This window comes from Bombina bombina, chromosome 4, assembly GCF_027579735.1.
Source record: "Bombina bombina isolate aBomBom1 chromosome 4, aBomBom1.pri, whole genome shotgun sequence".
Classification (NCBI taxonomy): Eukaryota; Metazoa; Chordata; class Amphibia; order Anura; family Bombinatoridae; genus Bombina; species Bombina bombina.
The window spans coordinates 328,925,827-329,070,005 of NC_069502.1; positions in this window are offsets into that span (position 1 = coordinate 328,925,827).

The window sequence follows — 144,179 nt, forward strand, 5'->3', positions numbered from 1 at the left end:
CTAAATTACAAAAGTAATCAGCTCTTTTACCAGCCCTTAAAAGGGCTTTTTTGCGGGGCATTGCCCCAAAGTAATCAGCTCTTTTACCTGTAAAAGAAAATACAATACCCCCCCCAACATTACAACCCACCACCCACATACCCCTATTCTTAACCACCCAAACCCCCCTTAAAAAAAACTATCACTAACCCCCTGAAGATCTCCCTACCTTGAGTCGTCTTCACTCAGCCGAGCCGAAGTCTTCATCCAATCCGGCAGATGTGGTCCTCCATCTTGGCAAAGTCTTGATCCAAGCGGCAAAGAAGAGGTCCTCCATCCGGGTGAGTCTTGATCCAAGCGGTAAAGAAGAGGTCCTCCATTCGGGCAATGTCTTCTTCCAAGCGGCATCTTCTACCTTCTGTCTTCCGGATCCATCTTCATCCCGCCGATGCGGAACATCCTCCTTCCCCGACGGACTAACGACGAATGAAGGTTCCTTTAAGGGATGTCATCCAAGATGGCGTCCCTCGAATTCCGATTGGCTGATAGGATTCTATCAGCCAATCGGAATTAAGGTAGGAAAAATCTGATTGGCTGATTCAATCAGCCAATCAGATTGAAGTTCAATCCGATTGGCTGATCCAATCAGCCAATCAGATTGAGCTCGCATTCTATTGGCTGTTCCGATCAGCCAATAGAATGCAAGCTCAATCTGATTGGCTGATTGAATCAGCCAATCAGATTTTTCCTACCTTAATTCCGATTGGCTGATAGAATCCTATCAGCCAATCGGAATTCGAGGGACGCCATCTTGGATGACATCATTTAAAGGAACCTTCATTCGTCGTTAGTCCGTCGGGGAAGGAGGATGTTCCGCGTCGGCGGAATGAAGATGGATCCGGAAGACAGAAGATAGAAGATGCCGCTTGGAGGAAGACATCCCCCGGATGGAGGACCTCTTCTTTGCCGCTTGGATCAAGACTTCACCCGGATGGAGGACCACATCGCCCGGATTGGATGAAGACTTTGGCTTGGCTGAGTGAAGACGACTCAAGGTAGGGAGATCTTCAGGGGGTTAGTGATAGTTTTTTTTAAGGGGGGTTTGGGTAGGTTAGAATAGGGGTATGTGGGTGGTGGGTTGTAATGTTGGGGGGGTTATTGTATTTTCTTTTACAGGTAAAAGAGCTGATTACTTTGGAACAATGCCCCGCAAAAAGCCCTTTTAAGGGCTGGTAAAAGAGCTGGTTACTTGGTAATTTAGAATAGGGTAGGGAATTTTATTATTTTGGGGGGCTTTTTTATTTTATTAGGTGGCTTAGATTAGGTGTAATTAGATTAAAATTCTTGTATTTTTTTTTATTTTTTGTAATTTAGTGGGGTTTACAGGTAATTTTGTAATTATTTTAACTATAAGTTGCCTGTAAAATAAATATAAATCCTAAAATAGATACAATGTAATTATTATTTATATTGTAGCTATATTAGGGTTTATTTTCTAGGTAAGTATTTAGTTTTAAATAGGATTAATTTATTTAATTATAGGAATATTATTTTGTTTAATTTAAATTATATTTATGTTAGGGGCGTGTTAGGGTTAGGGTTAGACTTAGGTTTAGGGGTTAATACATTTATTATAGTAGCGGCGACGTTGCGGGCGGGAGATTAGGGGTTAATAATTGTAGGTAGGTGGCGGCAATGCTAGGGAGGGCAGATTAGGGGTTAATAAAATTTATTCTAGTGTTTGCAAGGCAGGAGTGCGGCGGTTTAGGGGTTAATACATTTATTATAGTGGCGGCGAGGTCCGGTCGGCAGATTAGGGGTTAATAAGTGTAGGTAGGTAGCGGCGACATTGGGGGGGCAGATTAAGGGGTAATAAATATAATATAGGTGTCAGCGATGTTAGGGGCAGCAGATTAGGGGTTCATAGGGATAATGTAGGTGGCGGTGGTGTCCGGTCGGCAGATTAGGGGTTAATACGTGTAGGTAATGTAGCAGCGACGTTGGGGGGGCAGATTAGGGGGTAATAAATATAATATAGGTGTTGGTGAAATTAGGGGCAGCAGATTAGGGGTTCATAGGGATAATGTAGGTGGCGGCGGTGTGCGGTTGGCAGATTAGGGGTTCATAGGTAGTTTATGGGTGTTAGTGTACTTTATAGCACAGTAGTTAGGAGCTTTATATTCCGGCGTTAGCCCATAAAGCTCTTAACTACTGACTTTTTTTTTTGCGGCTGAAGTCTTGTCGGTAGAGGGTCTACCGCTCACTTTTCCAAGACTCCAAATACCAGCGTTAGGCAAATCCCATAGAAAAGATAGGATACGCAATTGACGTAAGGGGATCTGCGGTAGCCTGGAGTTGCGGAAAGGAAGTGAGCGGTAGACCCTTTCCTGGCTGACTCTAAATACCAGCAGGCGGCCAAAAGCAGCGTTAGGACCCCTTAACGCTGCTTTTGACAGCTAACGCCAAACTCTAAATCTAGCCGTATATATCTATCTATCGATCTATATATCTATCTACAGTATCTATCTATCCTGTAGAATGCAAAAGAATGATTCCACCATCACTAGCTGGTTTTATTCAATCATTCATTAAAAGGTAGTAAAATATTGTAGTTAGTTTATATTTATTATTCAAGAATACATTGTTTTACCCTGAGACAAATTAATATTTTATCTTTTTGTTAAATCTTTATATGCCAGTTACATGCATTTCCTCTTCACACATCTCAAATCTGTGAGAACAATCACAATCTATTGGCTATCGTAAATGAATTTTTTGTATCGCCTGAGTTGGGAGCCACATTTCTTGAGTGATCACGTTTGTGGTTAAAACCTGCCGTAGTGTATACGTTTTCAACAGAAAAGCACCGAAAAAGGACTTTGAGTGTTAACGGCCTGTTTTTGAAACTGATACAATAGCCCTTTCAAACACTCTAAGGTTACAGCAAACGTAAGGTAAAAATATACCCTGTTGACTGTATACAGCCTTTCCATTATAGATGAACAAACCTCTAGGATTCCTCCAATGGCAATTTCTGTGTGTTTAACATAGTTTACTGTTTGAATACTCATGACAAAGTTTGACAAGTGGCCAAAACGCTTTTCCAAGGACTTGCAAGTGCTGTAAGGTTCCAAATTTGATAAGTCAAAAATGGTCTTGAAAAGTAGTTGTGATCACAGAGCAGTTTTTGGCTTCATAAATAGAGATTTTTCAAGTGGCTGAAAACCCATTTGCTAGTGTGAGAATCAGCTGAAATTGTGCTATTTTGTTTGTGCCGAATTGAAAACTAGTCTTTTTGGCCCTAAAAACAGCTGAAAATGTGGTTCTTGATAGATTGTGATTGAGGCCTATATATTTAATTGAAAAAGTGTATTGTATTTGTCTTTTAATGATTAACACCGGATATTTTTTCTGTTAGTATGGTCCTGCAAATATTTCTACTAATGCTTATGCAAGTGCTATTGTTTGGGCCTTTGAGGAAGGACATTAGTTGAAATTCCTTTTGTAATAACGTCAAAGATGCTTAGAAAGGCAATATAAAAATACATTGTTCTCCTGAGTGTGGAAAGACTTTCTCAGTTATAAACTGCAGTTAAATTGAATATTTTTAAGGGGGCAGAACTGAAATGACCACGCCATCAGAAGAGTTGACCAGTATGTCAAAGAAACATAGAATTTGACGGTAGATAAGAACCAAAAGGCCCATCAAGTCTACCCATATTGCATCTTACTGTTTTCTTAGGACAGCCTTATGCATGTCCCAAGCATTCTTTAATTCTTTTACAGTTTTTGTGTTTACCACCTCTTTTGGAAGTTTATTCCATGGAGCCGATTTATCAAGCCCTGTATGCTGCCTTATGCAGCTGTTTCCGCACGAGCCTCTGAGGTGGCGGAAAGCAATCAGCCCGATCGGATGCGATCTGATTGATTGACACCCCCTGCTAGCGGCCAATTGGCCGCGAATCTGCAGGGGGGCGGCATTGCACAAGCATTTCACAAGGAATTCTTGTGCAATGATAAATGCTGTCGACATTTATGGATGTGCGGCCGACATGATTCGCTACAGCGGATCATGTCCACTCCTCGCACTATAATAAATAGGCCCCCATGAATACACCATCCTTTCCTGAATTTGCTACCCTCTAACTTAAGATTGTGACCACTTGTTTTGTTTTTGTTTTATGGAAAAAGCTTTCAGCTTTCACTATATTAACTCCCTTCATATATTTGAAGGTTTCTATTATGTCACCTCTTTTCCTTCTCTCCTCTAAACTATACATATTTAGATCATTGAGTCCTTCTTTGTATGTTTTATATTTTAGACCATGTACAATTTTATTAGCCTTCCTTTAGACAGTTTATAGTTTATTTATATCCTTCTTAAGATGAGGCCTTACTAGTGATCTGTAAAGTGGCATAAGAACCCTGCTATTTTTGCTACTAATACATCTATCAATACAACCAAGTATTCCACTAGCCTTATTGACTGCACTGCTGCATTGTCTACCAAATTTTAAATAATCTGAAATAATAATTCCCAAGTCTCTTTATTTATAGTCAGTAATGTACCATTGAGACTATAATTGGCCTTTGAATTTTTGGATGCTATATGCATAATTTTGCTTCTGGTAATATTAAATGTTAAATCCCATTTATATGACTAGTCCTCCTCTTTTTTAATGTAACTGCTCATTTGATTCACTCCTCTTGGAACATCAACTCTTACAAATTTTTGTATCATCAGCAAACAAGCACACCTTCCCCTGGAGCCCATTCCCAATATCACTATGAACATGTTAAACAAAACAGGCCCCAAAACTGCCCTTTGGGGAACACCACTAGTAACTGACCCCTCGTTTGAATATACTCTGTTAATTGAAACCTCCTGCCTTCTATCCTTAAGCCAGCATTCTACCCACTTAACAATCTTAGCATCTACTCCAAGGCAATACATTTTGTGAATAAATTTGTTGTGTAGGACAATGTCAAATGTTTGCTAAAGTCTAGATACGCTACATCTATGCCTCCTCCCAGGTCTATTAATTTAGTTACATGGTCAAAGAAATAAATTAGAATAATCTGACATGATCGTCCAGCAGTGAAACCATGCTGTCCTTTGTCTTCTAAGTTGATTGCCTAAAGATAGGACACAAGTCTTTCCTTTAAAAGAGTTTCCATTAATTTCTCTGCAATTGAGATCAAATTGACTGGTCTATAGTTAGTAGAACTTTCCCTACTACCCTTTTTACTTTTTATGCAGAGGAACTACATTAGCAATTTTACAGTCTTTTGGAACAAATCCTGTTAACAGTGACTGATTAAATAAATCAGCTAATGGTGTAGCTATCACGGATCGAAGTCCTTTTAGAACCAATGGATGAATATTAGCTGGACCCAGATACTTATATACTTTTATTTTTGATAAAGCCCTTTAAACCTCCACCTCTGAAAAATGAGGAGCACTACCCACATTTTCATTTAAAGTAACATCCATTAATAGACTGTCACTATTTTTACAATCTGCTGTGAAGACTGAACAAAAGTAATCATTTAGACAGTGTGCTATTTGTTTAACTCATCCTCAATCTTTAGTCTTTCTATCTCTCCCTAGTTTTTTTCTTTTCACTGATATATCTAAAGAAGGTTTCACCAACATTGGTGTGTCCGGTCCACGGCGTCATCCTTACTTGTGGGAATATTCTCTTCCCCAACAGGAAATGGCAAAGAGTCCCAGCAAAGCTGGTCACATGATCCCTCCTAGGCTCCGCCCACCCCAGTCATTCTCTTTGCCGTTGCACAGGCAACATCTCCACGGAGATGGTTAAGAGTTTTTTGGTGTTTAAATGTAGTTTTATTCTTCTATCAAGTGTTTGTTATTTTAAAATAGTGCTGGTATGTACTATTTACTCTGAAACAGAAAAGGATGAAGATTTCTGTTTGTAAGAGGAAGATGATTTTAGCAGACAGTAACTAAAATCGATTGCTGTTTCCACACAGGACTGTTGAGATGAAGTAACTTCAGTTGGGGGAAACAGTTAGCAGACTTTTCTGCTTAAGGTATGACTAGCCATATTTCTAACAAGACCATGTAATGCTGGAAGGCTGTCATTTCCCCTCATGGGGACCGGTAAGCCATTTTCTTAGTTAAACATAAAAGAATAAAGGGCTTCAAAAAGGGCTTAAAAACTGGTAGACATTTTTCTGGGCTAAAACGATTGCTTTACTAGGCATATTATGCAGATTCTAACTAATAATTGGTATTATAATCTTGGGGAACGTTTAGAAAAACGGCAGGCACTGTGTTGGACGCCTTTTTCAGATGGGGACCTTTCTAGTTATAGACAGAGCCTCATTTTCGCGCCATTAATGCACAGTTGTTTTTGGAGATCAAGGCATGCAGATGCATGTGTCAGGAGCTAAGAATCACTGAAAAAGCTTATAGAAGGCGTCATTTGGTATCGTATTCCCCTCTGGGCTTGGTTGGGTCTCAGCAAAGCATATAGCTGGGACTGTATAGGGGTTAAATGTAAAAACGGCTCCGGTTCCGTTAATTTAAGGGTTAAAGCTCTGAAATTTGGTGTGCAATACTTTTAATGCTTTAAGACACTGTGGTGAAATTTTGGTGAATTTTGAACAATTCCTTCATACTTTTTCACATATTCAGTAATAAAGTGTTTTCAGTTTGAAATTTAAAGTGACAGTAACAGTTTTATTTTAAAAGTTTTTTGTGCTTTGTTGACAAGTTTAAGCCTGTTTAACATGTCTGTACCATCAGATAAGCTATGTTCTATATGTATGAAAGCCAATGTGTCTCCCCATTTAAATTTATGTGATAATTGTGCCATAGTGTCCAAACAAAGTAAGGACAGTAATGCCACAGATAATGATATTGCCCAAGATGATTCCTCAAATGAGGGGAGTAAACATGATACTACATCATCCCCTACTGTGTCTACACCAGTTATGCCCACACAGGAGGCCCCTAGTACATCTAGTGCGCCAATACTTATTACCATGCAACAATTAACGGCTGTAATGGATAACTCCATAGCAAATCTTTTATCCAAAATGCCTACTTATCAGAGAAAGCGCGATTGCTCTGTTTTAAACACTGAAGAGCAAGAGGACGCTGATGATAACTGTTCTGACATACCCTCACACCAATCTCAAGGGGCCATGAGGGAGGTTTTGTCTGATGGAGAAATCTCAGATTCAGGAAAGATTTCTCATCAAGCTGAACCTGATGTTGTGACATTTAAATTTAAATTAGAACATCTCCGCGCACTGCTTAAGGAGGTGTTATCTACTCTGGATGATTGTGACAATTTGGTCGTTCCAGAGAAATTATGTAAGATGGACAAGTTCCTAGAGGTTCCGGTGCCCCCCGACGCTTTTCCTATACCCAAGCGGGTGGCGGACATAGTAAATAAAGAGTGGGAAAGGCCCGGCATACCTTTTGTCCCCCCCCCCTATATTTAAGAAATTATTTCCTATAGTCGACCCCAGAAAGGACTTATGGCAGACAGTCCCCAAGGTCGAGGGGGCAGTTTCTACTCTAAACAAACGCACTACTATTCCTATCGAAGATAGTTGTGCTTTCAAAGATCCTATAGATAAGAAATTAGAGGGTTTGCTTAAAAAGATTTTTGTACAGCAAGGTTACCTTCTACAACCAATTTCATGCATTGTTCCTGTCACTACGGCAGCGTGTTTCTGGTTCGAGGAACTAGAAAAATCGCTCAGTAAAGAATCTTCGTATGAGGAGGTTATGGACAGAGTTCAAGCACTTAAATTGGCTAACTCTTTTGTTTTAGATGCCGCTTTGCAATTAGCTAGATTAGCGGCGAAAAATTCAGGGTTTGCTATCGTGGCGCGCAGAGCGCTTTGGCTAAAGTCTTGGTCAGCGGATGTGTCTTCCAAGACAAAATTGCTTAACATTCCTTTCAAAGGTAAAACATTATTTGGACCTGATTTGAAAGAGATTATTTCAGACATCACTGGGGGAAAGGGCCACGCCCTCCCACAGGATAGGTCTTTTAAGGCTAAAAATAAGCCTAATTTTCGTCCCTTTCGCAGAAACGGACCAGTCTCTAATTCTGTATCCTCTAAGCAAGAGGGTAATACTTCACAACCCAAACCAGCCTGGAAACCAATGCAAGGCTGAAACAAGGGTAAGCAGGCCAAGAAGCCTACCACTGCTACCAAAACAGCATGAAGGGATAGCCCCCGATCCGGGACCGGATCTAGTGGGGGGCAGACTTTCTCTCTTTGCTCAGGCTTGGGCAAGAGATGTTCAGGATCCTTGGGCGCTAGAAATAGTTTCTCAAGGTTATCTCCTGGAATTCAAGGAACTACCCCCAAGGGGAAGGTTCCACAGGTCTCGATTATCTTCAAACCAAATAAAGAGACAGGCATTCTTACATTGTGTAGAAGACCTGTTAAAGATGGGAGTGATACATCCAGTTCCAATAAGAGAACAAGGAATGGGATTTTATTCCAATCTGTTCATAGTTCCCAAAAAAGAGGGAACATTCAGACCAATTTTGGATCTAAAGACCCTAAACAAATTTCTCAGGGTACCATCGTTCAAAATGGAAACTATTCGAACGATCCTACCTACTATCCAGGAAAATCAATTTATGACTACCGTGGATTTAAAGGATGCGTACCTACATATTCCTATCCACAAAGAACATCATCAGTTCCTAAGGTTCGCTTTTCTGGACAAGCATTACCAGTTTGTGGCACTTCCATTCGGATTAGCCACTGCTCCAAGGATTTTCACAAAGGTACTAGGGTCCCTTCTAGCGGTTCTAAGACCAAGGGGCATTGCAGTAGTACCTTACTTGGATGACATCCTGATTCAAGCGTCGTCCATGTCAAAAGCAAAGGCTCATACGGACATCGTCCTAGCCTTTCTCAGATCTCACGGATGGAAGGTGAACAAAGAAAAAAGTTCTCTGTCCCCGTCAACAAGAGTTCCCTTCTTGGGAACAATAATAGATTCCTTAGAAATGAGGATTTTTCTGACAGAGGTCAGAAAATCAAAACTTCTAAGCTCTTGTCAAGTACTTCACTCTGTTCCTCGTCCTTCCATAGCGCAGTGCATGGAAGTAATAGGATTGATGGTTGCAACAATGGACATAGTTCCTTTTGCACGAATTCATCTAAGACCATTATAACTGTGCATGCTCAGACAGTGGAATGGGGATTATACAGACTTGTCTACGACGATTCAAGTAGATCAAAAGACCAGAGATTCACTCCGTTGGTGGCTGACCCTGGACAATCTGTCACAGGGAATGAGCTTCCGCAGACCAGAGTGGGTCATTGTCACGACCGACGCCAGCCTAGTGGGCTGGGGCACGGTCTGGGAATCCCTGAAAGCTCAGGGTCTATGGTCTCGGGAAGAGTCTCTTCTCCCGATAAACATTCTGGAACTGAGAGCGATATTCAATGCTCTCAGAGCTTGGCCTCAACTAGCAAAGGCCAAATTCATAAGGTTTCAGTCAGACAACATGACGACCGTTGCATATATAAATCATCAGGGGGGAACAAGGAGTTCCCTGGCGATGAAAGAAGTGACCAAGATAATTCAATGGGCGGAGGATCACTCCTGCCACTTGTCTGCGATCCACATCCCAGGAGTGGAAAATTGGGAAGCGGATCTGAGTCGTCAGACATTCCATCCGGGGGAGTAGGAACTCCATCTGGAAATCTTTGCCCAAATAATTCAATTATGGGGCATTCCAGACATGGATCTGATGGCGTCTCGTCAGAACTTCAAGGTTCCTTGCTACGGGTCCAGATCCAGGGATCCCAAGGCGACTCTAGTAGATGCACTAGTAGCACCTTGGACCTTCAACCTAGCTTATGTATTCCCACCGTTTCCTCTCATCCCCAGGCTGGTAGCCAGGATCAATCAGGAGAGGGCCTCGGTGATCTTGATAGCTCCTGCGTGGCCACGCAGGACTTGGTATGCAGACCTGGTGAATATGTCATCGGCTCCACCATGGAAGCTACCTTTGAGACAGGACCTTCTTGTTCAGGGTCCATTCGAACATCCGAATCTGGTTTCCCTCCAACTGACGGCTTGGAGATTGAACGCTTGATTTTATCAAAGCGTGGGTTTTCAGATTCTGTAATAGATACTCTGATTCAGGCTGGAAAGCCTGTAACTAGAAAAATTTACCATAAAATATGGAAAAAATATATCTGTTGGTGTGAATCTAAAGGATTCCCATGGAACAACACAAAAATTCCTAAGATTCTATCCTTTCTACAAGAAGGTTTGGAGAAAGGATTATCTGCAAGTTCTCTGAAGGGACAGATCTCTGCTTTATCTGTTTTACTTCACAAAAGACTGGCAGCTGTGCCAGATGTTCAAGCATTTGTTCAGGCTCTGGTTAGGATCAAGCCTGTTTACAGACCTTTGACTCCTCCCTGGAGTCTAAATCTAGTTCTTTCAGTTCTTCAAGGGGTTCCGTTTGAACCCTTACATTCCGTAGATATTAAGTTATTATCTTGGAAAGTTTTGTTTTTGGTTGCAATTTCTTCTGCAAGAAGAGTTTCTGTCAGCCGCTCTGGAATCAATCCGGGATGTAACCCAACTGCTAGCGTGAATTGAAAGCACACGCTAGCACACTGAGAAATATCCAGGACGTGACCCACTCAGGAAGCAGATTAGAAAAAATGAATATTGATCCAGAATGCAGGAAAGCCACAAAGGATAAAACGTCCCTTTAAGTAGTACAAAGAACAAAAAGGAAATGCTCTTACTTGAAGCTTCTGAAAAAGGTCCTCTTTAGCAGGTTTGTAAAACAAAGGAAAAGTTCTCTTTTGAAGCTTGTAAAAGTATAATGTCCCTTTAAGCAGGTTTATAACAAACAGAAAGGCAAAGTTCTCTTTTGCAGCTTGTAAAAGTAAATGTCCCTTTTAAGCAGGTGTATAACAAACAAAAAGGCAAAGTTCTCTTTTGCAGCTTGTAAAAGTAAATGTCCCTTTTAAGCAGGTGTATAACAAACAGAAAGGCAAAGTTCTCTTTTGCAGCTTGTAAAAGTAAATGTCCCTTTTAAGCAGGTGTATAACAAACAGAAAGGCAAAGTTCTCTTTTGCAGCTTGTAAAAGTAAAACGTCCCTTTAAGCAGGTCTTGTTTATCAAAGAATAGTTTTAAAGGTAAAGGCAAAAGCAAGGTCAGGCAGGCAGAAGTCGGCATCCAAATATCAGCAAAAGGTATAGGCAAAAGACAAGGTCAGGCAAGCAGAAGTCGGCATCCAAATATCAGCAAAAGGGAAAAAGCTACAGGCAAGGTCAGGCAGGCAGAAGTCAATGTCCAAATTTCAGCAAGTAGGGATTAGGCAAGAGGCTTGGTCAGGCAGGCAGAAGTCGGTACACAGAAGAACAAAACTGATATGGTACTCACAATCCAGGGAAACAAACAAACGGGCCCAGATTCAGATCTCCCGCCGAGATTTAAAGGGCAGGAGCGTAACCGTCATCAGAGGTGTGTGAGAGAAAGCGTCATGTTGCTAAGCAACATGACGTCAGAGACACAGAGAAGTTCCGGGAGCCGCGGCGACACGGCGATGAACGGAAGCGATCATGACAGCACCCCCTCCTCAAGGACCCCTCCGGGGGACAGGACCAGGTCTATCAGGATGAGTCTTGTGGAAGGTCTTGACCAATATAGGAGCATTTACTTGACGAGCAGGTTCCCAAGAACGTTCCGTGACTGGATAACCCTTCCAATGAATGAGATAATACAATTTCTTGCCCCGTAATTTGGAATCTAGAATATGGCTGATCTCAAACTCAGGATGTCCATGCACCAATAACGGTGGAGGTTTAGAAAAAGGCTTAGAATACCTGTTACTCATCACAGGTTTTAAAAGAGAAACATGGAATACCGGATGGACTTTGAGAGACTTGGGTAAAGCTACCCGATAAGCAGTGGAACATACCTGACCCAGTATTCGGAAAGGACCCACATATCGTGGTCCCAATTTGTTAGAAGGTTGTTTCAGGTGAAGAAATCGAGAGGAAATCCAAACTTTATCACCAGGGCGATATTTGGGAGCATTCTTCCGTCGAAGATCCGAAAAGAACTTGTAACGTCTAGAAGTGACAGAAAGAATACGATGTATCTTCTGCCAATGTCGAGTTAATCTTCGGGCTGTAAGATCAGAAGCAGGATTCACTGTGGAGGAAGTATGCAAAGGGAATGTCCTAGGCTGATATCCATAAGCTGCATGAAAAGGAGAAGTCTGAAGGGAGGAATTGTACCGGGCATTATGGGCCAATTCAGCCAAAGGAAGGTAAGAAGTCCAGTTAGAATGATAATGATCCACATAATGTCTAAGATATGTTTCAAGACACTGGTTTACTCTTTCAGTCTGACCATTCGATTGTGGGTGGTGAGAAGTAGAGAGAGATATAGTAGTACCAAAATGTTTACAAAGTGACCTCCAAAATCGAGAAACGAATTGTACCCCTCTATCTGAAACAATATCTAGAGGAAATCCATGGATTCTTACAATATGAAGAATAAAAAGTTCAGAGAGTCTTTTGGCAGATGGTAATCCTGGCAAGGGTACAAAATGAGCCGTCTTAGTGAACCTGTCGACCACCACCCAGATAGTATTGTTCCCAGTGGACAAAGGAAGATCGGTAATAAAGTCCATGGATACATGAGTCCAAGGCTGGTGAGGTATAGGCAATGGTTGGAGTAATCCTGAAGGAAGTTGGCGTGGAGTTTTGTTCATGGCACATTGTGTGCATACTGAGACGTAATCCTTCACATCTTGAGAGAGTGTAGGCCACCAGACATGTTGTTTGAGGTTTCGAGTGGTAATACTGATGCCAGGATGTCCAGAAAGGGGACTATCATGAGCCCAAAATAAAATCTTGGAACGAAGGCGTTCAGGAACAAAGAGTAAACCATCGGGAGGTTTACAGGACAAAGGAAGATGCTCTTGAGCGGACTGTAATTCTTGTAACCAAGAAGTTGTTAACTGGGCAATGACTTCATGAGGTTGGAGAATGGTACCAGACTCAGGAACTGGGGTATCTTGAAATTGTCTGGAAAGTGCGTCTGCTTTAATATTTTTTGAACCAGGTATGTAAGACAAATTATAGTGAAACCGAGAGAAGAATAATGACCAGCGTGCTTGCCTGGAATTTAGTCGTTTCGCTGTTTGGAGATACAGAAGGTTCTTATGATCTGTAAGTATAGTAAATGGCAAAGAAGTACCCTCCAGCCAATGTCTCCATTCATCCAATGCCATCTTGATGGCAAGCAACTCTTTATTCCCTACGTCATAGTTAAATTCGGAAGGAGTGAATTTTTTAGAGAAAAAAGCAACAGGATGAATCCTTCCAGTCTCTGGTATTCGTTGAGACAGAACAGCTCCAGCAGCAACAGAGGAAGCATCCACTTCCAGAATAAATTGAAACTCAGGATTTGGATGACGAAGGATAGGAGCTGAGGAAAAAGCTTCTTTGAGAGATTCAAAAGCTTCTATAGCCTCAGACGGCCATACTTTACAGTTTTGTCCTTTTCTTGTGAGAGAAGTAAGAGGAGAAGTAATAGTAGCAAAATTCTTGATGAACTTTCTGTAATAATTGGCGAAGCCTAGGAAACGTTGTAAAGCCTTCAAAGAATCAGGTCTAGGCCAATCCAAAATGGCAGAAAGTTTAGTAGGGTCCATTTCGAATCCAGCTGCCGATATTACATAACCCAGAAAGGGTATGGATTTTTGATGGAAAGAACATTTCTCCAGTTTAGCAAACAGATGGAATTCTCTTAGACGTTGAAGTACTTTCTTGACGTGGTGCACATGATCTTGGTGGTTCTGAGAAAAAATTAAGATGTCGTCCAGGTATATGATAACAAAAATATTCAAAAAATCACGAAAGATCTCATTTACAAAATGCTGGAAAACCGCCGGAGCATTGCATAGCCCAAAGGGCATGACCAAATATTCATAATGCCCAAATCGAGTGTTAAAGGCAGTCTTCCACTCATCTCCTTTGCGTATACGGATCAAGTTGTATGCACCACGTAGGTCGAGTTTGGTGAAAATGGTGGCTCCCTGAAGATAAGTAAAAAGTTCAGGAATAAGGGGCAGAGGATAACTGTTCTTGATGGTAATCTGATTCAATCCACGATAATCAATACAGGGTCTTAATCCGCCATCCTTTTTTCCCACAAAAAAGAAACCAGCCCCTACAGGGGAAGAGGAGGGTCGAATAAATCCTCTAGCCAGATTGTCTTTTATATATTCTTCCAGAGCCATGTTTTCTGGTTTAGAAAGTGGATATGTCTTGCCTCGAGGATAGGCAGCCCCAGGAAGGAGGTCAATGGGACAATCAAAAGGGCGATGAGGAGGAAGACGTTCAGCTTCTTTTTTGGAGAAGACATCCACAAAGTCATGGTAATGCATAGGTAAGGATTCTGGAGTTTCAACTGTGAGAGCAATAGTGAGTGGTAACTTAGTAATCTTTTGAAGACATTTAGTCTGGCATGTAGATCCCCAGGAAGTGAGTTCACCGAAAGTCCAAGAAAAAATGGGATTGTGAATCTGGAGCCAGGGTAATCCCAAGATAATGGGAAATTGAGGAGTGGGAATGACATCGAAACAAATATTCTCAGAATGAAGTATTCCTACGGTGAGGATTAAGGGTTGAGTAGAAAACTGAATGTATCCAGAACCCAAAGGATCTCCACTGACCGTAGAGACTGAAATGGAATACTCCTTCTTTAGTAAGGGTATAGAATGAGTAGAAACAAATGTAGAGTCAATGAACACACCTCCAGCACCAGAATCAATTAGAGCTTGGGTATAGATCTTCTTATGTCCAATTAGAAGAGTTACTGGAACAAAGAGTTTCTTGTATAGGGAATGACCACTATTTTGGCTTAACTCAGTTCCCTGGACTAGAGTTAAGCCCTGGCTTTTACTGGCCTAGTAGGACAATCCCTTAATAAATGTCCTTTAAGGCCACAGTACAGACATAAGCCAAGAGTCCGTCTTCTCAAGCGTTCAGTCTCAGTTAATTTTATACTTCCTACTTCCATGGGTTCAGCCTGATCAGTAGTAGGAGAGGCTGGAGTGACTGGATTAGAAAAACGAGGAGCTAAACGAAAAGGAGTTCGAGTGGAAGTCCTCTGTGTTCTATCCTTTTCTTGTTGGCGTTCACGAAACCTGGCGTCGAGACTGATACAGAGATTTATTAAGGCTTCTAAGGACTCTGGAAGTTCACGATACACCAATTCATCCTTGAGACGCTCAGAAAGTCCTTTACGGAAAGCGGCTCTGAGTGCTCCCTGATTCCAAGTGGTTTCAGAGGCAAGGGTGCGGAACTCAATTGCATATTGAGAGACTGGTTGATTTCCTTGACGTAAATCCAGGAGAGTAGCTTCAGCAGCGGATGACCTTCCAGGTTTATCGAATACGTTTGAGAATGTAGATAGAAATGTATCAACATCCAACAGTATAGGATCATTCTTTTCTAGCAAAGGTGACACCCAAGCCAAGGCTTTTCCTTTCATTAAGGAAATAAGAAACGTGATTCTAGAAGAGGCAGTAGCAAAGAGAGTAGGGCTATTTCGGAAATGAAGACGGCATTGATTCAAAAAGCCTCTACATTCTTCAGGATTCCCATCATATTTATCCGGAAGAGGAATCCTGGGACTTAGTTGTACCTGAGACTGATTGTTAGGAATCGGAGGAGGTAATGCCTCAATCGGATTTGGATTGGGAGGTGCGGTAGCAACCAAATTTTGTAATAGAGCAGTAATTTGATCAAGTTTAGTGTCCAGAGACTGCAAGTGAGTGGCATGAGAACCCAATAGCTGTCCCTGGTGAGCCACGGCCATAGATAATTCAGTGGGGTCCATTTTTATGGCCCGTTTGTAATGTCAGCCGCTCTGGAATCAATCCGGGATGTAACCCAACTGCTAGCGTGAATTGAAAGCACACGCTAGCACACTGAGAAATATCCAGGACGTGACCCACTCAGGAAGCAGATTAGAAAAAATGAATATTGATCCAGAATGCAGGAAAGCCACAAAGGATAAAACGTCCCTTTAAGTAGTACAAAGAACAAAAAGGAAATGCTCTTACTTGAAGCTTCTGAAAAAGGTCCTCTTTAGCAGGTTTGTAAAACAAAGGAAAAGTTCTCTTTTGAAGCTTGTAAAAGTATAATGTCCCTTTAAGCAGGTTTATAACAAACAGAAAGGCAAAGTTCTCTTTTGCAGCTTGTAAAAGTAAATGTCCCTTTTAAGCAGGTGTATAACAAACAAAAAGGCAAAGTTCTCTTTTGCAGCTTGTAAAAGTAAATGTCCCTTTTAAGCAGGTGTATAACAAACAGAAAGGCAAAGTTCTCTTTTGCAGCTTGTAAAAGTAAATGTCCCTTTTAAGCAGGTGTATAACAAACAGAAAGGCAAAGTTCTCTTTTGCAGCTTGTAAAAGTAAAATGTCCCTTTAAGCAGGTCTTGTTTATCAAAGAATAGTTTTAAAGGTAAAGGCAAAAGCAAGGTCAGGCAGGCAGAAGTCGGCATCCAAATATCAGCAAAAGGTATAGGCAAAAGACAAGGTCAGGCAAGCAGAAGTCGGCATCCAAATATCAGCAAAAGGGAAAAAGCTACAGGCAAGGTCAGGCAGGCAGAAGTCAATGTCCAAATTTCAGCAAGTAGGGATTAGGCAAGAGGCTTGGTCAGGCAGGCAGAAGTCGGTACACAGAAGAACAAAACTGATATGGTACTCACAATCCAGGGAAACAAACAAACGGGCCCAGATTCAGATCTCCCGCCGAGATTTAAAGGGCAGGAGCGTAGCCGTCATCAGAGGTGTGTGAGAGAAAGCGTCATGTTGCTAAGCAACATGACGTCAGAGACACAGAGAAGTTCCGGGAGCCGCGGCGACACGGCGATGAACGGAAGCGATCATGACAGTTTCAGAGTTATCTGCTCTGCAGTGTTCTCCGCCCTATCTGGTGTTCCATGCAGATAAGGTGGTTTTGCGTACTAAGCCTGGTTTTCTTCCAAAAGTTGTTTCCAACAAAAATATTAACCAGGAGATAGTTGTTCCTTCTTTGTGTCCGAATCCAGTTTCAAAGAAGGAACGTTTGTTACACAATTTGGACGTAGTCCGTGCTCTAAAATTCTATTTAGAGGCTACTAAAGATTTCAGACAAACATCTTCCTTGTTTGTTGTTTATTCTGGTAAAAGGAGAGGTCAAAAAGCGACTTCTACCTCTCTTTCCTTTTGGCTTAAAAGCATTATCCGATTGGCTTATGAGACTGCCGGACGGCAGCCTCCTGAAAGAATCACAGCTCACTCCACTAGGGCTGTGGCTTCCACATGGGCCTTCAAGAACGAGGCTTCTGTTGACCAGATATGTAAGGCAGTGACTTGGTCTTCACTGCACACTTTTGCCAAATTTTACAAATTTGATACTTTTGCTTCTTCGGAGGCTATTTTTGGGAGAAAGGTTTTGCAAGCCGTGGGGCCTTCCATTTAGGTGACCTGATTTGCTCCCTCCCTTCATCCGTGTCCTAAAGCTTTGGTATTGGTTCCCACAAGTAAGGATGACGCCGTGGACCGGACACACCAATGTTGGAGAAAACAGAATTTATGCTTACCTGATAAATTACTTTCTCCAACGGTGTGTCCGGTCCACGGCCCGCCCTGGTTTTTTAATCAGGTCTGATGAATTATTTTCTCTAACTACAGTCACCACGGTATCATATGGTTTCTCCTATATATATTTCCTCCTGTCCGTCAGTCGAATGACTGGGGTGGGCGGAGCCTAGGAGGGATCATGTGACCAGCTTTGCTGGGACTCTTTGCCATTTCCTGTTGGGGAAGAGAATATTCCCACAAGTAAGGATGACGCCGTGGACCGGACACACCGTTGGAGAAAGTAATTTATCAGGTAAGCATAAATTCTGTTTTTGTCACCATGTTTTACTGTTTGTGCTATTCTCTCTTCTGGATCAGATTTAGCCTTTCTAATTTACTACTTTGTAATTTTTTTTAGTCTTAACTGCATGTGCTAATTCTCTTGAAAACCATATTGGTTTTCTTTTACAAACAAGCTCTATACAGGGCTAGATTATGAATGGAGCACTAACGTCTGTGTGTGAGCGATACGGGTTTTATCGCAGGTTTATTACACGATTTACACTACAGTGATTACTGCATCCTCAGAGCTCTGGTTAACTGTTTTGCGAAACTAAAAAGTATCACAAAACACATCAAAAATACAATACAAAGTACACTTACGCTCATAATAACATCATCAAATAAAAAATTATTTAAATAAAATATTGCACAAAAAAGTTATAAAGGCTCAAAGATATCTCAGGTGTTAGAAAAAAAAAGGCAGACAAAGGGCTTTAACATTGAGATACATACATATACATGTCTACAAATGTACTGTATATGTATGTGTATATATATATATATAGTCTATATATGTGTACAGGAATTAGAGAAACAAAGCCAAAATTGGCCTTTAGAGAAACAATGTACAAGAGTACATTATTAGCTATGGTGAGAATGGATGAACTCCAAGAAAAACATAACCGAGAGAAAGAAACTCAAGAACATGGTCAGAGTCAACAGTACAAGGGTAGAGCCTGATAAACCTCAGAAATATGCCAGTCAAAAAGAGCAGATACCCAGTGTCCAGGTATGAATAAAACTAAGGCATTTAAGGAATCCATTTTTCATGATGAGAGCAGTCTGATTGAATAAATGTCTTTATCTGAAGCATAGTGAAATACAACTTTTAGGGGAATAACAGGTTTAGGGCACAAAATATTCCAGAAGCAATGATTTCTAAGGAGGATTACCATAGTTTCTACTGTTCTTGTGAAGTGATGAAAGAAAAAAAGAAGAAGGCGCCACAATAGTGCGATATTAATGGTATCAAGACTTCACGCACATAATATAGGGTACTTACTAGAAGTAAGGCACTTGAAAAATGCCACAAGAGCACTCTGGATAATTAATAGCTATCCAGATAGCTATCCTTTCGCTGCAAACTTATCCCAGTCGAAATCACAGAGAAGTAGCTCAGTGTGGTGTGGGGAGCCCAATGATCTGGTGATAGACACGCAAACCAACAGTGCGTTCCCAGCGATTGTAATGTGCTGCAACTCCACTCGGATAACATATAAGTCATGATAAAAGTTATAAAAATAACAGAATTTATTAAAAACAATGGCCTCTAGTTATAAACGTGTCTACTTACCTGCCTTCGCCGGCCCCAATACGCCCGCTTAAGCTCGCCTCACATCGCCGCCGTGGACCTGAATACGCTCGCCAAAGTTATCACTAAAGCTGTCAAAAAGCTGCGCACCAAGTACGGGGCGATGAGCAGCGGACTGTGATAGTTATCACTCATCCGATCTCGCTGCTCTTCAGATTTTTTACAGCTTAATTGACAAGCTGTCACTAAGCACCCAAACTAACTACACTGTTCTACCCCCTATACCGACACCCCCGGAGCCCTCCGCGACTAAATAAAATTATTAACCCCTAAACCGCCGCTCCTGGACACCGCTGCAACTATAATAAATGTATTAACCCCTAAACCGCCGCTCCCGGAGCCCACCGCCACCTACATAATACCTAGTAACCCCTATCCTGCCCCCCCTATACCGCCGCCACCTATAATAAATTTATTAACCCCTATCCTGCCAATCCCGGACCCGCCACAACTAAATAAATTGTTTAACCCCTAAACCGCCGCTCCCGGACCCCGCCGCCACCTATATTAAACTTATTAACCCCTATCCTGCCCCCCCTATACCGCTGCAACCTATAATACATTTATTAACCCCTATCCTGCCCCCCCCTACACCGCTGCCACTATAATAAAATTATTAACCCCTAAACCTAAGTCTAACCCTAACACCCCCCTAACTTAAATATTAATTAAATACATCTAAATAAATTTAACTCTTATTAAATTAATTATTCCTATTTAAAACTAAATACTTACCTTTAAAATAAACCCTAATATAGCTACAATATAAATAATAATTATATTGTAGCTATCTTAGGATTTATTTTTATTTTACAGGCAACTTTCAATTTATTTTAACTAGGTACAATAGCTATTAAATAGTTAATAACTATTTAATAGCTACCTAGTTAAAATAAAGAGAAATTTACCTGTAAAATAAAAACTAACCTAAGTTACAATTACACCTAACACTACACTATACTTAAATAAATTAATCCTATTTAAAACTAAATACTTACCTGTAAAATAAACCCTAAGATAGCTACAATGTAATTAATAATTACATTGTAGCTATTTTAGGATTTATATTTATTTTACAGGTAACTTTGTATTTATTTTAGCTAGTTAGAATAGTTATTAAATAGTTATTAACTATTTAATAACTACCTAGCTAAAATAAATACAAAATTACCTGTAAAATAAATCCTAACCTAAGTTACAATTAAACCTAACACTACACTATCATTAAATTAATTAAATAAATTACCTACAAATAACTACAATTAAATACAATTAAATAAACTAACTAAAGTACAAAAAATAAAAAAAGCTAAGTTACAAAAAATAAAAAAAAATAAGTTACAAACATTTCAAAAATATTACAACAATTTTAAGCTACTTACACCTAATCTAAGCCCCCTAATAAAATAACAAATCCCCCCAAAATAAAAAAAATCCCTACCCTATTCTACATTAAAAAGTTAACAGCTCAATTACCTTACCAGCCCTTAAAAGGGCCTTTTGCGGGGCATGCCCCAAAGAAAACAGCTCTTTTGCCTGTAAAATAAAAATACAACCCCCCCAACATTAAAACCCACCACCCACATACCCCTACTCTAACCCAAACCCTCTTAAATAACACTACCCCGGCGGATCGAAGCTTACGTCACAAAATTCTACTTTTGCCGGTGTAAAGGGCTTGATAACTTAGGCGAATCAGCCTCGCCACAAATACGCTGCAGAATTCCAGCGTATTTGAGGTTGACGGCTTGATAACTAGAGGCCAATGTGAGAAAGTACACACTTTCTCACATCATTGGGCTCCCCACACCACACTGGGCTACTTCTCTGTGATTTTTTTTTTTAAATAATTTTTTTCTTGAGGTTACATACAGTACACAGCGTCAAATTGAACATTATGAGACACAGAAAAGAAAAAGAAAATAATGCTTACAGTTAGTTGTTAATAAACACAAAGCATCTCAGATTATTATGAGTTAGCAATTTAAACCTCTATTTTATATTATATCCACAATTGATTCCTCTTTGACATTAGAGGTCACTTTTGGACCTGTGAAAACTGAATTAAACTATAATGAGGAAGTTGGCTTTTGGAATGGCCACTCTTGGACCTAGATATTTGAGTGTGTGTGTGGGGGGGGATCAGCAGGCAAGAGCTGCTCAGTAAGACAATAAGGAGGGAAACTGGGCCTTTATAAATTTATAATACAGTACTCAGCATTAAAGATAGGATGGAGGATTTTACAGTAGGGATCTATGACAGAGGACATATGTGCACTAATGACCGTGACTAATTAGGTTATCCAAGGGCGAGCTTAAAAGAGCTGGAAGAGGAAAGTAGATAAAGTAGATAGACTAGCGTATCTCTCAAAGAGATGGGATCTGTCTGTGAGGATTTGTATTATAGAGAGCAGGATTAAAACATAAGTAACAATTCTTATAACCCATAAAAATAACAATATTACAGCGAATTGCAATAAATAGGCATCTTGTACCTCTAGTTTGCCCAAATACTATTCACACTACGAAAGGATAATACAAAAGGCATGACAATTTTGGTAAGGAAAAAGATGCAATTAGAAAATAAAGTCTAGAGGTGTGTGTTGACTAGGTTGTCATGAATTGACCAGCAACGGGGGGGTCTTCTAGCTTAAGAGTTGTGAAAAGTGACATGTTGCAAAGACTACTGGTGGTTACTACTGGGAATTAAATCAGAATAGCTAGGTACCCACTCAGGGCAAATTAGATTAAATATTGAACTATGGTATTTCTCAATTAGGTGGAGGGGTCTGACGATTATGGGAGAGTATATGAGGCCAAACATAGTTCCAAGCAAGAGGGATTTTGTATTGGAGCATAAGTGTAGCAACACTTAGGGAGTAACATTGCCCAAACTATAATTCAAACTTACATATCTCTATATGGGTAACATATTGTACTTCCATACTATTCATAACTCAAGATCAAGTAGCTAATATTAGGTGTAAGGGGCATAAGAGATCTAAGGAGCATAGGGCATAAGATAAAGTATAGGGAACCGGTTTCTAGTAACTCTAATTTCTTAAAACTACTGTCTGAAATACCTTAACTTTTAGTGTAAACCATGTGACATCATACCATAGCATCTCCCGTAGAATTTAAGAAGCTAAAGGTAACTCCATATGTTATACCTGATGATGTGGCAAAAGAAAAAAAGAAATTAAAAAATGTTTTAAAAAAAATACAGTATAAGTGTGAAGGGATCTAGGCAAACTGTTTATGGGCTTAGTCAAATTATAAATATGCCAACAAACAGACAATTAACTCTGCACATAATCTGTGCTAAAGACTTTCCCACATAAAGGCCTCTAGTAACTAATTACATATCCATTTTAGAAAGCTAACTATTAGCCCACCACGCAACAGATATATGCCAGTTCTATAACCATTTAACAAATAACACATATTATATAAACAGATGTAGATATCAGTGTCCGGAGATTCAGACCTAGTCTTAAACAGTTTGTGCATTGTTAGAACTTCTGCGATTCTAACCTACGCCAGAACGAATCCGGATTGAGTCACTGTGATACAAGTCCCACTCTTTGCTAATAACAGTGGTAATATCTAATAAAGGTACCCGGGAGAACTCTGCCATACCCCGGGCCAGAGAGACAGCTGTTAAAGTTCCTTCCTTCTCGTTTGGAAACTCTGGGGCAATGTACATCTGCAACAGTTCCGTATGCCCCGCACGGAAGCCGGCCGCATCCTCCGACCAGGGCAACGGAGATGAGAGGAAGGTTGTTATTTTCTCGATTAGAGCTGGAGTGAAGAAGGGCAGTTGTGGGTAAACTGGTTGCACTATATCTGGGAGCAAAGTGACACTCGATCCTAAGTATTCCGTTGAGACTACAGAGGAGCGGTGTGGGTAAGCTGAGGAAGGTGTCTCTGAGCAGTGCACACTGATTACTGCCGTGATTTCATCCGGTGTCCATACATTTACTTTTGGTCAATCGGTTAAGGTCTGTTCTGCAAAGAGGTGGAGATCAGTTGGGTCAGTGCTATCAGATACCGCGCATGGGTGCCGGGCGCCATCTTTTATGCAGGCCTTTAGGATGCAGTCTCTAAGTTCGGCAAACTCTGTGTCTATCTGTCAACCCAAATCAAGGAGCAAAGCTGCTATAGCTAGTCGGGAATCCTCCATCCTGTGAGACAGTAGTTAGGTTAGCCCGTTATACCCGGAAGGCCGGGGGGGGGGGATTAGATAGAAAAATTGCAGGCCGCCTCCTCACTTAATTCGGTGCAGAGAATAAAAGTCCAAGTTGTGGAATCTGGTCGAGTATATTCCTCAGATAGAGGGCATTAGCCTTTTATATACTTGGATTTCAAATGGGAGATCTGCTAAGCTTGATTAATCTGACGGAGATCGTGCAGAATCAACTGCGGATGACGGCCAAAACTTATTGCTGGCTAGTTCAGGTCCTGGGTGTTATTTTAAGCCCATCTCGGCTCAGCTTGATATCACAAAATAAGTAGTAGTAGGTTGCTGTAGTTTACAGATGAGTTAAGAGCTATATATCTAGTAAAACTTGAAAATTATGTAAATAGACCCAGGAGCTTCATGAAAAGCGACCGATCATGGCCTCTTCTTAGCCACGCCCCCACTTCTCTGTGATTTTGACTGGGATAAGTTTGCAGCGAAAGGATAGCTATCTGTATAGCTATTAATTATCCAGAGTGCTCTTGTGGCACTTCTCAAGTAAGTACCCTATATTATGTGCGTGAAGTCTTGATACCATTGATATCGCACTATTGTGGTGCCTTCTTCTTTTTTTCTTTCATCACTTCACAGATTCCTGCTTTTGTGCCATATAGCTCTTGGAAGAAGTTTTGAAGCCACTCATCACCCTCATTTGGGACTCTCTCTTATTCTTGTTATCTTGTTATCACACAAGTTTATACTTTTCTTGGGACTGATTTAGGATCACGTTTGTTTTTTATATTTGCATTTTATTATTGTTCACATGTATACTTTATTTTGATATGCTATGTGTATATTTTATGTAATTTCATCATTTACACTGGATCTACAGTAATTAATAACCTCACTATTCCTACACTAGTTTTTTGTTTTGTCAGATCACACAGCAGAATTATTAGTATCACTGTTTTGTGATAATTGCAGTATAATATTGGTTAATTGTATCTGGTGGTGCCTCTAACATTATTAATATATATTTCTACTGTTCTTGTGTTTATAGGTTTATCAGAAATGCATCATGACAGAATAAATTAAATAATCAGACATGACAGAGTTGTTTTTAGGTAGTAGCTGTTTGTTGCACAAGATGGACCATCTGTGGTGATTGCTGAGACATTAGAAGCAGGGGTACAAAAAGTGGAGGCAGGAAGATATTAAAGTTTGTCCATACTATTACTGGAACCTACCCAATTCTATTGCATCAAACTCATGAATAGTGATGTCGCGAACCTAAAATTTTCGGTTCGCGAACCGCGGACTCGAACTTCCGGTATTGCGAACCGCCATTGAATTCAATAGGCAGGCGAACTTTAAAACCTACAAGGACTCTTTCTGGCCACAATAGTGATGGAAAAGTTGTTTCAAGGGTCCTAACACCTGGACTGTTGCATGCTGGAGGGGGATCCCTGGCAAAACTCCCATGGAAAATTACATAGTTGATGCAGAGTCTGCTTTTAAGCCATAATGGGTCTAAATCAACTAACATTCCCAAAGTGGCTGTCTCAAAACATCCCGAACAGAAGATAGATTGATAGTGATAGATAGGATAGATAGATATACATAGATTGATAGTTAGATAGAATCGATAGAAGAGAAATAGATATATTTGTTAGATATATAATTACCCTAATAAATTCTAATAATCAAACATGCGTTCTTGGACCCAACTAGCTTGTGTCAATTAGCACTTTAATCCCTGTTCCCCCCCCCCATCGTGGGAGTTCTATATGGCCTGCCAGATTACCCTGAAAAATTATAATAATAAGACATGTGGTCTGCTACCTATTTTAACAAGGTTGTGTTTTAAGTACTACCATTCTTAGCACTTTAATCTCTGTAACTCCCCCTATTTGGTGAGGTCTATACGGCCTGGATGATTACCCATACAAAATATAATAATAAGACATCTGCTCTTGGTCTGCGACCCATGGTAACTATGTTGTGTTAATTAGTAATGTCCTTCGCATTTTAATAGTTGTTACTCATACTCACCCTATCTGTGGAGGTCTATATGGCCTGCATGATTACCCTTACAAAATATAACAACCAAACATATGTTCTGGGACCCATGGTAAGTAGGTTGTGTTATGTAGTACTGTTCTTTGCATTTTCATACCTGTTACAACACCAAATGGTGGCAGGTCTATCTGTCCTTCATGATTAGCTGCACCCAAACCCCAAAAAAAGCCGGGTGGTCTTAGACTAACACCCATGGCTAACTCTGTTGTTTCAATTAGTACTATTCTTAGCACTTTCATCCCTGTTACGGGTGGTCTACATGGCCATCATGATTAGCCGAACAAAATACTACAATCCAACCTTTGCTCAGTCTTCATAGGCCCTTCATTGTCTGTATTTTGATAGTACAGTTCTTATTATTTTTATAGCTGATACAACACCGAATGTTGTCAGCTCTATATGGCCTGCATGATTAGCTGCACCCAATACAAAAATAAATCCAAGCGGTCTTGGATTAACACCCATGGCTAACTCTGTTGTTTCAAGTAGTACTATTCTTAGCACTTTCATCTCATCATCCCTGTTACTTCCAGGACTCTCGGTGGTGGTGGTCTACATGGCCATCATGATTAGCCTAACCAAATACTACAATCCAACCTTGGCTCAGTCTTCCTAAGGCCCTTCATTGGCTGTATTTTGCTAGTACTGTTCTTATTACTATGGTGGTCTACATGGCCATCATGATTAGCCTAACCAAATACTACAATCCAACCTTGGCTCAGTCTTCCTAAGGCCCTTCATTGGCTGTATTTTGGTAGTACTGTTCTTATTAGTTTAATAGCTGATACGACACCGAATGTTATCAGCTCTATATGGCCTGCATGAATAGCCGCACCCAAAGCCAAAAAAAAGCCAAGCGGTTTTACACTAACACCCATGACTAACTCTGTTGTTTCAAGTTCTACTATTCTTAGCTCTTTCATCTCATCATCCCTGTTACTTCCAGGACTCTCGGTGGTGGTGGTCTACATGGCCATCATGATTAGCCTAACCAAATACTACAATCCAACCTTGGCCCAGTCTTCCTAAGGCCCTTCATTGGCTGTATTTTGGTAGTACTGTTCTTATTAGTTTAATAGCTGATACGACACCGAATGTTGTCAGCTCTATATGGCCTGCATGAATAGCCGCACCCAAAGCCAAAAAAAAGCCAAGCGGTTTTGCACTAAAACCCATGGCTAACTCTGTTGTTTCAAGTTCTACTATTCTTAGCTCTTTCATCTCATCATCCCTGTTACTTCCAGGACTCTCGGTGGTGGTGGTCTACATGGCCATCATGATTAGCCTAACCAAATACTACAATCCAACCTTGGCCCAGTCTTCCTAAGGCCCTTCATTGGCTGTATTTTGGTAGTACTGTTCTTATTAGTTTAATAGCTGATACGACACCGAATGTTGTCAGCTCTATATGGCCTGCATGAATAGCCGCACCCAAAGCCAAAAAAAAGCCAAGCGGTTTTGCACTAAAACCCATGGCTAACTCTGTTGTTTCAAGTTCTACTATTCTTAGCTCTTTCATCTCATCATCCCTGTTACTTCCAGGACTCTCGGTGGTGGTGGTCTACATGGCCATCATGATTAGCCTAACCAAATACTACAATCCAACCTTGGCTCAGTCTTCCTAAGACCCTTCATTGGCTGTATTTTGCTAGTACTGTTCTTATTACTATGGTGGTCTACATGGCCATCATGATTAGCCTAACCTAATACTACAATCCAACCTTGGCTCAGTCTTCCTAAGGCCCTTCATTGGCTGTATTTTGGTAGTACTGTTCTTATTAGTTTAATAGCTGATACGACACCGAATGTTGTCAGCTCTATATGGCCTGCATGAATAGCCGCACCCAAAGCCAAAAAAAAGCCAAGCGGTTTTACACTAACACCCATGGCTAACTCTGTTGTTTCAAGTTCTACTATTCTTAGTACTTTCATCTCATCGTCCCTGTTACTTCCAGGACTCTCGGTGGTGGTGGTCTACATGGCCATCAGGATTAGCCTAACCAAATACTACAATCCAACCTTGGCTCAGTCTTCCTAAGGCCCTTCATTGGCTGTATTTTGCTAGTACTGTTCTTATTACTACATGGTGGTCTACATGGCCATCATGATTAGCCTAACCAAATACTACAATCCAACCTTGGCCCAGTCTTCCTAAGGCCCTTCATTGGCTGTATTTTGGTAGTACTGTTCTTATTAGTTTAATAGCTGATACGACACCGAATGTTTTCAGCTCTATATGGCCTGCATGAATAGCCGCACCCAAAGCCAAAAAAAAGCCAAGCGGTTTTGCACTAACACCCATGGTTAACTCTGTTGTTTCAAGTTCTACTATTCTTAGCTCTTTCATCTCATCATCCCTGTTACTTCCAGGACTCTTGGTGGTGGTCTACATGGCCATCATGATTAGCCTAACCAAATACTACAATCAAACCTTGGCTCAGTCTTCCTAAGGCCCTTCATTGGCTGTATTTTGCTAGTACTGTTCTTATTACTATGGTGGTCTACATGGCCATCATGATTAGCCTAACCAAATACTACAATCCAACCTTGGCTCAGTCTTCCTAAGGCCCTTCATTGGCTGTATTTTGGTAGTACTGTTCTTATTAGTTTAATAGCTGATACGACACCGAATGTTGTCAGCTCTATATGGCCTGCATGAATAGCCGCACCCAAAGCAAAAAAAAAACCAAGCGGTTTTGCACTAACACCCATGGCTAACTCTGTTGTTTCAAGTTCTACTATTCTTAGTACTTTCATCTCATCATCCCTGTTACTTCCAGGACTCTCGGTGGTGGTGGTCTACATGGCCATCAGGATTAGCCTAACCAAATACTACAATCCAACCTTGGCTCAGTCTTCCTAAGGCCCTTCATTGGCTGTATTTTGCTAGTACTGTTCTTATTACTACATGGTGGTCTACATGGCCATCATGATTAGCCTAACCAAATACTACAATCCAACCTTGGCCCAGTCTTCCTAAGGCCCTTCATTGGCTGTATTTTGGTAGTACTGTTCTTATTAGTTTAATAGCTGATACGACACCGAATGTTGTCAGCTCTATATGGCCTGCATGAATAGCCGCACCCAAAGCCAAAAAAAAAGCCAAGCGGTTTTGCACTAACACCCATGGCTAACTCTGTTGTTTCAAGTTCTACTATTCTTAGCTCTTTCATCTCATCATCCCTGTTACTTCCAGGACTCTCGGTGGTGGTGGTCTACATGGCCATCATGATTAGCCTAACCAAATACTACAATCCAACCTTGGCTCAGTCTTCCTAAGGCCCTTCATTGGCTGTATTTTGCTAGTACTGTTCTTATTACTATGGTGGTCTACATGGCCATCATGATTAGCCTAACCAAATACTACAATCCAACCTTGGCTCAGTCTTCCTAAGGCCCTTCATTGGCTGTATTTTGGTAGTACTGTTCTTATTAGTTTAATAGCTGATACGACACTAAATGTTGTCAGCTCTATATGGCCTGCATGAATAGACGCACCCAAAGCCAAAAAAAAGCCAAGCGGTTTTACACTAACACCCATGGCTAACTCTGTTGTTTCAAGTTCTACTATTCTTAGCTCTTTCATCTCATCATCCCTGTTACTTCCAGGACTCTCGGTGGTGGTGGTCTACATGGCCATCATGATTAGCCTAACCAAATACTACAATCCAACCTTGGCCCAGTCTTCCTAAGGCCCTTCATTGGCTGTATTTTGGTAGTACTGTTCTTATTAGTTTAATAGCTGATACGACACCAAATGTAGTCAGCTCTATATGGCCTGCATGAATAGCCGCGCCCAAAGCCAAAAAAAAGCCAAGCTTTTTGCACTAAAACCCATGGCTAACTCTGTTGTTTCAAGTTCTACTATTCTTAGCTCTTTCATCTCATCATCCCTGTTACTTCCAGGACTCTCGGTGGTGGTGGTCTACATGGCCATCATGATTAGCCTAACCAAATACTACAATCCAACCTTGGCCCAGTCTTCCTAAGGCCCTTCATTGGCTGTATTTTGGTAGTACTGTTCTTATTAGTTTAATAGCTGATACGACACCGAATGTTGTCAGCTCTATATGGCCTGCATGAATAGCCGCACCCAAAGCCAAAAAAAAGCCAAGCGGTTTTGCACTAACACCCATGGTTAACTCTGTTGTTTCAAGTTCTACTATTCTTAGCTCTTTCATCTCATCATCCCTGTTACTTCCAGGACTCTTGGTGGTGGTGGTCTACATGGCCATCATGATTAGCCTAACCAAATACTACAATCCAACCTTGGCTCAGTCTTCCTAAGGCCCTTCATTGGCTGTATTTTGCTAGTACTGTTCTTATTACTATGGTGGTCTACATGGCCATCATGATTAGCCTAACCAAATACTACAATCCAACCTTGGCTCAGTCTTCCTAAGGCCCTTCATTGGCTGTATTTTGGTAGTACTGTTCTTATTAGTTTAATAGCTGATACAACACCGAATGTTGTCAGCTCTATATGGCCTGCATGAATAGCCGCACCCAAAGCAAAAAAAAAAACCAAGTGGTTTTGCACTAACACCCATGGCTAACTCTGCTGTTTCAAGTTCTACTATTCTTAGTACTTTCATCTCATCATCCCTGTTACTTCCAGGACTCTCGGTGGTGGTGGTCTACATGGCCATCAGGATTAGCCTAACCAAATACTACAATCCAACCTTGGCTCAGTCTTCCTAAGGCCCTTCATTGGCTGTATTTTGCTAGTACTGTTCTTATTACTACATGGTGGTCTACATGGCCATCATGATTAGCCTAACCAAATACTACAATCCAACCTTGGCCCAGTCTTCCTAAGGCCCTTCATTGGCTGTATTTTGGTAGTACTGTTCTTATTAGTTTAATAGCTGATACGACACCGAATGTTGTCAGCTCTATATGGCCTGCATGAATAGCCGCACCCAAAGCCAAAAAAAAAAGCCAAGCGGTTTTGCACTAACACCCATGGCTAACTCTGTTGTTTCAAGTTCTACTATTCTTAGCTCTTTCATCTCATCATCCCTGTTACTTCCAGGACTCTCGGTGGTGGTGGTCTACATGGCCATCATGATTAGCCTAACCAAATACTACAATCCAACCTTGGCTCAGTCTTCCTAAGGCCCTTCATTGGCTGTATTTTGCTAGTACTGTTCTTATTACTATGGTGGTCTACATGGCCATCATGATTAGCCTAACCAAATACTACAATCCAACCTTGGATTAGTCTTCCTAAGGCCCTTCATTGGCTGTATTTTGGTAGTTCTGTTCTTATTAGTTTAATAGCTGATACGACACCGAATGTTGTCAGCTCTATATGGCCTGCATGAATAGCCGCACCCAAAGCCAAAAAAAAGCCAAGCGGTTTTGCACTAACACCCATGGCTAACTCTGTTGTTTCAAGTTCTACTATTCTTAGCACTTTCATCTCATCATCCCTGTTACTTCCAGGACTCTCGGTGGTGGTGGTCTACATGGCCATCAGGATTAGCCTAACCAAATACTACAATCCAACCTTGGCTCAGTCTTCCTAAGGCCCTTCATTGGCTGCATTTTGCTAGTACTGTTCTTATTACTACATGGTGGTCTACATGGCCATCATGATTAGCCTAACCAAATACTACAATCCAACCTTGGCCCAGTCTTCCTAAGGCCCTTCATTGGCTGTATTTTGGTAGTACTGTTCTTATTAGTTTAATAGCTGATACGACACCGAATGTTGTCAGCTCTATATGGCCTGCATGAATAGCCGCACCCAAAGCCAAAAATAAGCCAAGCGGTTTTGCACTAACACCCATGGCTAACTCTGTTGTTTCAAGTTCTACTATTCTTAGCTCTTTCATCTCATCATCCCTGTTACTTCCAGGACTCTCGGTGGTGGTGGTCTACATGGCCATCATGATTAGCCTAACCAAATACTACAATCCAACCTTGGCTCAGTCTTCCTAAGGCCCTTCATTGGCTGTATTTTGGTAGTACTGTCATCCTTTTGAATAAAAGATTACAGTAAAGGCATTGATTTTAGAAACCCACAGATCATTATTTGCAACCGTGAATTTAGAAAAAAAAATTGATTACACAGCCGTGACTCTTTTTTATGCTCAGGCCTTTTTAATACGAGGGTCCCGGAGCCTCAACCGAAACAACAGCATGAAAGAGGAGATATGTCATCCTTTTGAATAAAAGATTACAGGAAAGGCATTGATTTTAGAAACCCACAGATCATTATTTGCAACCGTGAATTTAGAAAAAAAAATTGATTACACACCCGTCACACTTATTTATGCTCAGGCCTTTTTAATACGAGGGTCCTGGAGCCTCAACCGAAACAACAGCATGAAAGAGGAGATATGTCATCCTTTTGAATAAAAGATTACAGGAAAGGCATTGATTTTAGAAACCCACAGATCATTATTTGCAACCGTGAATTTAGAAAAAAAAATTGATTACACAGCCGTGACACTTATTTATGCTCAGGCCTTTTTAATACGAGGGTCCCGGAGCCTCAACCGAAACAACAGCATGAAAGAGGAGATATGTCATCCTTTTGAATAAAAGATTACAGGAAAGGCATTGATTTTAGAAACCCACAGATCATTATTTGCAACCGTGAAATTAGAAAAAAAAATTGATTACACACCCGTCACACTTATTTATGCTCAGGCCTTTTTAATACGAGGGTCCCGGAGCCTCAACCGAAACAACAGCATGAAAGAGGAGATATGTCATCCTTTTGAATAAAAGATTACAGGAAAGGCATTGATTTTAGAAAGCCACAGATCATTATTTGCAACCGTGAAATTAGACAAAAACATTGATTAGACAGCCGTGACACTTATTTATGCTCAGGCCTTTTTAATACGAGGGTCCCGGAGCCTCAACCGAAACAACAGCATGAAAGAGGAGATATGTCATCCTTTTGAATAAAAGATTACAGGAAAGGCATTGATTTTAGAAACCCACAGATCATTATTTGCAACCGTGAATTTAGAAAAAAAAATTGATTACACACCCGTCACACTTATTTATGCTCAGGCCTTTTTGATACGATGGTCCCGGAGCCTCAATCGAAACAATAGCATGAAAGAGGAGATATGTCATACTTTTGAATAAAAGATTACAGGAAAGGCATTGATTTTAGAAACCCACAGATCATTTATATGACCCGTGTAATAAAAAAAAACATTCATTAGACACCGGTTACACTTATTTATCCTCAGGCCTTGTTAATACGAGGGTCCCGGAGCCTCAACCGAAACAATAGCATGAAAGAGGAGATATGTCATACTTTTGAATAAAAGATTACAGGAAAGGCATTGATTTTAGAAACCCACAGATCATTTATATGACCCGTGTAATAGAAAAAAACATTCATTAGACACCGGTTACACTTATTTATCCTCAGGCCTTGTTAATACGAGGGTCCCGGAGCCGCAACTGAAACAACAGCATGAAAGAGGACATATGTCAATCTTTTTGAATTATAGATTACAGGAAAGGCATTGATTTTAGAAACACTGAGATAATTACTTGCAACCGGAAAATCAAAAAAAAAATTGAACAGACACCCAGTACACTTTATTATCCATAGGCCTTTTCAGCAGAGGCTCCAGGACCCTCAACAAAAACAAGAGCAGGGAGCTGGGCATAGGAGTACAATGGAGTGTGACAATAATAATCTGAAGGTGAAGATTGCATAGTTGTGGCATTTTAATTTTGTTATTGTGGGAACTTAGTACTTGCAATGACCTTGCTCTGGTGAATCCATATCGCAAATGTGTTATTTAAGGCACTGCTTGTCTATTTTTTTGAATATCAGCATTTGTTAAATAAAGCTCAACTTAGGCTGGTGAGAAATGACCTTTCTTCTGGCTGTTTGCAAATGTTGTGGCTCTGGACAAACATGTGAATAAGGGGCCATCAGCCATATTCTGCACGCAACCCCTTTGATGATTGACGATAAACATGTGTCACCTGCAAGCAGAGCTCGTTACTTCTGTCTAAATCATCTTCCTGGTATGGACAGGCCACTGTTTCCCACAGCAAGTACGAATTTTGAAATACAAGATTGTCTTGAGTATGGTAGGAAACCAAAGTTTATTTAATTCAGTACTATCTATCACCACAAAAAATTAACTTCTTGAAGCAACAAAAATGCCAGCAATTTCATGTGCTTATGGATGACAAGGACGTCCTGTCCTGTGGTGCACAGAGATGGAGAGGATTTTTGCCCTCCCTGTACACTACCCAGATGTCTACAACATCACCAGAAACACAAGACAGCCACTTTTGTGAAGTTCCTGGAGTGTTCCGGTAGCCATCTCTTTGCGCCCCAAAAGGAATTCTTTATTGTTGTTTTTGTATACATCTGACAATAGATTCGGAGACTGTGGTGGCGCACATGTTAGTTACTGTTATTCCAGCTGTGGCAATATCAATTGGCATTAAAAAGGTAAGATTTTTTAATACGAGGGTCCCGGAGCCTCAACCGAAACAACAGCATGAAAGAGGAGATATGTCATCCTTTTGAATAAAAGATTACAGGAAAGGCATTGATTTTAGAAACCCACAGATCATTATTTGCAACCGTGAATTTAGAAAAAAAAATTGATTACACACCCGTCACACTTATTTATGCTCAGGCCTTTTTAATACGAGGGTCCTGGAGCCTCAACCGAAACAACAGCATGAAAGAGGAGATATGTCATCCTTTTGAATAAAAGATTACAGGAAAGGCATTGATTTTAGAAACCCACAGATCATTATTTGCAACCGTGAATTTAGAAAAAAAAATTGATTACACAGCCGTGACACTTATTTATGCTCAGGCCTTTTTAATACGAGGGTCCCGGAGCCTCAACCGAAACAACAGCATGAAAGAGGAGATATGTCATCCTTTTGAATAAAAGATTACAGGAAAGGCATTGATTTTAGAAACCCACAGATCATTATTTGCAACCGTGAAATTAGAAAAAAAAATTGATTACACACCCGTCACACTTATTTATGCTCAGGCCTTTTTAATACGAGGGTCCCGGAGCCTCAACCGAAACAACAGCATGAAAGAGGAGATATGTCATCCTTTTGAATAAAAGATTACAGGAAAGGCATTGATTTTAGAAAGCCACAGATCATTATTTGCAACCGTGAAATTAGACAAAAACATTGATTAGACAGCCGTGACACTTATTTATGCTCAGGCCTTTTTAATACGAGGGTCCCGGAGCCTCAACCGAAACAACAGCATGAAAGAGGAGATATGTCATCCTTTTGAATAAAAGATTACAGGAAAGGCATTGATTTTAGAAACCCACAGATCATTATTTGCAACCGTGAATTTAGAAAAAAAAATTGATTACACACCCGTCACACTTATTTATGCTCAGGCCTTTTTGATACGATGGTCCCGGAGCCTCAATCGAAACAATAGCATGAAAGAGGAGATATGTCATACTTTTGAATAAAAGATTACAGGAAAGGCATTGATTTTAGAAACCCACAGATCATTTATATGACCCGTGTAATAGAAAAAAACATTCATTAGACACCGGTTACACTTATTTATCCTCAGGCCTTGTTAATACGAGGGTCCCGGAGCCTCAACCGAAACAATAGCATGAAAGAGGAGATATGTCATACTTTTGAATAAAAGATTACAGGAAAGGCATTGATTTTAGAAACCCACAGATCATTTATATGACCCGTGTAATAGAAAAAAACATTCATTAGACACCGGTTACACTTATTTATCCTCAGGCCTTGTTAATACGAGGGTCCCGGAGCCGCAACTGAAACAACAGCATGAAAGAGGACATATGTCAATCTTTTTGAATTATAGATTACAGGAAAGGCATTGATTTTAGAAACACTGAGATAATTACTTGCAACCGGAAAATCAAAAAAAAAATTGAACAGACACCCAGTACACTTTATTATCCATAGGCCTTTTCAGCAGAGGCTCCAGGACCCTCAACAAAAACAAGAGCAGGGAGCTGGGCATAGGAGTACAATGGAGTGTGACAATAATAATCTGAAGGTGAAGATTGCATAGTTGTGGCATTTTAATTTTGTTATTGTGGGAACTTAGTACTTGCAATGACCTTGCTCTGGTGAATCCATATCGCAAATGTGTTATTTAAGGCACTGCTTGTCTATTTTTTTGAATATCAGCATTTGTTAAATAAAGCTCAACTTAGGCTGGTGAGAAATGACCTTTCTTCTGGCTGTTTGCAAATGTTGTGGCTCTGGACAAACATGTGAATAAGGGGCCATCAGCCATATTCTGCACGCAACCCCTTTGATGATTGACGATAAACATGTGTCACCTGCAAGCAGAGCTCGTTACTTCTGTCTAAATCATCTTCCTGGTATGGACAGGCCACTGTTTCCCACAGCAAGTACGAATTTTGAAATACAAGATTGTCTTGAGTATGGTAGGAAACCAAAGTTTATTTAATTCAGTACTATCTATCACCACAAAAAATTAACTTCTTGAAGCAACAAAAATGCCAGCAATTTCATGTGCTTATGGATGACAAGGACGTCCTGTCCTGTGGTGCACAGAGATGGAGAGGATTTTTGCCCTCCCTGTACACTACCCAGATGTCTACAACATCACCAGAAACACAAGACAGCCACTTTTGTGAAGTTCCTGGAGTGTTCCGGTAGCCATCTCTTTGCGCCCCAAAAGGAATTCTTTATTGTTGTTTTTGTATACATCTGACAATAGATTCGGAGACTGTGGTGGCGCACATGTTAGTTACTGTTATTCCAGCTGTGGCAATATCAATTGGCATTAAAAAGGTAAGATTTGGGTGTGCGGAGCCTATACCTGTTGCGGTAGGACGTGTGTTTGAGGAGCTCCGGGTCTTACAATTTACTTAGGAGTAATTTTTCAACCTTAATTTAATTTTCTTTTTGGGATTCATACTCACACTTTCTGGGGCTATCCAAGAGGAGCCTGGTTAAAGCACTAGTAGTCACCCCTTATATCAACGGGTACCGAGACCTGTTTTTTGCCTTTCCAATGTTGTGCCGTACCCCAAACTAATCATGAATGAAAAAAAAAAAATTAAAATTTGGACTAGTGATGCACATTTTATGCACACTGTGGCAATTGCAATTTGCAATAAAAATAATCTGCTAACAACAACCACTACCTACGACCACACCTGACTCCTGAAGTCATGCTTCAGTTATTAAGTCAAGTTAAATTAATTTTTTTTTCTTTATTATGCGCAGCAGAGGCTCCAGGACCCTCGACAAAACCAGCAGCAGGAAAGAGGACATATGGCATCCTTTGGAAAAAATGATTATAGGAAAGGCATTGATTTCAGAAACACAGAGATCATTAGTTGCAAATGGTAAATCGAAAAAAACATTGATTAGACACCCAGTACACTTATTTTTCATTAGGCCTTTTTAATAAGAGGCTCCCGGAGCCTCAACCGAAACAACAGCATCAAAAAGTACAGATGGCATCCTTGTGAATAATACATTACTGGAAAGGCATTGATTTTAGAAACCCGTGGATAATTTTTTGCAAACGTGGAATCTAAAAAAAAATAGATTATACACCCAGTACACTTCTTTATCCTTAGGCCTTTTTAGCAGAGGCTCAAGGACCCTCCACAAAACCAGCAGCTTGAAAGAGGACATATGGCATCCTTTAGAAAATTAGAGTACAGGAAAGGCATTGATTTTAGAAACACAGATATCATTAGTTGCAACCGTGAAATCACAAAAAACTTCGATTACACACCAAGTACACTTATTTATCCTTAGGCCTTTTTAGCAGAGGCTCCAGGACCCTCCACAAAACCAGCAGCATGAAAGAGGACATATGGCATACTTTAGAAAATTAGATTACAGGAAAGGCATTGATTTTAGAAACACAGAGATCATTAGTTGCAACCGTGAAATCTAAAAAACATAGATTATACACCCAGTACACTTATTTATCCTTAGACCTTTTTAGAAGAGTGTCCCGGAGCCTCAACAGAAAGAACAGCATGAAAGAGGACATATGGCATCCTTTTGAAAAATAGATTACAGGAAAGGCATTGATTTTAGAAAGACAGAAAAAAATTGTTACAAACGGGAAATCTAAAAAAACATTGAATAGACACCCAGTACACTTCTTTATCCTTCGGCCTTTTGAGCAGAGGCTCCAGGACACTCAACAAAACCAGCAGTAGGAAAGAGGACATATGGCATCCTTTGTGAAAAAAAGATTATAGGAAAGGCATTGATTTTAGAAACCCGGGGATAATTTGTTGCAACCGTGAATTTGAATTAAAAAAAAAGATTGGATGGACACCAGGTACAATTCTTTATCCATAATGCCTTTTTATAAGAGGGTCCAGGACCCTCAAACAAAAAACCAGCAGGAAAGAGGACATATGGCATACTTTTGAACAATACAGTAAGAGTACAGGAAAGGCATTGATTTTAGAAACCCATAGATAATTTTTTGCAAATGTAAATTTGAATCAAAAAAATGATTCAATGGACACCCAGTACACCACTTTCTCCTTAGGCCTTTTTATAAGAGGGTCCTGGACCCTCAAAAAAAACACCAGCAGGAAAGAGGACATATGGCATACTTTTGAAAATTAGATTACAGGAAAGGCATTGATGTTAGAAACACAGAGATCAGTTATATGACCCGGGAAATAGAAAAAAAACATTGATTGGACACCCAGTACACTTCTTTATCCTTAGGCCTTTTTAAAAGAGTGTCCCGGAGCCTCAACAGAAAGAACAGCATGAAAGAGGACATATGGCATCCTTTTGAAAAATAGATTACAGGAAAGGCATTGATTTTTGAAAGACAGAAAAAATAAGTTACAACTGTGAAATCTAAAAAAACATTGAATAGACACCCAGTACACTTCTTTATCCTTCGGCCTTTTTAGCAGAGGCTCCAGGACACTAAACAAAACCAGCAGTAGGAAAGAGGACATATGGCATCCTTTGTGAAAAAAAGATTATAGGAAAGGCATTGATTTTAGAAACCCGGGGATAATTTGTTGCAACCGTGAATTTGAATTAAAAAAAAAGATTGGATGGACACCAGGTACAATTCTTTATCCATAATGCCTTTTTATAAGAGGGTCCAGGACCCTCAAATAAAAAAACAGCAGGAAAGAGGACATATGGCATACTTTTGAACAATACAGTAAGAGTACAGGAAAGGCATTGATTTTAGAAACCCATAGATAATTTTTTGCAAATGTAAATTTGAATCAAAAAAATGATTCGATGGACACCCAGTACACCACTTTCTCCTTAGGCCTTTTTATAAGAGGGTCCTGGACCCTCAAAAAAAACACCAGCAGGAAAGAGGACATATGGCATACTTTTGAAAATTAGATTACAGGAAAGGCATTGATGTTAGAAACACAGAGATCAGTTATATGACCCGGGAAATAGAAAAAAAACATTGATTGGACACCCAGTACACTTCTTTATCCTTAGGCCTTTTTAAAAGAGTGTCCCGGAGCCTCAACAGAAAGAACAGCATGAAAGAGGACATATGGCATCCTTTTGAAAAATAGATTACAGGAAAGGCATTGATTTTTGAAAGACAGAAAAAATAAGTTACAACTGTGAAATCTAAAAAAACATTGAATAGACACCCAGTACACTTCTTTATCCTTCGGCCTTTTTAGCAGAGGCTCCAGGACACTAAACAAAACCAGCAGTAGGAAAGAGGACATATGGCATCCTTTGTGAAAAAAAGATTATAGGAAAGGCATTGATTTTAGAAACCCGGGGATAATTTGTTGCAACCGTGAATTTGAATTAAAAAAAAAGATTGGATGGACACCAGGTACAATTCTTTATCCATAATGCCTTTTTATAAGAGGGTCCAGGACCCTCAAATAAAAAAACAGCAGGAAAGAGGACATATGGCATACTTTTGAACAATACAGTAAGAGTACAGGAAAGGCATTGATTTTAGAAACCCATAGATAATTTTTTGCAAATGTAAATTTGAATAAAAAAAATGATTCGATGGACACCCAGTACACCACTTTCTCCTTAGGCCTTTTTATAAGAGGGTCCTGGACCCTCAAAAAAAACACCAGCAGGAAAGAGGACATATGGCATACTTTTGAAAATTAGATTACAGGAAAGGCATTGATGTTAGAAACACAGAGATCAGTTATATGACCCGGGAAATAGAAAAAAAACATTGATTGGACACCCAGTACACTTCTTTATCCTTAGGCCTTTTTAAAAGAGTGTCCCGGAGCCTCAACAGAAAGAACAGCATGAAAGAGGACATATGGCATCCTTTTGAAAAATAGATTACAGGAAAGGCATTGATTTTTGAAAGACAGAAAAAATAAGTTACAACTGTGAAATCTAAAAAAACATTGAATAGACACCCAGTACACTTCTTTATCCTTCGGCCTTTTTAGCAGAGGCTCCAGGACACTAAACAAAACCAGCAGTAGGAAAGAGGACATATGGCATCCTTTGTGAAAAAAAGATTATAGGAAAAGCATTGATTTTAGAAACCCAGGGATAATTTGTTGCAACCGTGAATTTGAATTAAAAAAAAAGATTGGATGGACACCAGGTACAATTCTTTATCCATAATGCCTTTTTATAAGAGGGTCCAGGACCCTCAAACAAAAAAACAGCAGGAAAGAGGACATATGGCATACTTTTGAACAATACAGTAAGAGTACAGGAAAGGCATTGATTTTAGAAACCCATAGATAATTTTTTGCAAATGTAAATTTGAATCAAAAAAATGATTCGATGGACACCCAGTACACCACTTTCTCCTTAGGCCTTTTTATAAGAGGGTCCTGGACCCTCAAAAAAAACACCAGCAGGAAAGAGGACATATGGCATACTTTTGAAAATTAGATTACAGGAAAGGCATTGATGTTAGAAACACAGAGATCAGTTATATGACCCGGGAAATAGAAAAAAAACATTGATTGGACACCCAGTACACTTCTTTATCCTTAGGCCTTTTTAAAAGAGTGTCCCGGAGTCTCAACAGAAAGAACAGCATGAAAGATGACATATGGCATCCTTTTGAAAAATAGATTACAGGAAAGGCATTGATTTTTGAAAGACAGAAAAAATAAGTTACAACTGTGAAATCTAAAAAAACATTGAATAGACACCTAGTACACTTCTTTATCCTTCGGCCTTTTTAGCAGAGGCTCCAGGACACTCAACAAAACCAGCAGTAGGAAAGAGGAAATATGGCATCCTTTGTGAAAAAAAGATTATAGGAAAGGCATTGATTTTAGAAACCCGGGGATAATTTGTTGCAACCGTGAATTTGAATTAAAAAAAAAGATTGGATGGACACCAGGTACAATTCTTTATCCATAATGCCTTTTTATAAGAGGTTCCAGGACCCTCAAACAAAAAACCAGCAGGAAAGAGGACATATGGCATACTTTTGAACAATAGAGTACAGGAAAGGCATAGATTTTAGAAACCCATAAAAAAAATTTAAAATGTAAATTTGAATAAAAAAAATGATTCGATGGGCAGCCAGTACACCTCTTTCTCCTTAGTCCTTTTTATAAGAGGGTCCTGGACCCTCAAAAAAAACCAGCAGGAAAGAGGACGTATGGCATCCTTTTGAACAATAGAGTACAGGTACAGCATTGATTTTACAAACCCAGAGATCATTTTGGTCAATTGTTAAATAGAAAAATAAAAATGAGTGGCCAACCAGTACACCTCTTTCTCCTTAGGCCTTTTTATAAGATGGTCCTGGACACTCCAAAAAAACACCAGCAGGAAAGAGGACGTATGGCATCCTTTTGAACAATAGAGTACAGGTACGGCATTGATTTTATAAAACCAGAGATAATTTAGGTCAAATGAGAAATAGAAAATAAAAATGAGTGGACACCCAGTACACCTCTTTCACCTTAGGCCTTTTTATAAGAGTGTCCAGGACCCTCAAACAAAATACCAGCAGGAAAGAGAACATATGGCATACTAGAGTACTGGTACGGCATTGATTTGTGAAACCCACAGATAATTGTTTGTAAAAGTGAAATAGCACCAAAAACCATGCTTGGACTCCCACTCCAGGTCGTTCACCTTCAGCTTTTTTATAAGAGGGTCCAGCATCCTCAACAGAAACAACTGCAGGAAACACCACCACATATGCCATCCTTTTGCACAAGCGAGTACAGGTATGGCATCCATTTTAGAAACCCAAAGATAATTGAGTTGAACCAGGAACATTTTTATAAAAACTGGATGGGGCAACCATTACTACAGGTCGTTCTCCTTCAGCCTTTTTGTATCATGGGCCACGACCCGCAACAGGCACAACAGCATGAAACAAAACATATGCCACCCTTTTGCACAATAGAGTACAGGTATGTCATAGATGGAACACGGAGATAATTTAGATCAACCAAGAGACGGATAAAGATGCTTGGTCGGTCCTACTCTTTCAAATTTGTTGCATTTTGCGTTCAATTGAATGATCCACTGGATATGAGTGGTGTATAAAGTTGTACAATTCGTAACAGTTTAATCACTAGTGTTATGTGCCTTATTTTTTTTATTTGAGTTTTGTACCCACAGAGATGCAGCAGAGGCCAGAAAAATTAGGAATGTACAAATGACTGAAACATTGGGGTATTGTTGGAGCAACTGCTGTAGCAGCGGCCAGAAAAATCGATGTTTGTAAAACATTTATAAAGTGCCCTAAAAGCTTGTGGCTTGAACACTAGTTGTTGGCGGATAAGTCAAGCAAGTCCTCCGTCTTTATAACCAAAAAAAAAAAGGCCAGCCTGTGTACCAGTTGTAGCCCAAGGCAGCTCATATCATCATCAGTAGTTTTTTATTCAAATGTATCACCCAATGTCAGTCCCTTCGGGATCCAGCCCTCATTCATTTTTATAAAAGTGAGATAGTCAAGGCTTTTTTGACCTAGGCGACTTCTCTTCTCAGTGACAAAACCTCCTACTGCACTAAAAGTCCTTTTGGACAGGACACTTGAAGCGGGGCAGGCCAGAAGTTCCATTGCAAATTGGGATAGCTCAGGCCACAAGTCCAGCCTGCACACCCAGTAGTCAAGGGGTCCATCGCTCCTGAGAGTGTCGAGATCCGCAGTTAAAGCTAGGTAGTCTGCTGCCTGTCGGTTGAGTCTTTCTCTAAGGCTGGATCCCGAAAGGCTCTGATGGTGCATGGGAGTTAAAAAGGTACGCATGTCCTCCATCAACAAGACGTCAGGAAAAGCGCCCGGTCCTTGCCGCCGTGGTCGTGGGAGGAGGAGGATTAATTTCATCACTTCCCCTGTTACATTCCCGTGGTGCTGTGACATCACCCTTATACGCTGTATAAAGCATAGTTTTTAATTTATTATGAAAATGCTCCATCCTTTCCGACTTGCGGGAATTTGGTAACATTTCAGGCACTTTATGCTTATACCGGGGGTCAAGGAGCGTGGACACCCAGTACAGGTCGTTCTCCTTCAGCTTTTTTATACAAGGGTCCCTCAACAGGCACGACCGCATGAAAGAACCCATTTGAACAAGGTTGGATGCTGAGCTAATCATGTCGCGTTCCTCCTCCTCACTGATCTCACTGATGGTATCTTCTTCCCCCCAGCCACGTACAACACCACGGGTACCAGAGAGGTGACAACAACTAGCACCCTGGGATGACTGTTGTGCTCGGTCTTCCTCCTCCTTATCCTCCCCAAAGCCACATTCCTCCTCTGACTCCTCTTCCTCACAATCCTCTTCCTGCGTTGCCGCAGGTCCACCAAGCAATGCTGATTCGGCTGTTTGTGGGGGTGATGGACACCACAACTCTTCCTCTTCACGCTCATCTACTGCCTGATCCAGCACTCTTCGCAGGGCACGCTCCAGGAAGAAAACAAATGGTATGATGTCGCTGATGGTGCCTTCGGTGCGACTGACAAGGTTTGTCACCTCCTCAAAAGGACGCATGAGCCTACAGGCATTGCGCATGAGCGTCCAGTAATTTGGCAAAAATATCCCCAGCTCCCCAGAAGCTGTCCTAGCACCCCGGTCATACAAATACTCATTAACAGCTTTTTCTTGTTGGAGCAGGCGGTCAAACATTAGGAGTGTTGAATTCCACCGTGTCGGGCTGTCGCAAATCAAGCGCCTCACTGGCAGGTTGTTTCGACGCTGGATATCAGACAAGTGCGCCATGGCCGTGTAGGAACGCCTGAAATGGCCACACACCTTCCTGGCCTGTAAGCCTGGGTACTTATGGACAAATCGTTGTACAATCAGATTACACACATGTGCCATGCACGGCACATGTGTCAACTTGCCCAATTTCAATGCCGCCACCAAATTACTTCCATTGTCAGAAACAACCTTGCCAATCTCCAGTTGGTGCGGAGTCAGCCACTGATCCACCTGTGCGTTCAGGGCGGTCAGGAGTGCTGGTGCGGTGTGACTCTCCGCTTTCAGGCAAGTCAACCCCAAGACGGCGTGACACTGCCGTACCCAGGATGTAGCATAGTACCTGGGGAGCTGGGGGGTATCATAGATGTGGAGCAAGACGCAGAAGTTGAAGAGGACTCAGCCGAGGAAGAGGTTATGGAAGAGGATAGAGTAGGAGGAGTAGAGGAGGTAGTCGTGGCGGTGTCACCAACTCTTCTGCAGAGCCACGCATTCCATGCTTGTCAGAAGTCAGCAGGTTTACCCAATGCGCAGTGTAGGTGATATACCTGCCCTGACCATGCTTTGCAGACCAGCTATCCGTGGTCATATGGACCCTTGCCCCAACGCTGTGTGCCAGACATGCCATAACTTCCTTTCTCACAACAGAGTACAGGTTTGGGATTGCCTTTTGTGAAAAGAAATTTCTGCCAGGTACCTTCCACTGCGGTGTCCCAATAGATACAAATTTTTTTAAAGCATCAGACTCAGCTGTCAGACGCCGGACAAGGGGGTGACTTTGAGAAATTGGCTTCTTACGCTCAAACATGTCCTTGACAGACACCTGACTGTGGGCAGATGACCAGGAACTGCTACGTAAGAGAGACTGAGTGGAGGATGGTTGAGAGGGGGCAAGGAGGACAGCACTGGTTGACGTGGCTGAAGATGCTGGAGCAGGAGGAGGAGGGCGGCTTTCACTTTATGTGCTGCTTCTACTCATGTGTTCTTCCCATCGGCCTTTGTGATGGGAGACCATGTGCCTTCGCAAAGCAGTTGTACCTAGGTGGCTGTTGGACTTCCCACGACTCAGTTTCTTTTGGCACAGGTTGCAAATGGCATCGCTGTTGTCAGAGGCAGACACACAAAAAAAATGCCACACTGCTGAGCTCTGCAATGACGGCATTCTGGTGGTGGCAACAGCATGCGTTGATGGGCATCGGCGGGCTGTCTGGCTGACCCCTGGTGACGATGCATGCTGTCTGACTGTGCCACTAGCTCCTTGAGACGACCTCCCCGTGCTTCCAAATCGTCTCCTCCTCCTCCTCTCTGTCTCCCCATCTGAACTTTCCCCCTCTTCTTCTTCTCTTCTAGCAGGCACCCACGTGACATCCACCGACACATCATCATCAACCGCTTCACTTGTATCTGAAACATCAAGAAAGGAAGCAGCAGCGGGTACAACATCACCATCATCATCACACCGTACCTCCATGTCGGTAATGCTGCCTGACTGAGACTGATCACTATTATCTACATCCTCTGTCAATGATGGTTGCGCATCACTCATTTCTTCAAAATGATGTGTCAATAACTCCTGTGACAGATCAAGTGAAGCGGCTGTGGTGCTAGTGTTGGTGGTGGCGACAGGCGGCGGAGTGTCACTGGTCACTTGAGACCTGCCCAAAGCACAGCTGGACTTAGATGGTGCGTCAAGGTTAGGAGGACTAGCAGCGGAAGCTGAAGAAGATTGGGTTTCCTGTGTTAGCCATTCAACTAGGTCCTCCTCAGAAGTTTTTGCATCCCCCCTGGCACCCGGTGTCTGAACAATGTGCATATTTGTAGGGTCTAAAGGAATCACAGCACCACGACCACGGAACCTGCGGGGTGGCCTGCCTCTGCCTGTCATTTTTTTTTAAATGGACACTAACAATACTATTACACCAATTGAGTGGTGGCACTGTGAAAGTGGGCACAGTATACGCTGTGAGACTGACAACAACAAAAAAGACAAATGTTTTAAAAATCACAAATTGTTAATTTTTTTAAATATTACTAGTACTGTGGCAACAAATATGATTGTTTGGCACTATTTGGCAAATGAGCCTGTCTGGCACACATGCTGGGAGAAAGGAAACTGCAATTCAATGGCACTAGGAGACTGAATAATCACAGTCAAAACAGTTATGACTAACAAAAATTCCAATCCTGTTACAATAAATATGAGTGGTGGCACTAATTGGCTAGTTGGGACTGGCACACAGACAGGCAGGCAGGAGGAAAATGCAATTCAAGGGCACTAGTAGATTGCAGATTGACAGTCAAAACAGTGTTAATTGACAAATTTTGCAATACTGTTAAAAGAAATATGATTGCTAGCACTAATTGGATAGTTGGGCCTGGCACACAGGCTGGCAGGCAGTAGAAAAGTGCAATTCAATGGCACAAGCAAAATGAGGATTAAGATCAACCATCAAGATTTTTTATATTTAAATTAGTAACTATACTGTGACAACAATTAGGATTGGTGTAAATAGTTGGCAAGACGGCCTGGCACAAAAGGATGGCAGGCAGGAGGGAGATGCAATTCAAGGACACTAGGAGACTGATTAATGACAGTCAAAACAGTGATGATTGACAATTTTTGCAATACTGTTAAAAGAAATATGATTGCTGACAACAATTGGCTAGGTGGGCCTGGCTCACAGCAGGCTGCAAGGCAGGAGGAAAGTGCTATTCAATGGCACCAGCAAACTGAGGTTTCAAATCACAGCAACTATTACCAAAATTTTTAATTTTTAATTATTAGAATACTGTCACAACAAATATGATTGGTGTAAATATTTAAGTAGGCCTGGCACACAGGCTTGGAAGGCTGTAGAAAAGTGCAATTCAAAGGCACGAGCAAACTGAGGGTTAAGATCATCAACAATAAAGATTTTTTTAATTTTAATTAGTAACTATACTGTGACAAAAAATTAGGATTGGTGTAAATAGTTGGCAAGACGGCCTGGCACAAAAGGATGGCAGGCAGGAGGGAGATGCAATTCAAGGACAGTAGGAGACTGATTACTGACAGTCTAAACAGTGATGATTGACAATTTTTGCAATACTGTTAACAGAAATATGATTGCTGGCAACAATTGGCTAGGTGGGGGCCTGGCTCACAGCAGGCTGCAAGGCAGGAGGAAAGTGCGTTTCAATGGCACCAGCAAACTGACGATTCAAATCACAGTAACTATTACCAAAAAATTTCATTTTTAATTATTAGAATACTGTCACAACAAATATGATTGGTGTAAATATTTTTTAAGTAGGCCTGGCACACAGGCTTGGAAGGCTGTAGAAAAGTGCAATTCAAAGGCACGAGCAAACTGAGGGTTAAGATCAACACTAAAAAAATGTTTTATTTAAATTAATTACTATACTGTCTGACTGTGACAACAATTATGATTGGTGTAAATAGTTGGCTAGACGGCCTGGCACAAAAGGCTGGCAGTGGCAGGCAGGAGGTAAATGAAATTCAATGGCCCTAGGAGACTGAATATTTGCAGTCCAAAAAATTATGTTTTTTTTTTTTTTTTATTACTGTTACAAGAATTGTGATTGGTGCCACTAATTGGCTACTTGGGCCTGGCAGACAGGCTGGCAGATATGAGTCATGGATGGTAGGTAGGGCAGTAATTTAACACAGTATGCTGTGTAAGTGACAAAAACACAGGACTGATAGAAAATTAAGTTACATTACACTAGCAAAATATTTTAAAATTTTAGATTTTAATATTAAAATTATGGTAAGAAGTGCATTGCACATATGACTCTATGAGTGGTCGCACTGGCTGGCTGCTATGTAGGGCAGCAATTATAACAACAGTATGCTGTGTAAGTCAGATAGACAGTTAGACACAGGCCTGATAGAAAATACAATTAGATTACACTAGCATAATGATTTAAAGACTTTTTTTTGGAAATTTTAAGAAAAACGTTAAGCACATACATATGAGTCGTGGCTGATAGCCTTGGAAGGGCAGCTATTAAAAACAGTAGGCTATGTATGTCGGATACACACACGCCTGATAGAAAATACTATTAGATTACACTAGAAAAATGATTGAAATTATTTTTTGGGGGGGAAATTAAAAAAAGGTTAAACACATATGAGTCGTGGCTCATAGACTAGGGAGGGCAGCAAGTAAACACAGTAGGCTCTCTATGTCAACAAAACACACAGGCCGGATAGAAAATTAGATTTGATTACACTAGCAAACAAATTTAAACTTTTTTTTTTTTATATTAAAATTAAGGTGAAAGAAAAATAGATATGAGTGCTGGGTGGCTGCCTGGCACAGACCAATTAACCAAAAGACTGAAAAAAAAAAAAGGTATATTAATGCTGAGTGAGCCTGACAGACACAGGCATGATAGTAAATGTAATTAGATTACACTAGAAAAATATTTTTTTGTGTTTTTTTTTTAAATTAAAAATAATGTTATAAACGGATATTAACACTGCTGGCTGCTGGCTGGCACAGAGCAATGAACCAGAGTATATGCTGTGTGACACTGGCCTGATAGAAAATGAAAAAAAATTACACTAGAAAAATAATTATATTTTTGGGTTAGTTAAATTTAAACTAATGTTGTTAGGGAGATATCAGTGGTGGCAGTAGTCACAGCATATGCTGTGAGCCTTAAACACACAGCTGAAAGCCAGGCAAATGCTAATAAAAACAAAACAAAACAAAAAAAAAACGGCACGAAATATAGCCCTAAAAAGGGCTTTTTGGGGTGCTGTGCTTGCAGCAGAGATGAGTGGAGTCCTTCTGGACTGTAAATACACTAGCCTAGCTATGTTTTTACTATTAATGTCAGGAGCAAAAACACAACACGTCCTCTCATTAAAAAAGCAAGGTCGTTATGAGTCTAAAATGGTGGATTCCGAGTAGCTGGGAGTGTCTGTGAGGGAGTGTCTGATGTTGATTGGCTCTACTGTGTCAGGCGGCTGTGACATAAAGGGTCAAAGTTTCCACAATGATGACACATAGGGGCGGATCAAACATCGCCATGTGTTCGCCCACAAATGCGAACGCAAACAACCTATGTTCGCTGTGAACCGTTCGCGGGCGAACAGTTCGGGACATCACTACTCATGAATAGGGGTAGGGCATTAATGACTGGAGGCCTTAAAATAATGGTGGTGGAGAAAGAGAAAGTTTAGTGATTCAGCTGAAGATAGCTTGTGATACTGCCTAAGGAAGGCTTCCTTTCAACCTATTAGTAGCTAGAAGTTGCTAAGCAGGCATAGCTACTGCAGAGATGCAGATATTGTTGACAATGGTATATTTCTAAGTGTTCGGCTGTTTGGAAAATCAACAAGCAGGAGATGTAATGCTCATTTGTGCCACTGCTTGCATTTCTAGTAACACTGGGTTGTATGGTTTGAAAGCTAGTTTAAACAAACCTATTTAAGAGGGTACATTTTGTGTGCTTCTGATGTTGACAATAATGTTTCTATTAAAAACCTATGGCCTTCTAATTGTTTTTCACATGTTCAGACCCATCTGATGATGTATGCAGCATTTTACTAAGAGCTACATATTCTTTTAATGTGTGATGTATTTTATACATTTATGGGATGTAGTATTTTCCTGTCTTGAGTAAAATCAGCATGAATATCATTTTTTGAGCTGGGTAAAAGAGAGTACTACTGTCTAAGTGAGAGTCCTACTGGTCACCTGTTTTGACTCAATACATTGTGTCTCAGTAGGTTTTGTCTCTGGATAACATTGAGGATCCTGATTGATCTGCATAATGAATTTAATTATGTGATTGGACCATCTTTGATGTACTTGGTCTGCATGAGCTATGCTGCTTCCTGCTCTCTTTCTAATTGTATTAAATATCTGCCATTCATAAAAACATAAAGTAAGTTTTATACAATGATTTGCTGTTTTGACCTTTCTTATATGTGTATTTACTGGCCTATTTAACAGTTTTTTTAGTTTACATGGCTTCCAGAACCAATTTTCCCCTTATCAGCAACTTAACAATAATAAAATCTGTCTAACACCCCAATGAACTTTTGTTTTTAGTTGACACCATCTATTGAAAATGATTATTCTTCTCAATCCTTTACATTCCTTGCACTTCTTTCTTATCTAATTCTCTCTTTAGATTCAATCCATTATCTCATCACCTCTCATTCCGCTGCTCTCCCTCTCTCCCAATCTCTTTCACACTCCCAGTCTCTTCCTATATTTATCGATCTATCACTGTTTGATGATGTAGGTATTCAATAGAAACATGTAGTTGCCATTTTGTCTTAAGAACACAAGAACATTAAAATGGTTCCTTAACAAACAGATACACATTGTAATACTTATGAATGTTTACAAGAGAAAATATAGTGATTAAAAAACCATGCCCAGTCTGCTCATCATCCCAACATAAAATTGGAATTCAAATGGTTTAGCAGTAGTGTGGAAGGAAACAAGTTGCAATAGCTTCCTATGGAAGTCACGTTTGCACTTACTTGTTTTGAAAACACAAGTACTGTAAGGGACATGCGCAGCAATTTATTATTTAAATCAAATAATAAAAAAAATAAAAACAAACCATTTGTAGATGTTGGGGTCCTGATCTGGCTTTTCCTGCAGATCCCCTTAGCTGTACAAGATATCATGTACTCAACACATATACATGTCTATATGAGCCTATACATCTGTAAATGTTTACCCTGTCCACTATATACAGCCTATACAATAGTGATGCATTGATACATGTTTAATAATATATCATGTCTCCTGTGGTCATGTTAGAGTGTTTCCAAATAGCTTTTAAATAGTCGTAAAGATGTTGAAATTGCCATTTTGAGGCATTTTCAAGGGCCTTGATGCGTCAAATTTTAAAAAGGTGTTAAAAATATATGTATTTTCACAGTAAAACAGTACCCTTGTTAGGTTGCTTTCTATAGGCTCGCTTCCATTGAGCCATAAAAAATGGAGTTGAAAGCTACTGAAGTTGCCAACAGTTAAAAGTAGTTTACGGCTCCATTTTAGATTCCATTTGAGTTTTTATTGAAATATTTTGCGCATTGCGTGCAGTCGCTCTTTTTGTGTAGGTGTAAGTTAACATTGTGTTAATGCTTCCATCCCAAATCTGATTTCTCGAATATCAATTAGTTGCTATGGTAACCCAACTTTACACTATAAAATTTACATTTAACGTCTGCGCTCCTTACCTGTGATCAGCTCTAAACAGAAGCAGAAACAAAGATATATATTTTTTAATACATATTTTTTAACTGTAAGTAAATACTATTTCTTACGATAATTATATTTCCCAATTAATATTAATATAAGTAATATGTATTGCTTCCCTAATCATAGGTCTAGTTTTAATTGTTTAGATATGTGCTTGCATACATTTTTATATGTAAATAAATATTGATATTACCATAAGAACATAAGTGCAACTATTCTATAAAAGAGACAATGGATATCTGTACTTGTGAAATGGATTTTACCACAGTCATGTCATTAAGTGGAATAAGTTTGTGATTTTTGCCATGTATGTATTGGATTCTAACCACAAATAAAGTTATTAAAAAAAAAAGAAAAAAGAAACAAGTTTTAAAATTTCAATGATAAACAGGTCTTAAAAAGCTATTGTTTTGTCTTTTACACCTAGTTGAGTTGGGTCTAAATTTTTAATGTATCAACAGCCTCCGACACTGTATTAACGGTTTGCGCTTAACGGCTTCTAATACTCTCTATGGGACGCAAAAATATTTTGGACAACCGGACTCTGGCTGCCGATATTATGGTATAACGTGCCATCGGAAGTAGTTGATAGACTAAATTGCTTCCAACATCATATTTAATGGTTTGTGACCTTGTGCAAACCTTATTACAGCTCAGTGGAAATGAACTCTATAGTTGGAAAAACAAAAAAAAAATATTTAAAATTGACAGCCCCAAAACAGGGTATTTATATAAAATATATAAATATCTTTTGACATAAAAATGTCAAAAACAATGTGTACAAAAGTGGAATAAGTGCAATGAGTCAAAATCACTCGACTTTACATTACATTACATAAAAATTAAAATAAAACACATACACCTAGATTACGAGTTTTGCGTTAGTGTTTTAATGAAAAATTGGTCATTTCAGTGTTAAAACAGCAATGCAGCCATTATGAGTCTTGTCGGTATAGCTGTACCGCAAGCCTTTTAGCCTGTAACGCAACATCAGTCTCGCACTCAAAAAAAATTATGTTTTTTCATGGGATTTCCATAGCGCTGCCATTACGAGATTTGCGGTGAGGCTAAAAAATTAGCGTTACACCCTATACCGACACGATTGGTAGCACCATGTTAGACCAGTAGTTATGATTTTTGCGCAACAAAACTGTAACATAAAACTCATAACTAAACTGTTACAAAGTATACTAACAACCATAAATACCTATTGACCTCTAAAGTGCCGCCCTCCGGCTTCGCAAGCACTATATTAAACGTATTCACCCCTAATATGCCGCTCCCAACATTGCCACCACTAATAAAATGTATTAACCCCTATTCCACCGCTCCCCAACATCGTCGCCTCTATACTAAAGTTATTAACCCCTATTCCCCCACACCCCAACATTGCACATACTATAATAAATATATTAACCCCTATTCTGCTGCTCCCCGACATCGCTGCAACTAAATAAAGTTATTAACCCCTAAAACCTCTAGCCTCCCACATCACTACCACTAAATAAACCTATTAACCCCTAAACCGCCAGCCCCCCACATCGCCAAAAACTAAGTTAAACTATTAACCCTAAAAATAACAACCCCCTAACTTTAAATTAAAATTACAAGATCCCTATCTTAAAATAAATAAAAACTTACCTGTGAAATTATAAAAAACTAAGTTTAAACTATAAATTAAACTAACATTACTATTAGACTAAAATTAAAATAACTATCAATTAAATAAATTAAATTACTCATTAAATAAAACCTAACACTACTAAAAAAATTAAATCAACAGTTACAAAAAATTAAAAATACTAAATTACAAAAAATAAAAAAATACTAAATTACAAAAAAATAACAAATGAAATGATCCAAAATAAAAACAATCACACCTAATCTAATAGCCCTACCAAAATAAAAAAGCCCCCCCCCAAATAAAAAGAGGGGTTAGTGTTAGATTTTTTTATGTTTTTTTGGGTGGGTTTTTTTTTAGATTAGGGTTTGGACTTTTCTTAAAAGAGCTGAATGCCCTTTTCAGGGCAAGAAAAATAAATGAATGCCATTTTAATGGCAATGCCCAAACAAATGCCCTTTTCAGGGCAATGGATAGATTATCTTTTATTAGTTAGGTTTTTTTATTTTGTGGGTTTGGGGGGGTGGGGGTTTGTGATGTTAGGGGGTGTTTGCTTTTATTTTTTAGAAAAAGAGCTGATTTCTTTAGGGCAATGCCCTACAAAAGGCCCTTTTAAGGGGTATTGGTAGTTTATTATAGATTAGGGTTTTTTTTTTTTTTTTTTTTTTTTTTTTAAATGGGGTATTAGAATAGGAATCATTTTTATTATTTTGAATAATTTGTTTGCAATGGGTAGATTAAATTTAACTTTTTTGTGGGTTTGGGGGGTGGGGGTTTGTATACTGTTAGGGGGTGTTTTTTTTTTTTCTTTTTTAGAAAAAGAGCTGATTTCTTTAGGGCAATTCCCTACAAAAGGCCCTTTTAAGGGCTTACAAAAGGCACTTTTAAGGACCTTAGATAGTTTATTATAGATTAGGGTTTTTTTAATTTGTGGTGTTTTTTTTTTTTTTGTTAAACAAGGTATTAGAATAGGAGTAATTTTTATTGTTTTGAATAATTTTGTTTGCAATTTTTTGTAATGGTAGTTTTTTATTTTTGTAATTTTAGTGTTTTTTTAATTTTTGTAATGTTAGTTGTTTTTTCTGTAATGTTAAGTTTTAGTGTAAGGCAGCTTAGGGTTTTCTTTTATTTCACAGGTAAGTTTGTATTTATTTTAACTAGGTAGTTAGTAAATAGTTAATAACTATTTACTAACTAGTCTACCTAGTTAAAATAAACACAAACTTACCTGTGAAATAAAAATAAAACCTAAGCTAGCTACAATATAACTATAAGCTATATTGTAGCTAGCTTGCGGCTAGATTTGGAGTTTGGCGTTAACCGTGAAAACCAGCGTTAGAGGCTCCTAACGCTGGTTTTAGGCTAACTCCGGTATTTGGAGTCACTCAAAAAAGGGTCTAACGCTCACTTTTCAGCCGCGACTTTTCCATACCGCAGATCCCCTTACGTCAATTGCGTATCCTATCTTTTCAATGGGATCTTTCTAACTCCGGTATTTAGAGTCGTGTCTGAAGTGAGCGTTAGAAATCTAACGACAAAACTCCAGCCGCAGAAAAAAGTCAGTAGTTAAGAGCTTTTTGGGCTAACGCCGGTTCATAAAGCTCTTAACTACTGTACTCTAAAGTACACTAACACCCATAAACTACCTATGTACCCCTAAAACGAGGCCCCCCCACATCGCCGCCACTCGATTACATTTTTTTAACCCCTAATCTGCCGACCGCCACCTACGTTATACTTATGTACCCCTAATCTGCTGCCCCTAACACCGCCGGCCCCTGTATTATATTTATTAACCCCTAATCTGCCCCCCACAATGTCGCCGCCAGCTACCTACAATAATTAACCCCTAATCTGCCGACCGCAAAGCGCCGCCACCTACATTATAGCTATGTACCCTTAATCTGCTGCCCCTAACACCGCCGACCCCTATATTATATTTATTAACCCCTAATCTGCCCCCCTCAACGTTGCCTCCACCTGCCTACACTTATTAACCCCTAATCTGCCGAGCGGACCGCACCGCTACTATAATAAAGTTATTAACCCCTAATCCGCCTCACTAACCCTATAATAAATAGTATTAACCCCTAATCTGCCCTCCCTAACATCGCCGACACCTAATTTCAATTATTAACCCCTAATCTGCTGACCGGAGCTCACCGCTATTCTAATAAATGTATTAACCCCTAAAGCTAAGTCTAACCCTAACACTAACACCCCCCTAAGTTAAATATAATTTTAATCTAACTAAATAAATTAACTCTTATTAAATAAATTATTCCTATTTAAAGCTAAATACTTACCTGTAAAATAAATCCTAATATAGCTACAATATAAATTATAATTACATTGTAGCTATTTTAGGATTAATATTTATTTTACAGGCAACTTTGTAATTATTTTAACCAGGTACAATAGCTATTAAATAGTTAAGAACTATTTAATAGCTACCTAGTTAAAATAATTACAAAATTACCTGTAAAATAAATCCTAACCTAAGTTACAATTAAACCTAACACTATACTATCATTAAATTAATTAAATAAAATACCTATAATTACCTACAATTAAACCTAACACTACACTATCAATACATTAATTAAATACAATATCTACAAATAACTACAATGAAATAAACTAACTTAAGTACAAAAAATAAAAAAGAACTAAGTTACAAAAAATAAAAAAATATTTACAAACATAAGAAAAATATTACAACAATTTTAAACTAATTACACCTACTCTAAGCCCCCTAATAAAATAACAAAGACCCCCAAAATAAAAAATGCCCTACCCTATTCTAAATTACTAAAGTTCAAAGCTCTTTTACCTTACCAGCCCTGAACAAGGCCCTTTGCGGGGCATGCCCCAAGAAGTTCAGCTCTTTTGCCTGTAAAAAAAACATACAATACCCCCCCCAACATTACAACCCACCACCCACATACCCCTAATCTAACCCAAACCCCCCTTAAATAAACCTAACACTAAGCCCCTGAAGAGGCTCCAAAGTCTTCATCCTATCCGGGAAGAAGAGGCGATCCGGACCGGCTCCATCCTGAAGACCTCCACTGCGGACCCATCTTCTTCCGGCGACGTCCAACTGAAGAATGACGGTTCCTTTAAGGGACGTCATCCAAGATGGCGTCCCTCGAATTCCGATTGGCTGATAGGATTCTATCAGCCAATCGGAATTAAGGTAGGAATATTCTGATTGGCTGATGGAATCAGCCAATCAGAATCAAGTTCAATCCGATTGGCTGATCCAATCAGCCAATCAGATTGAGCTCGCATTCTATTGGCTGATTGGAACAGCCAATAGAATGCGAGCTCAATCTGATTGGCTGATTGGATCAGCCAATCGGATTGAACTTGATTCTGATTGGCTGATTCCATCAGCCAATCAGAATATTCCTACCTTAATTCCGATTGGCTGATAGAATCCTATCAGCCAATCGGAATTCGAGGGACGCCATCTTGGATGACGTCCCTTAAAGGAACCGTCATTCTTCAGTTGGACGTCGCCGGAAGAAGATGGGTCCGCGGTGGAGGTCTTCAGGATGGAGCCGGTCGTCATCGGATGAAGATAGAAGATGCCGCTTGGATCAAGATGGTTGCCGGTCCGGATCGCCTCTTCTTCCCAGATAGGAGGAAGACTTTGGAGCCTCTTCTGGACCTCTTCAGCCACCGGATGATGGATCGCCAGCCCCCGCTTGGGTTGGATGAAGATTTTGGAGCCAGGACGGATCGGTGATACCTGGTGAGGTGAAGACAAGGTAGGATGATCGTCAGGGGCTTAGTGTTAGGTTTATTTAAGGGGGGTTTGGGTTAGATTAGGGGTATGTGGGTGGTGGGTTGTAATGTTGGGGGGGGTATTGTATGTTTTTTTTTACAGGCAAAAGAGCTGAACTTCTTGGGGCATGCCCCGCAAAGGGCCCTGTTCAGGGCTGGTAAGGTAAAAGAGCTTTGAACTTTTTTAATTTAGAATAGGGTAGGGCATTTTTTTATTTTGGGGGTCTTTGTTATTTTATTAGGGGGCTTAGAGTAGGTGTAATTAGTTTAAAATTGTTGTAATATTTTTCTTATGTTTATAAATATTTTTTTATTTTTTGTAACTTAGTTCTTTTTTATTTTTTGTACTTTAGTTAGTTTATTTCATTGTAGTTATTTGTAGGAATTGTATTTAATTTATTTATTGATAGTGTAGTGTTAGGTTTAATTGTAGGTAATTGTAGGTATTTTATTTAATTAATTTAATGATAGTATAGTGTTAGGTTTAATTCTAACTTAGGTTAGGATTTATTTTACAGGCAATTTTGTAATTATTTTAACTAGTTAACTATTAAATAGTTCTTAACTGTTTAATAGCTATTGTACATGGTTAAAATAATTACAAAGTTGCCTGTAAAATAAATATTAATCCTAAAATAGCTACAATGTAATTATAATTTATATTGTAGCTATATTAGGATTTATTTTACAGGTAAGTATTTAGCTTTAAATAGGAATAATTTATTTAATAAGAGATAATTAATTTCGTTAGATGTAAATTATATTTAACTTAGGGGGGTGTTAGTGTTAGGGTTAGACTTAGCTTTAGGGGTTAATACATTTATTAGAATAGTGGTGAGCTCCAGTCGGCAGATTAGGGGTTAATAATTGAAGTTAGGTGTCGGCGATGTTAGGGAGGGCAGATTAGGGGTTAATACTATTTATTATAGGGTTAGTGAGGCGGATTAGGGGTTAATAACTTTATTATAGTAGTGCTCAGGTCCGCTCGGCAGATTAGGGGTTAATAAGTGTAGGCAGGTGGAGGCGACGTCGTGGGGGGCAGATTAGGGGTTAATAAATATAATATAGGGGTCGGCGATGTTAGGGCAGCAGATTAGGGGTACATAGGGATAATGTAAGTAGCGGCGGTTTACGGAGCGGCAGATTAGGGGTTAATAATAATATGCAGGGGTCAGCGATAGCGGGGGCAGCAGATTAGGGGTTAAAAAGTGTAAGGTTAGGGGTGTTTAGACTCGGGGTACATGTTAGAGTGTTAGGTGCAGACGTAGGAAGTGTTTCCGCATAGCAAACAATGGGGCTGCGTTAGGAGCTGAACGCGGCTTTTTTGCAGGTGTTAGGTTTTTTTTCAGCTCAAACAGCCCCATTGTTTCCTATGGGGGAATCGTGCACGAGCACGTTTTTGAGGCTGGCCGCTTGCGTAAGCAACTCTCGTATCGAGAGTTGAAGCTGCGTTAAATATGCTCTACGCTCCTTTTTGGAGCCTAACGCAGCCTTTATGTGGACTCTCAATACCAGAGTTATTTTTATGGTGCGGCCAGAAAAAAGCCGGCGTTAGCTTTTTGGGTCGTTACCGACAAAACTCCAAATCTAGCCGTTGGGTTTAATTTTTATTTCACAGGTAAGTTTGTTTTTAGTTTTAAATAGGTATTATTTAGTTAAAGGGACAGTCTAGTATAAATTAAAATTTTATTATTCAGATAGGACTTTTAATTTTAATCAACTTTCCAATTTACTTTTATCATCAAATTAGCTTTTTTTTCTTGGTATTCTTAGTTTAAACTAAACATAGGTAGGCTCATATGCTAATTTCTAAGCCTTTGAGGGCTGCCTCTTATCACAGGCTTTTTAAATCTCTTTTCAACACAAAGAGACAGAAAGTACACGTGGGCCATATAGATAACACTGTGTTCAGGCACAGGGGGTTATTTAAGATTTAGCACAAAACAATGCTAACTTTAAGACAATAAATAATTATCAGTCACAGTCATGTGATCAGGGGGCTGGAAGAAGGTTCCTAGAAACAAGGTAATCACAAAGGTAAAAAGTATATTAATATAACTGTGTTGGTTATGCAAAACTGGGGAATGGGTAATAAAGGGATTATCTATCTTTTAAAACAATAACAATTCTATGGTAGACTGTCCCTTTAATTATTCTAACTTTAATTTAGGTCTATTTTAATTATGTTAAAGTTAGGGGGTGTTAGGTTTAGGGTTAGGGTTAAGGTTAGGTTTAGGGTTACGGTTAGGGTTTAATATAGTTTAATTTAGGTTTTCTTTCATGTAATTAGCAAGAGTCCATGAGCTAGTGACGTATGGGATATACATTCCTACCAGGAGGGGCAAAGTTTCCCAAACCTCAAAATGCCTATAAATACACCCCTCACCACACCCACAAATCAGTTTTTACAAACTTTGCCTCCTATGGAGGTGGTGAAGTAAGTTTGTGCTAGATTCTACGTTGATATGCGCTCCGCAGCAGGTTGGAGCCCGGTTTTCCTCTCAGCGTGCAGTGAATGTCAGAGGGATGTGAGGAGAGTATTGCCTATTTGAATTCAATGATCTCCTTCTACGGGGTCTATTTCATAGGTTCTCTGTTATCGGTCGTAGAGATTCATCTCTTACCTCCCTTTTCAGATCGACGATATACTCTTATATATACCATTACCTCTACTGATTCTCGTTTCAGTACTGGTTTGGCTTTCTACTACTTGTAGATGAGTGTCCTGGGGTAAGTAAGTCTTATTTTCTGTGACACTCTAAGCTATGGTTGGGCACTTTTATATAAAGTTCTAAATATATGTGTTCAAACATTTATTTGCCTTGACTCAGGATGTTCAACATTCCTTATTTCAGACAGTCAGTTTCATATTTGAGATAATGCATATGAATTAATCAATTTTTTTCTTAAAATTTGACTTTTTCCCTGTGGGCTATTAGGCTCGCAGGGGCTGAAAATGCTTCATTTTATTGCGTCATTCTTGGCACTGACTTTTTTGGCGCAAAATTTTTTTTCTGTTTCCGGCGTCATACATATCGCCGGAAGTTGCGTCATTTTTTTGACGTTTTTTGGCGCCAAAGGTGTCGGCGTTCCGGATATGGGCGTCACTATTGTCTCCACATTATTTAAGTCTCATTATTTATTGCTTCTGGTTGCTAGAAGCTTGTTCACTGGCATTTTTTCCCATTCCTGAAACTGTCATTTAAGGAATTTGATCAATTTTGTTTTATATGTTGTTTTTTCTATTACATATTGCAAGATGTCTCCGTTTGTCCCTGAGTCAGAAGCCACTTCTGGAAAAATGCGTAACTGAGTTTCAGTTCTACCAAAGCTAAGTTCATTTATTTTAAATGTTATAAATGTTTATCTTTAGCTATGGTTTGTAATAAGTTATTATGATATACTTTTACATGCAGATTCCATTAGTATTTATGCTTTATACATTTCCATTCTTAAGTGCAAGAAATGTTTAGAAGATTTATAAGAAATATTTTTTCTGATTAAGGCTATGTCTGACTTCGTGCCTTCTAATACGATTTTTAGGTCTTTTTCACTTCTTTTTTAATTATTGAAGTTTCAAATGACCAACAACATACTGATTTATCCTTCTCTGATGATGTTTTTTTCTCTTTCAGAAATTCTCTTCATCAGATATTGACACTAACAAATCTACTTTTTTATATAATTTTTTTATTATTAAAGTACATTTGTTCTTTGTTGAAGAGGTGTTGATTATTTTGGATATTAAGGTAACTAGTTCTTTAAGACTAGCTGACACTATTTCTGCCTTTTTATTTCTTCTGTGATTTCAGAGGTTTTCTTTCCCATTCCCCATACTAGGGAATGGAATAGGCTGAGAATTTTCTTTTATTTTTAAACTATATTCTTTGTCAGCAGTTAAATTCAATTTGGAGGGTTCTCCAATTTATTGGAGCTATCTCTACTCCTACTAATTATGCTATTGTTTTTATAGCAAAATAGTATTTATTTTCCTTTATATAGTTGTATCTTATTTTTGGAAAATTATTTAGTTTCAGGTACTTTTCTTGGTCCTGTGATATTGCAATTGCTTCATTTTTTCTGTTTACTTTAAGATCAAGTATCAGATCATGATTTATTTTAGCATTGTTAAGGGACAACATTTACTAGACTAGGTGCCGTTGCATTTGTCTTGTTGTTTTGCATTTTGCAAGTCCTCTGTTTTGACTGATCCTTTAAACTGGACTATCATGCTAATGATTTCATTTGTGTCTTCATTTTATTGAATATATTCGCAAATGAGGGTTAATCTATGTCTTTAGCTATTTTAGCTAGAAGAATTCTGTGATTTAAAAAAAAAAAAAAAAAAAAAAGAAAATCCATATTTCTTTTGTTCTAAGATAATCAATTATAATTGGATTCAATTCTTAACTGTTACTATGGGCTTCAAGATTGAGTTCTAAGACTAAAACTTTAAGCTTATACTAGTTTGGTTGTTCTTATTAAGGAACGAATCCTGAGTTCTTTCCCAAGTAACATGTTTTTAATTGGGGTTCGAAATTAGCTCCCCAATGTTGCGATGCACGTGCCGTATTCCAGCTTGGCTGGTAAGGGGCAGGTTAAGAGGGACTCACAGTCCTCTGGCTATGAAAGAAGTATCTCGTATACTGGTATGGGCGGAATCCAGCTCCTGTCTAATCTCTGCGGTTCATATCCCAGGTATTGACAATTGGAAAGCGGATTATCTCAGTCGCCAAACGTTACATCCGGGCGAGTGGTCTCTTCACCCAGAGGTGTTTCTTCAGATTGTTCAAATGTGGGGACTTCCAGAAATAGATCTGATGGCTTCTCATCTAAACAAGTAACTTCCCAGGTATCTGTCCAGATCCAGGGATCCTCAGGCGGAAGCAGTGGATGCATTGTCACTTCCTTGGAAGTATCATCCTGCCTATATCTTTCCGCCTCTAGTTCTTCTTCCAAGAGTAATCTCCAAGATTCTGAAGGAATGCTCGTTTTTTCTGCTGGTGGCTCCAGCATGGTCTCACAGGTTTTGGTATACGGATCTTGTCCGCATGGCTTCTTGCCAACTGTGGACTCTTCCATTAAGACCAGACCTTCTGTCACAAGGTCCTTTTTTACCATCAGGATCTCAAATCCTTAAATTTAAAGGTATGGAGATTGAACGCTTGATTCTTAGTCAAAGAGGTTTCTCTGACTCTGTGATTAATACTATGTTACAGGCTCGTAGATCTGTATCTAGGAAGATATATTATCGAGTCTGGAAGACTTACATTCTTGGTGTCTTTCTCATCATTTTTCCTGGCATTCTTTTAGAATTCCGAGAATTTTTTCAGTTTCTTCAGGATGGTTTGGATAAAGGTTTGTCTGCAAGTTCCTTGAAAGGACAAATCTCTGCTCTTTCTGTTCTTTTTCACAGAAGGATTGCTATTCTTCCTGATATTCATTGTTTTGTACAAGCTTTGGTTCATATACAACCTGTTATTAAGTCAATTTCTCCTCCTTGGAGTTTGAATTTGGTTCTGGGGGCTCTTCAAGCTCTTCCGTTTGAACCTATGCATTCACTGGACATTAAATTACTTTCTTGGAAAGTTTTGTTTTCTTTTGGCCATCTCTTCTGCTAGAAGAGTTTCTGAATTATCTGCTCTTTCTTGTGAATCTCCTTTTCTGATTTTCCATCAGGATAAGGCGGTGTTGCGAACTTCTTTTAAATTTTTACCTAAGGTTGTGAATTCTAACAACATTAGTAGAGAAATTGTGGTTCCTTCATTATGTCCTAATCCTAAGAATTCTAAGGAGAGATCATTGCATTCTTTGGATGTAGTTAGAGCTTTGAAATATTATGTTGAAGCTACTAAGAATTTCCAAAAGACTTCTAGTCTATTTGTTATCTTTTCCGGTTCTAGGAAAGGTCAGAAGGCCTCTGCCATTTCTTTGGCATCTTGGTTGAAATCTTTAATTCATCATACTTATGTTGAGTCGGGTAAATCTCCGCCTCAAAGGATTACAGCTCATTCTACTAGGTCAGTTTCTACTTCCTGGGCGTTTAGGAAGGAAGCTTCGATTGATCAGATTTGCAAAGCAGCAACTTGGTCTTCTTTGCATACTTTTACTAAATTCTACCATTTTGATGTGTATTCTTCTTCTGAAGCAGTTTTTGCTAGAAAAATACTTCAGGCAGATGTTTCAGTTTGATTCTTCTGCTTATAATTTCAGTTTTCTTCATTATAAGATTAAAACTTTATTTTGGGTGTGGATTATTTTTCAGCGGAATTGGCTGTCTTTATTTTATCCCTCCCTCTCTAGTGACTCTTGCGTGGAAGATCCACATCTTGGGTAGTCATTATCCCATACGTCACTAGCTCATGGACTCTTGCTAATTACATGAAAGAAAACATAATTTATGTAAGAACTTACCTGATAAATTCATTTCTTTCATATTAGCAAGAGTCCATGAGGCCCACCCTTTTTTGTGGTGGTTATGATTTATTTGTATAAAGCACAATTATTCCAATTCCTTGTTTTTTATGCTTTCGCACTTTTTTCTTATCACCCCATTTCTTGGCTATTCGTTAAACTGATTTGTGGGTGTGGTGAGGGGTGTATTTATAGGCATTTTGAGGTTTGGGAAACTTTGCCCCTCCTGGTAGGAATGTATATCCCATACGTCACTAGCTCATGGACTCTTGCTAATATGAAAGAAATGAATTTATCAGGTAAGTTCTTACATAAATTATGTTTTTGCTATGTGGGGGGCTGGTGGTTTAGGGGTTAATAGGTTTATTTAGTGGTAGTGATGTGGGAGGCCAGAGGTTTAGGGGTTAATAACTTTATTTAGTGGCAGCGACGTCGGGAAGTGGCGGAATAGGGGTTAATATATTTATTATAGTGTGGGTGATGTTGGGGTGCGGGGGAATAGGGGGATGATAACTTTATTATAGTGGCGGCAATATCGGGAGCAACAGATTAGGGGTTAACAGATTTATTTGGGTTGCAACGCTATCGGAAGTGGTAGATTAGGGGTTAATAACATTGTGTAGGTGTCGGGGATGTTAGGGGCAGCGGATTAAGGGTGTTTAGACATGGAGTTTACGTTAGGGTGTTAGGGTTTAAACGTAACTTTTTTTCCCCATAGACATCAATGGGGCTGCGTTACGGAGCTTTTCCTTACGCAATCGCAGGTGTTAGGTTTTTTTCTAACACTCTCTCCCCATTGATGTCTATGGGGAAAGCATGCATGAGCACGTCAAAGCAGTGCTTGTATTTTGTGCGGTATGGATCTCAACGTAACCATATCGTACTCACAAGCCAGCAGCGATATGGAGATTGAAATAATGCAACTTTTGTTGCATTCGTTTCGCACCCTCTATAGCGCAAAACTTGTAATCTAGGTGTATGATAGGTTAAAAGAGGATTGGCCCAGCCTGTTTAGCATTTATTGCCTGACTTGCTAGCTTTCACATCAGTCATTTAGTACTGCTCTGTCCGGATTGGACAGGAGACATTGTACACATGACTGGCCAGACCCCCTGTACAGCACTGCAAAGGAATGATCGGATTTGTCAAATGATCTCAACTCCTTCCCCACTTTCCTGTGTTTTCTGCCCCTTTTCTTTAGCAGTGAAAGTGCCAAAATAAAAATGAACGAATGAGACTAATAAACCCATTTCAGTGAAATTTTCATTTGTCTACTTATTATGCGGATGACTGGAGGAATGTGCCAAAAATCAGACAAATACGTATTTGTCCGAAGATGAATGCACATGCCGATTATGATCTAATAACAATTTTACTTATAGCATTTTATTTTTACACTGAAATATCCATTTAAACTTAAATATGTTATATCAAACATGCAAAAGAACAGCAAATAGATTTTTGGAAAATGTTTTCTTGCATTAAAAATGTTGTTAACATTATTCAAATTGAAATGGAAATGACTAGGAAATGTGTGTGCAGAGCTAACTGCCTTTTAATGTTAATTTCAAAAGCTTTAACAGATAGGGGCATATTTATCAAGCTACGTATGGAGCTTGATGCCTCTCTAAAGACCGCTGCTCCAAAACTTGTCCGCCTGCTCTGAGACCGCGGACAGAAATCAACCAGATTGAATACGATCGGGTTGATTGACACCCCCTGCTAGCGGCCGATTGGCTGCGAATCTGCAGGGGGAGGCATTGCACCAGCAGTTCACAAGATAAATAAATGCGTATGCTGTCGGCATTTATCGATGTGTAGCGGACATGATACTACTTCATATCATGTCCGCTCGCACATTGATAAATATGCCCCTTAGTAGATAGGGGCAAGAAAACAAAAAAATAGTTAAAAAAACAAACAAAAAAACTTTAATACATTTTGCAATACGCTTATTTTGGAGCAAGAAAGAACAAAAAAAGAAACTGAAAAAAACCCTTAATCTTCCTTTGATTAAACATCCATGTAATGAAATAAACAGTGATATTTATGAACTGTAAAAATGTATGCCAATGATTTTGGGAAAAAATATTCTTTTTGAACTTTATAACCATTAATTTAGAAAGCATTTCTTTAATTCATGTATGAATACATTTGTTATTTAATTAGGGATGCAATCTTAAAATTATTCAGCAAGATCAAAAAATGTCTAAAATATATATACAGTAGATCAAACGTCAGTGATAATTTGATCTCTAGTATTGGCGTCACAAACTGAATTTCTTTGCAAATTTCTTCTGTCCTTTACATTGATCTGATGAAAAAAAAAAAAGTAAGATCAGAGCAATTACCATTAAAATACTGCATTTGTGTATTATAAAAATATTTTGTAATAATTCTGGAAAATATCAAATATTTTAAAATGGCTATAGTGTGTTTGCATGTTTTTATTCATTAAAAGGTTTTGCACATGCTCAGTTGACATGTTAAAGGGATATGAAACCTAAAATTTTTCTTTCATGATTTAGATATCTGATAGAGCATGCAATTTTAAACAACTTTCTAATGTTCTTCTATTATCAATTTTTTCATTCTCTTGCTATCTTTTGTGGAAAGGCGGGGACGTATGCTTAGGAGCCGGCCCATTTCTAGAGCACTATATGGCAGCAGTTTTGCAAGAATATTATCCATTTGCAAGAGCACTAGATGGCAGCACTATTTTCTGCCATGTAATTCTCCAGATGCCTACCTAGGTATCTCTTCAACACAGAATATATCAAAGGAACACAATAACTTCCTGCTTTGATGAAAAGTTAAAAATATAACATATCACATTTTAATCAATGCGATTAGAACATACGATCATTAATAAGTTTACTGATAATTCTAAATGTCTATTAAAATGTTACTTATAAAATTACACTATTTCATATGAAATTGTTAATTGCACATCAGAAAAGAATAATTCCTCACTATGGGCTAGATTGCAAGTGGAGCACTATTTAGTGCTCCCACTTGCTCATTATCTTTGCTAGAAGGAGGCTTTTTTGTCCGCGTCTGGTTGCATTCATATTGAGTTGAAAGTAAGAAGTTTGTGATTTAGATTTTAACTAAAAATTTTGTAATCTTAAAAAGAAGGTAAACTTTGGTGAATAATAGCCCGTTTTTAAAAAATATTATTAAAAACATGGGCACTTTCGGAGGCAGAGCTTGCAACCATTCTGAGCGGTCGCACAAAGCAGGAGCTCTTTCTATCAAAATTTCCAAAAATCATTATTATACCCTATACCCCGAAGTCAGCTACCCCTAATAGTATTCCCTACACCCCTTACGTTCCACACCGGATAATTTTAGCCATCAGAGTCTTGTGTGATCTCTCTGTATGCTTGGAGTATCGGCTCTGCCGCCGGGTCTAGTTGACTGGCAGTAGACTGACTGAGCGACTGGAACCCTGAACACTAAAAAGCCGAGAGCCATCACCATTAGTTCTCTCACGCAGGAGACTACTTACCACTACTCGAGGATTACCTGGCAGGATCTTAAGATCGAGGAGTTCGATACACAGCACTTTCCGACTGCCCTGATCTCTGCGCGCGGGGAGTCCTTCTACAGCCTCGTCTGACATCCATACACACACGCACCGGAGGAACATCCTCCCCAGCTTCCCTACTCCAGACCGGGTAATTGGATGTTGGACGGTCAGAGTGTGATCCATCACCCAGTGAGCCTACAGCGTTCACTGAGGGTTCCCTGTCCCTCAGAGGGAGCAGTCCACTTTTGGCATGAACGGACGCCATTTCTCTGAATCCAGCGCATTCTGAGGCCGCAACGATCCTTCTCATTGAGGAGACTTGGGCTACCTACGACAGCATAAAGGTAAGAGCCACTGGTCCAAAATACAGTTTTACAGCTTAATGGGCTTTAACTCAGTGGCGGTACACCTCACAACACTCTCTAGGAGCATGAAGGGGAAACACCTGTGAGATAGTGGCACTTATACAAATATACATAACGCAGTTAAAATTTAAAGTGCCCTGCATAATCTTTTATCGCTCACACCTCTCCTTCATACCCCCCTTCATCCCATTCATCCCTACCAGAGCTTATAGTATACTCAGTATAACTCATCCTAAAGAAAAGTAAATAAAAAGGAAGGAATAAACTGGGAGCAAAATATATTACATTAACAAAAGGATATTAAAGAAAACTCAAGAACTTTTCCTCATTTAGGCTCACCCTGGGCTTTAATATACACCCAGATCTCAATATTTTCACCTATTCAGATAGGAGCAAGCCTTTTTCATGCTCACCCTCCTAGACCTAGGGTATCAGTTTTAGGAACTTTTCTGACACTCACTGTACAAAGATTTCTCTCCTCCCTTCCCCACAGCCTTTGAGGGTTGCGGGTCATATCCACTTTCCTTCCACCGAGCTCGCCCAGAGGTGGCATATTCCCTGGAGAGGGATCATTTTCAAGAAACTAGTCTCTTAGGGAGACCATATTCATCCTTGTGGAACACCATAGCGCGCCTCAAGAGCAGAGGCCTTCATCCTGGAGGCATAATTGATTTAAAGCCCTATTCAACTCGCCTATTTTCATCCTAATACTGCACTATATAATGAAGGGCTAAACACCTAACAAGAGAGGTGCCGGCCTGAACCCCCCCCCAGATTTCCATATCACATAGAGCATTATGCCCACGCAACTCACCCTCTGACGCTCCAAGGGACGTCATTCTACAACTTCATTACTATACAACGAAAGAGAGGATCCTCAAAGCATCCTTTGGCAACAAATCTCTCAAGGAACCTTACCACAATTTGCAAATCTTCCCAGATCTGTCTCCACACACCCTAGCCAAAAGAAGATCTTTCCAGCAGGTCACGCAAACCCTAAGGCACTATAATATAAAATACAGACTGGGGTTCCCGGTGAAGATTTTTCTTCAACATGAGGACCAATCATATATCATCTCATCTGTGGAACAAGGTCTGAAGTTACTACATAAACTGGGTCTCATGATCCCCGCAGATCCTAACATCAGGCGTAAGAACAACCCCAAGGGACTTAACACCGCAGTGCCATAGTGGCGTCCACCAACTGTGGAAACTTCTCACCAAGAAGAAGTTTGAATTTGCTCATAACCTCATTGCTTAAAGACATCATCCACACCTGGGCCTACTACTCCACATCCCAAACCTCCCAAGGTCAAGTACCAGCAGAGCTCACATACGGGTACATATCTTACCCTCAATCTTCTCTGCAGCTGCTGATTTATGGGATTGTGCCTTTTCTGCCAGAAGGCCTTCCATCAGGTTGACATAGAGCTTACATACGGGTACATACCTTACCCTACTTTGGCTCTCAGCTTTTTCTCCCATCTGATTTATGATGTTATATTTCTTTGTGCTTTGTTTTTATCAATGTTTACTAGGTTTGTTTATTGAGAGTTACACCTTTCTCCTTCCGCCCTTTTTGGGCGGCAAGGAGAGGATTAAGCTTCTCACAGGAGTTGTTTATACCCCATTGAGATGTTATTTCCCAAAGATATGGAAAACTTTTGTCCACATAAATATATCCTTAAAATGTTATGTTATACTAGGAGTTGTTTATTTCTTTTATTTCATTACTGAACTTAGTTCAAACACCGTACTTATTATTTCATAATTATCCATTGCATAGCTCTGTATGATATATTATTCAACTGTTTGACTGAACAACTGATGTGACGAGCCAATCCCTAACACACACCATAAACAACACAAAATCCATTTTCTCAGAACCATACCTTCCACTAGGCATACTCTCCCTCTCTCTCTCCCTCTACATCCCTTCCCTCTGATATATACAACCTAGATCTTCTTAACACCTTTAGAAACATGATGTTCTTCCCATACTTATCCCAATGACTATAAACTGGGGAGCACCTTCATCCTCTGCACCTCTTCCTCTCCTTAGACATTCTACTCTCAAAATCTAGAGCACTTTGCTCTATATAAGTCTAAACTCAAAACACACCCTCATAACCCTCTCTCCTGCTAGACCGCTCAGATATTTACAAATATTCTTCATGCAGTGAAGACTTAACACTTATTTCTCAGCTCTCCCCCTCTATTCCTTTTTCCTTCCCCATACCTCACATTACAGTTTTGGGGACTCACTCCCCTCACTTTCACTTTACAATTATTATATTTGTCCTACTCTCTAATCAAAGCGGCTCTGGACCACTGAATACCCGAATCCCCCTTAAATTGTTTACAGTTTAGTTATAAACATATACTGTCATAATTGTTATCCCAAATATTTCTCCATGTTTATTCACAAATTATGTGGCTCTACCACTTATGTCTAAATACTCTCATTTGTTTCACTGATATAACTACCCATCACGACTTTATAATATATGATCGCCCTTTATGAAAAGAAAATGAGACTATTTTGACTTATCATATAGACCATTGTCTTTAGTCCAGGATGAAAGATACACACAGATTTTGGATTTTGAACTGACCTGATTGTATCCTGTCTTTATTTCATATACTGTCTAAATATGCATTGTTCATATATACCACATATGTTCAGTGGTCTTTTTACTGTAATGTTTTTGCCTTCATAAGTCTCAATAAAAAACTTTATTAAAAAAAAAACACAAAAAAAATGGGATCTTTCATTCATCAAAGTTTACAAAGCAGCCGTTTTGATTAAAAACGTATCTTTTTTTTCTTTTCACAGCCAGAGCAGCTTCCCCCTCCTGGAAATCCTCTCTTCACACGTCAGCAATGACTAATCCGGCTTCCTCCAATCACGGCTTTCCCCCCAGGGTAGTCATTGCCTTAGGCCATGCTGTGATTAGAGGAAGCAGGATTAGTCATTGCTGACATGTGAAGAGAGGATTTCCAGGAGGGGGAAGCTGCTCTGGCTGTGAAAAGAAAAAAAGGTAAGTTTTTAATCAAAACGGCTGCTTTGTAAACTTTGATGAATGAAAGTGTCCCTGTTTTTAATAGTATTTTTAAAAATACTATTAAAAATAAGACTAAAATAAAAAAGGCATTATTAAATTAGTTCCACCAAGAACATTACCATTTATAAGGGATTGTCATAACCAACCTTTGTCTTGCTAGAATAGACAGACATCTTATTAAAAGGACCTCAGACATGTAAGATCATTAGAAAAATGCAAGAGTTTCAAACTTCAGGGGGCATATTTATCAAGCTCCGTATATGATTGGGTTGATTGACACTCCCTGCTAGCGGCCGATTGGCCACAAATCTGCAGGGGGCGGTATTGCACCAGCAGTTCACAAGAACTGCTGGTGCAATGATAAATACCGAGAGTGTATGCTGTCGGCATTTATCGATGTGCAGCGGACATGATCCGCTATATCAGATCAAGTCCGCTCGCCCCATCATAAATAGGCCTCCAAGACTTTTTTATATTTTGCTTGTTTATAGGCTTGTGAAAACCCATAATTGTCTGGCAGATGTATAGTGTAAAGCTTCTTTTTTAATGCATCTCCAAACTATGTGCAGAGACCAATGATAAGGCAGAACATTACCTGCCTCTTGTCCAGGAAATGGCACCCTACCGCTTAATCATAAATGTGTTCCTCATGAAAGTGCCACTATGTGTAACTACTGACCAGCTGGTTCCAGATGGGGCACAGTGAATTCAGTGACTAGGGACAAGAAAAGGATCATGTGAGGGAGAGCATATTCCATTAGGCAAGTGAGTGGGTCTGTCCAGCATTGTTTTGATGTTACAACTACAAATGACGAAGATGGAAGCAGAAGCACAGGGCATTTCTTTACTTTGGCTGTGAGTTGGCAGATCCAGAGTGTGTTTCAAGTTAAGAATTTTTTTTTTTACAGAAAGAGATCATTTGGACACTCTTGCATCCCTCCCAATCTTGTTGTTCCCCTAGAAAAGCTAGAACATCCGGTTTTATATATTAAACCCCACCATATTTTCATTTTCCTATTGATAATTTAGGCATCCTAACTAATTCAAATCGCAGCACTGCTCAATGTGTGACAAGATTGATCTTTAATGAATGTGACATTTTCACAAGGCAAACAGTCATGCATTGCAATGGGACCACTGTTTGTTTAATCCGTTGGAATATACATTTTGTCTCCATACAATGCCATGAGAAGTTTGAACTTTGCATGACTTTGCATGTGGTTTTATAATTCAAACAATCCAGTTAACAGTTCTACAGCAAAAGAAGAGGGGCATAAAAGTCTGGGCCCAAGGCAATGTTGGTTGTAGGAGATTATTTTATAAGGAAGGTTGATAAGGTAAATTGTCATCCAGATCCCTTAAATAGAACAGTTTGTTGCATATTGTGGAGTGCATTGATAAATTGTTAGATGCATCTGGGCCTGATCCAGCAGTCATGGTGTATATTGGTCTTAATGACAGAGTTAAAAAAAAAAAAGATAGTGTCCTAAAAAATGACTTCAGGGAGATAGGTAGCAAGCTTAAAGCAATGACCTCCAAGGTAGTGGGAGAGGTGACATCTTCACTAGGTCTGAATACCAGAACCTATGAGGCCACGCAGGGGCTATTAGAATTATCAATGCCCTCTTCTGTTTGATACGAGCAAAGACTCGTGGAAGGAGAGCCAATGGATGAAACAGATATGCCAGCCTGAAAAATCAAAGAACCGCCAGAGCATCTATCTGGGCGGCCTGTGGATCTCTTGACCTTAAACCGTACCCTGTAAATTTGGCGTTCTGCCGAGATGCCATCAGATCCAACTCCGGTATCCCCCAATTTAGGTTTAACCTGGAAAACACCTCCGGATGGAGAGCCCACTCCCCAGAATGAAATGTCTGTCTGCTCAAGAAGTCCGCTTCCCAGTCCAGAAGAAACCGCAGTAGCAGGCGAGATCGAACTCTCAAACTCTTGCTTGCAAGCACATAAAGCTACCCACTAGACCACAGAGGTACTCTGGATGGTAGATAGACAGCAATTGTGAGCTTCCAAGGAAAAAATCCAGCACTCGGGGGACACCAACTTGAAATTAATAGGCAAAACTTTATTCCATAAGTTTAAAAATACAGGTAGGATCAGGGAATTAACCCCTTACGCGTTTCATGCTCCGCCTGAGCACTTAGTCATAGGGATATTTGCTTAAACCGGACAATTGTTAGCTTCCACCCACTGAACAATCCAAGCCACCTCCTTCATGGCTAAGGAATTACGAGTTCCTCCCTGGTGGTAGATGTAAGCCACTGAGGAGATAATGTCCGCTTGACCTGAGAAACTGAACTAAAGACAACTGAGGCCAAACTATCAGAGCATTATAAATTGCTCTCAACTCCAAGATGATAATGGGGAGAGCAGACTCCTCTCAATTCCATAGTCCTTGCGTCTAGAACGAGTCCCAAACTGATCCCCAGCCCAGCAGACTGGCGTCCCTGGTCACAATCACCCTGAAAGGTCTCCGTAAGCACGTGCCCTAAGACAGATGCTCCTGAGAACACCACCAGTCTCTTGTTGACTGATCCAGATCTATCCTCTGAGACACACCCGATTGGTCCCCTTTCCCTTGTCTGAGCATGCAAAACTGCAGCGCTCTCAAATGGAACCGAGCAATGGAATATGTCCATGGAGACAACCATAAGACCAATTACCTTCATCTGTTGAGTCACTAAGGGCCGAAACTTAAACTCAATGAAAGTCAAGAGGAGAAGAAAAAATATTATAGATAGGGAAATATTATGGTTCCTAAGAACACTACCCCTGTAGTTGGAACAAGAGAACTAATTTCCAGATTCCCTTTCCATCCGAGGAAACATGGGAAAAACAGCAAGATCTCCAAATGAGCGAATGTCTGTAATTACATGGCGCCTGAACCAACATGTCGTCCAGTAAGGGCGACACTGTAATTCCCCAAAACTTGATCACTGACTAGAGTGAGACAAAATTAGAGAGCCACGGCAAGGCCAAAGGAAAAATCACAAACTGAAAAGCTCTTTCAGAAAAATAAATCTCAAGACCTTGAAGATACGCGTCCTTAAAGTCTATGGTCATTAAGAACTGACCCTCCTGGACCAAAGGAAAAAATAAACTAATGGTTTCCATGTCAAAGAACGGTACCATGAGAAAACTTGTAGAGATGCTTTAAGTCTAGAAGATCAAAATTGCCACAGCGTAATTGGGACATCTTGTATCCATGCTTAAGAAAGCAGAGAATTCAGCCCCCCCTCCTTATCCATTCCCTGGATCTGGGGCAAGCCCTTCATACTGATTTAAACTCAGCAGCTCACAGAGACAGGCTGAGCTAACACACTGCTCCATCTCTCAGCCGGAGAAATGAAAGATGCGGAATCACATGACCGGACCCGGCGATCAACAAAAAATGGCGCCGCTCCCCTTCTCTAGTGAAGAAGGAGGCGGGAATACAGTAGTAACATGAAGAGCGAAAATGTTCTTTCACATCGTGCTTCATTCTAAGTACCAGCAAGGCCTCTAACTAACATGATGCTCCGTTCTCAACAGCAGCAGCATGAAGCGAACAAGCGAGGCGTAAAACATAGCTACATAACTCTTAGATAAAAAAGATATAGAAATGGCGCCCTCCACTAGAGGATCTTATAAATGGAGGAAACGACACAAGTACAGCCCCATAGAATTGCGCAGCTAAAAGAAAGAGCGCACACACAAATGACTGATTCTTAATAATGCCTAATCCGAGGTATCATTAACCCCTTAGGTGCCTCTAAAAGATAACACATGATCTTCCCCTGTGTCACTCAGTAAAGGTACACCTCAGATTACGTCACACTACCATACACTTCCAGTCAGGGATATAAAGAAAATAAAAACCTCTCATGGAAATAAAAGAGCCCCAAAAATAAAGCATTAAAACTTTCATAACATAAATGAGTTAAGCCAGTCTCACACATGCTATAACAGTGCCTGCATTATGCCAAATGTAATCCTGACCCAAGGATTATCTATGTCCCCAAATAATGAGCAGGATCTTTTCATTTCTAAGTGCATAATCTCCCCACCTGGAAAAAAAAGCACTTATCTGCAAATCCGCTTTCCGGCATGTAGACAGTCACAAGGTATGAGAGGACACAGTTCCTTACAGAGACCTCTAGAAAAGAAGGAACAGAGTAAACCTACTCTGGCTTTCTATACCATGGGCAGCAAATATGTTAGGAAAACACAGCAGGGCCCACCTTATAAGTTCCTAACTGCTTTAAAGCCACCACTACCCTTACTGAAGAGATTAAAGTGACGAACTGCTAGACCCAACAATCTTGCTTGAAGCTAAAGAAATTAATTTTCATCAGACACCAAAACTTCACCACCTCCATGCACCAAGGCAAATAGAATGACTGGGGTTTGTGGGAAGGGGAGTGGTGCTCTTTGCCTCCTCCTGCTGGCCAGGAGTGATGTTCCCAACAGTAAGTGATGACGTTGTGGACTCACCATATCGTAGGAAAGAAATATAGATAAAGGTGAATCAGTTGATATGGTTTACTTGCAAACTTTTCCAAAGGCGTTTTTTGCCACATGAGGAATTATTATACAAAATTAGGGAAAAGCTGAAATGTTAGCTCATGGATAAATAACTGGTTAAAAGACAGGGAGTAACAAGCTGTAGTTGTAAAAGGCATTGGTATCTAAGTCTAATAAGATATTAGCATGTATTAAAAGAGGTATAGATTCAAGGGAAAATTCAAGGGAAGAAAGCATAATTCTACTGCTGTATAAATTTATGGTTAATGCAGTTCTTGGTACCAATTTGAAAAAGGGACATTGCAGATTTAGAAAAAGTTCAGAGAAGGGCCACACAACTAAATGAGGGGAATGGAGGATTTAAACTATGCAGAGAGAGATTAGCCAAATTGGGTCTGTTTACTGTAGTAAAAAAGGGGTTTGAGAGGTGATACAATAACTTAATATAAATATATTCAAGGAGCATATACAGAGGTGGTGGAAGTACTATTTATTCCAAGGCAGTTGTTTGTGGTAAAAGGTCACAATTGAAGGCTAGGGGAAATTAGATTGAATCCCCTTCAACATAAACATTTTTTTCACAGTAAGATAAATAAAATTGTGGTGTATCTTGCCTACTGAGGTAGTGAGTGCCGATAACTTAAGATAAATGTAAAAATGGTTTAGACATATTTCTGGCTAAAAACATAATTCAGCGATATGAGTGATTGTGTTAAATGGGTCAGCTTTCTAATTGTTTAACCCAAGTTCAACTGTCAGCTTCTTTAGTGTAAATCAGGTAGTCTCTGTATAGGTTAAACTTTGTATTATTTCAACCTCATCTGGTTGAAGCTATTTTAATCCATTGAAAAACAATTAAAAATACAAGTAGTGTGTGGTTTACCAGTGCATCTACAACAATAAATAATACTTTAAACAATACTTTGTCATTGAGAGGATTTAACAGCACTATTCAAGGCCACCAGGGAACAGTTTATAAGCAGCTTTTTGCTTTATGTTCTTATCATTAGTCATGTTGATGTTTTTTTTAGCCTTTTTGGGGGCTTTTTTTTATAATGTTTAGGTTTTTGTGCTTGCTTAGTTTACATGTTGAAAAATAAGACTATTTAATGTTTTAATAAAAAATAAACTATAGCTCAAAGCACACATTGAAACTATAAAAGGGTTTAAATATGGACATAATATTCATCTATGAATGCAACAAGTTAGAATTGATTATTTAAAGGGACAATAAAGTCAGTTTTAAACTTTTAGGATTTAGAAAAAACAAGCAGTTCAAAGAAAATTTTCAATGTACTTCCATTATCAAATTTTGCACAGTTGTTTTTATATATACATAGTCAGTAGATGGCTGATGACTGTCACATGACACAGGGCCAGCCAATAGAGAAAAAATGTCAGAAAAAATCTACTTCTCATTTGAAATTGTCTTTTTTTACGCACTTATTAATTATGCAATTCTACTGTATTTGATGGTCCTTTAATACATGTTATTCTTATTTGTATTCTTATTTTTAAAGCAAATATGTATTTATATAAACTTTCTAGTTGATGGTGATTTTTCTGGTCTATTTGTGGAATGTAGGCCACTGAACATATGTTTAGTACAAGTTTGAGGTGATCTGGAATAGCCATGTTAGCACCTGTAGAAGTGAGCCTTGTTATCTTTTTTTTAGACATGTGCAGAGCGAAAAAATTAATTTCACTTTGTTTCGTTTTCATTAGTTAAATATATTCATGAAAGTAATGTTAAGTTAAATAGATTTTTAGATCCATTTGTTATTTTGGATCCATTCATTATTTTGGATCCATTCTTTATTCATATTTAGTATTCTATTCTAAACTTTAGAATAGAATAAAGAATATATCCAAAATAATTAATGAATCCGATAAAACGATTAAACTTAATATAAGGAATATGCCGAAATGAAATTATTTAAACCGCCGTCCCCCCACATCACCAACACTAAATAAAAACCTATTAACCTCTAAAACACCATCCCCCTACATCGCTAACACTAACTAAACCTATTAACCTCTGAACCGCCGTCCCCCCACATTGCCAATACTAGCTAAACCTATTGACCTCTAAACCGCCGTCCCCCCACATTGCCAACACTGGCTAAACCTATTAACCTCTGAACTGCTGTCCCCCCACATTGCCAACACTTACTAAACCTATTAACCTCTAAACCGCCGTCCCCCCACATCGCCAACACTAACTAAACCTATTAACCTCTAAACCGCTGCCATGGTGGAGCAGTCGGTGGAATGCGTGGAGGTCCATCGGTCCAACATGGAGGTCCTCTTCATGCGATCGTCCACCGCACACTGAAGATTGAATGCAAGGTACCCCTTTTATATTTATACACTAGGAATGTTTTCACTAGCGACAAATTGAGATTTACTCGCACTTGTAATCTAGCCCATTAGGTTTCATAATTAGAACAACGTTGATATTTTATGTTGAAATGTTAATTTAATCAGATAAAAATTTGTTTTACGTTAATGAATGATTTACCATAAAGTCATGCACATCTTTATCTTTATCAGGTTGAGGCATAGGAACCATTCCAATCCAGATGCTATACTGTGCAAAGCGTGTTACATAGGTTTCGCTGTGGTTTTTACATTTTAATTCATTCCAAATCTTTCAAAAACCATAAAATTAGGTTAAAAGAGAGTAATAATAGTTGGGAGCATCTAATTTAAAGGTACAGTATACACCAATTTTCATATATCTGCATGTGATAGACACTTCTATAAAGAATAATATGCACAGATACTGAACAAAAGTCCAGTGTAAAACCTTTTAAAAACTTACTTAGCATCTCCCAGTTTAGCACTGTTGAAAAGGTTAGGCTTGGACACCCACTGAAATGGGCTGGAAAGAAAAAAGAGCAGACACTCCCCCCTTACCCTTTAATCAAGCTGGAGTAGGTAGACAACAGTATACTTATACAACTTTGTGGCATGTTTAGGAGTCTGAAAATCAGAAGTTTTTTTTTAAAAAATAAGCAAAACTATGCATTTAAAAAAAAAAAACCTTAATGTGCTATTTAAATGGATCATCTACAAAACATTTATGCTAAGAAAAATCTAGTGTACAATGTCCCTAACATTAGCCAATTAAAGTGAGAGTGAGTGAGGAACAGCCCAAAGAAGTGGCTGCAGTGGGCGTTGGAGAGAGAGAGGTCAATGGACAATACATCCTAAAGTAGACCCTAAGCAAGTTAATGATAAGCTGAAATCTTTGATGCAGTGTGCAACATGTAGATTGACCAATCTAAGTATCCTGTTCTGTTTGTTTTGAGGGTGAATTGAAACAACTATCTTATAACTGTACCTTGGTTGGCAAGGACATTTTCTGTCCAAAAGCAGCTTTAAAGGGACATACTACTCTTATGCTAATTCACTTGAAACTGATGCAGAATAACTGTAAAAAACTGACAGGAAAATATCACCTGAGCATCTCTATGTAAAAAAAAGAAGATATTTTACCTCACAACTTCCTCAGCTCACCAGAGTAAGTTCTGTGCAAAAAGTTAGAGGTCATGAACTCTTTTACTGTGATCTCATGAGATTTCACTTAACTCTCATGAGATTTCATAGTAATCTTCCTTAAACTGAATAGGGAAATAAGATGAGTGTGCACAAAGCTTACTCCCTTTGCTGTCCCGGGACAGACATACTGATTTGCTGCTTAAAGTCCTTTGCAATGGGGTTTGAATACTGAGGACATTTTGAGGTAAAATATCTTTCTTTTTTACATAGAGATGTTAAGGTGATATTTTCTATTCAGCTTTTTACAGCTATGCTGTATCACTTTCAAGTGTTTTAACATTTGGGTATCATGGCCCTTTAAGCTGGATTTTCCCTAACCATAATAATGCCTATATGCTTAAATAAGTATTGCATATCATTTCATACATTGGGCCAGATTATGAGTGGCGAGTTAACAGTTACATGCAAAGGGGTTTATTGCGGGTGTTTGCGTACGTCTGGTTTATCGCTCATTTTACAAGTTAAAAGTAATCACAATTGTGCTCAAGCTAGAATGATTACCACATCCTCAGAGATCTGGTTAACTGTTTCCTAAAAAAAAGTTGCACAAAACACATGTAAAATACATTATAAAGTACAGTTACACTTATTGCATAAAAAATGTATATATTGTACAAAAATATCATTAGATATATGCAGAAATATGTATTTATGAATAAATAGAATATATTCTGCTATGTGAAGAACATTGGAATGTGAAATATTAATATTTTCATGTCAGGTTCGCGTATGCAATATTCTAAGTTCAGCTTTTTACGCGCATTTGGTTAGGGCGCAAGTGAAAACAGTTTACTTTTAACTTGTAATACAGATGGGCCAGAATACAAGTGGTGGCTATTGGATTTGTTATCAATACAGATACAGTTAATTATATCTGTATAGATATTGAGTCCCTAATTAGTTTTTTAACATCAAAATACTTCATTTAATGTGTGAGCCGAGCATTCAGAATAATATATATATATATCTTATATATAAATCTTTAAATAAATGAAATAATAAATTAAAATAATGTTTTAATTTGGTAAACCAAGTTTTGTTGCATCTGGAAAGGGGTATTCTAAAATTATACTTTAAATAATAATAAAAATAGTAATAATAATAATAACAGTAATAATAAATGGACTGAAGAAAACAAAATTACATTTTGAGGTGTAATACTGTCCATCCTTATAGCTTTTGGATTTGTCCTTAGCAGTCAGGAAACCTATGTATGTGTTGCGAAAAACAAACTTTCTGTTGTTATCAAACTAGCTTTAAGTCTTACTCTTTTGTTCACGCAATAATATATATTTTTGTCATGTTTAGGATGTGCTTGTGAATATTATGCATGGTATATTTTGCTGAGTTTAATGTTCCTTTAAATGAGATTGAGACTCTGTAGGCAGACAAAATAATTGCATTTTTGGAAATCAACTGGGCTGTCTATAGAGTAGTTAACAATTATGTTCTCATTAGAAATTAGATGGGTTTTTTGCTCATCTACTAGTTAAGACATGTATATTGATTGTTTAGGAAAGTTTTAATTTGGCTATTGATTATATGTCTTTGAATCGTATTAGTTGATAGAGATAGGCTATGAGGGCTAGTATTGAAATTTGGAAATGTATTGGAAAATAACTATCAGGATTTATGCACAGTAATAAATATAATTCAAGTCCTAATTTATCTTACTTTTGAACTGAATATACATTTAGCAAACAAGATGGCTTGTCTAATCACATTTAGATAGGATACATTTTTTGGTCAAACCATATCCTAGTTATCAGCTAGGAAAGAGGAGAAATGAAGCAGACACATTTGGAGACTACATTAAAAGCTGGTAAAAGAACACAAATGTTTAAATATTGTAGGCAATAAAAAACAGTGAATGCATACAAGATTTACAATATTAAGGATATTACCGATTTATGATGTACATGTAAAACTGAAAAAATATGGATAGAAATTTGGGCTAGATTACAAGTGGGACGCTAAATACCGCTTGTGCGAAAGTAATATTAGCACTCCACTTTGTCTTCCCAGTGCACACTAATGAGTGCTGGTTTTACAAGTTAAGTGCAATGTGAACTGGACCTCGCATTCACATTGCTAGGAAGCTTAGCGCTCATGAGAGCGCTCTTCCATAGGCTCCAATGGGTGCCTCGTTCTGATGATAAACACAGCAAAGGGGGTAAGTCGCACAGCGATTGCAGCATTTTTAAATATACAGTATATGTATATGCTTATATACATACAGTATATATTTACAGGTATATGTTAATATTTGTATATGCACATATTAAAATATAAATATATACTGTATGTATATAATCATATACATAGATATTTACATTGTGGTCTATGGGAAAACACAGTTCCCATAGACCAAAATGTAAAGGACAATTTTTTTTCTAACATCCTACACCCGTCAACTTTAAAGCCCCAAAACTGCCTAGTGCAGTTTTTTTATTAAAAAACATACTACTTTTTTTTTAATAAAAAAGTATAATGGCTTCTATTTTGAGGGCATCTGGGGAACTTTTAGAAAATTAACCATTGATCTTATCTCTGGTTAATTTTCTGAGTGCTAATTGCTACTGTAAGCTCGTGGTGGTAATAACCAGCAACTTGTAATAATTTAGAGTCTTTTAAGCATCAGATTGAGTCTATTTATTTAGAAATAGCTTAATCAAAGGCAAGAGGATAGGGATTCAAATTCATGAGACAAAAAGATGAAAACCAGTGATCTTTGATAGCTAACTCTGATGCTGTGGAGGCAGAGAGGATGATTTCATTGACAACTCAAGGCCTCTCTAGTGGCTGTCAAAGACTGGTTGATAAAGTAATGACTTGGTATGAAATGGCTCCTTAGCTGGGATTTTGCAAATGATTGCTAGAGACGAACAATTTCCAATAGTAGAGTTTGAATGATGTTTGCAACGTTTGCTGAGTTATTTGAATTGTTCCAAAATCACTAAATGCAGCTAAATGATGTCACCAAGGGATAGATAAGCTCAATCCAAAGCATTTTTCCGAGGCCTTTCTTAAAAAAACTTAATTTGTAAAAGAGTTGGTAAAAAAAATGTATTATGCTGGCTCTTTCTTTTGCTGCTCAAATATAATCATTTTACAGTTAATTGTAGATTTTAAAGTTATTGGGACAAATTTATGAAATGTCAATGTCCCTCATGTGAACCTGCAACTACAATTTAAGAAGCAGCTGTCTGATGACCGCTTCTTCTTAAGTATTGGCTGCACCAAAGGCACTCCAAAGCTGCATCCTCAGCTTCATCAATGGAGGCCAGTAAGTAGGGTTGCCACCTCAGTCATGTTTTCCTGGACACTTATGAGTTACACATGCTGCAGGGTGTGCAGGGAGGAACATGTATTGTGTTTCTGTACAGCACTACTAATATTCCTCCCTGCACACCCTGCAGCATGTGTAACTTATAAGTGTTCTGTATTTTAAGGGATGGGTGGCAACCCTACCAGTAAGTGTTTTAATTATTTTACACCACACTGAGGAGGTGTCTTTACCAATCTAAATTCATTATTTTGTTTATTATGTATTTTATTCTGAGAAACTATTTTGCATTTTATTCTGAGATACTACACCATAACATATTCAAGTTTAATATTTGTTGTGGGTACTACTATATATTGAACAATTCAAATCTAGTTTTCTTTAGTCTTTGGTTAATGCTGAAGATATTACTTTTGGAATGAATACATTTAAATAACTATTTTCAAATACTTTATTCCATCAAATATAAATGAAGAATGTATTTATTATTTGATAAGCTACGAACAGTGGGGTAGATTCTAATTTTGCTCTTTTCTGAAAAGCTAATTTCCTATTTGACAAAATATGTCCAATACTTAAAACAGTTCATACAGACATGCATTTGATATATCCCTAGGATATGTTTTGGAACAGCTGGAGTTTCTACATTTAATAGAGTTGTATTATAGTACTAAAAAGCTAAAGTATGTTTCAAGCAATAGCTCATGGTAGATTAAACCCCCAATGAAAATATTTAGGATATAAAATAATGCAATAATAAAATGTCCTAATGCTAGTCAAACTAAAGCAAAGAAAAAGCAGAACAACACAGCCAGGGTAAAACTACTTATTTAAATATCAGAATGCATAAACAGACAGTCAAGCAAATCATCATGTACAGTGGTAGTAATAGGTTACAGTCCAGTTTACTACAACTCTCTACAATTACTGTGACCTAGAAACTGTCACTGCTGCTCTGCAAGGATAGAGCCATCAAAACCATCCAAAAGAGTACAGTGGCCTCTTCTGTGATTCAATTATTTTGTTTTACCCTTTAGTAGTGGTTGCGCTATTCTGTCTTTGCATTAACTGATCTCATTTGCTGTCTTCAGATGCCCGCGGAATTCAGCAGCACCCACTCAGGACAGTTAAAGAGGTTTGAATTTGATTGTTTACAGAACAGTAGAACCCACCATCTGAACATATGGGTCTAAAGTTATAGATCACCACTTTGTTCTCTAGTTTTTCATGTGCTTATTGTGTATTGTATTGTAACAACAATGTCAGCAGGGAGAACGGCACCATTGTCAGTGCTTGGTATAAGGGGATGTACTGCAATACCCCAAAAATATGCATATATACGAAGAGTACCAGCACAGTAGGTAAAAAACTTTTTCTTTATTGAAGACCTTTGTAAAATAAGCAATGTTTCGGGGTTAACCCCTTAATCATGCTATCAGATACATACAATGTTTAGTGTCTTTTTAAACACTCTCGTATTCGCGCCCAAACTTTCATACATTGTACGCTTGGCGCCACCTAGTGGCGTTCTCTTTACATTACACTTAACTATCTTTATTTCCAAAAAGCATGTATCAATTTAAAAACAAACTGTCACCTTTACCAGCACTGCAACAATACAATTACATGTCTTTTCATCATAGTGTTAGCATTCATATACTTAATTATAGAATTTATACTATTTAACATTAGTGTTCATGTGCTTACTATGTATCAATGATAATATTTTGATTGAAGATATTTCTATAGAAGACATATCCCTCATTGGGGTAATGTATCCTATCTTGTAACCTTGTATTCAAAAACACTAATTTATAAAAAATTATTCTATAAAAAGCAAGAAAGATCGAAATCACGGTTTAACCCTTTAGGTGTCATGGTTTCCATTTTGAAAATCCACCACATCTCTCTCTGTTTGAGGAGTAACTCTCTATCAGCACCATTTCTGGGGATTTGACTCTGCTCAATTACTTGCCAGCGAAGCTGGCTGATATTATGGCCCTTCTCAATGAAATGCTTAGACAATGGGGCCTCAACATTTTTCCTTCAAATGTTGCTCCTGTGCTGACTAATACGATCTCTGATTTTTTTGTGTAGTCTCCCCTAAGTAAATTAGGGAGCACGGGCATTTAATTTGGTATATTACATACATGCTTTCGCAGGTGTAGAAACCCTCAATGTTGAACCTTCTTCCATTGTGTGGGTAAAAAAAGTGTGGCCCTTTTATAATAGAGCTACAACTCATGCACCCTAAGCACGGGTAGCATCCTTTCCTTTTACTCCCTATATGTGTTTGTTTAAGACCTCTATTAGGTCCTACATCGGTTCTGACTAAGTGGTCTCTTATGTTTTTAACACGCCTGTAGGCCATTAAAGGAGGGTCCTGGAGTTGTTTAACATTGGGGTTACAATTTTTTAGAATATGCCAATTCTTTCTGAGGATTTTGCTGATTCTGTCACTATAGGGACTGTATTGGGACACAAATACAATCCTCTCACCCCTGCTTTTATTATCATGGCTTCTCTGCTCAGGGTTTTGTATTTCCTTCAACTTTCTATCAATGAGATCTGCAGGGTAACCCCTTTCTAGAAATTTTTATTTTATTTGTTTTAATCTTAATTTTTTATCTTCTTCTTCACTGACTATCCTCTGTACCCTGAGGAGTTGACTCTTTGGTAGTGACTCTATTAATCTCCTAGGATGGAAACTATCAAATTTTAATAGTCTATTCTTGTCAGTATCCTTGATAAAAAGATCAAATTTTAAACCATTTGTGCCTTTGGTGATTCTAGTATCAAGGAAGGTGACAGATTCTTCACTATAAGTCATTGTGAAATAAAGGTCTCTTACCTCTGAATTAAGTTCTTCAACAAATTTGGTGAGGGTTCCAACGTCGCCCCACCACACGCCAAACACGTCGTCTATGTAACGTTGCCAAACAGCCCGTTCTCTTTAAATAGCTGATTTTCATAGACCCTTCTTTCCTCAAACTCATTCATATAGAGGTTGGCGTATGATGGGGCGATGTTGGAGCCCATTGCGGTTCCCTTGACCTGGACGAACCAGTCTTCCTGAAAAAGGAAATGATTCCAATATAAAACCAAACAAAGCAATCTCTCCACGAAACAACATTGTACTGCCGTGTATCTACCACTTACCATGAGTGTCTTTCTAATGATGGCTACTCCAGTATTGTGTTTGATGGAGGTGTATAGACTACTCACATATATGGTAAACAGTAGATACCGGCTAGTAGTTAGATCTAACATTTTGGCTCTTTCTAAAAAATGCCCTGTGTCTTTAACGAAGCTAGCCATTTTTACAACTTCTGGTTGTAACAATCTATCTATAAATTTAGAGATGTTTGTGAACACTGCTTCTATGCAGGAGACTATGGGCCTCCCCGGGGGTCTGTGTAGGTTCTTATGAATTTTAGGGACCATATAAAAAATGGGGGTCCTTGGTTTCTCAGCATATAGATATTCTGCCAATTTTTGATCTATAATCTCCATTTTAATGGATTGATCTAGGATATATTTTATCTCCTTCTGTATTTTATAGACTCGGTTGGCTGAAATCTTTCTATACGTAATAGGGTCTTCTAATTGAGTTCTAATTTCTTCTATGTAGTATTCCCTATCCATGATGACAGTGGCCACTCCCTTATCTGCCCCCTTTAAGATTATTTTGTTGTTAGTTTTCAATGATTTTAGTGCCAGGTTGTCATTTTTAGAAAAGTTAACCCTTCCTGTGTGTTGTTTGTGTATAGCTTCTTTTTTTCTTTCCACTGTTTGTAACTGCTTAATCTCATTCTCAACTATACTCATAAGGGTATTTACACTGTGGTTAAAGATGTTAGGACAGAAAGAACTTTTTTTCTTCAGGTCTAAATTTTGTGCAGTTAAAGTGGTTTTATTCTCATCATGCTTACTCTTAATGCTTGAATGATTCGTGGGCTCACCAAAAAATAATTTCAATTTAATATTCCAAAACAGTCTATGTAGATCCTTGGTTAACTCGAAAAAGTCAATCTCCTTGCGTGAACAGTAAGACAATCCCTTATTTAACATAGACAGTTCTTGTTTAGATAAATCGTGTTTAGAAATATTTAAAACGGTAGCCTGTGTGCCATTCACTTCTTTGTCACTGCTCTCCTTTGTGACTTCCTTGCTTGTTCCGTTGTTCGCTGGGACTGCCTCATGACTTTCTTCCAGTACTTTCGACCCCCCCCCCCCCGGCAGTATCGCTTTTGCCGCCACTCAGCTCTAAAGGGGATAAGTCAGCTCCTCTTGATGATGTATTGGAGTGTTCCGTGTCGCTGCCATTACGTGCTTGTTGCCGCCTCTTCTGATTGGCTCTCCTGCGACCTCCCATTCCTTCTCACTTACTGTAAAGAAGGAATATGAAGCGCTTAAAGTAAAATTGATGAAGTGGGACCTTCATGCTACTACCCTATCGGAGTACTACAGGGTAAGAAGGATTCCCAGGTGCCTCAGAATGAGCACTTGCCCGACGTTGCTCAAAGAAAATCAAGCCTATTGTGACAAGTTCGAGGCTATCCTGAACAAATGTTCACTTGACCTAATGGTCTGCACGGTAGAAGCCCTGCTCCAGGAAATTGACATTCAAGCTGATACCACAAAGAAGCAAAGAGCCGACTTAACTGCTATGCTTACCTCGGAGGAGATGGAGAGCCTCGATAAAAGGATTGAGGAGAAAGTAGCAGTAGAGCAAAAGGCGATTAAAGAGATAAAGAGAATGAAATTTCAGCACGATGAAGACGACTACAAATTGGGTAAAGGCGTGGAGGTTTCCAAGGCAACCAGAATGCTAGTAGAATGGGAGGTCGCAGGAGAGCCAATCAGAAGAGGCGGCAACAAGCACTTAATGGCAGCGACACGGAACATGTCTGGAGGGTTGTTAGTGCCCACCCTGTGAACCCTTTCCACATCAATTGGAAGTAGATCAGAGTCTATGCCTAGCAGTTTAGGAAAGGTAGAGATAACAAAATCCATCAGGGCTTTACCCTTTATTGTCTCAGGCACTCCCACAACACCCAAATTATTGTGGCGGCTCCTGTTCTCCAGGTCTTCAACAATATCCAGGAGATATTGATTCTGCTTTAACAATTTTTTGAGTGTAATGTCCATACTGGCTTGCCTGTCTTCTGCCTCCAAGATGCGAGAGTCCACAGCATTTAAGCGAGTGGAAAATTGTCGCACCTCACTATTTAGGTTGTCCACTCCCGCCTGAAGCAAGTAAATTTTTGGTAAAAAGAAGGTCCTGCATAAGGGCAGAGTGGTCTCCTGAATGTATCAAAGATTGGTCAGGCTGTGGAGGATTGTCAGCATGCACCGCCACTGTGTGACGGAGTTTTTTGTCTGACATTTTAGATTTATTACTCATTTTGTCAGGGTGGCTATGCGAGAGCTTAGAGAAATATTTATCGACTTTCATGAGAAAGATGTAAAAAAGGGATTGAATACTGTAGAGTTATTGGATAGTCCAGAATTAGTTATCATAAGCTAACCTCTGCTCTTGGTATGTGTATTCAAGAATGTAACCTCAGCAGTAAGTATCCTAGAAATTGTGCGTCACAATATGGGAGCACAGTGACCTTCTGTATATTTCTAAGAAATCAAGAAAATTGTAGATATTGCAGGGTCAGCTTACAATGCGACAGTGGACTCTGAGCATTGAAGTCCAAGAGTAGCATATGCGGTGACTTTATTTATAGGTACTGTCCCTTAATAACACTGTGGGGTTGAGTCAGATGAAACAAAGGCAAAAGGGTGCTTACCACTACTCCTCCTTGCTGGATTGAGTCCCCTCCATGTTTAAAAGCAGTAGGGTCCTTAAATAACAATGCCTGATTGGCAAAGTCTGCACTCCAGTAATGTGTTCTAAGGGGTCACTGCTGAGGCCTCTGTAGAATCCGACCGCCGCCTAAGATGCAGGGCCACTTGTGATATGGGAGTGGATGGCTAAGTGCTCCTGCACTGCTCCCTGAGTATTAATATATCTCACAAATGTCTGCGCTGGTCTCCTAGGGCAGGTTTAGTGCAGCCGTTGTGCTGCAGTAGGATAAGGCCACCCACATGGCCACCGTCGTTCTAGCACTACCGGGGGTTAGAGCTGATAGTGAGCCCTTCACAAACAGTGAGATCGGCTGGCGATAGCCCCAACAGGGTCATCCAGCAAGATGTAGCTGTGGGGAGAGCAGGATGGCAGCGGAGCAGTGGTGAAATAGGGCTTTTATTTGCAGTTGATGTCGGAGCTCCTGCTTCTTGCTGCCGTCCGCTAGTCCCTCCCACCGGAAGTCAAGGGTTTCATTCTACATCTGCACCTGTATTAAATATATATCATGAAAATATGATATGAAATTGGTGGAGGAGTGGTTCAAGAGTGGAGTCAGGCATCAGATTTTTTATATCTCCTTTGGAAATATAAAAGAATTATATGATAGAGTGCATATTTTACTGAAGAACTCACCTGAAGAACACAAACCATTCAGTGGTTAATTTTCAAGGTCTTAATATTTGACTCATTTTCTCTGCAGTCTGTTTTCAGGTTTGTGTTTGGATGAAACTGAGATACTGAAGGTATAAAAAAAATCATCTTCTAAGGATTAGCTATTTGGACTGAAAAGAAAATGAATTGTGTCTTGGACAATATTCTTGAAATACAAAAAAGCAGTCAGGCATGAAAGCAAGATATGTATGTATTAAGGATAAGACAGGGTAATATTAATAGGTATTTCTGAAGATGTGAAATATTACGTTTTGTAATGGAAATGACCTAATGGGCTGTCAAAAGAAACACATATAATATGCACTAATGAGTTCTAATGGTAATGGAACAGAGAATGTTAAAGTGACATTTATTCTTAGCTTTAGCTGTATATCTTGCATAATGAGTCTCCAATCAGTATATACAGCGCACGTCTTCTCATTTGTAAATGTTATAATTTGTAGAATAACATTGTCTGACGCCTCTTTGACATCCTGAACTACAGTAAATCTAACAGTCATGGTTCAGAGATGTTAATGTTTAACTACAATTAATGGATCAGGAGAAACTACTGGAGCATAAAATATAATTTACTGTATACGTCTGAAATGTAGATGAAAAATACAGATTTATTTGGAGAAAAGCATATTGTTTGTAGTATGTAATTTTATTTAGTAAATTAACATTGTCTTCCATTATGACTATGAATGGTCAACATTTAACCATCCTAAGTCTGTTCATACCCCCCCATTTATTGCTCTTGTTGTTTGTATTTTTTTGTTTTAAATTGTTTTAATATATTTTTCTCTATATATTGAAGATTCAGGGGTAGATTTATCATAGTGCGTGCGGACATGATACGATGTAGCGTATCATGTCCGCTGCACATCGCTAAATGCAGACAGCATACACTGTCAGCATTTATCATTGCACCAGCAGTTCTTGTGAACTGCTGGTGCAATGCCGCCCCCTGCAGATTCACGACCTATTGGCCGCTAGCAGGGAGTGTCAATAAACCCAATCAGATTCAATCTGGTTGATTTCTGTCCGCGGCCTCAGAGCAAGTGGACAAGTTATGAAGCAGCGGTCTTTAGACCGCTGCTTCATAACTTCTGTTCCGGCGAGCCTGAAGGCTCACGCAGAAACAGGGGCATCAAGCTACATACGGAGCTTGATAAATCGGCCCCTCAGTCTTAACTATGGAAAACTTAGGCCTAACAGGATAATCCATATCTGAGATATTGAGGTGAGTCTATGCTCAGAAGGTTGTGAGTAATCAACTGGCATGTTAGGTATAAATGATCTTTCACATTTAAACAAATTGTTCAAATTAAAGGAGGTAAAATAAACAACATTCAAGAACCTTTTTACTGTGTGTTGGGGTATTTTTTAATTAAATTAGGGGCATATTACAAGTGCCGCGCTATTTAGCACTTTCACACACGATAAAAGACTGCCAGAAGTGAACTTTTAATGCTCGGGTTAGTGCACTTGTTTAAATTAAACTGTTTAAATTAAACTGTTTGTGTAAGAGTTAAAGCCGACATGCACTAACTTCAGGACTTCAGGTATCGCAACTGTTCTACACCTTGAGGCATATTTATCAAGCTCCGAATGGAGCTTGACGCCCCGTGTTTCTGGTGAGCCTGCAGTCTCGCCAGAAACAGCATTTATGAAGCAGCGGTCACAAAGACCGCTGCTCCATAACCTGTTCGCCTGCTCTGAGCAGGCGGACAGGCATCACCAGAAATCAACCTGATCGAGTACGGCTGGCAGCCACGAGTCTGCAGGGGGCGGCGTTGCACCAGCAGCTCTTGTGAGCTGCTGGTGCAATGCTGAATACGGCGAGCGTATTGGTCGCTGTATTCATCGAGGTCTGTCGGACCTGATCCACACTGTCAGATCAGGTCTGACAGACCTTGATAAATAGAGGCCATAGACTTTAATGGAGATTGCAAACTGGAAAAAGTTAAAGTTAAACAGCGCTAACCCAAAGGTAGTTAGGAATATTTTACATTTCAATGTTCTTTACGTAGCAGAAACATTTCTGTCTATATTTAAATATATATTTCTATACACATCTAATGTATTTTTTTGTAAAATATATATCTATACCTATATATATATATATATATATATATAGCCTCACCTGTCATAAAAAGAAAATAGAAAATAATGGGAAAGTAAAATGAAGATAAAAAAAACTCACACAATTTTCTGAACTTTGCCACAGGGAGAGAGGCAGCAAAAAGTTCAGCCTCCCTTGATTGCACAACTGACAGGTCAGGTGTCATATGACATAAATAGGCTAATCATGAAAAAGCCCCCAGGTGCAGAAGCTATCATATCTGCCTCATGGTAAGTATGTCTTAATCCAGTGTTATTGTAAGAGAAGCACTCTCTCTGACAATCTGTAGGTGGGAAATACTTAAAAAAGTGAACTCTGGGTGGCAGACTTGCAAGGGAGCATTGCCGGAGCTATAGCTGATCGAGCCTGCCACTCCCAGTCCCTGCCTACTTCTGGTTTCTCAGGCCTTAGGACAAGCTTCAACCTTCACCCAGTCTACTCTGCACTGCAGGTAAGGGGCTCTGGCTCTTGGGCACTTGTCCCTTTCTGCCCTACTATGTAGACCATCTACCCATCCTTCACTCCCTCTCTCTCCCTCAGGATTAGGAAGGTAAGCAGTACCGCATATTTACCCCTGGCCTGTATTCCGGTCCAGGTCCGGCAGTGACAATGAGTGACATGCCTCTTTATTCTGTGGATTTCTCTGTGGAGATCTCTCTTATCATTGTATTTGCAGCTAGTAGCTTTGAAGAAACTAATCTAAGGCATAGTCTGGTGGTTGATATATATTAGCAACTTCTGTGAAGATTTTTCCAGAGCACTTTATTTCATAAAAGCAGCATTAAAATAATTTAACCAGAGTGTGAGCTTGCTGGACAACTCCTAAATGCCCAGACTGCTGGATTTGCACTTTTTAGTGCAATATTTATTGTGAGTATTCTTCACCTAGGGCAGAAATATGCATGAAAAAGAAGAAGGGTAGAAATTAGGCAAGAGCTCCTATTTTTGTATTTTTTAACAAATTGTTTTAATATTGGGATTTTTTGCTGAGGTTATCTTTCAAGTGTCACATAATTTGCAAAACCTCTGCTTGCCACTGGCTACCTGGCATTATGTGCTGCTGCTGTCAGCAAATAGGCAGGCAGCACAGTTAGACCAATCAGGGAAGAGGGAATGCAGTTGTAGCTTGCATGAGGAAGAGCTTTTTAACATTTAGCACTGAGACTATATGATGTACTGAGGAGTGTAAATTTAAGCTACCTCTACCTGTCATCATTTAAAGTGCCTCTGATTAACCCCAAATAAAGTTCAGCTGTTCTAGTAGGTCTTTCCTGACATTTTGTTAGTCGCATCCTACAGCAAAAGCCATGGTCCGCAGAGAGCTTCTAAAGCATCAGAGGGATCTCATTGTTAAAAGGTATCAGTCGGGGGGGGGGGGGGGGGGGGCGTGGCTAACCGGCGGCCATGATAAGACGCACATTTTAACAGCTCTGGAACCACTATAAGAATTTTCTTCAATATCTCTCGAATTTTAATGTTCACACTACTATTGAATGATATATGGACTCTTAAAATCCTAGCTGTTAGGAAGCATACAAGTCTCAAAAAAAAAAATTTCAACGCTTTTTATGGTGCTAACTCAGTTATCAGGAGAGTCGCCAACCTTCTATTTATAACTATACTAACCTCCCCCAGGCAACTGGGTTAAGCAAAATTACTCTTTTACCACCTCAAGATGGAGGCATCTTACTCAGACATCCTTACCTTGCTGGAGGAGATTGATAGTAAATTGGACAGCAGTTTCAGCGATCTCATGGCTACGCTAAGAGGTAAGCCCAATCAAGATGGCGTCCGACGCCGGACCAATAATGTATTGGAGGACCTGGTGTACCCATAGGAAACATTCACTGCTAATGTGCTCTCAATATTCCGAGAAAGGGATCCTAATAAGGACCTAGGCTATGTTTCAGGAGGTAGAAATGCAGCAGAAATTGCGATGTGCCTAGCTGATATCACACCCTCCCACATCAAGGTCCCACGGAATATTACACAGTTGAATAGTGCCTTGATGGGTTGTAAGAAGTTACTCCGGATATTATGCAGGCAGCGTACCCAGCTCTTCATTTCTCCTCCTTATGGTACTGATGAAGAACCGACGCTTGATCACTTACCTCTAGCTTCAGATCGGGCCGATACGATTAGCCCCCTGGGACTAGATGTACAGTGTGGTGATAAATCTCCATTTTACTTTTTGAACAGCATATATGTTACATTAGTCCGAGTTATGGTATTTCAGCTTATTCAGCAATGGTTGGTATATTCATAATACTATGAGCAGGATGGGCTGTTACAGGACGTGTTATATTGTTATCGTTATTAAAGTTAGTGTACCCAGACCCCTAGTTATAATATATTTATATTTAACCTCTTTAATCATTTGTTGAGTCACAGAATGTATATTATATGAAAAACAGCAGTACCCATATCTAATTATGTGTATAACTTTCACAGGGGAGTGCTTAGATTTCTTTTAGCAGTTCTTGGAGTTTTAGATAGAGAGATACTTCATTTTGAGCAAATAAATAGCTACACATAAATGAATTCTCGTCCCACCGATGGTATATTAGCCTTTAAGCCCCTTTTAGACTCGCACTTGAGTTACTTCTATTAAAATACTCATCTCCTGAGTTATATGGACTAGCGGCTTATGTTTGTTAGCAATCATATAGTTGGGCCTAGCCGACTAGTTTCTAATATAATACTGCCCATACGTGCCCAGTTACTCATATAGACAAGCATATAAGTGCTCTACTCAATCTTATTTGGTATTTGAATAGCTTAAATTTTTTATTTTTTTTCAACAAAATATTATTGAAATATATTTCAAAGAGGAGCTTAAATTTTAATACAACATGACATCAACCATATTTAGGAGAGTTCCTCCTCCCTAAGTTGTAGTTTCACACCCCCGCACTAGCTCCTTGTAAATTTCATATGCGCTCCTCTATTAAGAATAGCTTCTTATTTTTTTAAATTATACGGAGCGTTTGATCATTTAACTAGTTTCAGAGAGTTTTGTCTCTAAGTCCTGTCACCTTAAAATACTAATACACCAGAAACGGTATTTCCCCCTATGCCCTCTTTGCATTTGATCTCATTGGCCTCAATTTATACCCCTGGGTGTAGCAATCAGTTTGTTCACATCTACTTATTTTTCTTAGGCATATTGACTGTTTTCTACCTCATTAATTGCCCTCAACTTTTGTACTGCTCTTTTATTTAGCAATGTCTGCTTTTTATGTAAACTTTTCCCGTAGTTCTATTGCCCTTAACCTGGTTTATGTGGAAATGTAATATATATATATATATATATATATATATATATATATATATATATGTGTGTGTGTGTGTGTGTTTTTTACATGATCTGCATATAGAATTGTCTTTTGTATTTAAGTACAAGTAGAAATTTGTGTTGAGGTTAGTGTAAGCTGACTTATGGTATGTATTCAGTGCAAAAATATTAACGTACTGTCTCCATTAGCCAAAAACATATAGGCATATCCTGGTACCTCATGTAGATCTTAATTATACCTCTTGGAAGTCCAATTATGTAACCTGGTATCATTTTATATAGCATTTAGCTCTAGTAGCAAACTCCTCACCCTCTTTTATTAGATACATATACTCCATATATATATATATATACACTCCATATATATCATATTAAAACATGCATATTGACAGCTACTACCCTTTCCAAGCCATAGTTTGCTTACCTTTCCATGCTTTATATCTCCTCCTGGAAGGTTATCGCACTTATTTAGCTCCTACTAAAACTCCTCCATCAACAAATAGCAATTATAATACCTTTACTTTTAGATATTAAACTATACATTATGGTCTAATAACTCTTATTTTAAGCGGTGCTCATCCGCTGTTTGTTATTGACTATTCTACTATCCCCCCCCTTACAATATATTCATTATTACTTTTTTGAAGCTCATAGAGAGCTACCCATCTGACTATCAGCTATATTTTACATCCCTAGCCTATTTGGCCTAAAGGTTGGCCCCTAACTAGTCAGTCCCTTATGCTATTTCCTTGCAAAATCGAGGTTCCATCAACCTACATATTGTTTAGTATATATTTGTATATATTTGTTGAAGTATTTTGCTTAAAGCTATTTGTATTTGTTTTTCTTCTTTTTTTTGTTGTCAAAAGGCGATCAATGGTTTATGTTTGTTGTGCAGAACCTCAATAAAAATTATATAACAAAAAAAAAAAAAAATTGATGAAAAGACGAGAAGAAAACTGGTCTGATGAAACCAAGGTTTAACTTTTTGGTCATAATTCCAAAAGATATGTTTGGCGCAAAAACAACACTGCATCATACTTTGGGGCTGTTTCTCTTCAGCTGGAACTGGGGCCTTAGTAAAGGTAGAGGGAACAACGACCCAAAGCATACATCCAAATCAACAAAGGAATGGCTTCCCCAGAAGAAGATTATAGTTTTGGGATGGCCCAGCCAGAGCACAGACTTGAATCCAATTCAAAATCTGTGGGGTGATCTGAAGAGGGCTGTGCCCAGGAGATGCCCTCACATTCTGACAGATTTAGAGTGTTTTTGCAAAGAAGAGTGGGCAAATCTTGAAAAACTCATACCCAAAAGACTGACACCGAGATTACGAGTTTTGCAGTAAAAGGGGTGCGTTGCTAACGAGCCTTTTTTTTTTTCAACACTCCCTTAAGACAACGCTGGTATTACGTTTTTTTTTTAAACCCGGCGTTAACCGCAAAAAGGTGAGCGTAGAGCAAAATTTAGCTCCACATCTCACCTCAATACCAGTGCTGCTTACGGTAGTGGTGAGCTGGCAAAACGTGCTCGTGCACGATTTTCCCATAGGAAACAATGGGGCAGATCCAGATGAAAAAAACCTAACACCTGCAAAAACGCAGCCCCATTAATTCCTATGGGCAAATAAAATTTATGTCTACACCTAACACCCTAACATGAACCCCGAGTCTAAACACCCCTAATCTTACACTTATTAACCCCTAATTCGCCGTCCCGGACATCACTGACACCTGCATTATATTATTAACCCCTAATCTGCCGCTCCAGACACCGCCGCCACCTACATTATCCCTATGAACCCCTAATCTGCTGCCCCCAACATTGCTGACACCTATATTTTATTTATTAACCCCTAATCTGCCCCCCCCATGTCGCCGCAACCTACCTACATTTATTAACCCCTAATCTGCCGCCCCCATTGTCGCCGCTACTATATTAAATTTATTAACCCCTAAACCTAAGTCTAAACCTAAGTCTAACACCCCCCTAACTTAAATATAATTTAAATAAAACAACATAAAATTACTACAATTAAATAAATGAATCCTATTTAAAACTAAATACTTACCTATAAAATAAACCCTAAGATAGCTACAATATAACTAATAGTTACATTTGTATCTATCTTAGGGTTTATTTTTAATTTACAGGCAACTTTGTATTTACTTTAACTAGGTACAATAGTTATTAAATAGTTATTAACTATTTAATAACTACCTAGTTAAAATAAGTACAAATTTACCTGTAAAATAAATCATAACCTAAGTTACAATTACACCTCACACTACACTATCATTAAATAAATTAACTAAACTAACTACAATTAAATACAATTAAATTAAATGAAATAAACTAAAGTACAGAAAAAACAAACACTAAATTACAGAAAATAAAAAATAATTATAATTTATTTAAACTAATTACACCTACTCTAATCCCCCTAACAAAATAAAAAAGCCCCCCAAAATAATAAAATTCCCTACCCTATACTAAATTACAAATAGTCCTTAAAAGGGTTTTTTGCGGAGCATTGCCCCAAAGTAATAAGCTCTTTTACCTGAAAAAAAAATACAATACCCCCCCACATTAAAGCCCACCACCCACACACCCAACCCTACTCTAATACCCACCCAATCCCCCTTTAATAAAACCTAACACTATCCCCTTGAAGATCACCCTACCTTGAGCCGTCTTCACCCAGCCGGGCAGAAGAGGACCTCCAGACGGGCAGAAGGCTTCATCCAGGTGGCATCTTCTATCTTCATCCATCTGGAGCGGAGCGGGTCCATCTTGAAGCCAGCCGACGCGGAGCATCCTATTCTTCCGACGACTCCCGACGAATGAAGGTTCCTTTAAATTATGTCATCCAAGATGGTGTCCCTTGAATTCCAATTGGCTGATAGGATTCTATCAGCCAATCGGAATTAAGGTCGGAAAAATCCTATTGGCTGATGCAATCAGCCAACAGAATTGAGCTTGCATTCTATTGGCTGGTTGGAACAGCCAATAGAATACGAGCTCAATCGTACTGGCTGATTGGATCAGCCAATAGGATTGAATTTCAGTCCAATTGGGTGATCCAATCAGCCAATAGGATTTTTCCTACCTTAATTCCAATGATATGGCTGATAGATGGACCCACTCCGAATGGATGAAGATAGAAGATGCCGTCTGGATGAAGCCTTCTGCCCGTCTGTAGGTCCTCTTCTGCCCGGATCGGATGAAGACTTCTGCCCCTCTGGAGGACCACTTGTGCCCGGCTGGCTGAAGATGGCTCAAGGTAGGGTGATCTTCAAGGGGGTAGTGTTAGGTTTTATTAAGGGGGCATTGGGTGGGTTTTAGAGTAGAGTTGGGTGTGTGGGTGGTGGGTTTTAATGTTGGGGGGTATTAAGGGCTATTTGTAATTTAGTATAGGGTAGGGAATTTTATTATTTTGGGGGGCTTTTTTATTTTATTAGGGGGATTAGATTAGGTGTAATTAGTTTAAAATTCTTGTAATTATTTTATTATTTTCAATAATTTAGTTTTGTACTTTAGTTTATTTAATTTAATTGTAGTTAATTGTAGTTAGTTTATGTAATTAATTTAATGATAGTCTAGTGTTAGGTGTAATTGTAATTTAGGTTAGGATTTATTTTACAGGTACATTTGTATTTATTTTAACTAGATAGTTATTATATAGTTAATAACTATTTAATAACTATTGTACCGTTGAGAGAGAACTCACAGATTTGAATAAAGAAGTTATATCTCAAAAATCAACTAAAAATAAACGTATGAAGAATGTGAATAATATCACTATAGCCCTCAAAGATAGAACCAATTTGGTATATAGGTATACCCCACTTTACAGCGCTTCACTTTACAGCAGAACAAGCAAGTTATTACAGACAAATGTAGATTAGACATATGTAAATGAAAATACATTAGTCAAAACAGTATCACCTATACTAGTAAATAAGATAAAGTCTACGAAGTGCATGTACAATTATAAAATCCACCTCAGTATTACTTTTATATACATTCCCCAAAAGGATAAGAGGCCCCTCAAGGACCTTTATAAACTCTGTTAACTTATTAGGGGGAAGCTGATGAAACATGAAACGGCCGCTCTTATGTCATGGTTATAGGGGGATGGGTAAAATTTAAGATTGCACTAGAAAGATGCATACAATAATTCCCACTGACAGGTATCATGTGCTATAAGAATGTCTGGTAAACTAGATTGAGCTAATGAGTGTCATATAATTCACAGAATATATTCAATAGAGGGAAAAGGCTATGACATTTTAGTAAACTAAGAACAAAAAGAAAAAAAATACCAGCATTATCACTCTGGTTTATGTATTGTCAGCTTTAAATCATCTCTCTATGCACTTTCCCAAAGTCGTGCACCAGTTAAATTATTATATGAATACACTTCCTAATTGGAATCACATAGTTAGAATTTAGGGAAAGGTTTCTTAGAATCTATCGGCTAGATTACTAGTCTTGCGTTAGCCTTAAAAAGCAGCGTTGAGAGGTCCCAAGCTGCTTTTTAACGCCCGCTGGTATTACGAGTCTGGCAGGTACAGGTGTACCGCTCACTTTTTTCCCGCGACTCGAGCATACCGCAAATCCACTTACGTAAATTGCATATCCTATCTTTTCAATGGGACTTGCATAATGCCGGTATTACGAGTCTTGGAAAAAGTGAGCGGTAGACCCTCTCCTGTCAAGACTCCTAAAGCATTTAAAAGTCAGTAGTTAAGAGTTTTATGGGCTAACGCCTTAACATAAAACTCTTAACTAAAGTGCTAAAAAGTACACTAACACCCATAAACTACCTATTAACCCCTAAACCGAGCCCCCCCCCCCCCACATTGCAAACACTTAAATACATTTTTTAATTCCTAATCTGCCGACCGGACATCGCGGCCAATGTAATAAATATATTAACCCCTAAACTGCCGCACTCCCACCTCGCAAACACTAGTTAAATTTTATTAACCCCTAATCTGCTGTCCTTAACATCACTGACATCTACCTACATTTATTAACCCCTAATCTGCCGCTACTATATTAAATGTATTAACCCCTAAACCTAAGTCTAACCCTAACACCCCCCTAACTTAAATATAATTTAAAATAATCTAATAAAATAATAAAATAATTAAATTTTTTTAAAACTAATTACATCTAATCTAATCCAACCTAATAAAATAACCCCCCCAAAAAAATAATAATAAAGAGCCCTACCCTATACTAAATTACAAATAGCTCTTAAAAGGGCCTTTTGCGGGGCATTGCCCCAAAGTAATCAGCTCTATTACCTGTAAAAAAAAGTACAATACCCCCCCAACATTAAAACCCACCACCCACACACCCAACCCTACTCTAAAACCCACCCAATCCCCACTTAATAAAACCTAACACTAACCCCTTGAAGATCACCCTACCTTGAGACATCTTCACCCAACCGGGCAGAAGTGGTCCTCCAGACGGGCAGAAGTCTTCATCCTATCCGGGCAGAAGAGGACCTCCAGACGGGCAGAAGTCTTCATCCAGATGACATCTTCTATCTTCATCCATCCGGAGCGGGTCCATCTTCAAGACAACCAATGCAGAGCATCCTCTTCATCCGACAGCCGACGACTAAATGACGGTACCTTTAAGTGACGTCATCCAAGATGGCGTCCCTTCAATTCCGATTGGCTGATAGAATTCTATTAGCCAATCAGAATTAAGGTAGAAAAAATCCTATTGGCTGATCCAATCAGCCAATAGGATTGAGATTGCATTCTATTGGCTGTTCCAATCAGCCAATTGGAGGTTGTAGGTTGCATCGTTAGTTAGGTTTTATCTTGTCAGATAAACAAAAATCACCCAGACCGGCTCCAATGTGAGTGTGTAAAAGGGTAATCTTTATTTCCAAAAATTTAAAACAACAAAAAGACCACTAGCAAGTGAACCTGCCATACTAAAAACAAAGGCTACGACCTCGGCCCTAATGACATCACTGACGTGTTTCAGGTAAACCCCGTAATCATAGTTAACATCACTGGGCCAATAGGATACTTTTAAAGAAACAAATACAGGTGCTTGCCTAATTATTGTATACTTGTATACAGCCTGGACTTAGTTATATTACAAAAATTGAACATAGAAACAGCGTATATTTATCATCAAACATAAAGCTATACAACAGAACCAGTTTATATGTTTAAACAAAACGGAAAATGTGCATATATGTATAGCTAACAGGCTCTCTCACCGGGTAATGATTAACAACACATAAGTATATTCGGGACTTACATAGGCTAAAAAATATAGGATAAATATAACGCTTCCAGACTTCTTTACTAAACAGCGCTATTATTTATAAATGAATATAATACTCTAGCTGAATATATAAATAGTACATTTGTTGAAATTCCCTAGCTCTCTTAGCCTCCTATATATTAGTTATATTTTGCTGCTAATATGTTTGATAAACAAGAAATCCAACAGGACTGATGAAAGGATTTGGAAAATATTAATGAGTCAACATTCTCTAACCTATGATGATAAGTTATGTAAATTTAATCAAGACATGGTATAACCATTAGGTATATAGCTTTAAATTGAGTTTGCCATAAAAAACAAACTCCTGTATAGTATTACATCCATATGCCAATATACCTCAATACCTTTATGTCAATCCAGCCTCCAGTTACCAAAACATAAAACCAGATTCTGGCAACCTCACTGGGCTAAATTAAATAAAAGATAATAGATAACAACACATTTTATTGACAAATACCATCTGTTAATTGATATATTGATACAAACGGTACAAATTGTAAGAACCGAAAGTATAAAGCTATTCCCAATGGTTTATTAAATCAAACATGAAATTAAATCCTTTAGGGATTCTGGTTTGCAACGTAAAGATCCAGAATGCCTCTCTATGGTATAATAGTTTTGTCCTATCTCCTCCCCTCTTTGGGGTTAGTACTCTCTCAATGGTCTTCCATCTAAAGGAATCTACATTTCCATTATGATCCTTTATGAAATGGAGAGCTAATGCTGAACTCTCTTTCTCATTCTCTATATTATTGAGGTGCTCTCTAATCCTCGACCTCACGTCCCTTGTTGTGAGGCCTACATACTGTTTTTTACAGCAATTACATTCAGCAAGATAAACCACAAAATTCATGAAACAGTTAATGCATTGTGATGTACTGTACTCTTTGTTGGGGGCATAGGAAATTAATTTATCTGTCACTTCTATAAAGTCACATGCTTTGCATCAACTTTTACCACATTTATAAGTTCCCTTGTGTCTCCTTCCTGGGCCTGTATTAACTTGTGGTAATTGAGTGGGCGAAAGGATATTACCTATGGATTTTGCTCGTCTATATGAAAATCTACATCCTTCATTAATAAACGTTTTTAATTTATTATCTACTAGAAGAATAGGTAGATGTTTTCTTATTATCCTGCAGACTGTCGAATATTGGTTACTGTAGTTCGTTACAAAGGTTGTCTTGTTATCCTCTAAGCCTACTTGTTTCAATTTATCCCTCAACAGCTCTTTACAGTCACAATGGTCAGCTTGTGACCTTGCCCTTTTTATAACTCTATTTGAGTATCCTCTTTCTTTTAGTTTATGTGTCAGTAGTTCACATTCACTTTTATAATTCTCATAGTTAGTACAGTTGCGTTTTATCCTTACAAATTGTCCCTTCGCTATTGCAAAGGAAACATGGACAGGATGATTACTTTTAGCATGTAATAACGTGTTTTTTGAAATGGGTTTCCTATATAATTCACTTTCAACAACCTTATTGCTAGTCCCTATTAGGGTCACATTCAAATAGTTTATCCTTTCTTTGTGAAATTCCATTGTAAATTTCAAATTTACTTGATTGTGGTTGAGATAATCAACAAACTGTATGACTTCCTCCTGACTGTCAGTCCAGACAAACAACAGGTCATCTATAAATCTTTCGTAGATCTTAATAGATGACCTGAAAGGATTTCTACCTACAAAGATGTGGCCGGCTTCCCACTAACCTAAGAATAAGTTGGCGTACCATGGGGTGAACTTCGCTCCCATCGCCATCCCACATCTTTGGAGGCCTTAATGGCAAGATCATGTGGTATGGTCGAGTACAGTGACACCACATCCACTGTGAGCCAACTATAATGTGGTTTCCACTCAAAACCATCCAATACATTAAGCAGATGTTTTGTATCTCGCAAATAACTCACCAGTTGGCCCACAAGTGGCTGTATCACTGAATCAACCCATTCAGACAAGGGTTCCAACAGGGAACCAATCCATGATACTATGGGCCTGCCTTTAATGTTGTCGAGAGACTTGTGAATTTTAGGTAAGTGGTGGAAGAGGGGAGTTTTAGGAAATTTGACTGTAACAAAGTCTGCTGTTTTTAGATCCAGTTAACCTTTTTCAATCCCCTCATCCACCACTGACCCAATTTGTTGTTGATAGATCTTAGTAGGATCTCTCGGAAGTATAGAATAGGTCTTTCCATCTTCCAATTGATTGAGAGCTTCCTTAACATACTTACTCCTGTTTAAAATTACTGTGCTGCCCCCCTTGTCTGACTTCTTATACAGGTATTCCCCGCTCATACAGCGGGTTAGGGACCGGAGCCCTGCTGTAAAGTGAAAACCGCCTTAAAGTGAAACAAGGCAGTTTTAGCCTTCTTTTCACTTGCCAGTGTGTTTAAAAACTTGAAAACATGTTTGACCTAACATATATAAGGGTACAATAATATGTTTAGTTTAACACCTAGCACAGCACAGTATTCAATTAGTATTCAATAAATACTGTACCTGTAAAATAGTGACAATTACTGTAGTAAAATTTGCCAGACTATAGCACTGAGACACAGATTGCACTGTAATGCTGTAAACAGTGTGAACTGCACATAACAAAATTTTACCAGTCACTTTTCTTGCAATCTCACGAGGATTACAGCACTGTTTCAAAATCCTTGGAGGTTGAACTTCCAGTAGGAAGTAGCCAGGATCGGCATTACAGCTGCTGGACACATCTGTGAAGCTTTATTTGGAGGAGAGGTGGTCTGAAAGTTTCTAACTACGGATACTTCAGGAGTTATTGGAGACTTGCATCTGGAAGCAGTGGCTTGCTGAAATCAGGGGGATTGGATGGTGATTACGTCTTTACTTACCTCATATGGATTCAGGGTTCTTCAAGTAAGTTTACATCCTTGGGGGAAATGTATTTGTAGATTTCCTGGGATCATTTGGAATATTCACTACTTTGCTCCTAGTTTATCACTTTACCTATGTGTTTATGGACTTTATTTATTTTGTTTTATGGTATAATTTTTACTATTTTCACAATTTGCACCTAATATATTTATTCTACATTAGGTTTTTTATATCTTATGCTTTGCAGCGCTAACCTTTTATTCTTTTTTTGATTTTTAATTTTAGAAGGGGGAATATAGAGAGTCCCTCTTTGCTTTAGGTGCAGCAGCAGCTATCCACATTTATAGAAGTAATATTCTATTACTTATACATTTATTAGGGATTACATTTTATTGTCCCTATCTAGAGTGCTTATAGACCCTTAGCTTCCTGGGACCTAGTCACTTGTTTGACATATATATATATATATATATATATATATATATATATTATTTTAATTTTTTTATTTTTAACCAACTGCAAGTAAAACGTGTTCAGCGTTTCTTTTTTCCGGACCATATTTGTAATCCATTAAGGCAAAAAAAGCCATTACAATTTAGTTACTACTAAAGGGACTTTAAAAAATGTTTTGGATACTTAAGTGTAGAGTATCTTTGTATACATTTTACTGGACAGCTTGCTGAAATGCCGGACTATCTGGTTAATTACCTGGTATGTATTTGATGAACAGGGCCAGATTTATAGACCAAAATCTGAAGTGCCCCCCCCCCCCCCCCCATGGTCAGTGTTCACCGCTGTACCGGCGATCTAAAAGGGACACTGAACCCAAATTTTTTCTTTCGGGATTCAGATGAATTTTACTCCTATTATCACATTTTCTTCATTCTCTTGGTATCTTTATTTATAATGCAAGAATGTAAGTTTAGATGCCAGACCATTTTTAGTAAACAACCTGGGTTGTTCTTGCTGATTGGTGGATAAATTCATCCACCAATAAAAAAGCGCTGTTCAAAAAAAAAAAAGCTTAGATGCCTTCTTTTTCAAATAAAGATAGCAAGAGAACAAAGTATAATTGATAATAGGAGTAAATTAGAAAGTTGCTTAAAATTGCATGCTCTATCGAAATCCTGAAAGAAATAATTTGGTTCAGTGTTCCTTTAACTAAGATGGCCAATAGCAGCGAAATAACAGCACCTCCCTGGGCCCTATACTTAAATCATGGGTAAGTATATCAGAAGGTGCATTTTTAATCCTGTATTTAGTTTATGAGATATATTAAATTACAGACACATTAACAACTAGAAACACAGCTGTGCTTATAGGTACAGTCTTCCATTTGTGGGGGCAACAAAAAAATCATGTCATATTCTTTAACATATAATAGCATCAATAATATGGTGCAGACCCTATTACAACATAAATTATTTTTATGTTACATTATTTATTATAAATAATAATGTGCTTATAGTTACCTAGATGAAGCCACCATAATGTGGGCAGCTGCTATTTCCCATTCACATAAGTCACCTGCGATGTCAGAGTAGGCACTTGACTGCTGCTAAAAAATGATAGAAAGTGCTGGAAGCAGCTAGCTCTGACATCGGACTTCCTTTAGCTGAATTGGAACTAGCTGTATCCATTTGTTCCAGCTCTTACTACAGTGTTTTCAGGAAGGCAATTTTAAGCTGACTGTTTTTTATTTATAATAGGCAGAGACAGGTGCCCCCTATGTGGAGGGCTTCTGTAGGCACATGCCTACTCGGCCTAATTATAAATCTAGCCTTGTTAATGAACTGCAAAGAGATATGGAGATGCCCCCTTCAGAAGCTTTCATGCTTCTACACTGTGAACCTTTTGCGTTTTACCTATTGAAACATTGGTGTGGTCCTGGCAGGTGTAAAAAATTGTCATTTTTATACAAATTATATGAATTTATATTTTTAATTATTAATAATGGATTTATTCATCTTAAAGCCTGAAGGTCAGGCTGCAATTTGATCTTTTATAGAAAAAGGAAAAACATAAAAATATTAAGAGGCTCCATATACTTTTATTTATTTGACCATTACAATCTTGATCAAAGATAAAAACTGAGTACTACATGTGTGTAGCAAATAAAAGACCAACAAAACAATAAACTGATGTTTCCAATCTCCTGTTTCTTTTCTGTTTGAGTAAAATAAAAAGGTGATAAGTGGTCTGACTTGAACTGAGAAACACTTCATTCTTGCAGAGGATGAAGTGTTTTTTTACGAAAATTGTTTCCTGAATCTATAAAGAGTTGTTTTTCACCTGAACCCCCAGTATGTTTTGAAATCTCCCATTAAAATGGTTTCTTAAATTCTTGCAGTGGTTGAGATCTATATAATTTCACATAAAGCACTGAAATAAACTTTGAAGACGTTTATGATTGTTGTACTTTATATACCACTGAGATACCTGGTGTGATATGGTCTTATATGTGAGACTATGTTTGTGCATGTGTATATTAAAGGGACATAAAAGTCAAAATGAAAGGGCCAGTCTAGTCAAAATGAAACATTCATGATTCAGATAGGGCATGCAATTTTAAGCAACTTTCCAATTTACCTTTATCATCAAATTTGCTGCGCGGATCATGTAGGACAGACAGATAATAAATTGTTCCCTATGTCTCAATTAACATTTATTGACCAACATAGTGATCTATACTATTGAAAACCATCCATCGACCATATATATACATTGAGAGGTCCCTATTGGATCAATGTCCATGGTCATTAATTCTGGGAGCTCCCGTATTGTAATCCAGTTGGAAAGTACATCTGATCTTTGCATGTCAGCAATAACAAATGTGTTAATCCAATTATATAAATTCCCTATTACTGTACCAAAACACCTCTCTCAAGGTTAAAGGGAGAAAAAGTTCCTTGCAGGGATATGATACTTTAATCCAGGAACACATGCAGTATTATACAAAACACTACCTTATCAGTAGCTCACAATCCACGTTAAAGGGACATGAAACCCACATTTTTTTCTTTCATGGTTTAAAATGAACATGCAATTTTAAAAAACTTTTTAATTTACTTCTATTATGTAATGTGCTTTATTCTCTTGATATCCTTTGCTGAAAAACATATATAAATAGGCTCATTAGCTGCTGATTGGTGTCTGCACATTATTGTCTCGTGTGATTGGCTCACCCATGTGCAGTGCTATTTCTTCAACAAACGATATATGAAGAATGAAACAAATTAAATAATAGAAGTAAATTAGAATGTTGTTTAAAATTGTATTCTCAATCTGAATCATGAAAGAAAAATTTGGGGTTTCATGCCCCTTTAAAGCTTAATCGAGACTTGAAATCATTAGGTGATTAAGTACATATGAAGTTGATGCTTCTCTCAAGCAAACTAAGCAGGAAGAAGCCACATGCTGTGAGGAGTGAAATGCGCATTATTGGTTTAGCAGGCAGCTACTATATCATTCTAAGTGCACATTAGAACGATTATAAGGATTGTCCCTGTTCTTTCATGTACCATGTCTGGAAAAATTGGATTCGGAAGACATGAGTGCAGCATACAAGGTAACGGTCATGGGACCAGAATGATTTAAGCAAACAAGCAGGTGGCCGAACGAAGAGGGATGTATAAGATGCGGGCAGCGTTAAGGTACAAAATTGGGACCCGTGGCCAAACGGCGGTATATATCAGCCTGAGAGAAGCATCAACTACATGTTATTGATGACACACAAAGGATTAAATACACTTTCCAACTGGATTACAATAAGGGAGCTCCCAGTATTAATTTATAAGAACTTTTCAATCTATATATAGTTGATGGCTGATATTTAATAGTATTGATCACTATGTTGGTCAATAAATGCTGAGACATAATCTTATAACCCTGTGTGTGTGTGTGTGTTTCTCACTAGACTGATTTATTTAATAGTGTGTATATAATGGTTTGTGACAGTAAGCAGTAAGCAGGGTTTTTACCTCGTTCTTTGGGATGATCTAGTTTAATTTTTGATTATTACTTTTTCACACTCCTGAGCAACATTTTCTTGTTAGGAACTATATAGAAACAAGTAAATGTAAACCTAGTTTTAGATACTTTCTAGTATCAGTTATTGTTTAACATATATATATATATATATATATCAATGAAAAGGGAAATACACAGAGCATCTCAATTTATTGAATTTAGTGACAGTGTTAAAAGCAAAAAAAGGCATATAAAAATCAGTAAGGCATCTGTCTTACGCGTTTTAGCTCTTATTCAGCCTTATTCATAGACAATATTAACCCATAGTGCTAATACACAACCATTGATTTTCATTGATTACTGCAGTCCTAATGCTAGCCAATAATAAAGGAACTCAGTGCAGACACCCCCCTATACCATACTTTCAGTAATATACTCTTAAGTATTTACACATGTTACATTGTGAAATTTTCACGGGAATATATACAGAATCCTATACAGATGCATTGTATTATTAATTACACTTGATACAGTAATGGATCCTTACTAGTATTTAACATATGGTAACACCAATAGTTAATCAGCAGAATTGCTGAATTGTTTGCCGTATTGGTTATTAAGGGGTTAGCAGGAAAAAACGAAAATTAAACAATAAAAGTATGTAAAGAGTGGAAAAGGTAAATGTAAATTAATCACTAAAGGAGGAATAAATAAATAACTAAACAAATATAGCGATATATATATATATATATATATATATATATATATATATATATATATATATATATATATAAAATCAAACCACAAATTATAAAAAATCAACATAAACAGATATTCATTCTGCAAAACCATCATAGTGTTTACAAGCTGTATTAAATACTCATAGCTGGATAATTAATCTTTGTGATAATAGTTATGTTTAACCCTATGGTAGTATTTGTCAGACAGCTTAACAGAATTGTCCAAGTGGGACAGAATTGCTGTAATATGTACTTAATGGCTTTGTACTATTCACCAAAAGTTTATTAAATCTGTTTCTATGTTTATGCCTAGTTAGGGTGACCATATTGCCGCTTTAAAAAGGGACACATATGAAACATACATATGTCAGGGTTCTTTTACAAAACATTTCTTTAAACAGTCATGAAAATGTCCCTTTTTTTTTGTTGTGTAAATTTTTTATTGTGATAATAGAATGACAACAAAGGAACTTATTCCAACATACAGTAAACATATGGTACAGCTTTTCATATAAGGTTGAGCATGTTAAAGGCGCAGATCGGCCTAAGTTATACAAGAGTGTCCAGGGTTGTCTATTCTAACATAAATCAAATGAACAGGAAGAATTATATACCTTGTATACATAATAACAATTACCACTTAAGTTCCTCAAGGAATCAAACAATTTTAAAATTTTTCATGAGCATAAAGATTTATTTTGTTTAGAAGAAAGGAAAAGAGAAGTGAAAGTAAAGAAGAGAAAGAAAGAAGAGGGGGAAAAAAAAGGGCCGGGGGTGAGGGTTGCCAGGGTTGGTATCTCTCATATTCGGGATGCACCATCATAGATTATATCTTTTTGTGCCATATTGCTAACATCATCTCGTGAATTTCCAATCTATGTGTTTTTAGGTAGTGGTATCTTTCAAGGGCTAGGAGATCGGAGACCATAGATCTCCACTCATTTTTAGAGGGGATTGTTTGGGTCTTCCAGTACTTTGGGATGAGTTTTTTTCAGCCGTGAGCATGATTAGGAGCAGAGGCTGTTTGCCTAGACCGGGCATCTTAGGGAGAGAGAGAAATAAGATAGTGCTAGAGCTATGTTGTATCTGAGACTCAAGTGTTTCCCAGATGTCCAACAAAATGCTAGACCAAAACTCTCTCAATCTGGGGCACGACCACCAAACGTGGAGGAGAGTACCCTCCTCACCGCATCCTCTCCTACATGTGTTATTAAGTGAGGGATAGATCTTATGTAGTCATGAAGGGGTTAAATACCACCTACACAAGAGTTTTAAATGGATTTCTTGAATTAGTGCAGAAACAGAAGATTTTTTAGTTAGTCTAAAGGCTTCAAGCCATGTGTCATCATCAACCTCGTAATCAAGTTCCCGCCTCCAGGATTGTGTGTATGCTGGGAGATTTGTCGAGGCAGGGAAGAGTAATATTTTATAAAGCTTAGAGATGAGGTGAGGTGAGATATTTGGTAAAGTACATAGTCTTCAAAGGGAGTGTTCCTCCTACCAAGATCCTCTTTGTTCTTATGATGAGAAACAAAGTGGATTAACTGGTGATAGTGAAGCCAGGAGGAGAAAATCTCCCCATGTACTTCCTCTAGTTCAGCCTGTGTTTTAAACTTATCGTCTTTCACTACAAAGCAAATGGAACCTGTGTTAAGGCCGTATGGCTGCATTCTTGAGAAACCTATGTGATAATAAGGTAGGTCTACTTGTTCTAAAATCGGAGTGAGTGGTGCGTTTTTAGATGATATATGCATGCTAGTAGATATAATTTTGTCCCATTCTGTTAATATGCCGGCAGTTATATGGTAGTTATGGATTAGTTTGGGTCTTTTTTGGACAGCTGTCCAGGCCAGTTTTGCAACATTATTTAGTCTGAAGATTTGCCTATCTATTTAGATCCAAGATTTATTATTAGAGTTATGTGCCCACTCAACTATGTGTTGTAGTGTTATTGCATGCTTGTAGGATTGTAAACAAGGGACACTCAGTCCTCCACAGTCCCTAGCCACGTACATGTTTTTTTGGGGGGATTCTGGGTCTGGATCCAGCCCAAATGTATTGTTGATAAGCTTTTTGCAGTTGGGTGACATAACTGTCCGGAAGTAGGATGGGAAGGGTTTGAAACAAGTATAGTATGCAGGGGAGGACATTCATTTTCAGAACGCCAATTCTACCTAGCCAAGATAGTTTTTTTATTTTTCCATATTGATAGGTCCCGAATTATCTAGTTTTTCAGGGTGTTATAATTGAATTTATATAAATCTTGTGGGGAGGGGGGTCAAATAGATTCCGAGGTATTTAAATTTATGTTGAGCAATGGGGATATTATATGTATTGCTGAGGTATTGTATAATTTTTGGGTTGGTGTTAATATTTAGTATCTCAGATTTAGATATGTTTAGTTGGAAGTTAGAGATCTTATTATACCTGTGTAGCTCATTAAGAAGTTCTGGAACAGATGTTTCAGCTTCTGAGAGTGTGAATAGAGAATCATCAGCATAAAGGGCTTGTTTGTATTCTGTATCTCCTATTACTAAACCTTTGATGCCTTTATTGTTCCTAACTTTCTGGGCTAATACCTCCATAGACATGGCAAAAAGTAGTGGAGACAAGGGACAACCTTGTCTGGTGCCGTTGTTAATATTAAAGGAATCAGAGAGAGTTCCATTAATCCTAATTTTAGCGTTTGGGGAGGAGTAAAGGGCCAACGACATATTCAAAAAAGGTTTCGGAATACCCATTTCTGACATTGTTCTGCTTAGAAAAGACCATCGAACTCTGTCGAAGGCCTTCTCTGCATCAGTCGCTAATAGTGTCAGGGGGATGTTTGAAACTTTAGCATAGTTTATCAGTTGTAGGATTTTCATAGTGTTATCTCGGGCCTCTCGTCCGGGGATAAAGCCCACCTGGTCTTTAGAGATCAGCTTGGGAAGAAATGTATTTAACCTATTAGCTAGTATTTTGGCAAGTAGTTTCATATCTGTGTTTATAAGTGATATGGGTCTAAAATTTTCAGGGCGTGAAGCGGGTTTCCCTGGCTTAGGAATGACGGTGATGTGAGCCTCTAGTAGAGGGGCAGACAGAGTGAGGTTATCTCTCAGGCTGTTAAAGAGTTTAAGCAAATGGGGGACAATAAGCCACTAAATGTTTTATAATATCTTGGGGTAAAACCATCCGTCCCCGGACTCTTACCAGAAGGTGTGTCTTTGATGGCTTGCTGTAATTCTTCTAGAGTAATTATTGAAGCTAGATCAGTTTTCTCTTCATCGTTCAAAGAGGGAAGTTTAATGTTACGAAAAAAAGAATCTGTTTTCCCTAAGAGCTTCCGTATCAATTGAAGGGTGGGAAGTTGGTGTAGGGGTGTCAATGTTGTAAATAGACCTATAATAATCTCTAAAAGTGGAGGCTATAATCTTACTGCTATGAATGGACTGTCCGTCATTTGTTTTTATGGAATGAATATATGTAGATAACTCTTTCCTCCGAAGGGCTCTCGCTAGAAGTTTCCCGGGTCTATTGCCCCCTTCAAAATAGTATTGTTTAAGAAACAACGCATTTCTTTGGTGTGTTTTTATTAGGAGTTGTTTCAAATCTTTCCTAACAGATATTAGATTATGATGGAGGGCCTCATTAGCTGGGTCACTTTTATGTGATTTTTCAAGAGAGCTAACTTTGTCTAGGAGGGTAGTGTGTAATCTAGATTGTTTAGCTAATCTCATGCTATGTTTAAGAATAATATGCAAGTACTGATTTGTGCACCTCCCACTCCACAGTATGAGATGATGTCATGTTCGTATTAATTGCAAAGTACTCAGCCAATTCCCTCTCAATTTCCTTATGAATAATCGGATCGTCCATAAGGGTATCATCCAATCTCCAGGTCCTAGTTGTAATTGGTAAGTCTGGCCAAAGGATAGAGCAGGTGATTACCTATTTTACATAGATCTATCAGGGAAAGGCCATGGGAGTATGTTAAAACATGGTCAATCTGAGTGTAACAATTGTGAGGTGCAGATTAAAAAGTGTAATCCCTACCACTCGGATGCAAAACTCTCCAGGAGTCATGGAGAGCGAGATTAGTTAGGGAGTTTTTTACTGCTCTAAGAACAGAGTTCGGCACATTAGCGATACCTCTAGAAGTGTCCACCACTGGGTCAAGGGAAAGATTGAAATCTCCGGCCAATATTACTACTCCTTAATCATGGTCTAAGAGCAGGTTCAAAATATTTTTGAAGAATTTCTGCTGCATCTGGTTAGGGGCATACACATTCGCAATTGTGAGTGGTTGCCCGTACAGTGTCCCCACCAAGATAATGTATCTTCCTTTTGGGTCTTTGATGGTTTGTGTGACTGTGAAAGGTAGTGATTTGTGAAGAAGGACCCCCACCCCTCCCTTATTATCTGGGCCTGACGCAAAGATGGACGTGGGGAAATGTTTGGGAGTCCAGCGTGGTTCCTTACCTTTCTGAAAGTGTGTCTCTTGTAGTAAAATAATTTGGCTTTTTAGTTTGTTCAGCTCTCTGAGAGCTATGGACCTTTTGCCTGGGTTGTTAAGACCTTTTGCATTTATAGAGGTTAAGATGAGAGCGTGGTCCCGAAATTTGCTGTGTCTGGGAGGCATGCTGGAAAAAAAAAAAGGGATAGGAAGTAGCAGGAAGGAGGAGAGAGATTAGAGAAGAAAAGGCTTTAGGTAAAGTTAAGAGACAGTGCCTGGAAAGCAGGCGAGTTAGAAGTTGTAAGATCACTAAGAGGTAGATAACAAATTAGACCAGGATAGAAAAGTACTACAGAGCTCTTCTGGAAGGAGAATACCTGGGGAAGTATCTCCACAACCGACACCAAAAGGTATATATTAGTAAAACTTTATTATGGAGGACATGTATTGGGAAAAGGGAAGGGTTAGTGGGGAGGGGAGAAGAAGTGAGGTAAAGGGGAACACTTACAGGGTCAAGAACTAGTACCTTTCCTCAACCTTAAAATTAACACTGAGATGTAAAATCCATAGCAGCTGCAAAGAAAAAGGGAAACCAACAGTTGCTAAATGAGATTTCATTTCTTGATGGGAACCACAATCCATGGTGAACCAAGATCATAGTAAACCTTTACAAACCCCATCAATTGAATATTATAAAGAGGGACATTGTAAAACGGATTGAAATGATATTTTAGGCCTTAGGTATATAGGTTAATATGGGGGCTCTCCGTTCTAAATAAGAAGAATTATTGATGCAGGAATAGTTGAGAACTATTGAAACATATGGAAGTCTAGGCCTGATTGGTCAAAAAACAGAGTGTGAAGGGTCTAAAAAGATTTCTTCACTTAAGGGGTCTTTGTAGCCCTTATAGTCTGGATAGTGTTATAATCCAGTCCTGGGCCTCATTAGAATATATTAGTGTGATGGTGTTAGGGAAATTAAAATCTCTTCCGCCCTGAGTAGTATAGAGATAATTGGGGATATACTTTAACTATTGAGAGAGCCTTGTTCTCTCCTCTTTTCCCATTTACAGCATGGGAGAACATTCCATGCCGGCACTGGGTGGAAGGGACGGGCTATAATGAGGCAACATCTCCATCCCAATCAAAGTGAGAAAGTAAGAACCTGTGCAAAAGGAAAGGGGTTTAGCAGAGTACTTGGTAACATAACAAAACTGCCTATAAATTCAACAACATTTTAAATTGACACTAAAATTAACTTAACCATTCATTGAAAAACAAACAGGTTGAACAAATAAAATTTCATATTATTAAAAGGATATGTCGATGAGAGGCAGAGCTCCAGTGTCAGTGTGGCAGAAACCTTGTCCAAGTCACCAGTTCCACTGATTCTAAGGGAAGTTCTGTTAGCTCAGCCAACCTTGTTGTAGTCCCCCGTGTTCATCCTTCTTCTGCATTGGTGAGTTGAGGTATTCACAAGAGAAGGGCCTCAGGTTTCTTATAGCAGAAGGGAAGGGCTAAGCAACAGCGAAATCATGATGTTATGTTTTGTCCTACGATTTCCCTGAAGTCTAAATCACTTCGGAGGTATGTGAGGGTTCCTCATCATCAGCCTCAACTGGCAGATCGAGTGCTTTGTAGAAGAGATTGAGGTTCGAGCCTGGTCTGAAGACAACTGTTTTATTATTAGCAGAGGCAATTAGTGAGACTGGGAAGCCCCACCTATATTGTACATTGTTCTTTTTCAGAGAAGAGGTGATATGAGACAACTCCCTTCTCTTCTGAAGGGTGGTGGGAGATAAGTCTGTGAATAGCTGAATTTCTTCCCCCGCATGAGAGATTGGATGTTTCTCTCTAGCACAGCGTAGCAGGTCTTCTTTATCTTTATATTTGAGAAACTTAACTATAATGTCCCACGGGGCGGCTTTGGGCAGAGGTTTAGGCCTTAAGGCTCTGTGAGCTCTTTCAATCTGGATGTCTTCTGCTGAAGGAGAATCTCTGATTACTCTAAAAAGAGCTTGAAGGTAGCCTTCTATTGCTGGGGGGAATACAGTTTCATAGACTCCTCTAATTCTGAGGTTATTTCGGCGTGTCCGATTTTCCAAATCCTCCAGTTTTTCAGAAAGAATTTGTATCTTAGATTCTTGTTCTTGTATAGAGGAGGAATTTGAGTGTACTTCAGCTTCAAGGTCGCCCTGATTAGTTTCCAGGATTACTACTCTTTTTTCCATGGCTCCTAAATCTTTCCGAAGATCACCATAAAGTGTCCTCATCTTGTGAAGAACCACTTTTATATCGTCTTTCGACGACAAATGTGTAATATCCTTTTTGGTAACAAAAGATCCCAAGTCAGGTTCTCCTGGGAGTGCCATTGCTGCTGCAGGCGCTGGACCCTCCAGGGTCGTTTCAGAGTCCGAAGGAGTCTGTGGGTCTTTGGGTATTAGATATTGGCTTAGGGTTTTAGAAGCCTTTAGTTTGTGTTTGAGTGGATAGAGTGAATAGCTGCGTTGAAAAAAGAAAAAAAAGTTCAAGGAATTTTTTGTGAGATTCCAAGTTTTCTTGGGAGGCAGAAGAAAGGAGGCTTAGGACTCTCAACTTGCTTACTGGGCCCCAGAGGCAGGCCTGGGTATTTACTAATAGGATCTAAGAGACACTGTTTGAATTTAGAAATTAGGAAAAGGGTCTGCCAGATGTACAGCCAGTTTAACAACCTTTTAGCCAAAGTGACCTGCTTGTAAATAGGATATTGAGCTGAGTGATAGCTGTAGTTATTATTTATATAGTTGTATTGCTAGAAAAGAGGTCTGTACATATAAGTGCTCTCTATAAAGGATGTAGATGCTACCTTTTAATATTTATAGGCCTTTTGGACTATGTGGCATCTAATACAGGTGTTTTTATGAAAAAGCCTCTCTGAATCTGATCGCTATTGTCAATGATATTTTCAGTAAAGAAGTCCTGTGAAGAAGATGTGACGCAGTTATAGTATGCCAAAGACTGCAGAGTTTATCCCATAACAACTGGGTGGCGTAATCCCAGCCCGGTCAGAGGCCTCCCCAGGAGCGGGCTGAATATGCACTGTGTGTAGTAAATTTGGTTATTCAATGTTAGGCATTCACAGGGCCCCAGGGACTACCTTACCGATGTGGTAGCAGATGCCTGATGGAATTTCTTTTCCAGCGATTGAACGCTTGCAGTGCTCACCACAATCTGAGCTTCCGATCTCCTCAATAAGGCTGTAAGTTTAATTTTCTTTCTACCGCCGCAGCCTCCGCACTGTTTGTGAGCACAGTTCAGGATTAGGGCTTTAGCGGTCTTTCCGGCGGCACAGAGTAAAGCCTCAGGTAGCGTTCTGGTGATCGGTGAATCAGCTGATCTTTGAAGCCTCTAGCTATTGTAGGCAGATGTATATTTTAAGCGGGGACTTTAGGGATGGGAATGAGAGGTTACATGTCCTCTAAAATAGCTTGCTGTCGGTGTGCGAGATGGGAGCCCTGATAACAAACAGCCATCTTCTATTGTGGCTAGACTCCGCCCCCCCCATATATGTCCCTTTTTAAAGTGGCAATATGGTCACCCTATGCCTAATGGTTGTCTAGTGCCCAAAGTATATATCCAGTAAGCCTCCTTTTTATGAAGGTACCTGAGTCTATCTATAACCATCCAAGTGAACGTATTCACATTTTTTTATGTACAGCAATGAAATGCATGGATGCACCAATGGCATTTATGTGCGCACGTATTCGCTCCCTCACCTCCCGTGAGGTACATCCAACCTACTGTTTTAAACATTCTGAACATGTGATCACATAAATAACATAATTGGACTTGCAATTTGTGGTAATGCGAGTAAACCTTTTGTGTTACCATTGATTGAAAGACCTTTCCTATTATAACATGGCTACATGCTTTACACGAACCCCTACCACATCTATAGTGTTAGTTAACCAACTACTTTTTGCTTCCGATGTTCTCAACATTGATGGTGAAATTATATTACCAATTGTTGCATTGCGCCTTGAAACGCAGAAACAACCATTTTTAATCTCAACCTTTAAATTTTCATCTGCTTGCAGGATTGGAAGATTTTTGTGCACTACATTGCATACTGAATAGTACTGAGAACTTTATGTTGTTATAAAAGTGGGTCTATTTCCTCAACCAATTGCTCTCTAGCCTTACTTTTAAAATCATTATAAGCTCTTGATATTGTTTATAAATTATAGCCTCTTTCAAGGAATTTATCCATCAAAATTTTGCTTTCATGTGAGAAGCTGTCATCATCCGAGCAGTTCCGTTTTAGACATAAGAACTGTCCCTTGGCTATGTCCTAGCTCATATGCTAAGGAGGACAGCTTCTTGCATGCAAAAATATATTTAAATTGATGGATAGACATACATGTATAGATATTATTTTTTTGTCCAATCATTATTTATTTTTTAATGCCATCTTAACTTAGAATTTTTATTTGCCACACAGCAGGTGACCGGCGGTAGGCAGGGCTTGTTTATGTCAGTTTCATGTATTTCATTTTAAAAATGTTTCAATAACTTGCTTATACCCATGCACAGGCCGTATCATTAATGTACTGTGCGTGGGCTTTTGAGAGGGGATAGGGGTTAGGGAGGAGCATCTTTGCTGGTGCAAAAAGGAAGACTAGGCAGATGATGGAATGTTAAATTGCCACTGATACCAATGATTTTCTTACAAAATGGATGCCTCAAATTGATATTTATTTGTATGGCTGAGCACCATGCCCAGATACAGACAATGCAGGGATCAAGTAATTAAAGGGTTCACTTTAAAGCTGTGCAACCCCAAGTCCACATGCAGAAATTAACACTTTGCACTGGATCAAAGCAAAACTTTTAATTACCAGAACTTGGTTGTGTTTACATCTGTAAAAATATGTATATATATATAAATGTATGTATATATATATATATATATATATTTATATATATATATATATATATATATATATATATATATATATATATATATAAAATTCAAGGATAAAGCACTCTTACCTAACCAGTCAATGGGTACCAGGGTGCAGGGTACGATCACAACAACCTATGGGTCTAATATTCAGTTCACGGCTAATGGTCTAAGGAATAAGTGGTGGATCCTACAGTCCGACCCTACTCTCCCTTTTACAGATTGTTGGCTAGATTTAGAGTTTGGCGTTAGCCATCAAAACCAGCGTTAGAAGCTCCTAACGCTGGTTTTGGGCTACCGCTGGTATTTAGAGTCAGTCAGGAAAGGGTCTAACGCTCACTTTCCAGCCGCAACTTTTCCATACCGCAGATCCCTTACGTCAATTGCGTAGCCTATCTTTTCAATGGGATCTTTCTAACGCCGGTATTTAGAGTCATGGCTGAAGTGAGCGTTAGAAATCTAACGACAAAACTCCAGCCGCAGAAAAAAGACAGTAGTTAAGAGCTTTTTGGGCTAACGCCGGTTTATAAAGCTCTTAACTACTGTGCTCTAAAGTACACTAACACCCATAAACTATCTATGTACCCCTAAACCGAGGCCCCCCACATCGCAGCCACTCTATTAAAAATTTTTAACCTCTAATCTGCCGACCGCACACCGCTGCCACCTACGTTATGCCTATGTACCCCTAATCTGCTGCCCCTAATACCGCCGACACCTACATAATATTTATTAACCCTTAATCTGCCGCCCCCAACGTCGCCTCCACTTACCTACACTTATTAACCCCTAATCTGCCGAACGGACCTCACTGCTACTATAATAAATGTATTAACCCCTAATCCACCTCACTCCCGCCTCAATAACCCTATAATAAATAGTATTAACCCCTAATCTGCCCTCCCTAACATCGCCGACACCTAACTTCAAGCATTAACCCCTAATCTGCCGACCGTACCTCACCGCTACTATAATAAATTTTTTAACCCCTAAAGCTAATTCTAACCCTAACACCTAAGTTAAATATACAGTAATTTAAATCTAACGAAATAAATTAACTCTTATTAAATAAATTATTCCTATTTAAAGCTAAATACTTACCTGTAAAATAAACCCTAATATATCTACAATATAAATTATAATTATATTGTAGCTATTTTAGGATTAATATTTATTTTACAGGCAACTTTGTATTTATTTTAACCAGGTACAATAGCTATTAAATAGTTAATAACTATTTAATAGTTACCTAGTTAAAATAATTAAAAAAATACCTGTAAAATAAATACTAACCTAAATTACAATTAAGCCTAACACTACACTATCAATAAATAAATTAAATTAAATACCTACAATTATCTACAATTAAACCTAACACTACACTATCAATAAATTAATTAAATACAATACCTACAAATAAATACAATGAAATAAACTAACTAAAGTACAAAAATAAAAAAGAACTAAGTTTCAAAAAATAAAAAAATATTTACAAACGTTAGAAAAATATTACAACAATTTTAAACTAATTACACCTACTCTAAGCCCCCTAATAAAATAACAAAGACCCCCAAAATAAAAAATGCCCTACCCTATTCTAAAATTAAAATAGAAAAGCTCTTTTACCTTACCAGCCCTGAAAAGGGCCCTTTGCGGGGCATGCCCCAAAGAATTCAGCTCTTTTGCCTGTAAAAATAAAACATACAATACCCCCCCAACATTACAACCCACCACCCACATACCCCTAATCTAACCCAAACCCCCCTTAAATAAACTTAACACTAAGCCTCTGAAGATCTCCCTACCTTGTCTTCACCATGCCGGGTTCACCGATCGATCCAGAAGAGCCTTCAATGTCTTGATCCAAGCCCAAACGGGGGGCTGAAGATGTCCATGATCCGACTGAAGTCTTCATCCAAGCGGGAGCTGCAGAGGTCCATGATCGGGCTGAAGTCTTCTATCAAGCGGCATCTTCAATCTTCTTTCTTCTGGATCCATGGTCATCCCGCCGACGCGGAACATCCATCTTCACCTACGACTTCCTGGTGAATGACGGTTCCTTTAAGGGACGTCATCCAGATTGAGCTTGCATTCTATTGGCTGATCGGAACAGCCAATCGGATTGAACTTGAAAAGTCACCCCCATCCTCAAAAAACCCTCCCTCGACCCCGATTCTCCTGCAAACTACTGCCCGATATCACTGCTTCCACTAGCTTCAAAAGTCCTGGAAAAACTAGTCTTCGATCGCTTAACCCACTTCTTGTCCTCCAACTCACTGCTTGACCCCTTACAATCTGGCTTCCGTTCCCAACACTCAACTGAGACTGCCCTCACCAAAGTTACTAATGATCTTCTCTCTGCTAAACAAAATGGCCACTACTCAATACTTATCTTACTTGATTTTTCTGCTGCCTTTGACACAGTTGACCATCCCCTTCTCCTACGGACTCTCAGCTCCTTTGGGCTCTCTGACACTGCCCTTTCCTGGATCCACTCTTATCTCTCTAATAGGTCCTTTTCTGTCTCCTTTGCTGGTGGCGACTCCTCTCCATTGCCTCTGTCCGTTGGAGTACCTCAAGGCTCTATTCTGGGTCCCCTACTCTTCTCTATTTATACATCCTCACTGGGAAAGCTTATCAGTAGCTATGGCTTCAACTACCACCTCTATGCTGATGATACCCAGATCTACCTATCCGCCCCTTCACTCTCTCCTTCTGTCCTTGCTCACATCGGTGTCTGCTTATCTGGCATTTCTTCTTGGATGGCCTCTCACCACCTAAAAATCAATATGTCCAAGACTGAGCTCCTTCTAATCCCCCCCTCTAATTCTACCCCGGTTCCTAACTTTTCAATCACTGTTGGTGATACAACTATCTCCCCATCACCCCAAGTCGTGTCCTAGGAGTTACACTTGACTCCAATCTGTCCTTCATTCCCCACATCCAATTGCTTTCTTCCTCCTGTCGCAACCATCTACGCAATATCTCCAAAATCCGTCCATTTCTGAGTGCTGAAACTACTAAACAGCTAATCCACTCCCTGGTAATCTCCCGACTTGACTACTGTAATAACCTACTAACTAGCCTCCCTCTCTCCAGCCTCTCCCCTCTTCCATCCATCCTAAATGCCTCTGCTAGGCTAATCCACCTCTCCCAATGCTCTGTATCTGCTGCACCTCTCTGTGAGTCCCTTCACTGACTACCCATCCACAGCAGAATTAAATTCTAAATTCTCATCCTGACCTACAAAGCCCTTACCAACATAGCCCCCCCCCCTACCTGTCCTCACTCATCAAGAAATATACTCCAGCCCGCCCCCTAAGATCCAACAATGACCTGCTCCTTGCATCTTCTACCATCACCTCCTCCCATGCCAGGCTACAGGACTTCTCTCGTGCAGCACCAACCATCTGGAATGCACTTCCCAGAGCTGTTAGACTTTCCCCTAACCGTTCCTCCTTTAAATGCTCCTTAAAGACCTTTCTGTTCATGGAAGCCTATCTCTAAATCAGTAAAAAATGAATTCTACCTACCTAACTGCTGCCCCATCTAACTCCACACTAACATCATTCTCACCTTTGCAGTCCCCACCTCCTGTTTCTCACCCTCCTACCATCTAGATTGTAAGTTCCCACGGGAACAGGGCCTTCAATTCCCCCTGTATTTGTTTTGTTAAACTTTGGTGTCTTCTATATTGTATTGTACTGTACTTTTATCTTTGTACCCATGGACAGTGCTGCAGAATCTGTTGGCGCTTTATAAATAAAGAATAATAATAATAATAATGTAGGTTGCGGCGGTGTACGGAGCGGCAGATTAGGGGTTAAAAAAATGTGCAGGTGTCAGCAATAGCGGGGGCAGCAGATTAGGGGTTAATAAGTGTAAGGTTAGGGGTGTTTAGACTCGGGGTTCATGTTAGAGTGTTAGGTGCAGACTTAGGAAGTGTTTCCCCATAGGAAACAATGGGGCTGCGTTAGGAGCTGAACGCTGCTTTTTTGCAGGTGTTAGGTTTTTTTTCAGCTCAAACTGACCCATTGTTTCCTATGGGGATATCATGCACGAGCACGTTTTTGAAGCTGGCCGAGTCCGTAAGCACCGCTGGTATCGAAAGTTGCAGTGGCGGTAAATTATGCTCTACGCTCCCTTTTTGGAGCCTAACGCACTGAAAACCCAGCCATTCTGTGAACTCTAAATACCAGCGGTATTTAAAAGGTGCGGCCAAAAAAAAGCCAGCATTAGCTACGCTGGTCGTTACCGACAAAACTCTAAATCTAGCCGTGTGATTCTCCTAGGATGGGCTATAAATGTGGGCGCAATCTAAAAGATTGATTGGTGTTAACAGACCCTACCCACTGCTACAAGAAAACAACATGACTCAAATCGAGCAAACTCGGATCATTCAGGTCCCCAAGTTATGTGACATGTCATGCCATGATCCAGGGTTCCACATTCAGACATCCCCTGTAGTGGTTCACACCTAATTCACTTATAAGGTCTTAAAGCACAGTTATATTGAAATATGAATTCCAAGCACTGACCTTTAAATATTATATCAGTGAAACAGGTCTCATTTCTTACAAAGAAAGTTTCTGAGTACAATGAAAAGAAATGGTATTTGAGTAGATAACATTGTTTAAAAATAAATTTTTATTATAAAGAAAAATCAGCTTACAGAAATAATATAACATTAAATTCATTTAAATCCAATATACTGTACACACAGAGTTAAAAGACTATCAGTTAAACTTGCTTTCAATAACAATTGTTACATACCACTCAAAATGACTTCTTTGCAACCAAATCTTATCCTTAGAAATGCTCTATAATATCTTGTCAGAGTCACCTGCCTCATGTTTACAACAAGGTGTTTTTATAGTTTTTTATTTGGATGATGTCATCATTTAATGTTTTCTTTTTATATATATTTTAGCATCATTTTAACATCAACAAAACTTGTCTAGCTTTTTCTATCTTCAACAGATTTTTACATCAACCATGTGGCCTTGAAAATCTGTTATACAAGAGTTTAGACATACGCACTTTAAATTGCAAGGAACATCCATTTTAGAGCTATAAATTCAAGGTTGAATAAACCTCCATTTTAAATCACATAGCATCCTATGTTAAAACTAGTTAGTTGGTTAGTATGTTTGCAGACAGATAATAAAAACCATTTATATTGTAAAAGACTTTTGTTTAAACATATAAAAGGATACAGTTATACATTGTACACATTGTAGAAGTAACATATATATGAATATAGTTATACACTCTATATATTGCAAAATAAGCATATTAAAGATTATATTTTTCACAATTTATGTGAACAGGCTCTTATAGCAAGGTACAGTCTTTATGTATAGAAGCTGTACATGATAGATTTAAAAGAAATCTATCATTTATAGTAAGTTATAATTGTCTTGCTGAAAGAATGTATTTCTTACTGTTGGTATAGTTTTTAATCAAACATTTTATAGCAATGTTAATACTAACATTTAAAACTAACATTTACATAGCAGCTTTTATTGAGACAAGCATGCTATAAACAAAGTTTATTTGTAAAGTTATGCATTGTGAACTAAAAATTACATTTACAAGCACAGGTGTATCACAGGGTTAATGAAAGCCTGTTACAGCCCGTCCAATGCATTCTTGAGGAAAAGATAAGAAAGTATTCAGCCCTTTGTTCCCACAGAAAAAGAAATGCGTCATTAATGTCCGGGATTCAGCAGAGTAACGGACATGAAATCAGTGTCCTTAATAATGCAAACAAAATAAAGTCCGACATTAATGATACAGGAATTAAACTGAACTTTTTCATAATCTTCTTCAAGTAGGAGTATATCTGTAATTAGTCCATGAAGCGTTGAGCCAGACAGAACATCATGTTTGTATTCCGTTACGGAAATTTTTACAGCAAACTTTCCACTGAACAAGATAATCAACATTTTGTTTGTAATCCGCTATGAAATTATTGCAGCAAACTTTTCTCTGGATTGGAGAATCAGGATTTTGTTTGTAATCCGTTATGGGAAGTTTGAAGCAAACTGTTAGTTGAACAGAAATGTTTTACTCCTGCGCCAGCAAGAAAAACAGTTGGATCCCAACCAATGTAAGTATATGACGGATTCATACAAATAAAAAAATCTCCATAAAGCTTCATTGAAGCATATTAGTATTCCTTTTATAAGTTACAAGATTGTAACGTTAAATAACTGTAAATCCCAAGGTAACAAAGGTTAAATCCTCCTCATTGGAAGATGACTTGCCATTTAGTAATACGTTGTAAATAAATTCTCCAAAATATCCATTTGATAATAACTGGTTAATTGGTGTATGACTCATTAGTGGATGAGTTATAGATGTCCAGTTAGCATGGTATTTCTTGCTTGGAGAAATATCCTCATAAAAATGTGTGTCGTAGGAGTAAATTTATTACTTTCCTTTGCAATGAGACGCTGATAACAAGTAGCTTTTAAGTTAAAAAGCTTGCAAAAAAACCTTAAAAATAAAAAGGTTGATAATAAATTGTAATCCACAGGTTTTCTTTGTGAAAATAAAGAAGGATTATTAATGTTTCTAACCAATAAGTTTATACTGGTTACATTTACAATAAAAATACATTTATAATAAAAATAATAAATCTTTACTTCTACAGATGTTATTGGCATATAAATTATAGCTTAACAAGTGATATACATATAGCATATATGAATTATAGTATAACATGATAATAAGTTTGCCATTTCTTTTCTGGTATTTCATTCAAAAGAAAACAGGTTGACAAATAATTGCTTATTGTTTTTTTTTACTTAGATTTTCTCCTAGGAAGAAAGGACAAACATTCTAAATAAAATGATACACAATACTATGGCTATTAATACATAGTACATATTCCCAGTATGTCTCCAAAGATACCGTTCCCCACTGTAGCTAAACCTTCTCCAATTTTTGAAATAACATTACCCAATGCTGGCATTATTGGAATCAATGATTTACCTAAAGTTCTAATCCAGGTAGGAAAGTCCCCTTCATGCAAGTCAATTCTTAAGAGGTCTGCATGTGTCCTTTTAACCAATTTTTCTATTGCCTCATGGGAGGAGCCCAATCTCACTTGCATGTTATGTAAATGAACCCAGAGTGCTGTCATGTATGGAATTTGCAATGTAATATGGGGTACCTGCATTGTTAACTGTGATCTAGCATGTATATTCTTAATCACAGGTGGTGTTAAAATTGTATTATAACACTTCACAGATTCATTAACTGTTATCATTGTAGCTTGCAACATTGGGATATTACAATCATTTTGATTAGTAATCACAACATATGACCCATTATGAATTGGTTTTATGTGAGTGTATGGTGATTTTACAGGCGTAATTTTAACTGTGCAATCAGAGTCTTGTTTATCAACACCACATGGTTTTCGTTTGTAGACATTTTCACATACTAAATATCCTAGATCAACACAATTTTCTGTTTTAATATATTCACAGATATCACAATACTGTGAAATATATTTATATGGTTGTTTATGCCATATGATCCGGAGTACTAATTAAATGCCCAAAATTAACAATCTCCCAATTTGTTGTGTATACATTTCCAGGTATTATCATCTCATAATATATATATATATATATATATATATATATATATATATATATATATATATATATATATATATATATATATATATATATATATATATTTCCCATACACAATCTTCTGGGTTATTTGTTATTCTACGCTTCACTTGTCTTATATTATAAATCATTGATTTTGAAATATGCAGCATAATTTCTGTTTGTTTTACCGTTAGACTTAATTGTGTAGAAATTTCTGTAACATTTAAAAGTGTAATATCAATGTGTCCTTCTTGTAAAGTTAACCTTATAGCTGTCAAATAATTTAGTATTGTTACTGCTTTCATTTCTTCATCTACCATTGTAAAATCAGACATCACTGCAGTTAGCATAGTTATCATGTGATCTCTTAAGATCATCAATCCTCTCTTTACGTCTTCATCATTAATATCTGAAATTTCACTGACAATTAATACTGCATCACTTAATAAATGCCCTGTCAATATCTGAACTTCAGCATTAGACATTAACTGCCTTTTATTTGTTTTTTTCTTCTGTATTACAATCATCTGGAATTATATCCTTTATTGTAATATATGTTACATTATCAAATATATTATTTGTTCCCCAAACAGCTTCATCATAAGTCATATCTGTCACATTTTACTTCTAACATTTAGCGTATTTACATGGTATGTCCTCAACTGATATATTTACATCCATTTGTAGTTTCATACTTGCAATTACTACATTTACCGGATATTTTATCTATGAGACATTTCTGAAACAGGGAATATATTACATAATTTTTGTTAATAATGTGATGTTTTGTCATGCACCAAAACCCTGGCTTGCCTGCATATTGCAAGAATCCCTTATCAATATCTTTAGGTTGAAAACGAAAATACTTTCCTGACTTCCTGAGGTATAAACATTAGGATGTACATCTATAGTCTGTTTCCAAGACACAAATGCCCTTTTTAATTAGATCTTCAACTGTTATATTACAAAGATTGTTCTTTTCTTTGCATGAGTGACTGTAATACATTGTATTTAAGAAAGCTGCATATCTTGGCTTTGTACACGTATCCCATTCTTTTAGATTAAAAAACATTTAATCTTTTCCTTTCTCATTCCATTATGTAGGTAATGCTTGCTCTCGCAGTCTTCCTATCTGTTGATCCACTACTTCAAGCTGAAGCTTTTCAAATAGTTGCAGGTATCCTTCATCTGTATGTAACTCTGGTGTCCACCAGTCTGAATAAAGTGTGTTAGTACAAAACACTGCTCCATTATAGGATTCTACTCCTCCAGGAATCCTATATTCCTCCTCCTCTGTGTTTTCCCAGAATGCAATGTGAGGATCTGTGTGATTTTCAGGAAAGAAGCCTTTTTGAGTTAATTGTCCTGTGTTTAAATAAAAAATAGGATAATCTTTATACTTGACTTTGTCAATTGTAATTCCAGGACATGGACATTGATCTGCTTTTATTTCATTTGCAGGCCATCTCCTTGTCCCTTGAAAGTCCACATAATAGAAATGTGCAAATGTTGAAAAACACATTTTTTTCTCTGTATGTCTTTTGTTTCCAGTATTCTTGCAAAGGCAAATCATATTCCAAAGTCTTTACTTGTATCATTTCCATTTGCCCATTTATGTGATCGTTTACCAATTTTCTTCCCATTTGAGTTGTGATCTTTGCTTTCTTTGATATTACTGTTTAATCTATCAATACGACTTGAGATATTCCTAATACTTTTTGTTTTTGTATTATAGGTTTTAGAAATGGTTTCCAATAAATTCCTTACAGTAGCCCATTCATCTTTATTTCTACAGGTTGCAGATTGTAATGTTCAGCTCTTTTTAGTCTTGATATCGTTGGTACAGCATCCTCTTGAGCTTTTGTTTGATTCCATGCCAGAACAGCTCCAGGTCTCTTTGCAAGATTATTCCACTGTAGACGAAAAACTACCATGCAGGTTGATATCAAGATAAGGAGAAGTATAAAAAGTATCAGTACTGTATTTCTCAATATTTTAAGGTTTTATAATTGAACAAGTTCTTTAACATTTTCAGTCCTTGTTTTTGTATCAGTGTTCGTGCTGATAGCATAGTATTTATGATAGGTAAAACAGGATTAGATCTTGTAACTGGTGTTGGTGTATCAAATGAATCTACTTCAGTTATTTGATCACCTTCTTCAACATCATAATAAAAAAAGGTGTTATAGTCTCTGGATTTGAAGAAAATGGCATCATTTAAAATTGATTATTAATCCGGTTTGCTTCATTCAGAGTAACCCACTGAGAGTAAGTCAGAGGGTTTGTCATCTTCTAACTCAAATTTAGAAGCTGGTTTTAAGTTATCAATGCTGACAATTCTGTCTTTTCCTTGTTTGTCTTCTATAATCAAAGTCCTTAGGTTAATGACATGTTTTACCTTTGTAGGTTTCCACCTTGGCCATAAAGGTTTCGCTGCTTGAACACTTTCCTGGACAAACTGACCAACCTGTGGTGTCCAAGCTCATAAAAGGTTAGGTGTAAAAGCAGGTTGTGCAAAACAATCATGTATTTCTTGTAAAATAGATAATTGCTCTAATCTCCCTGGTGCAGAAAGGTACTCAGTATTAAACATTGTATTCATAGGTATACCCATATAACAATTCATAAGGTGTTTTCCCAGAAATAACAGAAGGTATATTATTTAAACCTACTTGTACATAAGTTAACAGGGGATACCACTGTTTTGGGCGGTTAGTTAGTAACTTGGTTAACAATCATTTTACCTCAGCATTTTTCCTTTCAACAACCCCACTACTTTGGGATGATAAGGTGCACTGATTTCCATTTTATATCAAAAGACTTAGCCCACTCTTGTGCTTGAGTAGATGTTAAAGCTGATCCAGCATCTGAGTGTAGGGCTTTAGGTTTACCAATACTTACTAAGGAATTGAGACTATCAAGCGTGGTACTAGCCGTGGCACTTTTAACAGGGTATAACCATATGAACCTTGTACAAGCATCAACATATACTAAAACATATTTGTATCCATGTGAAATAGGTAAAGGCCCTATGTGATGTAAATAAATCAGATCAATGGCTTTATTAGGAATTTCTTGAACCAATGTATGGTTGTTTCTGGTGATTTGGATTATTAACAAGGAGACATGGCTTTACCAATTCCCTATAACCTCTTATGAACCGTTTCCTTCATATTAGGCCAACAATATTTTGACTTTAGGGTAAATAAGACTTTATCTCCCCTAAATGAGGATGTCCAATACTAGAATAGGCCATCTCTGTTAAATTCCATCTGTCTATGACAGGGGGAATAATCAATTGTTAGTCTCCAATCTTAACCATACAAGGTTTGTTCTTTAAATTCATAAAGATAAGTTTTAGGATAACAGGTGGAATTAGTTCTGGTTTTATTCAAGCAAGCATTTAACTCTGTGTCAAGATTACTGGTTGCTGTCATTGAGTTTTAACTGCATTTACTGCATATTTTTACTTACACTTTGTGCAAGAGTATCTGCAAATGTATTGCCTTCCGTATGCAAAGAAGAACCTAGCTTTCTATGAGCTGGTTCATGTACTACTTCAATATCAGGCTTTAGATCCAAAAAAAGCAGCAATTGCTTTCCATTTGACAATATGCTTTAATGGTTTTTCTTTGCAGTTAAAAAAACCATTAGATTTCCAGATTCGTAAATCCTGGAATACAGATCTTGGCCAGGTATGCAGAATCAGTTACAATCAACACTGGTCCTTTATCTAACAATGCTTCCTTCATAGCAAATGCTAATGCAGAAATTTCTGCAAATTAAGCTGAATGATCCCCTTAAAGGGATTTGCCATGAACGCAACAAAGTCAGAGTGGGGAGAATATTTTGCAATTCCTGCTCCAGCAGATTTATTACTTTCTCTTTACTAGAGATTATTGCAGAGCTATCAGTGTAAAATATAGCTGAATTGTAATAATTTGGATAAGTTTATGAATTCCAACTTGAGGGTTGCTTTGGAGCTGGTAAATCATCTAGAGATGTCAGATTCTTATCATGAATAAAATGTATCTGTGGGTCTTCCAAAATAGAAAATCATTTTAACCCATCTATTCTTTAGTGCTTTCTTGTCTTGTATAGTTTGCTTTTTATAAGTTATCAAGTGAGGCGTACTGATGTATGTACATATTTATCTCTCCCCTTTGCAATCTGCTTGACTTTACAGTGTAATATAACAGCTACCAAAAGCTTCTCTATTCATAGTAAACTTTGTCTCTGTTTTATGAATATACATAAGTATAGAAGGTGCTATTGGAATTGTCTCATTTACGTTATATAGACCTTATATAGCTTGCATTCGGCTATATATTTATGTACTCTAATAGATCCTTAGTACTATCTTCTTTGAGCTAATACTCTAGTTCTATTTACTGCACTCTAATAATGCATTTAATAATGCATTTACGTGCCTCTCTCCTGAGTCGTCCTCAATTTAAAAAGTATCCTTGGTCCTTTTTGTTTTAGATTTATATCTCCTTGAGGACTGCTGACATGCAAAGGTGAATTATCACATTGAAATCAGGTAGAAAAACATTGCATAAGTAAGTAAACACAATTATACTACGTAATTGGTTTAGAGATTGTGGAGGTGTTTAAAGCTGCTATTTTTTCATTATAATTATCAGCAGTTCGTATCCTCGCCCTTTCAGAAATTTCAAATCCCCCAAGAAAGTAACAGTATGTCCTGCAATTTGAGATTTCTTAAGAGATACTACATAACCTGCAGCATGTAATATAGTCAAAACCTGATCCAACACTGCTATGTGTTACTCCTCACTATCATGTGAAAAATATATGTCATCTACATATACCTCCACTTCTGGAAATTTAGACAATAAATTGACTACATCTGAAGTAAATAACACACTCGAATTCAAAAAATCCCTGAGGTAACTGGGGTAAATACCAAAGTTTGCCTCTCCAAGTAAAACTGTTATCCAGTAACTATCTGGAGTAATAAGATGCCTCCAAAAACCATTTGCCAAGTCTGACTTTGTCTTAAAGTTTTCCTTTGCAAATTGTGTATGAATAGAAGGTGCATGGGTATTTTGTGTTGCCACCCGTGGTGTAACTCTGTTAGCTTCTCTATAGTCTAATACCATTAACCAAGAACCATCCGGTTTGGAACAAGGTAGACTGCTGAGTTCATTTGACTGTACTGTTCTTTTAGTACTCCCTTGTTTAAGTAAATCACCAATGACTGTCTGTATATAGGAATGGCTACACCATTGATTTTATACTGTGCCTGTTTCTTAGGAACTACTGTGCCTGTAGCAATATGATGACTGATTCCTTTACGATGTCTAACCCGATTTTCCCACTTCTGAAATATTTTAACATTTTTCTTTAAGCAAAAAGTCTAAGGCCTAGATTTAGAGTTGGGCGGTAGCCCGTCAAAACCAGCGTTAGAGGCTCCTAACACTGGTTTTGGGCTACCGCCGGTATTTAGAGTCAGTCAGGAAAGGGTCTAATGCTCACTTTCCAGCCGCGACTTTTCCATACCGCAGATCCCTTACGTCTATTGCGTATCCTATCTTTTCAATGGGATCTTTCTAACGCCGGTATTTAGAGTCGTGGCTGAAGTGAGCGTTAGAAATCTAACGACAAAACTCCAGCCGCAGAAAAAAGTCAGTAGTTAAGAGCTTTATGGGCTAACGCCGGTTTATAAAGCTCTAAACTACTGTGCTCTAAAGTACACTAACACCCATAAACTACCATTGTACCCCTAAACTGAGGTTTCCCCACATCGCCGGCAACTCTATTAAATTTTTCAACCCCTAATTTGCCGCTCCGTACACTGCCACCAACTACTGTTATCCCTATGTACCCCTAATCTGCTGCCCCTAACACCGCCGACCCCTATATTTATTAACCCCTAATCTGCCGCCCCCGCTATCGATGACCCCTGCATATTATTATTAACCCCTAATCTGCCGCTCCGTACACCACTGCCACCTACATTAAAGCTATGTACCCCTAATCTGCTGCCCCTAACACCGCCGACCCCTATATTATATTTATTAACCCCTAATCTGCCCCCCTCAACGTCGCCTCCACCTGCCTACACTTATTAACCCCTAATCTGCCGAGCGGACCGCACCGCTACTATAATAAAGTTATTAACCCCTAATCCGCCTCACTCCCGCCTCAATAACCCTATAATAAATAGTATTAACCCCTAATCTGCCCTCCCTAACATCGCCGACACCTAACTTCAATTATTAACCCCTAATCTGCCGACCGAATCTCGCCGCTACTGTAATAAATTTATTAACCCCTAAAGCTAAGTCTAACACTAACACCCCCCTAAGTTAAATATAATTTAAATCTAACAAAATAAATTAACTCTTATTAAATAAATTATTCCTATTTAAAGCTAAATACTTACCTCTAAAATAAAGCCTAATATAGCTACAATATAAATTATAATTATATTATAGCTATTTTAGGAATAATATTTATTTTACAGGTAACTTTGTAATTATTTTAACCAGGTACAATAGCTATTAAATAGTTAAGAACTATTTAATAGCTAAAATAGTTAAAATAATTACAAAATGACCTGTAAAATAAATCCTAACCTAAGTTACAATTAAACCTAACACTACACTATCAATAAATTAATTAAATAAAATACCTACAATTACCTACAATTAAACCTAACACTACACTATCAATAAATTAATTAAATACAATATCTACAAATAAATACAATGAAATAAACTAACTAAAGTACAAAAAATAAAAAAGAACTAAGTTACAAAAAATAAAAAAATATTTACAAACATCAGAAAAATATTACAACAATTTTAAACTAATTACACCTACTCTAAGCCCCCTAATAAAATAACAAAGCCCCCCAAAATAAAAAAAATGCCCTACCCTATTCTAAATTAAAAAAGTTCAAAGCTCTTTTACCTTACCAGCCCTGAACAGGGTCCTTTGCAGGGCATGCCCCAAAGAATTCAGCTCTTTTGCCTGTAAAAAAATCATACAATACCCCCCCCCAACATTACAACCCACCACCCACATACCCCTAATCTAACTCAAACCCCCCTTAAATAAACCTAACACTAAGCCCCTGAAGATCTTCCTACCTTATCTTCACCTCGCCGGGTATCACCGATCGGTCCTGGCTCCGAAATCTTCATCAAACCCAAGCGGGGGCTAGACATCCATCATCCGGCGGCTGAAGAGGTCCAGAAGAGGCTCCAAAGTCTTCATCCTATCCGGGAAGAAGAGGCGATCCAGACCGGCAACCATCTTGATCCAAGCGGCATCTTCTATCTTCATCCGATGAGGAACGGCTCCATCGTGAAGACCTCCAGCGCGGATCAATCTTCTTCCTCCGACGTCCAACTGAAGAATGACGGTTCCTTTAAGCGGAACGTCATCCAAGATGGCGTCCCTCGAATTCCAATTGGCTACTAGGATCTCTATCAGCCAATCGGAATTAAGGTAGGAAAATTCTGATTGGCTGATGGAATCAGCCAATCAGAATCAAGTTCAATCCGATTCGGCTGATCCAATCAGCCAATCAGATTGAGCTCTGCATTATATTGGCTGTTCTAAGACATCAGATACTGCAGTATGATCTAATTGCATTTTCATAAATGCTTATTCCACAACTCTAGTAGTTAAAGGAAGTTAATCTTCCAGCTGCAATGAAATAAAATGTGCTACATCCTTATAAGCTATAAGAAAATCAGAATCAAGCTTAGGATGCTGAACTAATTCTAAGTGCACTCTTTTACCATTTATTTTTACCAGTGTATTACATGAGGGATAAGTACCACTTCACCTTCTAAAAAGTCTGTATAGTTATATCTTGCCTAATACATATTCTTTTAACATATCTGATTGTACAAAAGATATTTATGCTTGTGTATCTAAATACCCGTCATCGTCATAAGTCTCTCCCCCATATTCTACTGTTAATTTACTTCATTCACCTTCAGACTCTTCTGGGATGTCTGGTAGTGATTTCTCTATTTGCCCTACTTTTTTAGTATTAGCTGGGGCAACTGAAATTTCACCCCTTTCAGTAGAACAAATCTCACGCTCCTGATATCTATCCTGACCCCTGTACCTTTTCCTCTATATCTTACACTACCATCTCCAAATCCATACCGATCTGGAGTTTTTTTTGTAAAAATGGTCTCAATGTCCTGCGAGGAAATTCCTCATAAGGTAAATTTTAAGATTTGCTCTAAATAGTTATAAATTGATTTTCATTGGTGTAAGATGGAGGTGCTTGGGAGTAAGGTAGTAGAGGGTTACATTTAGTTTGTTTCTGTGGATATTGTTCTCTTGCATTCTTTTTTTTTTTTTGACAAACTGAGCTCTGTTTTTCCTTTGCTGGAAAATCTTTTCTCCTTTCCTTTTCTCTGCTATTTGAAGTTACTAGTGCATCTCCAGTCAGGTCCTTACCTACAAGTGTATAAGTATGTCTTAATATATATCAGGTATTTGTGTAGGTCTCTCTGCTATAGGTACAGAGCTTATTTGTCTCTCTCTATCTAAAATTAAGCCTTGTCCTTTAACATTTGGCTTTAAACAACCCCATACCATGTCGTGATTATTCTTTGTAAATCTCAGCTCTAATAAATATGCTGCTACAATGCCACTATTTATATTCATCATTCCTAAAATATCAGCAAGTGAAGCCAAAGTATCTTTACCTTGTGTCTTTACATGATATGCATAAATCACTGAATTCCACTTCCTTGCCTCAAATATAAAAACACACAAACCAGAGAATAAAATAGCATTAACTAATGTTCTATTTTGTGAAAGATTATAATGAGTTGGATAAACTCCAGCTAATGCATGAACTCTGTCATTTAACCACAAAGCTATGTCCTTCGGATTGCATGGCATCACTCCAATTGTTTTTATATTTCATTTAGGAATTCCTGCAGCTTCAGCAAAAAAAAAAAAAAACTTGCTATGTGCATGACACTCCAGACATTTTCACTATTTAAAACCTGAGCTTACGGGGGGGAGGAGCCAACGGCCGAAGAAGCTAGACGTGCCTAGACAGAGCTCCTGACTTTCGAGTCTTAATATGTAGTATACTACAACTTTATTAGCCTTACTAACCCTGCTTTACCATCAAAGAGCCCATCGATACTTATGCAGGAGCGCAGGGCAGACAAAAATCTATGCAGTGAGTGCACATTGAGCCTCAGACTTACAACTTCGTCACCCAACGAACATCGCCATCTTAGCTTCCGGGCCCACCTTTAGCAGGACCTGAAACTGACTGTGAAACCGGAGGCCTATAAATTATCACCTCCTGAGCTTTTGAGCTTAAGTAGCCACTCACCATCTGCATTACTGGGGGTAAAGGCGGGCAATTTGTGGGCAGTTTACCTGCTGCACCTGAAGTACAGCACTAACATGGAGGCCTGGGAGCAGTCTACGCGGCAACTTTTAGACGAGCATTTCCAGAACCTCGAAGCAGATCTTACCTCCTTCATTACAGCTTTGATGCTGCGACTGGAGCCGGCTGCGGCAGCCTCGCATTTTCAACAGCGCAATGCTGTTTGCGCCTCACCTACACTTGCATCCAAACCTCAGGAGGAACCTGACTCTGCCATCAGCGGCTCACTTACAAAGTCCCTAAGCTCCGGTTCAGAGAAGAAGATCGGCGTGGTGAGTCTTGCTGGAGGGGACCCGGTGGTGGCTCAAAGTGCTGATGATGGGTTATTAAAGTTGGGGAGACCTCTGCCGCAGAAAGCAATATCTCCATGTGAGTACGTCGCTAGTCAACATACCTCCTTGCACGGATCTGACCGTGTAGAGACTCCTGTCCAAGCTATAGGCCTGTCAGTTTATAAGATGCCAGAATTTGCAGCTACTAAAGAGACCCCATGGACTACACACGATCCTTCACATGCTATGAGATTGTGTCTCTGTAGCGAAGAAGACATTATGTTAACGCTGTGCTTGTCCTACCATGAAGTAGGCTAAGTTGACTGCATCTGTTGTTTCATGAGTTAATGGACAGTGCACTTAATAAAGTCAACTCTTTTATCTCTATACTTTACACTCACAAGTTTGGTTAAGGTTATCGGTTATGTTGTACATGTCAACCTGAGTTCTGTGTTAGAGGACATGGGATCCTCTGGTACATACTTATCAGTTTGGATTTAATTTTGACCCTTATGTAGTTGTTTGAGTGAATATGTAATATCCTGCTTAATAAGCTGTCATATCTTGTTATTTAAAACTCCACCATCGTGCTTATTTTTCATAACCTTCAATTTATGGAGTTTGTAACCTGAGATCATCTCTATAATACACTGCAGTTCCCCTTGTTAAGCCTTGAAGGTTGCAGTGAGGTCTGAGGATATGCCCACTTTACAGCTCTGGACATTCTAGTTAGGGTGTATCTACAAGTTTGTTATAGCCTCCTTTCCCTAGGTTGCTGTTCATATATGACCTTCTGTTCCTGGATGATGGGCCCACATCCGGGAGTTAGAGTATTCTGGTTCTTTAGGAGGAGCTATTTAATGGTTTAAGTGACACCCATCTATTTCTACCCTGGTTCCGAACTCCTATAGTCTGTTCAGTGCCCCTGCCCCTTAATAATGCCAAAACACTGCTTAATTATACTGGGAACTGTTACCTGTATTTTACCTTACCCCTTCTTGTTTACCAGATAGCATTAGGTTATCACATACCCAGGTTTAATGATTTGAGCACTATATTTTCAGCATTCTACTCCTTAAAATTTAGAGTCTGTACAGTTGATCATCTATAATACCTTACTCAGTTTAAACCCACTCTGCAAATTGAATTTAGACAGTCAAGTCAAAAAGCTGTAGAAGATTATTGATATTGTATTAGCTGTCCCAACTAAAACTTTCTTACATGTATAAATATTTGGTGCACACGGAAGAAGTCAGACATCTTATCTGCTTACCATATGCAACTCATACCTCCTGCCCCCCCCACCCCACATAATAAACATTCCCTTAGCAGGAGGATTAAATCAGTTAAATATCGGCACCACAGTTCATTTCTTAGTCCTGCAAGTGCTAAAATTGGGACATGCAGTCTTGTATCAAAACGCCCCTTAGATGCCTAGCGCAGGCTGGACCTGCCAAAGTCCTACTATCTCCTAGCCATAATACCCCCCCGCGACTCATGTTACCCATTACAATTGGTGTATTTTAGTCCCTTAGACCTCTCTAAATTGAGTGCAACCACAATCCAGTATGCAATCAGCTAACAATCCCATATAACAAGCTGACAATTTATGTACTCACGAGTCTTCCATCCTAGACCTTAACACTTGAATTACCACCTCCTCCCCCCCCCCTCCCTTTTTTACTTAATGTGCCTCCTGTAGTAGGAGGATTAAATAAGCGGTTTCCTCTAACCTATACCGCACCCCCAAACTCTTTATAAGTATGCCCTGCTTACATAACTGATTACAACATTTATCCCTCTTTTTTTCTAATTTTGCAGGATAGTTTGATTGTATCGCATTTAAATATATAGAAATATAAAATTACTATAACTTTAAAAAATAAATAAAACTGAGGTAAATAGCATAAGATCCAATGAGTGATCTCCTACATAGTTTGTAGCCTCCTATCATGGTAAAATTCACACTTAGTCAGGGGCCCTTTTTTTATAAGAGGAGAGGCTTAAATCATCACAGGCAAGACTGTATTGTGTTCTTACAAAACTTTTTTATTTTTTACCTTACTTTACCTTTTTTGTTTTGCTAGTTTATATCACTGTTAACACTTTGTCGCATTTTTTACTATATAAGATGAACCTTGCACTATGTTACTTGTGATGGCACTTATGGAATGTTTTACATATCTTGTTTGTATGCCAAACTTTACCTCAATAAAAATATTAAAAAGGTTTTCCCTCTCAGCTTGCTCATATTCTGCAGCTGGTATTATTTATTTTCCCTTACTGGACTGTACAAACTAGATCTAGGAGTACCCAACATCTCAATTCAGGCTAAAGCCTTTAGGGCAATGTCTTTGTATTCCTGTAGCAATAACAGGGAGGTCTGCTAAAATCTCTACTATACCATCATAAGAAACATTTGTATTTCTATTTGTTGCAGGATCAAAATCTGCATCTATAGTGTGATATATATATCACCACTATAGATGCAGATTTTGATCCTGCAACAAATAGAAATACAAATGTTTCTTATGATGGTATATTAGAGATTTTAGGCAGACCTCCTGTTATTGCTACAGGAATACAAGACATTGCCCTAAGGACATTGCAAAACTACTCCAGCAGCATTAGCAAAGTTTAAATGAATTAAACCCTAACTATATCTCCAAAGCAATAATCTCATAATTTCCAATGATTCTACCATTCTGCATTTTAAACACATAATTGAGTTTTAAAAGATTCTGCAAATCCTGATTAGCCATGATATTTTAGCACCTTCCCTTACATATAAGGGGACCCAGGTAAAATTATGATAATTATTATAAAACATATATTATCTCTCAAAACACCCAGGGATGCCAATTGTAGTGGTTCACACCTAATTCACTTATAAGGTCTTAAAGCACAGTTATATTGAAATATGAATTCCAAGCACTGACCTTTAAATATTATATCAGTGAAACAGGTCTCATTTCTTACAAAGAAAGTTTCTGAGTACAATGAAAAGAAATGGTATTTGAGTAGATAACATTGTTTAAAAATAAATTTTTATTATACAGAAAAATCAGCATTTAAATCCAATATACACACAGAGTTAAAAGACTATCAGTTAAACTTGCTTTCAATAACAATTGTTACATACCACTCGAAATGACTTTTTTGCAACCAAATCTTATCCTTAGAAATGCTCTATAATATCTTGTCAGAGTCACCTGCCTCATGTTTACAACAAGGTGTTTTTATAGTTTTTTATTTGGATGACGTCATCATTTATTGTTTTCTTTTTATATGTATTTTTAGCATCATTTTAACATCAACAAAACTTGTCTAGCTTTTTCTATCTTCAACAGATTTTTACATCAACCATGTGGCCTTGAAAATCTGTTATACAAGAGTTTAGACATACGCACATTAAATTGCAAGGAACATCCATTTTAGAGCTATAAATTCAAGGTTGAATAAACCTCCATTTTAAATCACATAGCATCCTATGTTAAAACTAGTTAGTTGGTTAGTATGTTTGCAAACAGATAATAAAAACCTTTTATATTGTAAAAGACTTTTGTTTAAACATATAAAAGGATACAGTTATACATTGTACACATTGTAGAAGTAACATATATATGAATATAGTTATACACTCTATATATTGCAAAATAAGCATATTAAAGATTATATTTTTCACAATTTATGTGAACAGGCTCTTATAGCAAGGTACAGTCTTTATGTATATAAGCTGTACATGATAGATTTAAAAGAAATCTATCATTTATAGTAAGTTATAAGTGTCTTGCTGAAAGAATGTATTTCTTACTGTTGGTATAGTTTTTAATCAAACATTTTATAGCAATGTTAATACTAACATTTAAAACTAACATTTACATAGCAGCTTTTATTGAGACAAGCATGCTATAAACAAAGTTTATTTGTAAAGTTATGCATTGTTAACTAAAAATTACATTTACAAGCACAGGTGTATCACAGGGTTAATGAAAGCCTGTTACACCCCACACCAACAAGAGATATCAAATTCGTCATCATCTTACCTGTAACACTAAATTTGTTGTCTATCTATTGAGCTGCAGCTGTGCCAAGTTCTATGTGGACAAAACTGATAACGACATCAAGAAAAGGATGGCGAATCACCGTTGATCGATTAGAACAGCCCTGGACACCGCAAAAACGGACCAACCAGTAGCCAGGCATTTTCTGGAGGCCAAACACACCGTGAAGGACATACAATTCATTTTGACTGACCATGTCCCACCTCTCAAAATGAGTGGTGACAGAAAGAAAAAGTTACTGCAAGTTGAAGCCAAATGGATATTTAGATTACATACCCTTCAATCCAGGGGGTTGAATGCCAATAATGATTGGCATTGCTTCTTTTGAGACCACATCCGTGGAATAATGGCTTCTATATGAGGGTGTTTCAAGGTATAGGGTATGCTAATATATCCTCATTTAGACAGTCTAAAGCTCTTTGTCTATTGGTGGCATACATTTTATATATTATCTCCTCTTTTCCACATTAGAATTGTTGATATAGTCTTTTTCTCTCTACATATCTTTGTTATAATAACAGACGGGTAAGAATAAACAATAGGTCTCACTATCAACATAGATAGACTAACACTATATACTCTCATCTGAGTCAATCTTACCCAGCCTTGGAATAAGGCTATTGTAGTTTATCCTATTGATAATGCCCACCTGTATATATATATATATATATATATACACACCAGCACAGTTTGGTCAGAATATTGTGGTAATATTTCCCTCTAAGATAGGTGCCCTCCCTACTATCAACAGTTTTTTCGTACATAAGTGGAGACCTTTGTATACACTTCTTAACAATATCATCTGATATACTGTCTATTTGTAATTGTAGAGGTATACCAAGTTATTCCTATAACATGATCCCACTATGCACATATTTCCTATTTGGGATTAGGCTATCTTCATTTATTCATGATTCATGTGTTCAAAGTCACCTTTTGACTACAGTCACTATTATTTGTACTTATATAGTTATTTACAGTCATGTTGCCTTAATATAGGATGATTTATTAGTGATACTCATTTGATCCATAAGTACACAATGTTTTCCATTTTTTGTGATATTTAACCTCTCTGTACATATTGCTTACAGATACCTGACACATGGGGGTCTTTTTATCAAACTGAAAATACGATTGAAACCCACATCGTATTTGTCGCAAGATTGATCCACCATAGTTATCAAAGCTTCAAGATCAGCAAATATTGAAATTTGTAACGTAAAATACGATCCCGCGATATAAATCTGACGCAGATCATTACAGATGTTTTGAATTCAGATTCCACTCTATTTGACCCTTTTCCCAATTTATCAAACATTTAACAGGTACGCTCACGTCTATTCCGACGCAGCATACCTAGTTTTAAATCCCCAACCCTTGAGGTCGTGGATGCCATAGAACTCAATGGGAGTCTGAAAACACAGTCATTGATCACTCATTAGAACTTGTTAGTGCCATTTGTTACATTGTGTATTATACTTTAAAAGTATGAATATGTGAATTTAGAATTAAAGATAAAAATTGATGCTGACATTAGGACACACAGTGTAATATTTTAGACAAGGATTTTAAAATTCAAATTGATGTTTGATTCAATATAATCTTAAGCTGATAGCTAAAAGGGATAGCCTACCTAACATTAAACTGTCATGATTCAGATACAGCAGAAATTAAAATCACCTCTTTACTGTCATGTTATTTTAAGTGTATTTCTTCCTTCTCTTGAATTTATTTTTCAGTAAGAAATATCATCTTATATGCCAGCCCATTTTATAACACCTGTGTAGGGGTGGTTTTTAAAACTAGATTGCAATCAGGAGGGGTTACACAGGTACATTGAGAACACTGGCCCAGCTCTTAAAATATCCATTAATTGCAAATAAATACATATGATACCCTGATTACATGCTATATTCACAATTATTCCTGCTCAAAATAATAATACATTTACAAGATATACATATAGTGGTATAAAAAAACACAGAGATATGAAAGACAACATTGTTTAGAAAAAAAAAAAGGAATTTAGGGACATGTAAATATTTTTGCCAAAGATTTCTGACATAACACACACACACACACACATACAGTATATATATATATATATATATATATATATATATATATATATAAATATATATATATATGTATATATATATATATATATATATATATATATATATGAGATAAAAGCATATTATGACTTCTAGAAATACAAATACACATTAATTTATGTGAAAGTATCATATAACAGATTTTGTTGTATAACAAATAAATATAAAAATAACTTTCTATGAGATATTGTTTGTTGAGGTATAAATCAATCTATTTCTTTGACATTAACAGATGAAAAATAAAAGATTAGCTTTAGAGAAATGTGCTTGTTCATGGACAGTAATAAAATGGTATAAATAAAGTTGGAAAAAACCTGAATAACCGCAACATCGATGACTGTTAGTTAACAACAGTCTGATGCTCATCGCACCATACTTGACGCTCATGTTTTTGATGACTTTTTTTGATAAATAAAGGTATTGTATTCAGATCCACGTTAGCGATGTCTGACGAGCATATTGACGCCGGTGAATGCACTGAGATTGACACTTTGATAAATAGACCCCATAGTCATTGTTAGTATAACACTGAATATCTATTACAATGTGACTATATCCTTGCATAAACGAATGAAAAAGGAGCAGCTCTGGTCGCCTAGACGACCACCCTGAGGGATACAAACACAGACCTGGTATCCAACACACTCCTTTGAGTACAATTTGACTTCGCATTAGGCCCCACCCCCTTCCATTGCCGGTTTGACCACAAAAACAGAGTGATGATTAATCCAACTTAGTTTGGATAGATACTTAAAGATTATACCCATTATTATGATATGAGTACATCAGGAATAATTCCACTGCAGGTTACTTTAAACTTATCAGTATGGGAGACAGATACAATGTTAATAATGCCCAAGACAACACAAGGATTACACTTTATGTTTTTTCTCTAGAGATAGTCACAACAGCATTCACACTGGAAACACTACGGCCTAGATTTAGAGTTTGGCGGTAGCCGTGAAAACCAGCGTTAGTGGCTCCTAACGCTGGTTTTAGGCTACCGCCGGTATTTGGAGTCAGTCAGGAAAGGGTCTAACGCTCACTTTTCAGCCACGACTTTTCCATACCGCAGATCCCCTTACGTCAATTGCGTATCCTATCTTTTCAATGGGATCTTTCTAACTCCGGTATTTAGAGTCGTGTCTGAAGTGAGCGTTAGAATTCTAACGACAAAACTCCAGCCGCAGAAAAAAGTCAGTAGTTAAGAGCTTAATAAAGTTGTTAACCCCTAATCCGCCTCACTCCCGCCTCAATAACCCTATAATAAATAGTATTAACCCCTAATCTGCCCTCCCTAACATCGCCGACACCTAACTTCAAGTATTAACCCCTAATCTGCCGATCGGAGCTCACTGCTACTCTAATAAATTTTTTAACCCCTAAAGCTAATTTTAACCCTAACCCTAACACCCCCTAAATTAAATATAATTTTATTCTAACGAAATAAATTAACTCTTATTAAATAAATTATTCCTATTTAAATCTAAATACTTAACCTGTAAAATAAACCCCTAATATAGCTACAACATAAATTATAATTATATTATAGCTATTTTAGGATTAATATTTATTTTACAGGCAACTTTGTATTTATTTTAACCAGGTACAATAGCTATTAAATAGTTAAGAACTATTTAATAGCTAAAATAGTTAAAATAATTACAAAATACCTGTAAAATAAATCCTAACCTAAGTTACAATTAAACCCTACACTATCAATAAATTAATTAAATAAAATACCTACAATTAAACCTAACACTACACTATCAATAAATGAATTAAATACAATATCTACAAATAAATACAATGAAATAAACTAACTAAAGTACAAAAAATAAAAAAGAACTAAGTTACAAAAAATAAAAAAAATATTTACAAACATCAGAAAAATATTACAACAATTTTAAACTAATTACACCTACTCTAAGCCCCCTAATAAAATAACAAAGACCCCCAAAATAAAAAAATGCCCTACCCTATTCTAAATTACTAAAGTTCAAAGCTCTTTTACCTTACCAGCCCTAAACAGGGCCCTTTGCGGGGCATGCACCAAAGAATTCAGCTCTTTTGCCTGTAAAAAAAAACACATACAATACCCCTCCCAACATTACAACCCACCACCCACATACCCCTAATCTAACCCAAACCCCCCTTAAATAAACCTAACACTAAGCCCCTGAAGATCTTCCTACCTTATCTTCACCATACCAGGTTCACTGATCGATCCAGAAGAGCTCCTCCGATGTCTTGATCCAAGCCCAAGAGGGGGGCTGAAGATGTCCATGATCCGGCTGAAGTCTTCATCCAAGCGGGAGCTGAAGAGGTCCATGACCCGGCTGAAGTCTTCTATCAACGGCATCTTCAATCTTCTTTCTTCCGGATCCATGTTCATCTTGAAGACCTCCGACGCGGAACATCCAGCTGGCCCGACGGACTACCGACGAATGAAGGCTCCTTTAAGGGACGTCATCCAAGATGGCGTCCCTCGAATTCTGATTGGCTGATAGGATTCTATCAGCCAATCGAATTAAGGTAGGAAAATTCTGATTGGCTGATGGAATCAGCCAATCACAATCAAGTTCAATCCGATTGGCCGATCCGATCAGCCAATCAGATTGAGCTCGCATTCTATTGGCTGATCGGAACAGCCAATAGAATGCGAGCTCAATCTGATTGGCTGATCAGATCGGCCAATCGGATTGAACTTGATTCTGATTGGCTGATTCCATCAGCCAATCAGAATTTTCCTACCTTAATTCCGATTGGCTGATAGAATCCTATCAGCCAATCGGAATTCGAGGGACGCCATCTTGGATGACGTCCCTTAAAGGAGCCTTCATTCGTCGGTAGTCCGTCGGGCCAGCAGGATGTTCCGCGTCAGAGGTCTTCAAGATGAACATGGATCCGGAAGAAAGAAGATTGAAGATGTCGTTGATAGAAGACTTCAGCCGGATCATGGACCTCTTCAGCTCCCGCTTGGATGAAGACTTCAGCCGGATCATGGACCTCTTCAGCTCCCGCTTGGATGAAGACTTCAGCCGGATCATGGACATCTTCAGCCCCCCCGCTTGGGCTTGGATCAAGATATCGGAGGAGCTCTTCTGGAACGATCGGTGAACCTGGTATGGTGAAGATAAGGTAGGAAGATCTTCAGGGGCTTAGTGTTAGGTTTATTTAAGGGGGGTTTGGGTTAGATTAGGGGTATGTGGGTGGTGGGTTGTAATGTTGGGGGGGGGGGGGTATTGTATGTGTTTTTTTACAGGCAAAAGAGCTGAATTTCTTGGGGCATGCCCCGCAAAGGGCCCTGTTCAGGGCTGGTAAGGTAAAAGAGCTTTGAACGTTTGTAATTTAGAATAGGGTAGGGCATTTTTTTATTTTAAAGGGCTTTGTTATTTTATTAGGGGGCTTAGAGTAGGTGTAATTAGTTTAAAATTGTTGTAATATTTTTCTAATGTTTGTAAATATTTTTTTATTTTTTGTAACTTAGTTCTTTTTTATTTTTTGTACTTTAGTTAGTTTATTTAATTGTATTTATTTGTAGATATTGTATTTAATTCATTTATTGATAGTGTAGTGTTAGGTTTAATTGTAGGTAATTGTAGGTATTTTATTTAATTAATTTATTGATAGTGTACTGTTAGGTTTAATTGTAGCTTAGGTTAGGATTTATTTTACAGGTAATTTTGTAATTATTTTAACTATTTTAGCTATTAAATAGTTATTAACTATTTAATAGCTATTGTACCTGGTTAAAATAAATACAAAGTTACCTGTAAAATAAATATAAATCCTAAAATAGCTATAATATAAATATAATTTATATTGTAGCTATATTAGGATTTATTTTACAGGTAAGTATTTAGCTTTAAATAGGAATAATTTATTTAATAAGAGTTAATTAATTTCATTAGATTTAAATTATATTTAATTTAGGGGGGTGATAGTGTTAGGGTTAGACTTAGCTTTAGGGGTTAATACATTTATTAGAATAGCGGTGAGCTCCAGTCGGCAGATTAGGGGTTAATGTTTGAAGTTAGGTGTCGGCGATGTTAGGGAGGGCAGATTAGGGGTTAATACTATTTATTATAGGGTTAGTTAGGTGGATTAGGGGTTAATAACTTTATTATAATAGCGGTGCTGTCCGCTCGGCAGATTAGGGGTTATTAAGTGTAGGCAGGTGGAGGCGACGTTGTGGGGGGCAGATTAGGGGTTAATAAATATAATATAGGGGTCGGCGGTGTTAGGGGCAGCAGATTAGGGGTACATAGGGATAATGTAAGTAGCAGCGGTTTACGGAGAGGCAGATTAGGGGTTAATAATAATATGCAGGGGTCAGCGATAGTGGGGGCGGCAGAATAGGGGTTAATAAGTGTAAGATTAGGGGTGTTTAGACTCAGGGGACATGTTAGAGTGTTAGGTGCAGAC